The 119499-nt window shown below is 42.8% G+C and overlaps 4 protein-coding genes across 5 annotated transcripts; 2 read left to right on the top strand and 2 right to left on the bottom strand.

The window, feature by feature from the left end:
* Positions 1-5250: 5250 nt before the first annotated feature.
* Positions 5251-11692, bottom strand: PNO1 (partner of NOB1 homolog). Its single transcript, XM_072140417.1, has 7 exons — positions 11422-11692; positions 10025-10174; positions 8214-8297; positions 7854-7914; positions 6545-6662; positions 6185-6255; positions 5251-5654 (listed from the first exon to the last, which is right to left on the bottom strand). Exons 1-7 carry the CDS (start codon positions 11590-11592, stop codon positions 5587-5589), a joined length of 723 nt encoding a protein of 240 aa, XP_071996518.1. The 5' UTR covers positions 11593-11692; the 3' UTR covers positions 5251-5586.
* A 279-nt stretch (positions 11693-11971) lies between these two features.
* DNAAF10 (dynein axonemal assembly factor 10) lies at positions 11972-26059 on the top strand. The gene is made up of 8 exons (XM_072140415.1): positions 11972-12241; positions 17813-17913; positions 19657-19787; positions 20364-20465; positions 20987-21102; positions 21630-21764; positions 22645-22742; positions 24332-26059. The coding sequence occupies exons 1-8, from the start codon at positions 12056-12058 to the stop codon at positions 24537-24539; spliced, it is 1077 nt and encodes a 358-aa protein (XP_071996516.1). The 5' UTR covers positions 11972-12055; the 3' UTR covers positions 24540-26059.
* Positions 26060-26121: 62 nt separating this feature from the next.
* Positions 26122-78197, bottom strand: LOC140121147 (uncharacterized). Of its 2 annotated transcripts, XM_072140413.1 has the most exons (21): positions 77923-78197; positions 76966-77157; positions 72659-72863; positions 66925-67091; positions 65552-65682; positions 64920-65086; positions 61334-61419; positions 59284-59364; positions 53974-54085; positions 52906-53081; positions 49075-49296; positions 41119-41318; positions 39414-39536; positions 38070-38210; positions 36225-36453; positions 35845-36046; positions 34327-34690; positions 33084-33238; positions 32635-32774; positions 31231-31453; positions 26122-27347 (listed from the first exon to the last, which is right to left on the bottom strand). In XM_072140413.1, the coding sequence occupies exons 2-21, from the start codon at positions 77125-77127 to the stop codon at positions 27208-27210; spliced, it is 3426 nt and encodes a 1141-aa protein (XP_071996514.1). In that variant the 5' UTR covers positions 77128-77157; positions 77923-78197; the 3' UTR covers positions 26122-27207. The 2 variants fall into 2 exon arrangements, with proteins under 2 accessions (XP_071996514.1, XP_071996515.1); XM_072140414.1 differs by lacking the exon at positions 38070-38210.
* Positions 78198-87026: 8829 nt separating this feature from the next.
* C1D (C1D nuclear receptor corepressor) lies at positions 87027-105573 on the top strand. Its single transcript, XM_072140412.1, has 5 exons — positions 87027-87177; positions 95303-95440; positions 97149-97215; positions 97302-97357; positions 105298-105573. The coding sequence occupies exons 2-5, from the start codon at positions 95309-95311 to the stop codon at positions 105463-105465; spliced, it is 423 nt and encodes a 140-aa protein (XP_071996513.1). The 5' UTR covers positions 87027-87177; positions 95303-95308; the 3' UTR covers positions 105466-105573.
* Positions 105574-119499: the final 13926 nt, after the last annotated feature.

The following is a 119499-nucleotide window of genomic DNA, read 5'->3' as shown; positions in this document are numbered from 1 at the left end:
AAAGTTCTGTCTGGGTTTACAATAATAAAGTATACAGTTCCGACTTGAATACAAATTCAACTTAAGAACAAACCTACAGACCCTATCTTGTATGTAACCCGGGGACTGCCTGTATACTATGGGGGAGATTTATCCCAAGTGTCTGAGGTAAAACCATGGAAACCAATTAGAGATCAGCTTAAATTTGATAAACTGCTGTGGGAAAATGAAAGCTGAGCTCTGATTGGTTTCCATGGGCAACTAGGACAGTTCTGCTCTGAGACTTCTTATAAGTCTCAGTCATCATGAGTGTGTCTCTTTTATGAATACATATATACATGTGTGTCTAAGAATACATATTTAGTGCGTGCGTATATTGGATCCTGTCTCCGCATGAATGCATATGTACGAGTGTCTTTGTATGAATACATCTGTCTACATGAATACACGTGTGTGTGTGTGTGTGTGTGTGTGTATGTATGTATGTATGTATATAGGATAGTGTGTCTTTGTTTAAACTTGTGTCTATATAAATGCATATATAGGATTTGTGTATGTGTGTCTTTGTATGAATACATGTATATGAATTAGTATGTAGGATTCTGTGTGTGCATGAACACACAGACGAGTGTGAGTGGGTGTATATACTTGAGATCAAAATTAGAGCACAGTTTTCCAAATGTCAAGGTCCATGTGTAGTCCAATGTAGGATATATACAATTTATTAATAAGCTTACAATTCAGCAGTTTTACTCATGTTAGGATGTATTCAACGCACAGAGTAAAAGTGGAAATGAGCTAATCTGCACGTGGCAGATACAACAGCTGAGGAGATTTTTTGTTAAAAAAAGTTAACAGGTGTGTTAACATTGCGTAATGCATTTCTAAACGCAACGTGTGAACGTGGACTAAAGGTTCCAGAGTTTCATCTAATAGTATTGAATGGTGGTTGGTCGAAAGCTCCGCCGGCATCTTAATTAATGAGACCAGGACCCCCATTCTCATTATGATGGGTCGGGGACCTAGAATTGAGGCTCCAGTGATTATTATGTCCTGTCCACAGGATGGGGGCAATCAAAGTTGGTACAACCCCTTTAAGACCGATGCCTAACCTAGTAGAGGGAGGCATCTAGATGGGGGACACTCTACCAGCCTACAAGAGTTGGGTAGAGGACATTATGAATGAATTAACCGCTTCTGGTGATTAAAAATTGTTCTATTTTGATCAGTTTCCATCCTAGTGTTCTGCCACCCTCCTTATTTGTAGTCCTACTTCCTTGAATAAAATAAAGATTTTTTTTAAAGGAGGGGAGTGAAAAATGGAAATGAAAAGACAAAAAGTGCCAGGTTGTTAAGGGGTTAATGGAAACCTTCCATTTGATTTGATGCATTATGAAGCAAACATACCTTGAAAATGCTGTAGCTGCACTGATGCAGAAACATATCTTGTTTAATCCCTGAGCTGTCGTTTTGCTGAAAAAACAATGATAACATTCTGAAAATGAGGCTCTGTCGCTCCTATGGCTGCCCCAGCGCTTCTCCTCTTACCCCAAGTATACACTGCTTCTGAGAATGATGTAATCACTGTTGTCCCTACAGGCATAAGTAATCAATCACTGCACCATCCCCCAGCTGCTCGGTATGAGTCATCCAGCTCAGGTGTTCAGAAAGCTCCGTGTTATGTGTTTACCAATGGCAGGTTCAAGCAATCACAAGCTTTCCCAAGCTCCTTTTAATGTTATCTTGTTTGATCCTTGAGTTCGTTTTGCTGAAAAAACAATTATATGTTTCTTTATCAATGTAGCTACAGCTTTCTCAAGGTATGTTTGCTCCATAATGCATCACATCAAATGGTAGGTTTCCTTTAATTAATACGCCTTAGCGCACGTTTAGATACGTTTGATGCAGTCAAAAACGTGTTTGTCAGACGGATGCAAAAGACGTGATGTGAACCCAGCCATATTACCCCAGGTGCAGGCATGATTAGCTATTGCAACTAGGACAGTATGGTAGTTTATGGGTTTTTAAATGATCTTAATATTGTCTCTGTCAAGGAATATTAATAAATAAGTATTTCTTTTGGAGAAGATGTCTGAAGTACATCCCTTGACACAAGAGAACGTTTCTAGTTATGTATTTGTCACCTTATATTACAAATTGTTCATTCAACCACCTTTTTGTACTGATTATTTAAAGTGTACAAATACAGGCAGCATGTTATAGAGCAGGAGGAGCTGGGTAGAATGTAAAGCAGGCAGCATGTTAAAAAGGAGGAGCCAAGCAGATTGTACATAGTGTCCTTTCTGCAGGCAGCATGTTATAGAGCAGGAGGGACTGAGCAGATTGTACATAGTGTCCCATCTGCTGGCAGCATACGGTAGTCCAGAAGAAACAGAACAGATTGTACAGATAGCCCTTTCTGTAACCAGCATGTTATAGAGAAAGATGAGCTAAGCACATTGAACATATTGTTCTATATGCAGCTGGTATGTTAGAGAGCAGGAAGAGCTGTAAGGATTGCACAAACTGTCCTAGCATTAGGGAGCAGGAGGTGATCAGCAGCTTGCATACAGTAGCCTAGTACTAGGCAGCATGTTCTAGAGCAGGATAGGCTTTGGTGATATATATTTCTAGTATACCTTCCCCTCCTGCGATTAGGAGTCCTGTGGGTCCTACTTGGTTAGTGAAAGCTGACTTTATACGTATTCTGGATGACTTATGCTGGAGCTTTGCTGTGAAGCCTTTCTAGCCTCTGCTCAGCTGCTCCTGCTGTATACCATGCTCCCTGCAATGTGACATGACGGGTTCCCTTTAGATGATGTAGTAGATATAGGAAAGATACATGTAAAATTACAGGGAACATGAATAGTAGGACACAAAGATTAATCCGCAGACATCTCACAAGACCATGTACGGTATTAGGACACGACAATGATTATCTATACGCCACATGTACCGCACCCCGAGGGAACAGATTGTATAGGCATTAACCGTTTCTGTGCCGGGCCTGAAATTAGTAATAGGCCCACAAGCCTGAGGGATGTATTGGGCCAAACCCGACCTTTTGAACTGAATGGACTCCTGTCCATCAGTCTGTGCGATCTGACCAGCACACGGGTCCAATTCCACAGACTGATATGTGCAGGGGACCTAATATATACCATGCTGATGTGACAGGGGGAACACCTCATGGGTTCTAGTGATCAATAGGTCCAGAACTTTATTTCTCTTCTCCCGAATGAATGGAGCGGCAAATCAAGCACATCACATGCCATCCCGCTCTATAGGAGATGTACTATAGGCCGCGGGTGGCAGAGGAAGAGTAAAGATACAAACCTCCTGGCAGACAGCACAGTAATCTTTGTACCTCATAGGGTACTATGTATATCAGCACTGCCATTTATTTTTTTTTTACAAACCTCTATTTGCAGCAGTCAGTTTGGGTGTATGTGTTCCTCATTCGGCATCCCCCCCAGCCCCCCGTGTTAATTTCTTCATAACCTTGTTTGTCTGTGCGCTGATAATCAAAGCTCAGCAGTTTAGCAGGCAGAGGGCGAGCCTGTTATATGTATGGTACTAGAGGTCTAAGGGAACTATATATGCACCACTCATGCTTGTGGCTCTGCCCGCGCACACTATGATGCAGCAGGGGTGTGGCCTGATGTCACCATACAGTGTTAACAGTCACACTAGGCATATACTATTATATGTGTGCACTGCATGCACAATACCAATTCTGTTCCCAACCTGTAGTCTGCCAGGCCCCCTCCTTCCCCGGGCCTTGCCGCATATACCCCTGCAACCATGATGATACGTCCTTGGCAGTATCTCATGGAGACATTATTTCTCCCTTATTGACCATTTCAAAGTGGTAGGTTTCCTTTATGACCCACACTAACCTGCACATAAGGCCAGATGAGATGGTGCAGGCACATATTTTGGTTAATCAAATAACAAAATGGATGGATTATAGATTCTATAGAACAGCGATGGCGAACCTTCTAATGGCCAAGTGCCCAAACTGCAAACCAAAACCCCCTTATTTATTGCCAGGTGCCAACCAAAAGCAGTAACTTATTGCTCCCTGTTCTTCAACAACTTTTGATTATATTGGCCTCCAGAGGACAAGATGGAAAATTTGGATCATTTCAGCTTCTCTCCAGTGTCCCTCTGTACACAGAGAATCGTAAGGCCCGCATGAGGTCCTCCAAAGATATTTCAGCCCTGTCTACTCATTCTCTCTCTTCCTACAGTCCCAAGTAACAAAGTAACAAGTAAGTATCACTTTAATTTATGACTAAAAGCAGCATCTTTTAAGTTGCTTGGAACTGGAGGAAGATTCTTTGAGTCTTGTCTGTTGTGCTGGGGCGATGGCTCGGGTGCCCACAAAAAGGGCTCAGAATGCCGCCTCTGGCACCCGTGCCATAGGTTCCCCACCACTGCTATAGAACTATAGATTCTGAACTTTGCTAATAACCCACTCGGCGCTTGAGTACGTCAAAGCACTTGGGCATTACCACAATAGGTGAGGCATGCAGGCAACCCCCCCCCCCCCCCCCCTTTCCCTTCTTCGATACTGAGAGCTGATGACGTCACCGAGCCCTCAGGAGCATTCGAGCATGCGCATCGCCGTCTTCCCTGCCGGCTGCGCGTGCTATCGCAACACTTTGGCAAGGAGACCGCTGAAGTCTTGCAGTTGTCGTCACAAGACATCGGCAATAGTAGGCGCAGACGCCATGTGAGACTGCGATGCGCATGCAGTAATGCTCCTGAGGGGGTCGGTGACGTCACCGGCTCTCAGGAGTGAAGAAGGGAGAGTGGGGGAGGTGTGCCTGCATGCCTCCCCTATTGTGCCAATGCCCAAGCGCTGTGACGTAATCAAGCGCCAAGTGGGTTATAAGAAAAGTTCAGAATCTATAGTTATAATCCATCCATTTCGTTATTTGATTAACCAAAATTTGTGCCAGCACATCTTGCCTTATGTGCAGGTTAGTGTGGGTCATAACGACCATTTCGAAGTGGTTGGTTTCCTTTAATAGAAGGTTCATATAATAATATCAACCCTATCATCTGTTGGGACCATCCACTAGACTGTAGTGGATATGTGTCAAGATCCACTGAAGAACTTTTTTTTTTGACCAAGAATCATTACCCTCCAATTATGCCAAAATAATAACGTAGATTTTATCCAAATCCCCATTCACTTTAGCATCAGTCTTCTGCCGAGCACAGACAGACACTCTGGTTCCAGTTATGACCCAGAACAAAATCTTCCTGAAGGTTGTGCAGGTTTCATCCCACACACCAAGATTATACTGAATTTATTATAATGTATCTTCACCAGAATGTATATTTGTCATCCGCCCTGCGCTCCTTACACATACAGCTTAGTCCGGTCACACATTACCAGGAGTATATTACTGTCAGGGCCAGATACACAAATCATTTCCAGATTGTTTAGTCAATGATTTCCAGAATGGCTGCAGGTCTTCTCTTGTGGCACTGGGTTCCTCAGGCCCACACGGCCTGCGGTCACCTATGTAGGACATATGCGTGGGGTATGGTAATCCACAGTGCACTTCCGCCATCATAGTAGTTGGGTCCAGGTTAGAATCTATCAGCCGCTCTGCTCGCCACTGCTCGGATATTCCCGTATACTTTAGAAGGAGGGCTTCCTGTTGGGATGAGAAAGTGGACACAAAAATCATATAATCTGATAACCAAATGCATGATGTGAAGAGGAAGAACACTAAGAGATTACTACAGAATGGCTTCCCTTTACAACAGCTCATAAGTATCACATATGGGGGAAAGAGATGCTCCCAGCAAAGGGATAATGTGGAGTAGAGGAAGAATGTATGAGGAGACACAGGCTGCAGCTGCCCTTCCCTGGGGACTCACCACATGCTGCTGACAGGGAGCCAGGTAAGGTGAAATAAAGTTTTAGAAACTACTGAAAATGATTCAGAATGCTGACAAAAGGCAAATGTAAAATCAGCATAGGCTATTGGAACCTGTAACCAGCTGAAAATGACATCTCTGGTGATAGGTTCCCTTTACACTAATTTAGCTAAGCCAAAGGGAATCACCTCAAAAATACTCAGAAGACCCAAATCTCAGGAAAATCACGACCCTCCGCCCAACAGCATCACAAAACACAGACACATGAGAAGCCGCCTGGAACCTGGTTTTATAACGTACTTACCCAGGATAAGGTTACATATTGCTGTTCTTGCCATCTTGATGTTTTGAAATGATCCCAAAATGTGTATTTTACTATAGTAACAAGAAACAAAACAGTAAAGTAAATTGGTTATACAGAAGATTTATGAATATTTCATATGAGAATTTTACATAGAAAGTATTGTCTCATCTACATGAGTCCAGCACTTGCTCTAATACAATCTTCTACAAACATTTTCAAACTATGGGTCAATGCGATGCAACGGGAACATGACCGGTAGTTTGGAAGAGGCTACAGGACCTACCCAAGACACCGGATAAGCCATAAATATCTGAGGTAGGAAGCCTCCTTTAAATTTCAGCCATGGCTGCATATACTTACGCGTCAGCCAGAACTATTCTTGTCCTTGTCACGTTTTCGATTGTGAACTTGGTCTTTCCTCCTGTTCCAGCTATTCTGCCGATTGCACGGGAAAGATGGTCGCCCTTTAAAGGCTTCACTGTAGAAAGAACAAAGCGGGATATTACAGAATATCAGGGAAGCTCAGTACTTTGGCTTTCTGGGCTCAGAAATTGTTAACATATCCATAGAAAAGGTCCCCAACATTAGATCTGTGACAAAACAAACTGTACGCAGATTCTCCACTCTCTTGTGTAGTGGTCAGACAAGGAAACAAGGTTCCTGACGTATGATGAACTACTAGAGCTCAGCATTGGGAAGCGGGTATGGAGAGGGCTCACGGGCCTGCGGTCAGTAGTGGCGGCGATCTTGAGTGTTAACCATTTAAATCTTGGTTGCGCGCAATTGCCACTATCTTGCATGTGATCATGGCCACTGAACCCCAGGGAGTCATCAGGGGGCCCCGACTGATTACTATAACAGCAGGGAAATGGGGGACATGGGAGGTTTTTTAAAATTTGAAATTGATGAATGACAAAGTGGTTTTCGCCAAGGAGGGGAACCGCTCCTCACTGGCCACTCCCATGGGACTAGAGACACAGCTCTGCATAGAGAAAGGTAAACTTTCATCTAACTTATCTTTTTTGCCGAAAAATCCAGTTCTACTATAAACACTCTCTTTGGCAATGTGTATGTCATTCTCTATGGGGACATGGGGGAGCCAGCAAAAAGATGACAGTTCCCTTTAAATACTTTTGTACAAAAGGTTTTAATTTTTTCTTTTTTTTTTTTTAATCCCATATAATGGATACCCTGCAATACAATAGCATTGAAAATATGCCATGATTACTTTGTTGTTCTGTAAAAAAAATAAATTTGGTATCCTCTTAATCGTACTGACCCATTGGATGAAGTGGATATTACATTTGGATAACAGTAAAAGCTATAAAAACAGAAACCACAATAAAATGTTGTAATGGTTTTTTTTTGGTCAATTGTAATTTTTTTCCAGCTTCCCAGAACATGGCATGGAATATATAAAACTGTCTATAGAAACTACAATTTGCAAAAAAAAGTCCTCATAATACAGCTCTGTACATGGAAAAATAAACAGAGTTATGGATTTTTGAATTTGGAGAGTGAACAAATCAAAAACCAAAAAGGGCCAAGTCATTAAGAGGTTGTCAGGCCACTAACATTAAGAAGCCCCTGTAAATATGGACACCACTACCGCTCCCACAGCAGGCGTCCATGTTTGGTATTTCATTATCTTGTCTGTTGGATCACTTACCGTCGGTCACTTCAAACGATTCTAAGAAAAGATCATCGAGTCGCATTAAAGCCAAAGCGTCCTGGAAAAGACAACACTAAGAATCAGACCGGGGGGTCATGGGGAGTAAGGAGAGCACAGCCCTGGCCTTGGAGTATCCACGCAGCTCCATAATATCTAGTAACCAGGCCCCATGTTTACTTATCCATCACCCCCCCCCCCAACCCCAGAAACATTTCCTAAACCGCTGCTAAAGAGCAGGCCAGATCCTGTCCCATCACCAGAACTGGGGCCCCAGAGTCCATGTCCCTGTTGTAGTGAGGGGGAACAAAGAACTCGCTGCACTTTCCCTCACTCCCAAAGCAAAGGCGTCCAACTTACCTCTACTTGGAAACCCAGGACAAAGGCTTTGACAAAGTCTGCAGCTTTCGCTAGTGCGCCAACATCGGTCGTCTCTTTACACGTCTAGGGGGTAAAAAAGTGATATAAGAGGTCAATATTACCCAGAGACCATCCCTTATATCAGACAAACCCCCTCTGAGCATGGAGACCCACCCTCTGGACACTTTAGCCAAGGACTGCAATAAAGTTAAAAATAATTAGAGATTACAAATGGAGTTTCCACTATTAAAGGAAATCTACCATCAATCCATCATGATAAACCAGGGACATTACTCATAGATCCAGGCATGTGACTGCGGTAATCTTCTTATATATGTTATTCATGGCAGCCTCCTCACTTTTAAAATTATGCTAATGAGTAAAAAGGGCTTTTAATTTTGGATACATTCTTTGGAAGAGTTGCACGATAATGGATTACCATATTTTTCGGACTATAAGACTCTTCTTACTATAGGACGCGCCCCAGATTAAGGCTTCCGAGGAAAAATATATTTTACACCAATTAAAATATCCCTGTTGCTCGCACTAAAGCACAGCGTACACAGCTCTGCTCCATCCATACATTTACACACACACAGAACCCCTTGCCCAATTATTCTTACCCTTACCACTGCTTCAACACCAGTTCTCTGTTTATATGTCCTGTCCGTGTGTTTCCTCCGGTTACCATTAACTATGCAGCGGTATGTGTATTTACCACCATAAAGAAGAAACCATTGTGCATGATAAATAGGTTTGTGTGTGATGCATTTTTGAAAACTTTCCCATTGGAAACTTCCTCTGCTGCAGTGAGATTACATCAGAAAGAGGGGGGGGGGGGGGGGAGTGCTAAGGAAGCAGAAGGGCAAGGTGAAACAGTGTAACAGTCTGTGAAGCTCTGGTTATCACAAGAGCCCTACCGCAGAATTGTAAAAGCTGATTTTAGAAGAAAGGAGACAATGGATAACAAATAGAAGATTACCACAGTCACGGTGCCTGGATAGTAAATGTCCCTGGTTTATCATGATGGTAGATTTCCTATAAATACAGGCAGTCCCTGGGTTACATACAAGATAAGGTCTGTAGGTTCTTAAGTTAAATTTGTATGTAAGTCGGAACTGTATATTTTATCATTGTTCACAGCCAGAACTTTTTTGGTCTCTGTGACAATTGGATTTTAAAAATGTTGGGTTGTCATAAGAATTAGGATTAACACTAAAGCTTCATTACAGACACCTGTGATAACTGTTACAGCTGATCATTGTAGCCAGGACTAAAGTACCATAAATTACCAATATCCAGAGGGCCGTTTGTAACTAGGGGTCGTATGTAAGGCGAGTGTTCTTAAGTAGGGGACTGCCTGTATATTCATCCACCTGACAAGTCTACAACTGGATGATGGGGGTCTGCAGGTACTGCCCTACACTTCTAGGATCTTCCTATAAGCTGTGAAAGTTCCTAGGGAAACTAATGGAAGAGTAGAACCAACCCATACAGTGTCCCATTCATTTCTGTAGGACTATGGAGGCGCCAAAGTAAAAAACACTTAGATTGTTCTTGGAACGCCCAGAAGGCACAAGTTCCCATCTACACTTGGGCTTTAACTAGCACCAAAGTATAAATCGGGCATATTGATAGAGGAACACTACTCCAGCAGCACTAATGGAGACCCAAGCAATAACAAATCCCATACAATTTCATATTTGTTGAATAATACAAATGCCGACTCTACATTCCATGAAAGTCCACACTGATCCGCTGGAGTCAAGCTCTCCATACATTGCGCATACGTGACCATAGCCGGGTCTCACCCTTATCTCCACGTTCCGACTCTTCAGGTTGAAGCGGACTTGGAGCTGTAGATGATCTACGATAGGAGTGAAGATCTTCATCCAGTTTTCTTTCAGAGGAGTGAATCTGTGCGGAGGGACCGGGATGCTCCGCATTTCAGCCTTGCCTCCCTGGAAAAAGATAGTACATCACCAGACTGCACCACTACAGAACTACCTGCAGGGGATGACGGCCACAGGATAGGGCCCAACTTGCTGATGGTGGGAGTCTCAGTGATGACGAAAATGGCGCTAATCGATTTTCACCAGCTGCATTGAGATGCATGAAGCAGAACAGTCACACGCGGCAGTCTGCTCCATCACTCTCTGGGAGCGTTGAGGGGTCCGACTGAGGTAACTGGGACCCCATCGGATCTCTCATTTTCGTCATCTGTGGGAGTCTCATCATTGAGACCCCCACTGATTACCACGTTAGTCTATATCCTGTGGATGATTTGTGGGAAAACCCCTTTAAGCACACAGCCTAAAACGACATACAGGATACAGACCTTTTTACGTTTTTCCCTGCTCAAATTCCAAAGACATAACTTTATCTATCGGACACATGAGGGCTTGTTTTTTGCGGTAAGATTTATATTCTGCAATGGGTTAATTTTTTTTTTTTTTTTTTTTACAGCAAACGCTTTCCTGCAACGGAACATAATAAGATAGCCGTCATGCCACTTTTTTTTTATTAAAACTTTTACGCAGTTCACCATCGACTTCACAGCTGCCGCCAAAATACGTTCTTAAAGGGGTTGTCTAATGATTGGATTGTTATCCCGTTATCCTACGGGTAGAACAATCTAACTGGTGGTGGGTGCAGTCACACGGCCTGTTCTTGGTGGGCTTTGAAACGCATGCGTTTGAATCCGTTTTTTCTTCATTTCTGGAAAAGCTACTACAAAAATGTTAAACATATCGGCTTATGCATCCAGAAAGGAAGAAAAAACGGATTAAAACCAGCCAAACACATACGTTTTTAATACGCACCCTCACTATTAAAGAGAACAAGGTCCCATTCTCACTAACTGATGGAGGGGGAGGGCACACTACCAGCCTGCGTTCCTCTGCTTCACTTTGGTCCCTACTGATCAGATTGTTGACGGATCCTATGGAAAGGGGACAACTATGACCAGAGCGAGTTCCGGGGAGTTGGACACTGTCCATTATAATTATCTTTATACCTCTCTACCCCAATACCAGGCTCTTTATTACCTATATTACTGTATATCCAGGAGTATAGAGCCCCTCACTCATCTATGAGGTTGTGCTGCACTTGCCCCACACACAGCCTCATCTATAGGAAGAGCTCTAATAGGAAATCACTTAGATGACGTCACATGCTAGAGAGGTGACGTCATTACTCCCATACACACCATCAGCTGCTCCCCGGAGATGGGTGGGAAGCTCGGCCTCTTGCTGGGCTGCTCCCCGGTCTCCATGGGCTTCTCCTCGGCCGCCCGCCTCTTCTTGCCCTTCTTGCTCTTGACCTTGGTGAAGACCTCCCCGGTCCCGTCTCCGACCTTAGTTCCGTCCTCCGTCTCCATCTTATTTCTTACAATATTACGCCACAAGTTCTCTCCCAACACGTGCAAGCAGCGGAGATCCGGGGAGAAAAGGGCGGGGCTACAGCGTAAGGCGGAACAGATCGTTTTCACAATGACGTCACCATTACAGGCCCCACGAACGTCCTGAGCTTTTTTTTTCACGTAAGTGAGCTGTCCTTACAACTGCCTGTTTAAAAATATACATAATTCTATACATAATTTACACTAACTCCACATAAAATCATTCAATACAGTCAATTATTAAAGGTAATTTAAAAAGTATGCTTATGAATTAATTAGAATATGAAATATGTTGGAGGTTTTAGATGATTTTGGGCAGTCGGTTACGTAGACAGCCCCAGGGCTTAGGAAGCGTTGTGAGTGTCATGTGTGGGCGGAGTCTGTGTGTTTGGGTCAGTGAGTGTCAGCTCCGGGCACACACGCAACTTGTCTGGTCGCAGCAATGTCGTCGCCGTTGGAGAAGCCGCAAATTATCGCTCACGTCCAGAAGTCGGTGAATTACACCTTATTCGACTGCAAGTGGATCCCGTGCAGCGCCAAGTTCGTCTGTCTGGGGAACCTAGCGAGGGGCAGCGGGATCCTGCAGATCTATGAGATCCAGCACGGAGAGGCCAAGCTCATCCGAGAGGTCAGCAGCGCCATAGACGAGAGAGACGATGCGATGCGATCACTGCCGATCTCTAGAATTGCATTGCAGATCTGGTCGTGATCATTTGGAGTTTTTTTTTTGTATACACGTTGCCATGGTAACTGGGAAACCGGTAACTGACACGTGATCATGTGATGAGGGTGGGGTGGGGGGGGGGAGTAATAATAATAAGTAATAGAGTAAATAATGATCAATTTAATTGCTGTAGAAAACTAATTGTACAGATCTTTACTTGATTTCTTTTGTAAAAAGCGGATTCAGCAATTACAAGGTTAATTAAGGGGGAAGAAAATGTTTACTATCTTACTGTCACATACACATCATCTCATATCATGTAGTTTTTAAAAACAGTTGACATTTTACTTTTGTTTTTTTGGAAGTTTCTCCTGGACACAGTAGGGAATGTTCTACCTCCCTTCTGACACCGGGGACAGGCTCCTGTCAGCGCTCACACTTCTCCTTAGATGCCTATGGATATAAGAGTCTCTTGCTGTAAAGGGTCTCTGGTGTACCAGAGGCTGCAGCATGTTACTAGGGGGAGGATTTCTTAGCCTAGAAACTTTTATTGCAATCTTCTTCATTACAGGAATTTTCAGTTGGATTGCTCCTTGCTGACTTGCGCCATTGTTGTATAGGCTCCTCGGGCACTTACACTTTTTGCCAATATTCACAACTGAATTATGCTGTACTCACTGTTTTGTCAGTAGCCCAACTGCACCCATTAAAATAAATGTGTTAATAAAAAATCTAGCAATATCTGGTTTTTAGGCGTATTTCTAGGTGTCTCGGGGGCAGTGGGAGAGTGCTGACAGCAGACTGACCGCGGAGTCAGAAGAAAGGGGCAGCATTATACATTGTGTCACAGAGAAACATCCTATCAAAAAAGAGAAGAGTGTAAAACTCTTGTGAGAAAGGTGTTTATGTGGCAGTTACCTATTATTTGCAAACATTTTCACTGGACAACTCTTAAAGGCAACCTGTCACCAGGTCCCTAATTTTCACTAAAGGTTGCAGGAGCCCATCACAGCTGTCGTGCAAATATGTCTTTATGCTTTCTCTACGCATTTGTATACAATATAATTGTGTGTTATAACTGGCCTTCCACCCTGACAGAATCCTCTGTGTAGTCCCCGGGGTTGGGCTTTGGTATGGATGCATTTAAAAAAAACAATGTGTGACTTGTCTGTGCTGCAGACTCCTCAGCTCTCAGCCCCCATCTTTGTGCTCTTGTACAGGTACCCGACTGATGTCAGCTCACCAACTTGTGACCTCTGTGAAGGAGCAAGAGGGAGGAGCTGTACAGGAGCACAAAGGTGAGGGCTGAGAGCTGAGGATTCTGTCAGGGTGCAAGGTAAGTTACAACAGACAAGAATGTTGTAATAAAAATGCTAAGAGAAAACAGAAAGACATATTTTCAATGCAGGTGTCATGGGCTTCTATAACCTGTCTTTAGTGAAAATGAGGTCCCTGGTGACAGGTTCCCTTTAACAAATTGCTCTTATGTGGCCCCAGACAGCTATGGTCCAAATAACCGGCACTCCTTGATCCGCTAGTTGAGTAGCCATGCAATAGGAGCTCAGGGTGTGTACCTGCCTGATGTCATCTCCTACACTGCATCCTACTATGCGGGAGACACCATATAAAAGCAATGAGAGGGCCAGCACTTCAGTTATATGGAAATATACCTATCTGTCTATATACAAAGCATTGTATGGACAGAGAAGAAAAGCAGGCCAAAATTCCAATGAGCTGGCGATAGGACCTAGAGCAGACCTGGGCCAGGAGCAGGAGAGGACTGAGGAGTGGTAAGTACTTATCAGCTGTACTGTACTGCTCCCGGGTCCTCTCCTGCTCCTGGCACAGGTCTGCGCAGGATACAGAGCAGCACAAGGAGCCAGGAGAGGATTCATCAATTATTTGCTGAAAGTGGACAACCCCTTTAAATTTATAAGACAAATTTTCTTAAAGGACATCTACCACCAGGATGAAGGACTGTATGCAAATGACACTGAGGGGCTCCAACCTCCATTAACACCTATGAAGCCTGGAGCCCCTCAGGCTCATTAAATAGTCCAGCAGGAGAAAAGTCTAACACCCGGATGGAAACCGTGCTATGTGGAAGGTCTCTATGAGGATCCCCAGATCCTTCCTTAGGCCAGCAGATGGTAGTTTCTTGCAGTTTTTTTTTTACAGGCGTTTTCCAATTTCCTGTCAGATAAAAACCAGTGTCGGACGGGCCCACCAGAGAATCGCAGAATCCTCCGGTGGGTCCAGGCTCTATCCTGATGTGAATCAGAGGCTTACTCTGTTCCTTTAAATTAAGTTGATGTATATACGAGACTGTAGACTTGTGCTGTGCCTGCGGCGTGTTCTGCTTCTCTTCTCTGTTGCTAGGCAACAGCCAACCCTTTTCTTCCTATGCACCGCATTGTATTAACTGGAGTCTTCTCCATCTCTGTGCGATACTATACTGAGGGTTGTATTTTACTAAATCAGATCCCATAGTGAGGAACAGCCTGCACCAGTTTTCTGAATCTTTTGGGGGAAAAAAATATTTAAAAATTGGCAAGGACATAAGAATGGAATCTCTGAAAAAAATGCAGTTTCCGAATTTCCATAGTAGAGAAAAAGACTCTTCTGGTTCCCTTCAGGCCTTGGAGACATCATAGTTATCATTTTAAAGGGATATTTCAGACTAAAAATATTGATTACATATACATAGCCCCTGGGGTCCAGCACCCCTACAGATCAGCTGTACATGGCAGACAGCTCCATTCTCTGTATAGTGGCCAAACTGAGTCACTGTAGTTCTGATTCATGTGCATTGGTGCTGATCTGCAGTAACCTGCCCGACCACTACATAATGGACGGAGCTGTCTGCTTACTGTTTAATTCTTTGTTCGTCAGCTGATTTGTGGGGCTGCTGGGTGTTTGACTCCACAAATTTAGTATGATCAACCTAACTTTTGGATTGGTAAACATAATATTTTTAGCCTCTTTAAATTCCCTTAAAGGGGTTTTCTATTCTTTAAAACGCCTTAGTTAACAAACTAATATTCGCCTTCTGCTGGATATGGAGGACAGATGGCATAGATGAAGTGGTGGACTGATGAGGTGGGTATTTTATTGAAAATTTCAAAGGGACCATAAATCTGTATGCAGTGAGCTCCCTCTAGTGGTAGCAGAAATACTATTATTGATTTACTTTTTTTGACTTTCTCCAAAATTGTGGGTAAGAGACTACAGGAACATACCTATAATGATAACAATGTACTTTTTTACATAGGTTTTGGATATAAAACTAAAATTTTACTCCTGGGGGCTTAACTGGTAATAAACCCATGAAATAGCTGAGATATACGGTGTACACTATTCTACGTTGTGCTGATCACGACCGCTTAGGATTAGAGCTGAAAGTCCCAAAAGGATGTAATAACATGTTTTGATAGCGTTGACCCTGGAGCTGTGAGATGATACAACTCCTCAGGGAGGACTCATAAAAAAAACTTTCTTGGTTTCACCGGGCCAGCGGGGACATAACTAGATGTGTAAACAATTCTGAGCTCACCAGACTTCTAAGAAGGATAAGCCACCTCTGTGTGTACTGATGGGTGCCCTCCAGCTAGATTGTTGTTGTGCTGTACTAAAGTTTTAAGCAGGTAAGAAAGGGGAAAAAAGGCTCCAAATTGAGAACCGGTTAAAAAAATTTAATTTTAGAATTTATTTTTCATTTTTTAGAAAAAGCTAAAAGATAACAAATGTTTAAGATGTAGAAATAACATTAATATTTGCAGTGATCGTCATTTGCCTTCAAAACAACATAAATAATTCTTGGGGCTGTAGGGAGATTGTTCCAAACATCTTGGAGAACTCTATTTATACAGGATCCTTCTGTATCCCAGACAGATTCAAATTAGTTGTCCATTTTATATTCTATTATATTATAATACAGGCGGTCCCCTACTTAAGGACACCCGACTTACAGACAACCCATAGTTACAGACGGACCCCTCTGCCCACTGTGACCTCTGGTGAAGCTCTCTGGATGCTTTACTATAGTCCCAGACTGCAATGATCAGCTGTAAGATGTCTGTAATGAAGCTTTATTGATAATTCTTGGTCCAATTACACCAAAAATTTTGAAACTCCAATTGTCACTCGGGCAAAAGAAAAAAAATTGTCTAGAACTTCCATTATAAAATATACAGTTTCGACTTACATACAAATTCAACTTAAGAACAAACCTCCAGACCCTATCTTGTATGTAACCCGGGGACTGCCTGTATTAATACATGTTTGTTAATTTTTATGCTGAAGATCCTTCTTAAAGGGTCATTAACTTTCCAACAAACTTTGTATAAGTGAATAGTATAAATGACTATAAGAAAGTCTGTAATATCTTATCAGAGGTAAGTGCTTCCTTCGTCCTAGCGCTTTCGCAATCTGCTTTTTATTCTGAAATCTGTGCTGAATTTTATCTTGCAAGAAAAATGGATAGAATTTTTCTGAGGTGTCAAGATTACACAGGAGCTCTATGGAGAGGGGAGGGGGAACCATCAGTCGCGCCATCTGGATTTTCACTCACCGACAGATTGAACTGAAAATTCACAATTTGTGTATTAACTATGTATAGTGTTCACACACAGGGTACTTTGGTGAAGCTTGTTGAAAAGTTAAGTCCTCTTTAAAGGAAATCTACCAACACAATCAAGCCTGATAAACACTTACTAATAGATCCAGGCACCGTGACTGTGGTAATCGTCTTATATTTGTTATCCGTGGCCTCCTTCCTGTTAATATCAACGTTTCAAATTATGCTAATGAGCCTGAAGGGATTTTGGGGGGCGTTGCCAGAGTCCGCTCCATACTGACACTTCACAGGCTGTTACACTTTCTCACCCTCCCACAAGCTCCCTTAAGCACCCAGTGGGAGGGGGAAGTGCTCCTGCACATTGTAACAGCCTGTGAAACTGTAGCATGGAGGGGCTTTAGTAACACCCCCAGGAGGCATTCTTGCTCATAAACATAATTTTAAAAGTTGATTACAGAAGGAAGGAGGCCATGGATAACAAATATAAGCAGATTACCACAGTCCTGGTGCCTGGATATATGGGTAAGTGTCCCTGGTTTATCATCATGGAATATGATTGTAGATTTACATTAAAGGGTTTTTTTAGGAATACTGGGAAACACCTTAGGGATCAGAGATGGAGTAATATAATAAATAAAAGAACTTATTCCACTCCGACACCTGGTGCCAATGATGTGGTGGTCTCAGACCCACCTGGGAGTCCCAATCAGTGGCCTCAGTGGTGCACGGGATGTCACTCATAACTACAGGAAGTGACACTGATTAGTAACCACTGAGGCTACTTATTGGCTGAAGCAAGTTCTGAAAGGTAGGTACACTTTTCTGTACTTACCCACGCTCTTCTATTATCATGGGATATGTATCTCCTCATGTGGAAGAAGCAGAAGCCATTTTTTTGTAATTCAGCATAATCTAGTTTTAAGTCATGTTTTTTTTTTTTTTTTTAATGTATTGAATAGATTGAAAAGACAAAGCCCCTGAAATGCGGAACATTTGGAGCCAGTTCACTACAACAGAGATACTTGGCCACCGGTGACTTTGGAGGAAATCTCAATGTCTGGTAAGATATGAATACTGTATATATCACTCATATAACTGTGTGCCATAAAATGGATGGAATATTCATATATACTTTTACAGGATTTATAGTAGGAGGATATATTAGGATATGAGGTAATTTACCAATATATATCTAGTAATAGTTCTGATCCGCTTTCTTGATATGTAAAGTGCAGCCTCCTGTCTTTTACCTCATCAGCCAGAGATTCCTGACCATAACATGGCCGCAGATGGAGGGTCATGTGATCTCTAACTGTCCATGAGCAATCGCCCTGCCAGGACCTTAATCTTTGAGTCATGAATACTATAAGGTCAGGGCGATCTCTCATGGACAGATATAGGTTAAGTCGCCAACCCTGTTAAGGTAGATCTGATAGTAGGTTCCCATTAATATTCTGTACCCTAAATATCTTTCCCTGACCCTATAACAATTTCTAACCTTATCTACAGTTTATTTAATATGCTAATTTTCCATAGAGGCTACAGAAGCATGGAGAAGCCTCTCCGGGGAGGGGAAGCAGGGGCTACTCCACGCCCCAGTAGCCTCTGCAATCCCTCCATACCTGTGTGCAGCCTGCGGTGCCCTTCATCCTCCTTAAACGGCATCTAGCATCAGATTACTGGATGGTAGATGACTATAATGTACCCACCTGTCCCTGTGTGACCCAAGCTTCACTTCTTATATCTTTGTATGCCCACATTTCTGTAAAAAATAAGTTTATAAGATATGTAAATTTGCCTGTGGTGCTCTGCAGAGCCCCATCAGGCTCCACTGTAATATAATAAGTGCTCGCCCCGGGCCCATGCTAACTGCGGACAGGGAGGTAAGTAATAGTGATCTACCATCAGGTAATCTGATAGTAGATGTCCTATAACGAATACTACTTACCTTTAATAAATTCCACTTGTCCTTTAATGAATACTATTTCACCTTCATCTTTTACACTACTAACTACTAGCCCCCTCAGAGTATGAAATGTCCTTTCATGAATTCCCTATTTTATATGAAATATCACCCTTTTACCTAGAAAAAAAAAATCTCCAAAGTTAAGTGAAAATTATCAGAGAAGAATCAGATTTTTGCCTGAGACGAGTCACACTGTGAGGCTGCAGGTGGAAGCAATGGACACCTTATATTGCGATCTATAGCACCTAGAATCATGCATTTAGTGTCATGTTAAAGATAAGAATCTCATCTTTCAGATCATATCAGGCTTGTGGATTTTTTGTACCGAACCAGAGATAGAGGGAGTTTAACTGCTAGACTTAGATATGTATCTACAGCTCATATTCCCAACTTTTTATTCCCAAGCCACATGCATCCTCAGCTTAGTCTAATATGTATGTGATGTCAATAAGGGGAAATACTTTGGCAATCTCCTCTGGCAGCTTATTATGCACCTGGTGTTATATATTTGGTGCTTACCTATGTGAATTTAAGTGCAATCATATTACATAAAGACAGTGTATATGTGTATATATATATATGTATATATATGTATAATTATGGTACTTGCTATGTGCATTGGTCTGCAGTGTGCAGTATGTACTCTTATGCAGTCATGCAGTGTGTTACATACTGTAATGTGGTATAGATGTGCTGCAGCGCCATCTGCTGGCAGAAGCTGAAAATGACCTCAAGATTTAGAGAGCTGCAAAAGCCTAGTTAGGCAATCTCAGCATTACATGAAATTTTCGAACATTCCCACCTCAAATCCCTATTACGATAAAATGTGTTTTGTAGGAATCTGGAAGCAGCGGATACTCCCGTTTATTCTGTGAAAGCACACAAGGAGATTATTAACTGCATTGATGGAGTTGGAGGCTTAGGCATCGGAGAAGGAGCTCCGGAGATTGTTACGGGAAGCCGGGATGGTAAGTGTTAATGGGGTATACCATTGCTTTGTAGTGGTCTGGTTGCTTAGGTACCTACTGTTCACTGGAAGGAGGTCTCTAGTATTATAAATAGAGAGGTAGGTTGTGCAAACCACCTCTCCATTCATTGTCTATAGGCTTGCAAGAAAGTGCTCTGCTAATCACAAAGTCCCCGAGATCATGTGAGTTGGGGTCCCGCAAGCCAGACCCCAATCACATCACTTGTCCCACAAAGTATATTATACACAGTTGTTAAGAGTATATACATAGAACTAAAGGACAATTTTCTGGCTGCTTGTCGCCTCCACTAGGGGGCAGCAGTTTGTATTAAATTTCTCAATACAATTAGAAGAGGCGTTGCAGAGATATTACAAGAACAGACGTGTAGACTGACGGGGTCCCTTTAATCACATTACATTAAATTATAGCAATCTTGTAGGATTCCTATCCCATCATCCTGTGGTGTGGTGGATGTCCCAAAGGTTCCTAAATAATAATAATCTTTATTTATATAGCACCATCTAATTCCATAGCATGTTACTAAATTTATATCTTTAACTTTTTATATTTTTCCAGGAACTGTGAAGGTTTGGGACACGAGGCAGAAGGACACTCCAGTTGCCAATATGGAGGCTGTAGAAGGAGAATCCAAGAGAGATTGCTGGACTGTGGCATTTGGTAACACAGAGTGTTTTTGAGACCCATCCCCTATTGTGGCGGTCTCGGTTGAGACCCTACAGCCCCGTTGCGGTGGTCTCGGGTTGAGGCCCTATGGCCCGGTTTTGGTGGTATCGGTTGAGGCCCTACGGCCCATCCCCTATTGTGGCAGTCTCGGTTGAGGCCCCACGGCCCAGTTGCGGTGGTCTCGTTTGAGGCCCCGCGGCCCATCCCCTATTGTGACTGTCTCGGTTGAGACCCTATGGCCGGTTGCGGTGGTCTCGGTTGAGACCTTATGGCCGGTTGCGGTGGTCTCGGTCGAGGCCCCACGGCCCATCCCCTATTGTGGCTGTCTCGGTTGAGGCCCCATGGCCCCATAGTTAATGTCCCAATTGAGGCTCCGCCTCATGTAGAGGGAACTTAAATGTAATGATTTTGAAATATTGGAAAACCTATACATTTTTGGGAAAACCCTTTCAATACCTCACTGTACACAGGAAATTTCCAAATTTTTCATGTATTTTCTCTCTTTTATACTGAAGGCCATGCTTACAATCAGGAGGAGCGCGCGGTCTGTGCCGGATATGACAACGGGGATATTAAGCTGTTTGACTTGCGTAACATGTCTCTAAGATGGGAAACTAACATCAGGAATGGGGTGCGCTGTTTTTTTATTTTCCTTATTATATTTTTTACCTCTATCACATGACTTGATGACTGCTCTGTTTTTGCCATCACCTTTTGCTATGATTTTTCTCTCTCTGCAGATTTTTTGCGCCTTTTCTCTGTCCAGGAAGCTTCTCTCTGACACAGGAGGAAATATTTCCCCCCTCTTCTATGTCCGGAGACTTTCTGCTCTAAGCACCATCACACTGCTCCTGAGAATAAACTATTTTAGGCCATTTTTATGTTGATATGGGATTTGAGCTGAAGATTTCTGGTGTCAAAGACAACAAAATAGTGAGCGGAGCCTAAAAGCCTCAATAATAAAATCCTTTACAGGCACCTCAGGAGCAGTGTGAGAGTACTGGGAGGTGACACAGAGGGAGGGGCAGGGAAGGAGGAAAGGAAATAATGTAGGATTAAAAAAAAAAAGATTCCATTATATTAGAAAAGTGTTTAAAAAAAAAAAAAGCATATTTTTTACTGGACAGTCTCTTTAAGCTTTAATTATCTCTTCTTTAGGTTTGCTGTTTGGAGTTTGACAGAAAGGATATCATGATGAATAAATTAGTTGCCACCTCCTTGGAAGGAAAATTTAATGTGTATGACATGAGGACCCAACATCCCACAAAAGGGTTTGCATCGGTTACGGAAAAGGTAATCCGCATTCAACTTTTTAAAAGAAAATCTGCCATCAAAATCAAGCATAAAAAACACAGGGCACTTACTCATAGGTCCGGAGTCAGAAGGGCTCTGGAGGCCGTTATCAGAGGCCCTCATTGCTGTAGCTTCACAGGCTGTTACACTGTCTGCAGGCACCCAGGCAGAGGGAATGGTGAGTGCTGAGGGAAAGGGGGAGGGGGGCAGACAGTATAACGGCCTGTGAAGCTACAGCACAGAGGGGCATTGGTAACGGAGTCCTTATGTCTCATTTAGCATAAAGTTGGTTTTAAAAGGAAGGAGATCACGGATAACACATATAAGTAGATTACCACAGTCGTGGAGCCTGGATCTATGAGTATCATGACAGATTTTGTTCAGGATTTCCTTTCAGTGGTTCTAGTAGTAATAGACATAAAGATGCACAATATGTTGTGAGACTGATTGCTGATCACATGACACAACTTATACAGGGGGAAAGGAAAACTTCCAAATAAAGTACCTCTGTGCTGCGCTGCGGCATCTGTGTGCGCTATACAAATAAAGGAATTATTATTACTAATGCTGAAATTTTGGCAGAGGTTTTTTGTGGGGTTCTATGAGGCTACTGCCTGACGGTCTTAAAAAAAAAAAAACCCAAAAAAATAAATTTAAAGGGGTGGTCCAGGATTGTATTTTGTCTTATTTGCCCTAAGTGATGTAATTAAGAACTTTGCCCCAGTCTATTAGTCGGTCAGTCTGAAAACATTAACCTTGGCAACTATTTAAGGTAGGTAGGGGTAGAGGTTATGTGCTTTGTCCAAAAACTGCTCTCATAATCCTAAATTGAAGTTTTTCTCCAATTTCAACTTGAAATGATGAAACCTCTCTACACCAGGCGCACAAGTCCACCGTCTGGCAGGTCCGGCATCTGCCACAGAACAGAGATGTCTTCATGACGACGGGAGGAGCGGGAGCTCTTCATCTCTGGAAGTAGTAAGTGGCTTTTTTCATACCTTGATAACGATTATTAGTCACTAAATTCCCTTAAACCCTTCACGACTGCCATACGGCTACATACATCCTATTAGCCCCGCGCAGAAAGGACGTGTATAAACGTCATGACACTGCTAAAATCCAAACAATAATATATCTCCCCTTTAATATGATGTGTGTGTGTGTGTGTGTGTGTGTGTGTGTATATATATATACTTCACAGAACCAGAGAGATCCACTCTCAAAGTTGTAGTAAAATGTGACTTTTATATACAGATTTCTATTTCTGAGAGATCCGATTGTAACTTTGAGTTGCGGTTCTGTGAAGCAGCCATACACAATCCAGATATCGTGTTAAAGGGGAAATATAGTCAGGAGATTTAATATGACACCAGAATTGTGTTTCTGGTGCCAGGGTTCGGGAGATATTGGCATTTGAAATGTGCCCCCTCCAGGGTGTCATCTGAAGGCAGAATGTAGAAGGAGCTGCAGGAAAGACTTGGCTCACAGTTTGCAGAATTATAGAAGTACTTGCACCCTCTGCATCTGCAGCTGAACATGGGGAAAGGGGATGGAATGATGCTTTACATATGTATTACATATTTTATTAAGTTTATTCAGTTTTACTATTCAAAAAAGAAAATTAACTTTCTATAAATTCACATTTATAGTAATTTATCGGCTAATTTTTTAAAGAAAAAATATATAAAAATATGTAATTAATAAAACAGTCAAGTTAAAGTCTCACATGTCATGGGAAAAGTGCATATTGTTTGGATATGTAAAAGCCTTTCCAAAGATATCGTCATTTAAAGAAACGCATAACAGAACTGCAAAAATTGATCAGCATCAATGACCCTCAGTCATGAAGGGATTAAAGGAAACCTACCATCAGGGATCTAACTAACAAGGTAGATTTGATGTTAGGTTCCTACTATCGTGCTGATTCACATACTGTATCCGGCATATCTAAGAGTTAAGTTTTGCTTAGATTCAACGACTAAATTCTCATTTATGTAAATCATGGGGTGTGGAGTAGCCGCACCCTGGAGCGGGAGCAATGACTACTCAACATCTTTGTAGCCCATCAGTGTGTCTCAACCGCACTCCAATCTTCATTTCGGGAATTCTCATTGTGAAGCCGGAGTTTGGCACAGAACGCAGTGGGGACTACAGGGAGCGGCTACAGGGGTGTGGAATAGCCATTGCTCCCGTTCTACGTCGCGGGTACTCCACGCCCGATGATTTGCCGAAATAAAAGATAAGTTTTGCTTAGATTCTACTTAACCGGGTAGAGGATGAGGGCGATAGTAGGAACCTACAATCTGATCTACATTGCTAGGTAGGTCCCTGACGTCTCACGTCCCTGAACCTCCCGGCTTGCTGGTTTAGTTAATATTTGCACATCCAGGACAGTTAAAGCTACAGACACTGCAATGTGATGGTACAGTCTCTAGCTGCCCATGTGATGCTTGAATCAGTGTTCCGTGTGGTCCTTTGCTAGAGCTCCACTGAAGGCTCTCCCGTTGTTGGGATTCCTACCACTGTCATGTAGGGTTAGATGTTTACACCCTCTTCTCTCTTCCTAGCGAGTATCCTGCTCAGCGATCTCGGAAAGACTCTGAGGGTGTGGACATGGGAGTGGCGGGAACAGTCAGTCTTCTTCAGAACGTGACTCTATCCACACAGCCCATCTCTAGCATAGACTGGAGCCCGGATAAGAAAGGCTTGTGCGTCTCCACCTCATTCGACCAGACGGTCCGAGTACTGATCGTCACCAAGCTCAACAAACTATGATGTCAACAATGTGACACGAGGACATTGGGAACTACTTTCTACATATTTTTCTCTGTTTTGGTGAATTTTTCATGTCTTTAATACCAAAAAGAAAATGAAGTATCTCCATTGCTCGTGACCCTTGGTGTCACTTGAATATTATTTCAAGGGGAGGCAGACCCAAAATCGTCTTTAAGAAGGTATTCGTGCCAGAAGTTGCTGTATTGTTTTATGACTAGCTCTTAAAGGGGTTTTCCCTTGTACACTATCTCCATGTACCCATGGGCACAGGATGATGATGCGCGTCCTAGGTCTGGGACTTCATCGGATACAGAGGACTGCGGAGCGTAGTGAGAGTGCACCACATACTCTCCATTCATCTCTATGGAAGTGACGACAGTAGAAGTTGAATAGAGAATGTGCCGCGCATGCGCAGCTCATCGCCCATCAGCCTGGCTGCAGTAAGGGGATAACAAGACCTCTGTTCCCAAGATAAGTCTAGGTCCCAGAGGTAGGACCCCCATCTATCCAAATAGTGTACATGGAGAAACCCCTTTAAGAGGCTCAGGCTCACACACAGTACAATTTTACAATTTGGAAGGATCCAACCACGTTGGCTACTAGTAAGGACGTCTTCAGAAATGTCACAAAAGTCGTAGGATCACAATGTGGCCGGCTCTCCACTCGCCTTCGCAGCCCCTCCAAAGCTTTCCACAGCTCCCAGTTGCACATGCGCCAGAATCCTACGACTTCCCGACGCGTCACGTTTTTGCTCTATGGCGCATGTGCTGGAGAGTTAGAAAGCAACACTTGTTAACATTACAAGACCCTGGCGCACACATGCGCTACAGTTTTCAAGTGAACCTGTCACCTAGAATGCCATTTAGCTGGTGACAGGTTTTAATAGCGTATGCTATGCTAAATCATTTCAGTAGGTTAGAATAATTTATTTCACATTACCTGGCTCCCTGGAAATCTGTTATATATGGGCTCCTCTCTTTTTATAATCAACTATTAAATTTATGCCAGAAAGGCTCTCATTATCAGAGCCCCTCCTTGCTGTAGCTTTGCAGGCTATTACACTGTCTCCCAAACCCCTTTGCCTGACGTAATCTAACACAATGGGTGGGAGGAGGTTCTGATGGAGCAGTGGGTGAGACAGTGTAATAGCCGATGAAGCTACATTAGCTTAATTTTAAAAGTGGATTTTAGAAGGAAGGAGGCCATGGATAACAAGTATAAGATTACCACAGTCCCGTTGCCTGGATCTACGAGTAAGTGTCCCTGGTTTATTGTGATGGATTTTGATGTTCGTTTTCCTTTTTAAAAGTTCCCTAATAATATATGTTTAAAAACATTCAAATTCCACTGTCAGAATAAACAACCAATCACACTGGTGCTTAGTTATTTATCATTTTATAGAAAACCTCTGTATCTGTACATGAAAAACTGAACTTGAACAGAAGGTGAATGATATATTTTACTATACATGTTTTTCACGGTTTACATTTTACTATAAAATCTACCTGTTTTATAGTTAACTTGTGTGGCTATTTGTACATGATGAAATTGCCTGACCCATCATTACATCACTATTGACAATAGATGATGTCAGAGCTTATCTCCTTCCCCTTCCTGTACAATGACCTCTATATAGATAACACTGACCCATCATTACATCACTACTGACAATAGATGATGTCACAGCTTATCTCCTTCCCCTTCCTGTACAATGACCTCTATATAGATAACACTGACCTATCATTACATCACTACTGATAATAGATGATGTCACAGCTTATCTCCTCCCCCTCCCTGTACAATAACCTCTATATAGATAACACTGACCCATCATTACATCACTACTGACAATAGATGATGTCACAGCTTATCTCCTCCCCCTCCCTGTACAATAACCTCTATATAGATAACACTGACCCATCATTACATCACTACTGATAATAGATGATGTCACAGCTTAACTCCTCCCCCTCCCTGTACAATGACGTCTATATAGATAACACTGACCCATCATTACATCACTACTGACAATAGATGATGTCACAGCTTATCTCCTTCCCCTTCCTGTACAATGACCTCTATATAGATAACACTGACCTATCATTACATCACTACTGATAATAGATGATGTCACAGCTTATCTCCTTCCCCTTCCTGTACAATGACCTCTATATAGATAACACTGACCTATCATTACATCACTACTGATAATAGATGATGTCACAGCTTATCTCCTCCCCCTCCCTGTACAATAACCTCTATATAGATAACACTGACCCATCATTACATCACTACTGACAATAGATGATGTCACAGCTTATCTCCTCCCCCTCCCTGTACAATAACCTCTATATAGATAACACTGACCCATCATTACATCACTACTGACAGTAGATGATGTCACAGCTTATCTCCTCCTCCTCCCTGTACAATGACCTCTCTATAGCAGCGACAAATGTGCTTGTATATTAGGGAGTCAGAACAGAGAGCTGTTGGTCATCATACTTGTATTGAAGCCTTCATATAGATTTATTACTTACAAATACATCCCTAAACACATTTTAATTGACCTTGTATAAAATTCCCATTATAACAAATAGTAAATAATCAGATGTTTTAGTATTTCAAAAATTATCTATATTAGAAATAAAAATATAAATTCGGGATTTCATATCCAGCATTTGAAACGGAAGAAATCTTGCAGGTCTTCATCATCCTCTGACTTATTGTGGATGCCGGCGTAGACTTTTTTGAGCAGGTTTGTTTTGAATTTTGCTTCTAGAATAGTTATATACTTCTCCAGAGAACCTGAAATGGTATAAAAATAAAACTGAGAATTTTATGATTTATGATATATACACATATGCCCATAGAAGGGCCTGCACATATCAGGAAAACAGAAGATCTGTAACTCTTATTTGGTGAATCAGTGTGGGCCAATCTCCAGTGACATCAGTGCAGAGGAGGATGAATATTATGTGGGTGAGAACCTGTCCCAAGGTTCCCTAAACTACCAGCCCCCGCAGGTAGGGCATGAAATGTCCTTTCTAGAATCCTTTCTTATGTGAAATGTCACCCACTTACGTGTGAAAAATCTCCTCCAAAGTCATGGGAAAATGAGCAGAGAAGAGTCATATTTTGAATGAGATGCGTCAAGTTTGCCACAGATGCTTGAGGTTCTGTGAGCTACAAAACTGAAGATACAGGCAGTAAAAGAAAAGCGGAAACTGGATCTTTATCTTCAGCTCACATTTCCAATTATGTTTTTACCTGCCTGTTTGCTATTTGAAAGATGAGATAATTATCTTTAATATGAAGAAGCATGGTTGTGGGCACTGCAGAACTGAATATAAGGGTATCTTAATTGCCTCTCCCCCTGGAGCATCTTAACTTGACTCATTTCAGGCAAAATATGACTATTTTCTGCTCATTTTCACATGATTTTGGATGAGATTTATTAATAAGTAAACAGATGAGATTTCTAGAATCCGCTCATCAATGTGAAAGGACATTTCATACCATACCTGACGGGGCTGGTAGTGTAATGGGGGTAAAATCTGGTGACAGCGTCCATTAAAAAAAAAAAGTTACAGTTGCACCAAGGATGGACATGTAATATTTTATGTAGTAATGTCACACACCCCCTCTTGGACATGCAGTCTGACCCTTATACTAGGGGCTATTGTTAGATTTATCTGGTATAGGAGACTTATTTCACCACACTACAGGGTGTTAATGGGTTGCCATGGAAGCCAGAGGCCTACAATGGCCGCCAAGCCTGCCATGTAAGATCTGCCTTCATATATGAATGATCAGAAGCTTGGATATTGAACAAATAAATACATAATTGGAATCTCCACATCAGTAATCACCCACAGTGCTGGACTTGGGCCCCCAGGACCCTCAACTGTACAGCTACATGAAATATTACCTGATACCCCTCCGCACATTCCTACAACATAGCAGGACCATGGCTTTCCAGACCTAGACATGAACTGTTATGATCCGTCTAGTACCAGAACCGTGTGATAATAACGTCCCGTGGACAGATGTCAATTCACTGGAAGTAAACATAGAAGCTTTCCATACAATGACAGCAAGCAGAGATCTAGAAAACCATGAGAAATTGATACAGAAAGTATGTTGGAAAATTGTAGAACTTTTCCTCACACAAACCATATCAATTATTTGCTGAAAGGGGACAACCCCTTTAAAGAGTTAAAGAAGAGGACAGCATTACGGTCTGTCACACTAAAGCTAGGGGGATTGAAAATCATACCATTAAAAAGGGATAGGGAGAGTATTTCATTAGTATGCTCAGATTTTTTTTTACCTGACAGGTGTCCTTTAAGGGGTTAATATATGAAGCTCGCTGTTACACGCATTTTATGTCTGCCTGAATAATTCATCCGCTTTCAGGCTTCCTATTACCATATGTTGTTCTTTGTCCTTTAGGCTCGAGCAGCCCCCCACCTTAGGGGCTGCTTACCTCATGTACACAAAATATATAAGGCTACATTCACACTACGTCAGCTCATGCTCGCCCCCCGCCCTCTCCATTGAGATACATGGCGCACAGGGCCATAATACGGGAAAAGATAGGACATGTTCTATCTTTTCCCCAGCTATGGAGCTGTACAGTGCCGCACGTGTGCTGCACCATATGGCTCCGTACCGTTCAGTGCGCCCATTGCCGGCCTATGGGGGACGTATATACGGCCACAAGCTTGCGCCTTATATACGCCCCCCAACGGTCGTGTGAATGAAGCCTAAGTGATGATTTCCGGATATTAGAGTTTCGGTCTAAAGACAATAACCTGTTGTGTTATGTAAATATTAACCGAATTGTCATTTTGTGGTCTTTTTTCACAAGTAAAATGCAAAATTCCAGAATTAATAGCGATTAGCATATGAAGTGATCATTTCTGAATAGTTCCACTTCACTTGAATACATGTTGTCCTCATTGCTACAATTATAATGGATGTCACTTATTAGATGTAAATTTGGATCGATCACAATTGGGCAGATTTACTTACCCGGTCCGTTCGCGATCCAGCGGTGCGTTCTCTGCGGTGGATTCGGGTCCGGCCGGGATTCATCAAGGTAGTTCCTCCGCCGTCCACCAGGTGGCGCTGCTGCGCTGCTGCACTGAAAAGCATCTGAAAGCACTCAAGTTCACCGAGCCGGACCAAGTGAAGGTAAGCGCGTCCCAAGCGACACTTTTATTGTTTTAAATGCGGCGTTTTTTCCGAATCCGTTGGGTTTTCGCTCGGATTCCGATGCGCCACAATCCGATCGCGTGCGCCAAAATCCCGGGGCAATACAGGGAAAATCGGCGCAAATCGGAAATATTCGGGTAACACATCGGGAGACCGCGAATCAGGCCCTTAGTAAATGACCTCCAATGTGTGTAAGGAAAAGAAAAGTGAAGAACGGAGGTTTAACGTATCAATTAAAAATCCCATTGACAACAATGTAAATTTTAAGTCATCCGTTATGTTACGTTTAGGCAGTGATCCGTTATCCATGCGTTTTTTAGACGGAAAAAATGGCAGCGGCATTTTTCCTCAGTTTGGAAAAAAACACATGGATGACGGATCGATGCCAAAATGTCCATATTGGATGTCATAAAATTTACATTGACGTCAATGGGATTTTTAACTTGTACGTTAAACCTCCGTTCTTTCCTTTTTTTAACGGAGGTAACGAACTGAAATTTGAACTGTAGTGTCAACTAAGCCCAAATTTTTCAATTAAGCACTGAGCAAACCTTGGATTCTCCGTTCTGCTAAGCGTGGAGGGTTGTTTTTATTCACTAGTCCCACCGAGTTTCTCCTAAAATGGCTGTTGACGTCTACTGGGAAACTTCCCCTGCACTGCACTAAACTGGGACAATATTGGGGACACGTCTGGGAAGGGAGGAGTTAATAGAGCAACAGAGACAATTTATGAAATCTTCCGCCCGGATGAAGGATTGTACACTAAGAACACTTACATGCTGGTGTGTGCCGCTCTTCTTTTAGCTCATTGTTTTTACAAAAAAAGGCTTTAAAAACTCCAGGATCAAATAACATCTATGGATCCTGAAGCCCATTTTTTTGTGGAAGCAAGGGGATAAGAAGCTAAAAGAAAAGCAGACTCTAATGCGCTTGGTTTACAACCCTTCGTCCTGATAGTAGGTTTCCTATAAATTTTGTTTACTGGGTCAAGGGTTGCTTCGTGTACTTACTCTCTGGGATCATGAGACGTCACCTTCATTCTCCATGGTAATTCATTTCCTGGGTTGTCCTCTGGTCCAAGGAAGGCCACTCATTGGCTAAAGGGGGTGCCATGCCCCCCCACGGAAATAAAGGGCAGAGACAGGCCGAAAACCGGAAGTAGCGGAGCAACGTGAGCCAGAGTGGGGTAAGTATGGATTCCTTTTCCCAGCCATATATTCCATAATCCTAGAAAACCCCTTTAATACTCTCTATATCCCTTGATTAAAAGTTGTTTTGGGACGTGTCCTTATGTAATAGTGAGTTACAGGAATATATTGGATATATATCGGGTTATTTCTGTCGGGCAAATATCAAATTGAAATACATTTATACAAATGAGCTTCCAATTATGAAAAATCTCCATAAATGTTCTAACACCACGTATTCTGCACAGCGGACACATTTCTTACTCAGCTCTGTTGTTACTTACCTATTCCCATAATTTTCCCATAAGAAATCATACTATCCGGCAGACGAGTGTCATCATACTTCTCATTTTTCATAAGCAGACGTATAATCTCCCCGGGGATGAACGCATCATCAAACGACCGCTCCTGGGATGGTTTTTGGGGGTACTGACAATAGACGTCTACTGCGCCAAGAGGATCAGTCTTTACCAGAAGGTCGGCCAGCTCCGTGTAGGCATCAGGAACCTAGAAATGAGCGTTAAACACAAACATGTGTTCTTAAGGGGCTGAAAAACACGGTTGCTTGCTTCCAAAAACAGATCCACCACTGACTGTGAGTAGTGTGTAGTTTTGCCACAGAGCTAAAGATGCAATACCGACACCAACCATGATCAGGCGTGGTAAGTGCCGGTATTAGACAAAGTGGGGCCCTGGGCAAAACTAAAAGTGTGGCCCCAAAATAAAACTTATTTTATGAACAGTCACAGTCAGTAAGAGGCTCCTTTAGCCCTGCACAATAATATCACTTTGTAGTTACACCCAGTAGTAGGTAAGTATCTGTAATATGGGGCTGTAGGAGAATGTTATAGATCAGTGATGGCTAACCTATGGCACTGGTGCCAGAGGTGGCACTCAGAGCCATTTCTGTGGGCACCCAGGCCATCACCAGAGATGAGTCCAGGTATCTTCCTGCAGTCCCAGACAGCCCAGGACTTGCTGTGCACAGAGCTATTTTAAAGTGACAGCTCTACCTGGGGCTTTATTGGTGTCCTCAGGGGCTGGTATCAATGAAAACTGTGACAGAGAAGAGAGTATAAATCCGAAATTAAATTTCTGTGTTGGCACTTTGCGATAAATAAGCGGGTCTTTGTTGTAGTTTGGGCACTCGGTCTCTAAAAGGTTCGCCATTACTGTTATAGATGATAGGGAGATTGATGATAGAAGATAAATAGGAAAGATGATAAAGATTATAGATAGATGATAGATTTATAGATGCAGAAATATAAAGTAGATTATATATAGATAGATGATAGATAATACATAGGAAATAGATAGGTAGATAGAAGATATTTATAAGTAAATAGATATATAAAAAGCTAGATGGATAAATGGTTAGATATATAGATAGGAAATAGACAAATTATAGGAGATGGATAACTAGACAGAGAGATGATAGAAGGGAGATAGATAATAAGCATCTTCACCCTGACATTCGCCCAAGAAGTATTAAAATAGCAATATATCCTCTGCCCCAAAAGTCCACATGCAGGGGGCCCCTTTAGGACAGGGGGCCCAGTGCAAATGCCCAGTTTGCCTCCCCCTAATGCCGGACTGGGGTGTGGTGCTCTTTTTGAAATAATGGAACCGCCGGACCAACCAAAAAAATCCCCTATATAGCAGTCAATGAATAACACAGAATTCTCTACCTCTGGTGCCATTTTAATAACTTCTCGATATAAATCTGCAGCATCCGCCACAGTTTTGCCGGTACGTGACAGAGCGCGTGCTAAACCCAGGCGATGCAGGAAGGAGCTGCTGTTCACTGACACAGGGCCAGAAGATTGGTCTACATATGGGAAATAAGAGCGAGAATCTAGAAATGTCATCATTTATTTATCAGTTCATACAGTGATACATCCCGTCCATTACATCTCATTAATATGTAAGAAGAGCTCGCAGCTTATATCCCAGCACTCATAGACTTACATATAGCTATTCCAATATGTATATAAATACCATCCAAAATACAGGGGTCACACAAGTGGGATTTCTGCAGACCTATATGCACTTACTATATTGTAAGTATTATAGCTGGAGGGGATGCAAAGGTACATGTTGTAACCAGGCCTTTAAATAATGGAAAAAAATCACTTACCTTCAGTAAGCACAGGCTTGTCTTCTGTAGTAGTAGACTTTTCCTGTGCCGGTGCTGACTGATCTGAAGATTTTACTGATCCAGCTCCATTCACTACCTGCGGTCTGGATGTGGTCGCCACCGCTGTTTTAGAAGATACAGCTCCAGCTCGCCCTCTGGTGGATATGAAAAAAATTTTTAGAGTATTTTTGTTGCAATAATATGAACTGTGATGTCCAGTGTTGAGATAGACAAAGACTCTTGGATTCATAATAATGAATAAGAAGAAGTCACAACCCTATAAATAATGAAAGGTGACATCATCAAGCTAAAATCCATGAGGACAACATTCCAGTTCTCATTAAATGGATTGGCCAGCTTTTATATAAGTTGCCTTTACTGTCTTAATAATAATCCCTGAATGTTCAACAAGGCATTTAGCAGTTCTGCTACTTAACTTTAGTGCTGTCTGCAAACTCTAATCGATCTTTGTTTACATGTCTGAGCGCTGATGAATAGGAGGAGCTGCAGCAGGAGATTATGACTTATCCTGATTCCCCGCTCCACTCTCCCTGTGTTTGTCAGTGAGTCGGACTGCAGAATATATTCAGTATTCAGACCTGATGCACAGAGGTACAGTGGGTGACACCATATTCTACAGACTGAAGCGGGGAGAAACAGGAAGTTGTGTGTATATGCAGAGGGCAGCATGGTGAGAACAGGGAAAGGCAGAAGCTCTCAGAGGAGGCAAAAGTACAGGTACATATACAGACAGCGACTTGTTTAATGGAGGAGATTTATTGAAAAATGGCCAACCTCATTAGTTGATGTAGTGGCAGGTTGAGCATGTGTTTAGCCTCTCTATTCAATTCTATGGGAGTGGTTGGAAATTACCGGCAACTTGTAATGCTCCTGTAGTTCTATATGGGGGGGTCAGGACTCAACCAGCTGGTCCATCAATTGGTCAGGACGGGACCTCTATACCCATAAACAATGGAGGATGTTTCCCATGATTGTTGGGGTCCCAGTAGGTGGCCCCCCACTAATCAGATTTGTGTGCCTTTATTTAATAGGCTAAACTTACACTTCCAATCCAAGCTCCTTAAGTAAAGCATAATTTTTCTCCAAAAGAAATCATTAACATGAAGCTTCTTTTACACTACCCCCCAAACTGTTCACCTATAACAATACCTTATTGTATTAGGTTCCAGGTTACATTTAAGGGTTCACTTACTTTTTCTTTCAGTGCAATGTAAAGTCTTACCTGGCAGCTACAGCGGATGATGATTTTGTATTGGTTCCTCCAGGACTAAGCGTTTTACTGTCTGTTTTAGTGTTGGCTGCTCCTGGTTTATTGTTGCCCCCTATAGCTTTTACAGTTTTGGGGTTGCTTCCTCCAGGTACAACGGATGGGGGACCGCTCATTCCAGATGTAGCTGCTCCTCCTCTTTTGGATGGAGGACAAGGTCTGGATAAAGTTGCTGTTACTTTGGAGGCTTGAGTGACTCCTTTCCCTTTTGATGCTTCTCCTGTGCGAGACGCTACCTCTTTACCAGTAGGAGCCTCAGGTGGATTTTTCTGTATTTTTGATTCCTGAGTTGTCTTCCGCTCCTGCCACCACTTCTGAGCTGCAACAAATGAAATGTTTCACAAAACTACACGTTTAAGATCACCTTCACTACTTAAGGACTTGGTCCTCTTAGTGGTGTATGATTACCATATATACTTAAGTATTAGTTAAGGCTTCTAATTTTCCCATAAAAAACTGACTCAAGTATAAGCCTAGGCTGGGAAATGCATTGGTCACAGCCTCCACCCAGTATTTAGCTGAGCAGCCCCCTTCCCCTCCATTATATAGTCAGCCAGCCCAAGCCCCTCAGTATATAGCCACCCAGCCCATACCCCTCAGTATATAGCCAGCCAGGCCTCCCATGACCCGAGTATATAGCCAGGCCCCTGCCCCCTGTATATAGCCAGTCAGTCCATGCCCCCAGTATATAGTAAGCCCCATGCCCCCCAGTATATAGCCACCCCCCTGCACCTCAGTATATAGCCAGCCAGTCCATGCCCCCCCAGTATATAGCCAGCCACCTGCCCCCCCAGTATTTAGCCAGCTAGATCTTGCACAACCCCACAATATAGCCAGCCCTGCCCACAGTATATAGCCAGCCCCCTGCACTCCAGTATATAGCCACCCCCCTGCACCCCAGTATATAGTCAGCCCCCTGCACCCCAGTATAAAGCCAGCCCCCTGCACCCCAGTATAAAGCCAGCCCCCTGCACCCCAGTATAAAGCCAGCCCCCTGCACCCCAGTATAAAGCCAGCCCCCTGCACCCCAGTATATAGCCAGCCCCCTGCACCCCAGTATATAGCCAGCCCCCTGCACTCCAGTATATAGCCAGCCCCCTGCACTCCAGTATATAGCCAGCCCCCTGCACTCCAGTATATAGCCAGCCCCCTGCACTCCAGTATATAGCCAGCCCCCTGCACTCCAGTATATAGCCAGCCCCCTGCACTAAAGTGTGTATATCCATCCCCCTGCACTGAAGTATATAGCCAGCCCATGTCCTCCAGTATATAGCCAGGCTCCTGCCTCCAGTATTCCCAGCACATAATAAAAAAAATAACCTCAGTACTCACCTTTCCAAGGTCCCTATACTCGAGTATATATAAGGTGTTGCTGTATGACCTGCAGCTGCGGTGAGTGTTAGTATTTGCTTACAAATACTCCACTAGAACTCCACTTTTGGCATGGGGCCCGGTCAGGTATAGGGGTCTTACATGTTAGTTCTGCAGGAGCAGCTCCTCTTGTTGGCATATTTTCCAGGCGAATACTGGCTTGGAAGCTGAGCTTTGAATTCTGAAGAGCGAGTTGTGCGTCTCCTGAAGATGGATTCTCATCGTACTGGGCAAGTTGTGCGTTACCCAGCAAGTACAAGGCATTGCTGTTACACGGAGAGGAGATGACCCCAAGCTGGCAGACCTTCAAATATACAGAAAAATGACATATGTTGACCTAATCTGGTCGTAGAGGTGACATTTTTCATTAATTCTAAACTTCTATGCTTTTGAAGGACACTTACAGGCATTTCCATGTTTATACTGACCCCATCATGAGAGAAGGGTTAATATATATAAAAGAGTATTCAGGTGTAATGTACCTTCTCTTGGAGGTCTACCAGCTTCTTACAACCAGGAATGGAGGACAGACGGATCAGCGCAGACATTGCCTGACATCTTCTCTGTATCCAGTCTTCTACAGCAGATGTTTCTTCAACCATGAACTCAAGGAGACCAAAGCAAGCTTCCAGCAGCGTCCACTCCAAGTCCTGAGTGAGCACTCCTCTATACAGACACTGGCACGTGGCCCTTGCAGCCCAATCTGTAACACTGACACAGCAATGGGTAGGTCATAGAGAGAGGGACAAGGATAAAAGAGGTTACAGGTTTAAAAAAGGTGTGAGTATAGTATATTTATTGTTTTACAGCCCCAACCATGATTTTTAATTCCTTGACAATCCCTTTAAATATCTTGGACATTTATTTAGGGTTTAAAGGAACTCTAAAGGAAATTTTTTAATTCTGCTTAAGAACAAAACGTCCAATGAGGGGTGTTACCAGAGCCTCTCTGTGGTGTAGCTTCACAGGCTGTTACACTGTGAAGGAGCAGAGGAAGGGGGAATGCCAAGGAAGCAAAGGGAGAGGAGACAGTTTAACAGCCTGTGAAACTACAGCACAGATGGGTGCTGGTTACACCCCCCATGGCCCTTCTTGCTCATAAGCATAATTTTATTATATTTTTGAAGGAAGGAGGAAATGGATAACAAATATAACAGTCATGGTACTTGGATGTATAAGTAAGTTTCCCTGGTTTATCATGCTTACTTTTGATTTAAGTAAATTTCCTTTAAGACGGTTTTTGTACAATTTTATCGCTAGTCCTTGGGAAAGGGGTGTGACCTTACAGGAAAATGGTCTTGTGCCAATAAGCATGGAAATGTGCCATATAATAAGCCAACTAATACGGGGTGCAAAGTATGAATCTTCAAGTGGAATATTCTCTTTGTATGTAAACAGTTAATCATTAGCCTGCTTATCTATCTGAAGTAGAGGGGTTTTGGATACACTACTCACTACAGGAGAAAGAAGCTGTGTTAGGTTCACAATGTATATTCCAAACCTCCCAACCTCCCCGGACCCAGCAGAACAGTGCCAGATTTCCGCTCTCCATCCGGGCAGGAGACATGTTCCAGGGCATCAACTTTGCCAACATTCTCCGGACGCCAACAGAGTTAAAAATTGAGAGCCATCAGCTCCCTGTACTATCCCTGTGCCTCTGCTACCGCTGTGTGCAGGGAGCCACCAGGCGCAATGTGATGATATCATCTGCCTGTCGGCCTCAGTGCTACATACAGTAGAAGGAGAGGAGAGCTGTTGTGGGGGAACGAGGAGAGGTGAGAAGGAAACAAGGAGGTGAGGAGACACAGTATCAGAGGGATCTGCCAAGGGGGCATAATTACATGAGGAAGCTGCTGCAGGGGCACAATATAGGGGGAGCGGCTGGGGGGGAACAATATAAGGGGGCTTTAATATGAGTTGGATCTGGGGGGGGGCTTTATCAGAAGATGTACAATGTGAAGTGGAGCTACAGAGGGGCACAGTAAGGGTGGATCTGCTGGGGGGCACCATAAGATGGGGAGCTGTTAGAGGGGCACAATATTAGGGGGGCTACAATGTTACAGGGAGCTAAAGGGAACACAATCTGAGGGGGAGATGGAGGGTACTTGGAGGAGTTTTTCCCAGCATTTAAAAATCATGTCAACCGCAGTCCACAAATAGCGACATACTAAGCGGTTCTACAGCTCACCCCTAACTAAAATGTAATACCACACCCAACCTGTATTTATAAGTGGCACTCTTTTGGGAAGAAGCAGTAATGTTTTCTCTACTCCTGGACAGCAGTTTTAGGTTTGCAATAGTAAGAAATACGGCATTGGGGTACTTACATGTGGAGAACTTGCTGTGGAGTCATTAATGATGTAGAGGTGTTCACAGGAAGGGTCTTCAGGACTTTCCCAAATTGCATAAAACCCCTGAGTAACTGAACATTGAGAGGACACAAGAGATTCTCCGCCAGAAGAACCGAACTAAAAATAGAGGTCAATGACATCCATCATCACTAAAACGTATTATTACAATACTGAGATGTCCCACAACGGTTACAAGGCCCCATAGTAGTGACTGACAGAAAGCTCCTATCCCATTGATGGACACATAACCCAAAAAGCTAAGAAAACCATCTATAAATGACTATAATGGGTGAAGTCAATCTGATTTAGTTTTTTGTCTGCAACAATGCTGCCATCTACAGGTAGAACCATGGAACTACATTAAATACAATAGCCAATATTAATCATCAGTGTCAATTGAAGACTGGCATATGAATAATTTGGCGCACCCTGAGCGCCCAACACACTTAAACTGAGTGTACTCAGCTTAACAGGAGTGCGCCACAATTATGTTGGGATTTCCAATATAATTTCTGGTGGCTGGTGCAAATCCACCCCAGAACGCCCCTTCAGGTGCACACACAGAGCAGCCACAACACAAAACTGGAACAAATGCTTCAAAAATACATGTGCAAGCAGTTTGCACATGTATTTATGTGCTTATTGCGCTCTTGTTTATACAGTAGCAGTCTTGCTACTTACTTCTGTACGGTGTGCAGATGAATAGGAGATGCTGTAGCAGGAGAGCTATGACTCATCCTGTTCCCTCCCCCTTCACTCTCCCAGTGATGCCATGAGGATGGCCTGGAGCAGTGAGAGCGAGGAAGCTGTGTATATATGCAGATGGCAGATTGGTGAGAACAGGGAAAGGCTGTAGCTATCAAAGGAGGCAAAGTCACGTGTGCGTATAGATATAGAGACATGTGTACTGGGAGAGTTTTATTGAAAAGAGGCCAACCCCTTTAAGGACACCGACCTTCAGGACATGGCATTTTTTTATCTTCCAACAAATAATCTGCAGGACGAGTATGCTCACCCTAATGTAGAAAGTATTTGCTAATTAGGACGAGCATATATTTGTGTGGGAAATTGGTTAAAGGAGTTTTCTATGGGTTGAAAAACTTGGCTGCTTTCTTCCAAGAACAGTTCCTGCCCTGATTATGGATAGTGTATGGTATTGTGGTTCAGCTCTGTTCTTCTCTATCCAGCCTGCTGCAATACCAGCAGATACCATGGTCAGGTGCGGCACTGGTTTTGGAAGAAAGCAGCCATATTTTAAAAAAACATTTAAAAAATCCCCAGTTATAATCTCACGCATCTGCCAAGTGCTTTACCACTGACCTCTCCTGTACAGCCAGATTCTGTATGAAGTCCTCTAGGCCCTGCTGGAGATGTAGGACGGCTTCTTCTACTCTTCCTCCAAGACCATCTTCTTGCTCTAGAAGAGCCAGACCCACATAACACCTACATCCCAGACACAAAAGTACATACATAGTTAAAATAAATGATCATTTTGTAATTACAAGTCTGCACTAATAAAGCAATGATATATTTATACTGTTCTACCTGACTCATCCGCCATATTGAGGTTTTCTTATGTATAATAAATATATATTTAAAAGTGAACCTGGAAGCATGTCATAGAACAGGAAGAGCTGGGCAGATTATACCTAGTGTCCTATCTGCTGGCAGCATGTTATAGAGTAGGTGGAACGGAGCAGACTATAACTAGTGTCCTATCTGCAGGCAGCATGTTATAGAGCAGGTGGTGCTGAGCAGATTGTACATAATGTTCTATCTACAGGCAGCATGTTATAGAGCAGGTGGAGCTGAGTAGATTGTACATAGTGTCCTATCTGCAGGCAGCATGTTATATATAAGGAGGAGCTGAGCAGATTGTACATAGTGTCCTATCTGCAGGCAGCATGTTATAGAGCAGGTGGAGCTGAGCAGATTGTACATAGTGTCCTATCTGCAGGCAGCATGTTATATATAAGGAGGAGCTGAGCAGATTGTACAGTGTCCTATCTGCAGGCAGCATGTTATAGAGCAGGTGGAGCTCAGCAGACTATACATAGTGTCCTATCTGCAGGCAGCATGTTGCAGAGCATGTGGAGCTGAGCAGACTATACCTAGTGTCCTATCTGCAGGCTACATGTTATACAGCAGGAGGAGCTGAGCAGATTATACACAGGCCTAGATTTAGTAACTGCTTGCATATGTATTTATATAGCGTCTCTGACAGTATTGTATTGCGGCTGCACTATATGCGTCACATCACAATACTGTGCATCCATGTCAACAAGTCTGACATAATTGTGGCGCAGGTCCGTTAAACAGCGTGCACCAGAAAAAAAACTGGTGCACTCAGTCTATGCGTTTTTTTGCACGTTGTGCAGTTTGCTTCACTAATAATGAATCTGGGCCTTAGTGTCCTATCCACAGGCAGCATGTTATAGAGCAGAAGAAGCTGACCAGATTGTATATAATGTCCTATCTGCAAGCAGCATCTTATAGAGCAATAGGAGCTGAGCAGATTGTACATAGTGTCATATCTGCAAGCAGCATGTTATAGAGCAATAGGAGCTGAGCAGATTGTACATAGTGTCCTATCTGCAGGCGGAATATTATAGAGCAGGAGGAACTGAGCAGATTGTACATAATGTCCTATCTATAAATAAGTTATAGAGCAGGAGCAGCTGGGCAGACTCTATATAGTGTTACTGATGTTTGGTGCACCCATTAGGCAGGTTCGTAGGCCGCTGACCACCCTGACTCTTTCTATAAATTTTGCTGTGATCATAAGACAAGCTCTTTAATTTCCAGAGAAAATGAAACACTTTCAACTTGGAAAACTAATAATGATGGAATTCTGTCAATGGTATGGAATGACCCTGCCCTGACACCGCCTCGTATATCGCTGCCATACATTTACTGTATACTGCTAGAGATGTGCACTGTATTGGGCCAAGTATAACTGTACGTCTAGATAAATAGATGACACAACCGTGTCCTGCAGAAGATCTGAAGGGAGACATGGCGTCACCTGGCAATGGGCGATGCGGGACGCAGTGCCAGGGAGTTCTGGAAGAACATCAGCGCCTCTTTGTTTTGTTTCCGTAGTAACAAGTGTCTTCCCACATGAAGATTGTATCGCCAGTTATTCGGATCCAGAGAAAGCGCATCCTTATATTTCAGGAACGCCTGTGTGAGCGGACTCTCCTCGCCCAGGGATGAGGCGCTGCTCTGCAATAAATAAGAAAGATGAGAACAAATATGAAAGGGAACAAACATAAAAGCCAAACTAATACCTATGTATAGTTAGATCTTCATCTAATAGTCTGCTTGATTCTCTTTCCAGTGAATTTCTATTATTGACATTGTGGCGTCTAAATCCATTGCAAATTATAAAAATTGATAAACGGACAAGTTCTGAATGTGTATGGTAATGGTTTACTCATATTGGGAAAAGAATCCATTCCCAACTTTCGTGATGGAAAATGAGGGACACATTGGGGCTTATTTACTAAGGGTCGCGGATCGCACTTTAGTCGGACTGATCACAGTTTTCGGGATTTGTGCAGCTTTGACAGGTATTTAACAGGTGTCTGCGTTGGGATTGTGTCGCCCGCGATCGGATTTTGGCACAGCTGCGCTGGCTTCCATGCTACAGAAATCGGGGGGCTTCCCGTTGGACGATTCGACTGATTCGGACTGAGCGCGGGATTTAAGATTCAAATTGTGGCGCAAGACAATTCACTTACATGCACCAGGAAGAAGAAGGTGAACTCTGTCGGACCTGAGCGGGGAAGTGACGCATGCAGGATATCGGGCGCACGATCTTAGTGAATCGCGGCACAGTGCATTATCGTCGGACAATGCACTTTCTGTGAACTCCTCGGGACCAGGTAAGTAAATGTGCCCCATTGTGTCCTGGGCCCCGCCCCCTTCCACCTCTATTATTCCCGCACACTATAATACACAAATTAATGACACTCACACTTTATAATGTACCCTTAATGACCTCCACATAGTGTAATGCCCTCTTCCTGTGACACTCCACCATGTTTAATTGACACCTTCCTTTGGACTCCCTAATTTCGCTCACCAACATATAATGCCTCTCCTTCCTTTAGACCCCTCGTATATAATAGTGAGCCTCACTAATAATGCAGCAGTTTTCTATAGCCCCACACTCATAAAGGCCCCTTTACATTTAGTCCCTCACCTTCCCTCACTTTCTGTAACCCCCTCCCTTACACTGTGACATCCCTCACAAACATGCTTGTTTCTCAGCCACTACTGTGCCTGTGTGGCTCTGAAACCGTGAGGCGTGATGACATCATCGCATTACGTCTAATGGCCTCAGCCACACACAGTAGCGGCAGAGGCCTATTGGTGGAGGAGATAACGGCTCCCTGGTAATCACCAGACATTGGGAAGAAACTTCATGCCCAAAAATTGAGGAGGTAGTTAGTCTGGTAAACACCAGCTGTACTTACAAGGACATCTCCTTCCAAGAAAGATGATACTAAAAGTTTAAGAAAGATTTGGAAATATGACTCTTTTGCCTTTACTACCAAGAGTAAAAGGCTGATGAATTAGTCCAGCTCAGGTCACAGTTTTCTGTTTCTGGTTCATATCAATTGGTTAAAGGACAACTATTGCGAGATTACGTGATGGTAGATGTTTGTTACTCACCTATCTGTCTAAAAAGTTTAAAAAAAACACTGAAAATACTCACCTAAACTCTTCTTTGTCTTGATCTTCACTAATCTTGACACACCGGTATCACCTAAAAAAAGAGGCTTTATAAAAAGCAGTCCGGAGCACAGGGGTGCAATGTCCAGTGTTCCGGGCTGCTAATTATTCACATGAGAGGTGTGAATTCACGCCTCCTGCGTGATAGATGCCTCCCTCTCCAACATGAGGCATGAATAATTAGCAGCCCAAAGCGCCAGACATCTTGCTCCCACGTTCCTTTTTATAAGTCTTTTTTTAAGTGACCCCGCCGTGTCAAGATTAGCTAAGATCAAGGTAAAGAGGAGTTTAAGTGAGTATTTTCAGTGGGTTTTTTTTTTTACTTTTTCTGACTGGTAGATTTCCTTTAAAGGCCTGCATTTCGTCTTAATAAAAGTTTCTAAGATATTCAAATCGGGCTCTGCCACAATCTAATTTAATCACGCCCCGGTGCCTCGTGACACCACCTACGGATCATTTAGAGAGCCAATGACGTCAGGTGCTCTGCAGAGCACCTCAAGCTGATTTGCATATCTTATAAACTTTTATATCAACGAAATGCGGGCCTTCACTGTTATAATAAAAGAAGATGCATGCTACAAGGGATGGGGAGGCGAATAATACACATCTACCATCAGTTAATGTGATGGTAGTATTGCTTTAGTGGTTTTACATCTAGTTGTACTCTTACAAATATTCTTTCATTACCCTTCATGGAAAGCGTGTGCCTAGCTTCTTCTGCGTCATGTCTCCATAGTGTCATGGACACTTGGACTAAACTTACCCTTTATGGTACCAGAATTGCCTTAAAGGAAACCTACCACCACGGATCTTCTTATTATATGTGAGGATAGCCCTTTTATTCCCTAATATGCTAATTATCTAAAGAGGCTACTGGGGCATGGAATAGATGGAGCTGAGGCTACACGGCGCGGCTACTCCACGACCCAGTAGCCTGTTTGATCCTCCTACCAGATATCTACGACACGCAACTACGAGAAGCTCTAGATATCTGGTAGGAGGATCAAAGAGGCTACTGGGGCATGGAGTAGCCGCGCCGTGTAGCCTCAGCTCCGGCTACTCCACACCCCAGTAGCCTCTTTAGATAATTAGCATATTAGGGGAATAAAAGTTATAAAAAGATTGCGGGATGTGAGGATTATCCCTTAAAAGGGCTATCCTGACATATGATAGAGGCACCTACCACCCGATCTACCTTACTAGGTAGATCCGTGGTGGTAGGTTTTCTTTAACTACACGTTCTGTGCCATATCACCAAAATTGTCTGCTTTGGAATATATTAGATCAATCTATAAGGGTGCATGCACTCGAACGTGTACCTGCTACGGGCGGCTACGGGCACACGTCGGGCGCGCTGAAGAGGATAGACAATAATGGTGCACAGCCGTTCTTACGGCCAAAGATGGAGCACGCTCTATCATTTTTGCGGCCACGGTTCGGGATGGTGAGAACGCGTTGTGCTCACTGTACTTAGCCCATAGACAACTATAGGGGACGTATATGCAGCGGTAAATTTACGGCCGTATATACGTCCCCCATACGTTTGTGTGCATGGGCCCTAAGCACATCTTTATTTCTGATTATATATTATGAAAACTCTAATAAAAATGATTAATACTGTATATATGAATAAAGCCTCGCTGCCTCTGTCCGCTCCTGATGTTAGACTCCTGATCTGCTGACTCAAGTCTTGGAAAGTTCAGATTGAAGAAGTCCAAGATATCAAAACCAGCTTGAGCGCACTTCTGTCAGGGAGCTCTTAAGACACCAGTATAACTAATTCTGCGAGCATCCAATAGACTGAAGTATACAGTAAATAACAGATTATGAGCTGGCACCGGGACTGGACATTTGGTTCTGTTTAGCCATAAAGGTTTCAGCTGTAAAAGAGCTTTAGGCATAATTCCCAGATTCTACATTGCTACAAGCCTTCTCCTTAAGGAATAGATAGTTTTCTAGAATAAATGGTAGTTAATTTTAGAGTGCAGTTTTATGGCGCTGGATGGGAGGGGATTTACTTGGCTGCTTCCTGTAATGTAGAGTACCACACATTGCCCCGCTATTGCCCTGTTTACTGTCCTAAGGCCATTGTGATAAGATGTTGGCTCACATTGATATGTTTACCCGTTATTGCTGTTAGTTCTGAAAAAATTGCCTACAATACAATACACGGGGAGGTCTGGTACTATTTTCCTCGATGAAACCATATAACTGTTACTTTTAAAAAATTGCCCCCTTTCAGCTGGCTTTTCGTGGTGTATCTCTATGGTCCTCGGTTGCATCACTACTATAACTGAAGAGGGTCGTAAAGGGGTTGTACTAAGTTTCCAAGCTATCCACACAGTAGGGGAGAAGAAGTAGATAGGTGAGGGTCCAATTGCTGGGAACCCCTCTGATCAAAAGAACAGGACCCTCATCAACCCAGAGAGGGAGATTCACAACAATAGTCGATCGGCAGGTCAAGTTTGTGTCCTGCCAGTCCATTCAAAACTATGGGAGTATCGGAAATTGCAGGATACAGGGCTCAGCTATTGCCAGCACTCTCATAGTCAGTGAATGGAAATGCAGAAGATCCCGGTGTCTTCCATACTATTAGGGGTGGTGGGATACATGCTCGACCAAACACTCGATCCATTAGTGAAAAAAGGGTCCCACTTGATGAGGGTCCCACTGTCGTGATCGTTTGGGGATCCAGCAGTTGAATCCTCACTGAGCAGATTGTAATCCCCTCTCATTTTGATAGAGGATACCATGCAAACTCAGTACAACCCCTTTAAAGGGTATGGACGGGGTGACCTTCCTCAGCCATTGGTTGACCCCCTGTGTCCTGTTGTGACGGGAGACACACAGGAAATGGAGTGCAAAGTGGTCTTGGTGTATGGCAGAATAAGAAGCACTACATTTTTAATATGTCACCGACCTCTGCAGATCTTTTTGACTCTTACTTTTATCTCCCTGAAAAAAAGACCCTTTAACTACTTCAACACCAAGTTTTAGTTGTTTTTGCGTTTCAGTCCTCTTCGTCCACATGCTGTAACTTTTTTCATTTACAAAGCTATATGTTGGCTGGTTATATGCAAGACATATTGTACTTTTATATATACTTTTATAAACATATTATATTATTTGATATTCTGTGCCATGTACTGGGAAGCTGAAAAAAAATCCAAATCTGGTGGAATTGGCAAAAAGGTACAGTTGCGCCATATTTTGATGGGTTTTATTTTTACTGCTTTTAATGTGCATTCAAACTACACCTCTCCTTTATTCTATGGATCATATATTTTGGTCATGTGTTAATACATTTAAAAAAACCCTTTTTTTCACATTTTTTTCATATTTTTATACAAAATTTTTATTTTTTTTACACTATTATTTCAGCCATCCCCTATGGTACTTGAACCGTAGGTGGTCTGATAACTTATACAATACAGTATACTGCAATACAACTGCTTTTATATTACAGTCTGTCTCAGATAATTTCAGCCACCCCCTATGGTACTTGAACCCTAGGGGGTCTGATCACTTACACAATACAGTATACCGCAATACAACAGCTTTTTTTTATTAACATCTGTTTTAGGCAGACTGTAATACAGAAATACGAATGACAGCTATGGGAGCCTTTAGTAGGTTCCCAGCTGTATTTGCTCATCAGCGGCCTCTAAAAAATTTGTCAAAGAGGGACGCTGAATGCCATTAAAAGATGGTGGCACCCAGCAGCAGACCCATTAGGTGACTTTGTCGGTGGCTGCGATTTGGCTGCGATCGGTGCCAATGCACCACAGGTGTCAGCTGTCACTCGTCACATATGAAGAGGGCTTGGTCTGTGAGCCATACCGACCCCCTCCCCCAAACATATATTTCCGATGAGCGGTAGTGAAGGGGTTACAGGAAATCTAACCTCAAAATCCATCATGATAAACCAAGGCAATTACTCATAGATCCAAGCACCGTGAGTGTAGTAATCTTCTAATAGTTGTTATCCATGGCCTTCTTCCTTCTAAAATCAACTAAAATTATGCTAATGAGCCTGAAGTGCTCTGGGTAGCTTTACCAGAGCCCCTTTCGTGCTGTAGCTTCACAGGCTGTTACACTGTGCATGTGCACTTCCCCCCTAAAATGTTCATATGTGCGTACTAAGTCAAGGTCTTCTGGGTTATGCAGGTCAACCTTATTCTAGAAAACCCCCTTATTCTAGAGACTCATTTAAAAACTTTTTTATCCACAGAACATTCGTAAATATGAAGCCGTTTCCTGTTCCTCGTTGGTGATGTGAGATTCGAGACATTTGTGGATTGTGTCAGTCGGTGGTAAATAACACGTTCTGAAGATCTTTAGATTTCAGCAGTTAATAGAGTTGTGCCGAGCAATTTCATTGCCCAAATAAAAACAGCATTTAATGTCTCGGGGGAAACATAAGCAAGAAGCTGAAATGTAAAATCCAGTGATGGAATGGACTGAAGGAATCAATAGATTGCACATTTAATCATCTCCGGAGGCGCTCTACCTGCAGGAGAGGAGAGGGCACCTGACAGAAATTGGATGCTTGGTAATCTACTGCTCAACTCTGATAATTAGAAAAAAGCTGACTCAGCACAATGCATTGGGAACTGTAGAACTTCCTGACTCATTCACGGCGTTACACCGCCATGGTCAGATAAGATATTCTTTGGGTTTGCTTTTGAAACTTTTCATGGTGGTTTTTTTTTTAGGTTGCATTTTAAAGCGCACCTATCACCAGGAATGTCATTTTTAACTGGTGACAGGTTCCAATAGCTTATGTTCTATGCTGATTTTAAAAACGCCTTTGTCAGCATTTTGAGCCATTTCAGTATTTTCTAAAACTTTATTTCACATTATCTGGCTCCCTGCCACCAACATGTAGTGAGTCCCGTGGGAAGTGTCTCAGTCTCCTCATGCATTCTTCATCTTCTCCACTCTGTCCCACTCCTTCCCCTGCCTGCTCAATGCACACAACAGGAAGTGAGGAGGGAGCTGGATGAGTATAGAGAAGAGGAAACTAAGACACAGCCCCCATCCCCAATCCGGGACTCAGCACATGCTGCTGTCGAGGAGCCAGGTAATGTAAAATAAAGTTTTATAAAGTACTAAAAATGATTCAGAATGCTGACAAGGGCATTTTTAAAGCATAGCATAGGCTATTAGAACTAGTTACCTGCTTAAAATGACATTCCTGGTGACAGATTCTCCTTAATGTAAAGTGGGAATCAAAAGTCTTAGAACAACCTTTAATTCAGAAACAAAAGGGAAAATTACATTAAGTAATCAGTGAGGGGGCCCATGTTTTATACTTTGTCCAGCATAACATATGAAGAAGATCAGAATTGTCAGAAACCAATTACCATAACAGGATTATGGTTCCCTGTGATTCACGTCGATTAAAAGTATTGTCCATGGTGCTGAAGCGATTGATCCAAATGTTATCAACCCTCATGAGAACCAATTGAGAATCTCTGAGTTGAGAACAACAGCCCGAACAAGCGTAATGGGAATCTGCCATCAGGTTGACATTGACAGTGGTAGTTAAATCCCTGAAGATCTGTATAACCTTTGTGTGATTGGATTGGAGCACTCTGGTGAACTTGTGTGTGAGATCTCTTCACTATGCACAGTACAGCCCCTCCCATCTGCTGTAGCAGCTTCTGTTTGAACACTACAGCAGTTACTCAGGTGGGAGGGGCTAAGCTGTTTTCACTGAAGAGATCTCACACATAACTGCACCATGTTCACTAACAATCCTGCATTTTCCACAGTCCTGCTGCTATTAACATCACACACAAAGGTATGTTACCCAGATATGCAAGTTAACACAGTCAAAACAGATGAAGGATTCCCTTTAATTTGGTGGATTTGTATCTATTTTCAGACATTTCCAGCAAATTAGTTAAATTCCAACGGTAAAATCCAGATTGTTGGTAAATATATTCCCTGCCTGTGTCTTTTTCTCTTACTCGGCTCCTCATCTAGACCTTCATGAACTTCTATGTGAAGCTGTAATTTCATACTCCAGTCCAGTAAAATTCAGTCTGTCTTGGTCGAGCAAGATGGATTCAGTAAAGATTTCAGAGTGCATGTCAGTTTAGAGGGGAAGGTGGAAGGAAGGAAAAGGACAGGTAAGTAGAAGAAGTTGCTCAGATACTTACACTTTTATTATTCTAACAAATTGGCTGTTTATTTCCCAGACATAAATCATGTATGTAGTCAGGCAATCACCTACCTTACCAGCCTGCTTCGACTTCCAGGCATAAAGATTCTGGATATAATCAGCTCGGCTTGACTGACCCTGTTCTTTAAGTTGCTGATATTCCATATCCAAAGCCTTTAGCTGCTGTTCTATACTTGGTCTTCCTAAAAATCCATGCAGCCGGCAGATGGCTACCACTTCTTCATCTTTCCCTGTAGCTTTGGCGCTGCTTAAATCTAGTTCCCCTTCTTCATTCTGTAACAGAAAGAACATAAAAGGGACCAAAAAGTTAGAAAAAAAAAAAACTTACAAAAGTTAGAAAAACTATTTAAAAAAAAGAAAAAAACGCCACATGCGCTACATGCAGTATTCTATATATTATTAGGTTCTTATCATCAGCCATGTTTGACGTCACTTTTCTGTCTTACAAATACATAGTGACAAAGTGCATTTAAAATTTTAGTTGATGAAGTTATATGAATGCTTTTTTTTTCAGTATAATTTTTATTGGTAGTATTTAGCTTTACATGTACTATAATGAAAAACTTTTCAGAAGTTTTAGAGATATATTAAAAAATACAGAAGTTTCAGGCAGGGCCGGTGCCGGCACTGGGAATACCTGGGAAAGTGCCGGGGCCTAGAGCTGCTAAGGGGGCCCACATAAGGCTGTATATAAGGAATCCATGGGTGTGGGGGGGGGGCTGTATCTAATGAATCCATAGGGAGTTGGGGGGGGGTATAAGTATAATAACCAAGGGGGCTGTTTGGAATGATAAACTAGGGAATATTTTAAGGAACAGGAGTTGCCCCAAGGAGAAACCTATGGCCTCTCCCTCTATATTTCTTGCACACACCACCTGCTGTAGACCTGTCAGGCTGTAGGTCAGCCCTCCGGTTCCAATAGCAAGCGTGCCCAAGGCCGCACTAGCCAGCCACTCCGGTATTCTGGGCCCCGGCTGTCCACAGCCATCGAAGAAAGGCCAGGCCCCGGTGGAGGATGTTGCACTTGCTTACAGATGTGTAGTTTTCCTTTTTGTTCTGAAATAAAAGGGTGTGCTGGAACTCTATAATATTTGAAACCTGGATGGTATCTACCTATGGCATTTCAGTGCAGTAACACAGCTCAGCCACTACACAGAGGATGGAGCTGTTTTTCCATCTCCATTTTCTATGATATTTCTGGTGTGGAAGCTGTAGTGTGTTGACTGAAAATCCCCTTTAGCCACGATTGTTCTCTATAAGACAATGGGGCACATTTACTTACCCGGTCCTATCGCAATCCCTGATCCGAACGGTCCGACGAAGATGAAGTCTGTTGCGATTCACCAAGATCGTGCGCCCGAGATCCTGCATGTGTCGCTTCCCCGCTGAGGTCCGCTGGAGTTCACCTTCTTCTTCTTGGTGTATGTGAGTGCATGTTGCGACACAATCTGAGATGTTAAATCTTTTGCGTGAAAGCCGGCGCCGATGCGCCAAAATCTGATCGTGTGTGCCAAAAACACTAGTTAAATGCGGTGCAAAACGGGAACATTTGGGAAACCCGACGGAAATGCGTTCCCTTAGTGAATGTGCCCCAATATGTCCACTGTGAACTTGGGGCTTAAGCCTGGTCCCTTCTTCTGTAAAAAAAACATTTACTTTTCTTTTCATACTAAGCACAAATTGCGGACTCTACAGAAAGCAGATCTCGTCCCGCAGCCGACCACATCCTGTTATTTCGTGTAACTGACATGTGGCTATAACCTCTTGATTTATGCTCGAAATCCTTATCACAGACCAGATCTGAGCAATGTATCTGCTATTGAGATGGGAAAAAAAAAAACCTTCTTTAATCAGAAAAGTTCATCGGAGAAAGAAAATTCTGCGGGTCTGGATCCGATTTTCCAGCACACAGAGGCAATTAACCCCCGTTTGATGTCGATCATCTGGATTACTTTTGCGCTTTTGTCTTTGAAATCCTTTCTGCTCCGTGGTTATAATATTTCATTTATTTAACAAGGGGAACAATTTCAAGATGAAGAGAAGGTCAGTAAAACTGTCACTTTTCCATGTTGTCAAAAAAAAATCACCCTGACATGAAGGAAAAAACATCTACGCTCACCGAAACGGCTCCTTGTTAGAGATTAGAAAGTATTTAACCCCGCGACCTCTGCTGCTTTGTATTTTGACAGTAGAAAAAAAAAAAAAAGATAATCATTTGATACTATAACATAGGGCAAAAATTCAGGGGGTCTGTAAATGTCAGAACAAGAGACCCTCGACTGATACAGCAAATTTAACATTGCCGTAGACAGGTCATCACTTTCCTACAAATTTCTGAACCTCAGTTTTCATGTGAACACATAGGGAGATTTAACAGAAGTGTCTGAGGTAAAACTGTTCTAGTTGCCCATGGAAACCAATCAGAGCTCAGCTGGGATTTTCTAAACAGCTGTTGGAAAATGAAAGCTGAGCTCTGATTGGTTCCCATGGGCAACCAGAACAGTTTTGCCTCAGACACTTCTGATAAATCTCCCCCGTGATCTCAGTTCTACGTCAACATCACAGCAGAATATATTTGGACAGATTTGTTGCCCAAAATTTCTGCAAATTTCCAATTTATCTGAATAGAAATACATTTTACTGTCACACTAACCCCATTCAGATAAATGGAAGTGAGTTTTTGTGGCCAAGATTTCTTCAACATGTTTGTTGTATGAGAATTTATTAACATCAGAAGTAAATGTTGCACAGGATGATACATTTTTGGCATCTTTAAAGGGAACCTGTCACCAACTTTTGTACCACTAAACCACTTGCCCCCTTAGGGTAGAATAGGTTAGACTATTATTTCTAGAATTCCCTCTTTTAGGTGAAACCTGCATATTTACCTATGAAAATCACCACCAGAATCATATGCAAATGAGCGGAGATGAGTCACTTTTAGAGACTGAAGGGGGAGTGTCACTTCAATGCCCAATTTCTTGAGCTCTGGAGTATCTAGAGCCATGCTTCTGATATCATATTATTGCTGGTAGCATTAGCATCGTGGCTCTGTGTGTTAAATAACCAGAGAATAGAACAGTTAAAGGCATATTTGGAAATGTGAGCTGAAGATAAAAGCCCAATCTCCACCTTTGTCTTTAAATATTTTATCGCTGGTACTGATTTTAAGGAGATGATTTGTATCTTTAATGTGAGATCAAAAGCATGGTTCTAGGTACTACAGAGCTCAAGATGTAGACATCCCTCTCAGCCGCTAAAAGTGACTCGTGTTAGCTCATTCGAATTTGAAGCCGATTTAGTATAGGTAAACATGTGAGAATTTGAAAACAACTTTTAAAATTATGCTTATTAGCCTGAAGGGCTCCTGGGGGTGATGCAAGAACCACTCTTCCCCCTTCCCATTGTGTGCTGAAGGGGGAGACAGTGAAACATTCTGAAGCTACAGCAGGAAGGGGCTCTGGTAACACCCCCCCCCCCCCTTAAAAATTGATTTTTGAGGAAAGAGACCATGGATAACAAATATAAGAAAATTTCCACAGTCCCGGTGCCTGGATCTATGAGTAAGTATCCTGGGTTATCATTCTTAATTTTGATTGTAGATTTCCTTTAACATAAAAGAGGGAATTCTAGAAAGGACATTCCATACCTGACTTTAGTGTTGTAAAAGCTCCCTTTAAGAGTCCCTTTAACCATATGGACAGATTTTAGGGATCTTCCATTGAACTTTATGCCAACCACATACAACAGTGAGACAGCACATAAATTTGGCAGCAGGATAAGTAAATGCGCCATAAAAAGGACAAACAACTTGATCCATGTTGGCCTAGTCTGAGTTTTATTGCTTTTCGTTAGATATGTTATATAACTATTCTTACCAACCTTTTTCTTTAAGCCATAGATTTCAGAGGCATAATACTGTTCCTCTAACACGGTGGCGAGATGAAAATGGGATCCTGCATCCCTGGGCTGTAGTATGCATGCTGATGCATAGCATACTGCAGCCTGGTTGAGGTAGTCCAGCGGAGATGCCCCTTCTTTGTAACTGAGTATGTCTCCTGTAATTCAGAGGAATATTATGTATCAACATTAGGAAAATCATATTATGAGTGCAAATCCTCTTGCAGCCCTCTAGCTGCAGGTTAGGTTGGTCCATTTGGCAAATTTACCCCCCAAAAATTAGACAAAATAACTCAAACTTCTTTTAGACTTGACTATCAGATACCTGAGGGGGCCAGAAATGCACTTAAATCATGAAAGGGAGTCTGCCATCAGTTCTGACACAGTCCTGGGAAGCAGAGTAACCTTTGTGTGTTGTTATTGGCAGCAACTGTGAAAAAGGTCACTTATATTCCAGGATTGTAGCTGGACTTTGAGCACTGTGCTGCGACATCTCTTCAGTGTACACATCTCAGCCCCTCATCTCTGAATAATTGCTGTGGCTGGCTTCTAGTTGGATATTACAGCTATGGGGAGCGGTCAAAGAATGCAAAGATCAAAGAAAACTACAATGTGAGGATTTTTCACAGTCCTGCTGTTACTAACAGCACACATGAATGTATACTTACACATTTTTCCAGTACCTAACACTGTCTGCAGCTTTGTATGGTCAAAAATGCTGAGAGACACCCAGGCACATCTCAGACCAGCACACAGAAGTTCAATACTAAGTTGATTTGTACATCGCCCCTATTGCTTTGGCCATAGCCCACAGCGCAAAACAACCCCCAGCATATACCATAGGGTAGCCCTAGTATAAGAAGTCGAGAGGATTTTATTACATTGCCACATTTGGGTTTTGTTGTGTATTATAGCTCAGCTCCAATGAAGTGACTGGGTCTGAGCTGCAGTTCCGCACGCTACCTGCAGAGGATTTGCATTGCTTGTAAATGAGCCGCCAGATTTTTTAACTATTCTCTACTACTCCTTTATGCAGAACATGAAGATCACCTGATTCGGGCAAGTTCCTTCCATAGAGATCTATCTGTTCTTCGGCCTGTTTGTGCAGTTGGGCGCGGTCACCATCATGGACAAGTTGAAGCCTCTTCTCCCAGCTTCTCTCCTTTGAAGAAAATGTCAACTATAAGCGCAGAGACAAATTTACTTACCCGGGCCTGTCACGATCCCCGTTCCTTAGTAAATGAGCCCCATTGCCTAAATATTAGTAACTACTTTGCCATAAAATACATTTTTGAAAATCCTTAGTGATACATGTTTAGTAGCAATGTTACTGTTCTTGGTCTTCTATGGATGGGTATACCCGGTGCTCAAACCCACCGGTAACAGCCACAATGACTCCTGGTACTGATGGTAGGTGTTACCCTTTAAAGGCTCCGCCTATTTACATTTTTCTAAAGATCACCACTCCCTATGATGTCATGGGCAAGCGACGATCCTGGAGAAAATGGCGGCATTCAAAATGTTAACAACCGCCATCATCGCCAGAACGGATCATATGCGTTACCAGTGGAATGGTGAGCTGAATGCTGTCTTCTAGATGAAGTCTGGGTTCTGGGACCAGAACATTACAGTTTCAGGTCCGCTTATCACCACTTGTAACCTGTGAGGCCAGTAATGGTTGGGTGATCTCCACTACTTCTACTCCAGCCTATGGAGGCTGTTTGAAAAATACAGTATTTGCTGGATTGAGTCAGACTATAAGGCCCACAAAATATCCTTTGATTTTCTCACAAATCAAAGGTGCGCCTTATAGTCCAGTGCGAATTATATATGAAACATACTTACAGACAACAGCTGCCTTGAACTGTGCACAGGTCTGCCACCTGCTGGTCATTCATCCTTATAATCTGGTGCGCCTTATAATCCGGTGCGCCTTATATATAAACCTAGATGTTTTTGCAGGCATTTATTGATGGTGCGCCTTATAATCCGATGCACCTTATAGTCTGAAAAATACAGTATTGGGGGAGATTTATCAAGTTGTGTTTAGTTGCCCATGGCAGCCAGTTAAACCTGCCCTTTCAAATATTCATAAGCACTGGTAAAATGAAAGCTGAGCTGTTATTGGTTGCCACGAGCCACTGAGCACATTCTTACTCTTAGGCAGCTTGATAAAACCCCCATTGAGTTTATCCACACGCCAACCACTGATATGGGAGTGGTTATGATGAAGGGGGCGTGTAACCAGTAATAACTGCGCAGACCTTGCCCTGGTAAAGTTTTGTAATAGTGGCCAACCCCTTTTATTAATTTTCTTTTTTTATTGTCCCCCGGCTCCAATCCTCCAAGCATTTTCCAGTGACCCTAGAAGACCCCTTTAAATGGTCACCAACCTTTCAAAAATGTTTGCAAAAGTTAATAAATATAATGGTGAACTATATTTTATCAGAGAAGAGTAAATCTTTCTCCTATTACCGTATTTTTCGGACTATAAGGCGCACCAGATTATAAGGATGAATGACCAGCAGGTGGCAGACCTGTGCACAGTTCAAGGCAGCTGTTGTCTGTAAGTGCGGTTCATATATAAAGCGCACTGGACTATAAGGCGCACATTTGATTTCTAAGAAAATCAAAGGATTTTTTGTGCGCCTTATAGTCCGAAAAGTACAGTATTTTGGCTATTAGGGTGCAACCAAATTTTTCAAATGCAGTTTTCGATGTCCAAACCAAGAGTGGAGTAAAAAAAAAAAAGGAGGAACAGCTTCTCTTGCTGATATGTTCTCACCCATTATGACCCACACCTTCTTTTGACTTTGAATAACATGGGAACGCGCCCTGTTCCTCCCTCGTTCCCTCCTAATCTTCTTTTCACTCATGGAAGGGGGATATTTATCATCAAGTTTCTGAGGTAAAACTGTTTTAGTTGCCCACAGAAACCAATCACAGCTCAGCTTTAATTTGATAACCATCTGTGGGAAAATGAAAGCTGAGCTCTGATTGGATGCCATGGGCAACTAGAACAGCTCTGCTCTAAGAGTCTTATGATAAATCTCCCCCAAGGATTCTGTCTTGCTAGCAGGACAGACAGAAGCTCACTGAGGTGTCAGATTACATAGAATGAGGAACACTGGGGATTATTTCCGTTTTGCAGTGAATTGCCCCGGGTTTTTGGCGTACACGATCGGATTGTGTCAAATTGGTGCCGGCTTGCATGCAACAAAATCGGGGCGCGTGGACGTCAGACAATCCGACATATTCGGACAACGCACAGGATTTAAAAAGCAAATTGTGTCGCAAGATCAGCACTTACATGAACCGGGAAGAAGAAGGTGAACTCCGGCGGACCTCAACGGGGGATAGCGACACATGCAGGAAATTGGATGCACGATCTTAGTGAATCGCGGCAGACCCGAATCCTCGTCGGACAACGCACAGCAGGGATCGCGACGGGACGGGTAAGTAAATGTGTCCCAGTGAGTCACAGCAGCTGGATCTCTACCCAGAGGCTCAGAGAAGACTGCAAATTCACAGACAGAAACTGCAGAGGGGAAGTAACATAATGGTGAATAATATTGTTAGGCCTTACTGTGTAGACAGATACTGGACTACTCATTTCCGTGGATTATGTTTAAAGATGAAGTTTGCTTTAAATTTATAGAAAAAGTAAAATACGAAAGAAAGTTTTAATAATGCCATACATCGCTGCTCGTGCGGAAGAGTTGAAGTTCTCATGCATTGCAAAGTACAGGTAACAGGACTCGCTAAATGGTATAAATATGTCAAGCGCGTGTAGCGGAGCAGAGGGTCAAGCAGCCGTAAGCAGCGATGCGTTATCACATAGTTTTTTTTATTGTGCTTGTTAAATTTAATGAAGTTCACTGTAGCAAGTCATAAAAGACAATAACTCTGCTAACCCCATCCATACACTTTCTGCTACTGGGATCAAAGACGCCCTTTATACAAGAGTGGCGGATGAGATTTTGGTTTTAATAGCTTCCAAATCTTAACCCCTTCAATGTATTACACAATGAAATGCTCTGGAAACCCCTCCGGTACAATAGGCTTTACATTTAATGGTGCGGGGGATAAAGTTTATTACGGGGCATTGTGTGTGCGTCATCAAAGAACCGTATAATACAAAGAAGCTGGGAAATCCTATAAAACTGTGGAAGAGTTCTTTTATAGCATAGTTAAAGGGTTATTCCCACGTAGACAAAATTCTTATATATACTCATTTTAACAAAATAGCACAGAAATCCACAGGTATTCCATCCTGTCTCTATAAGTCTTGATGTTTATATTTTGGTTGTCCTTGGATACGACCATAAACTCCTGACTATGATGGGTGGATTCCTCTGGCATGAATAGCTTCTTTTGTACTGCATGGGGAGGGGCAGAAAACAGGGAGCACTACAGACACAGGCACTTCCTGCCCAGCAGCAGCCTGCAGAGGAGACAGCAGCAGCTCTACAGGCAAGATAAGAGCTTGATCCGAGGGGAGGGGGCATAGCAGTGCCGAATTAATGTGTGTTTTTTAAGTGAGATAGCAGAGGTTAATGTGTCATTGTGTCTTATATCCATCTCATTACTGTCATCTGTCTCATCTCTCGTTTTCTATGTGTCAGCTACTAATACAATTTTCAGAAGGCAAATGAAAGTGTATATAAACCTGCACCCTAATAATCTAACCACATTGTCAGCACACAGCATCTCACAGTTGTGCTGCCAAGGTGCGCGGTTGGTCGTATCCAAAGACATCCAACTCATTTCTAAGGAACAACATGACTACATTTTTGGGAAATTATCTTCACACAGGTACAGTTTTTTTAACAACATCCAATTGCAGAAATGTTTACACATAGCAGATGAATTCAATTAAATGTGAATGCCCATAATGGAACACCCCTTAAACAACGATTCACAATAAGTATATATAAATAAATACAGCATAGTCCAAAAACCCAGTGGCCTCTCAGTACAAGTTTCTGGTGCTCTCCTTTTGACCTCAGTCCCCTCATGCCTGAAAGATAGATATTATAAGAGGTGGAGGGCATGAACAGAGGATTTGGCATAGGGCAGCAAACAATCCCCTGGAGACACTCACTATGCTTTTGGCTTCTCATAGATTGTAAACTCTAGGGAGCAGGGCCCTAATTCTTATAGTATGATCTGACAATGTTATTACTCTGTAATCTCTTATTTTGTCTGAATATGTCCCCCATGATCTGTAAAGCGCTGTGGAATATGATGGCTATATAGAAATAAAGAAGTTTAATGATTATTATAAATTATAAATATTATTATAAAAATAAGGAAGTGTCTAATCTGAGAACAGTACAGGAAGAGTACAGGCAGTCCCCGGGTTACATACAAAATAGGGTCTATAGGTTTGTTCTTAAGTTGAATTTGTATGAAAGTCGGAACTGTATATTTTATCATTGTGATCCCAGCCAGAACTTTTTTGGTCTCTGTGACAATTGGATTTTAAAAATGTTGGGTTGTCATAAGAACCAGGATTAACAATAAAGCTTCATTACAGACACCTGTGATAACTGTTACAGCTGATCATTGTAGCCTAGGACTAAAGTACAATAAATTACCAATATCCAGAGGTCCGTTTGTAACTAGGGGTCGTATGTAAGTCGAGTGTTCTTAAGTAGGGGACCGCCTGTACTGCTATACAATTGTATTGCAGTATATTATATTATATAAGAGATCAGACCCCCTAGGTCAGTGGTGGCGAACCTATGGCACTGGTGCCAGAGGTGGCACACAGAGCCCTCTCTATGGGCACCCGCACCATCACCCCAGCACATATTTTGCCAGACAGGACTCAAGGCGTAGGTTTCAGTTATAACCCGCGCCACCTTGTTACACAGCTTTCCTTGCCCAATTTTTTTAAAGTGTCACATGGTGCAAAATGGCCCAAGTGGCACAATTTCCAAACAAAACAATAAAGTACAAGGATTGATACAGTGTTTCTTTCTGCGGCAAAATCTACTTGCAGAAAAAAGTGTCATGACCGATTTTTCACTTGATTCTAAGAGACTCAAATTGATAACCTTGGAAGATGTTTTTTTACTTCTGCATTCAGCAGAAACCCCACAGAACTCCCAGGTCCAGATCCACGGGAAATCCATCTCAAAACAAGTGACACCATATGGACCTATCGTAATGATCGATCATTTTTAAACTCATACATGTGCCAAAAAGAGCTCGGCACCACCCGCAGGAGAACAGAAGCATTACACTATGGCCATTCATATCCATACTGTGCCAGGTCCTCCAATGCAGCTCCCAAAACTTTACTATAAGTAATATTAATTTAACTTTATTAAAAGATCGGATACAATTCGTTACCTGTACTGTATGCTTAAGGAGCGGCTCTGAGGATTTATTAGAGTAAAATTCTTCTTTATACCACTCTGCACCTGTTACAATCTGATAAAACATAAAAGGAGTAAATTATATTCTAATACATTATGACATAACCTTTCAGTAATGAATCCTGTTATGTTACAGACAGTCCCTGCCACAAGGCCAGGGATCACCAGAAAGTTCTGCCTGAACCATGTGGCGTTATAGTATTTTAAGATATTTTGTGTAAGAGAAAATAATAGTGTTGCATACCTCCCAACATTTGTGAAAGGGAAAGAGGGACAAAATGGCGACACGCGCCGTGGCGATCCCCCTAAGCCACACCCCCAATCACTCCCTGGCCACGCCCCAAATTTTAGCCATATTATAATAATAAAAATCATCTCAATTAAAAAAAAAATAATTATCCTCATTGGGATTTGAACCCAGAACCTGCAGTGTCCATATACAATAATGACAAAGCACCTAAACCAACTGAGCTATAGCCTCTGTGATTATCTAGGTGTAGAATTTTGGTAACTAAGAACTATGACTACAGTTACACTGTGCCACAGATTTAATGCCTTGGTATATAGGGAGGGATCTTCTCAGAAATTATTGTAATTATTGAGACTATTATTATTATTATTATTGAGATGATTATTATTATTTTTACTATTATTAATAATCATCATCTCCATAATAATAAAAATAATAAAATTTATAATAATAATAATAGTTTCAATAATTAACATAAATAATCTCTGAGAAGATCCCTCTCTATAGATCAGGGCAGTAAGTCTGTGTCACAGTGTAACACTGGCAGATAACACTTCTTAGTTACCAGAAATCCTCACACATGTATCACTGGGCTTATAGCTCAGTAAGTTAAGGCTCCTGTCTATGGTGCAGAGGGTCCCAGGTTCGAATCTCAGCCTGGGCAAAACTTTATGTAATTTAATTACATAAAGAGCTTGTGTCTGGGGAAGCCCTGGAGACCATATATGGACAGATGGTGATCTGAGCTGATGACGTGGTCCCTGCTCTCCAGCTTAGCCGACACTTCTCTGAAAAGGATTCCCTGCCCGATGTCTGTAGAAGCCATTCTGTAATGTGAGTTCAGGCTTTCAAAGTATTTACAATGCGGGCACAGTGCCGGGACCTGGGGGGAAAATCCGTGACAATCTCATAGCTGCCCGTGACGCAGGGCAGAGGTAAGAAAAACTGGACTTTCCCGGCAAAATCGGGACGGTTGGGAGCTATGGTGTTGTAGTGTCTTCATAGACATCAGGAAAAAATTTGAAAATGACTAAAATATTGAAATCAATGAACATGTCACTCTCTCAAAACGCAAATATTGTATAGATATCCCCAGAGACATTAAAAGGGTTGGCCACTCTTTTACATACGTTGCTCATGTGCCTGCATGTTACTGCGTTGATAGTAATCCTGGAATGTTCATCGTGTGATTCAGCAGTCCTGCTATTTACATTTGTGCTTGTGCAGACTCTCAATGATTCTTTGTTTATATGTCTGAGCACTGATGAATAGGAAGAGCTGCAACAGGAGATTATGACTCATCCTGCTACCCCCTACCCTCTCCCTGCCTCTGTCAATGAGGGGGACTGTTAAAGAGACACAGTGGGACACGCCATGAGGACGGACTGGAGCAGATGATAGAGAGGAAGCTGTGTATATATGCAGAGGGCAGCATGGTGAAAACAGGGAAATGCTGAAGTTATCAAATGAGGCAGAGACACAGGTATATATACATGCAGAGACATGACTAATAGAACACATATATTGAAAAGTGGCCAACCCTTTTAAAGGGGTATCCCAAAACTCTAATACTCAGAGTCAGTGTGTGTATAGGAGAAGTCATCAATACTAGATTGGCAGGGGTCAGAGTCTGATCAATGCCACTGATTAGCTGTATGAAGAAACCGCTAGTTCTAGTCCACCTCTGTTGAAGGTGTATCTAATATCAATGATAATTTTACCATCAAGACAAAGAAAGATTACAGATTAAATTAGATTATACTCAGGTAATAACCTTGGGATCTAGTTCTGTCTCTGGTTTGAATTGGCAGCTCCTTGCATGATGACCAAACTCAGAAAGTGGTACAACATCTCTACATCCTGCAAGGAAAAAAAAAAAAAATATATATATTTTGAATTATATAAATAGATATATAGTGAGATATAGATATTCTCACTACAAGCAAGATTGAGGATTATTACTTTCCAAACTTTACGCAGGTAAATATTTATTGATGTAAATGCGCTACCTGTAGCGGTGATATATTAGGAATATAATTTTGCTATATAGCCTATACATCATACAGTCTGTCTGAGATAACACGAAAATACAGAAGGATTTATTTAAGCCTGCATCCACAGAAGATCTGAGTTCAGTTCTCAGAGCTCTCTGTAACAAAACTGTGTTTAAGTATGTCTAGAAGAACTGATGCAAAATAAATTATGCTTTCATGGGCTGAGCAGTGGGTGTTAGCTGTATTATACAGCTCACACATTCTGGTAAGAGGCTTCCGTAGGTGTTATTCAGCATTCTGTATTATAGTCTGCCAAAGCAGACTGTAATACAGAAGCAGTATATTAAAAGTATACTGCTACACAGTTGTATTGCAGTATATTATTTAAGAGATCAGACCCCCCTAGGGCCCCCTGAAATAATATGAGGCCTTAAATATTTGTAGTAATAAAATAAAATTAAAAAAAATATGAAAAAATAAAAATAAAATAAAAATTCAAATCCCCCTTGCCCTAGAACACATATGAAAATAAGAAAAAAATGGAATGAACAGGTTTTGTATCCCTGTGTCCCAAAATGTATCAAAATGTAAAAAAAGACTATTCCCCACCGTGAGCTTCAGAACAGGAAAAAAAGCCTCAAAATATAACTTTAATATAAAGTGATGAAAAGGTCATGTTAAAAAAAAAAGTAAATATAATAAGACATAAAACAACTATTTAAATCTGGTATCTCTGTGACTGAACCATCTAGACCACACATAGGGGCTCATTTATATTTAACTTTCTTCCTGTTTTTCTGTCTTTTTTGAGACTTTTTTTGTCGCATTGCAATTTTTGCGGTATTTTGGGGACATTTTGAAATAACGCCAGACATTTGTTTTTCGTTAGTAAGACACATTTATCTTCTATTCCAGATGTGCTTAATGTAGCAAATGACATTTATCATTTCAGATTGTCTAAAATTTGCAACATTTTTGGCCGCAAAAAACTTCAGACGAAAACATACTTAACTCCTCTCTGCTCTCCCTGCTGACTTTAGACGTCGCTGCAGTTTTCCGCAGGAGCAGCACCTGGTCTCCGGGTGTCAGAGACACCCAGAGACCCTAGGTAGAAGGGAGATGCAGTTCATTACCGCTTCTGGGTGTTGGTAATTTAATTACCCAGAAAGTATGGGTCAGGAGTAGAGAAGAACATCCAAAAGAGAATATGACAATATTAAAGGAAAGCGGATGCCCATAAGTAGGTGAATATAATAATTTTATTAGTTTCACAGATACAGGCAGTCCCCGGGTTACATACAAGATAGGGTCCGGAGGTTTGTTCTTAAGTTGAATTTGTATGTAAGTCAAAACTGTAAACTGGCTGAGGCTCAGAGGGCTGGACTGGACTATACATGAACAGACTTTGTATCAACAGTACGTATATCACTATTATCTAAAAGGTGCTATATGGCAATAATGCATTTGTGCAAACATATATAAAGACACTGAGTATATCTTAGCCATGAAGGAAAAGGGAGGAGGAAACAAGGGAAAAAGGGCGGGAAGAAGGAGAGAGAAGAGGAGGGATTAAGAGAAGAGAGGGAGAACAACAGCTGCCGGGGACAGCAGATAGAGAAATCGGCCGCTAAATATAGTCCATTCGAGGTATCAGTGAGGCATCAAGTAAGGGGCGTATCAAAGTACTGAAAGCTAAGCATCCAGGGTCAACATCACATGCGAATCTCTAGCGGACGATTTCTCTATTATATGTCTTGCCTCCACACTACTCCCCAACCCCTGAGAAAGCCTGTTGGTACAGTGGCTACCCTAGCACCTTCTATATTATATACTTACCATACCATATTTCATGTGATATATTGCATTGATGGTGCCTCATAGATGAATATTGCAGCCTGTTTACATGTATTGAATTGCTTATCACTGTGCACTGGGGACAAGGGTATATGTAGAGCACCTAGGGTGCTTTTTTAATTGTTTTTATCCTTTTTTGTATCTGTGAAACTAATAAAATTATTATATTCACCTACTTATCGGCATCTGTTTTCCTTTAATATTGTGGTGTTGGTAATTTACTGTACTTTAGACCTATGCTACAATAAACAGCTATAACATTTATCAATGGTGCCTGTAATTAAGCTTTAGTGATAATCCTGGTTCTTATGACAATCTTACATTTTTAAAATCCAATTGTCACATAGACCAAAAAAATTTTGACTGGGCTTACAATGATAAATAATACGGTTCCGACTTACATACAAACTCAACTTAAGAACAAACCTACAGAACCTATCTTATATGTAACTCGGGGACTGCCTGTATATATCAAAATGACCAAAACAAAACATGGAATTCATTAATAATGTTAATTTTGAGTTAATTTAAAAATTTTTTAAAAAATACTATAAAATTACAAAAAAGCCTTTTTTCCACTTTTAACTCCAAATAAAAATAAAAATGGGAAAAAATGTTTAAAATTTAATTACCTTTTTAACTAGCTCTATGTGTCCCGAAATTTTTTTAAGGTAGCATGCAAATAAAAAAAAGTTATGGCCCTTAAACCGGTCACTAGAGCCTTTTCAGCCCGCGTCACTAAGGGGTTAAAGGAATATACTTAGCAAATGGAAAGAAATGATGTGAGACATTTCTGCGACATTTTTGAGCCATTTGTAACAAATGTCTCAAAAAAAGATATGAAAAAAAAAACATTTAACACAAGGAAAAAGTGAGATTGATAAATGGCCAATGAAGCAGATGGAAAAAAGTCAGGCAAAAACAAGCCAGAACAAACAGAGGTAAGATAAAACTGTAAAATAAAAGCCCATCAAAAATATGCACCAGTTGCACCGCATTCTTTTGGCACCAGAATTTTGTTCCAGCTTCCCAATTTAAATGTAAAACTTCACACTTAAAGGAAACCTACCACTTGAAGTGGCAGGTTTCAGATGGAAATACCGGGCACCAGCTCAGGGTGAGTTGGTGCCGGAGCTTATTTTTGTTAGTGTTTTAAAACCGCGGTATCGCGGTTTAAAACACTTTTTAAACTTTATAGCCGGCGCAGGCAGGTACACGCTCGGCGCTTACCATGCGCGCGACCATGCGCGGCTACATAGGAAGTGAAGGAGAGCCGCGCGCATGGTAAGCACCGAGCGCGTACCTCCCTGCGCCGGCTATAAAGTTTAAAAAGTGTTTTAAACCGCGATACCGCGGTTTAAAACACTAACAAAAATAAGCTCCGGCACCAGCTCACCCTGAGCTGGTGCTCGGTATTTCCATCAGAAACCTGCCACTTCAAGTGGTAGGTTTCCTTTAAAATCACAATTCTCAGTAAAGTTTTTGGTTTTTTGCAGAGTGCAGCAACTTTACCTCGGTAAGAAAAACAGCAGAAGACTTTTGCCGCTGACATATTCATATCCAATTCATACTCGGGAACCCTCCAGTTTTCACGAAGAATAGTCTCATCCAATGGATCTGTTTTCGATCGTCTTGTTAATAGATCCAGGTATTGGGCTGATATTGTATGTTTGGGGACACTGAATAAAATGCAAATATAGATAAAAATGTATGATTATATGAAACATTTAGCTTACCGAGACTTAACGGAATACAGGCAGTCCCCTACTTAAGAACACCCGACTTACAGACGACCCCTAGTTACAAACGGACCTCTGGATGTTAGTAATTTACTGAACTTTAGTCCTAGGCTACAATAAACAGCTATAACAGTTATCAGAGGTGTCTGTAGTGAAGCTTTATTGTTAATCCTGGTTCTTATGACAACCCAACATTTTTTAAATCCACAGAGACCACAGAGACCAAAAAAATTCTGGCTGTGGTACAATTATAAAACATACAGTTCTGACTTACATACAAACTCAACTTAAGAACAAACCTACAGAATCTATCTTGTACGTTACCTGGGGACTGCCTGTATATATCCCTAGACAGGATAAGTAAATGTGTAAGTAATACTATAGGACACAATTCAGTGGTTTTACCTTCCTTGAATGGAGACCGGTCTGTATAACGCCGCTAAGGAAATTGGGCACTCGTATTTCATCTGATCCTGGGTATCTGAAAACTTCACAGAAAATGGAAGCTGCCCCCGGGTGACGGTGATTGTATAAACCTTTACATTTAGAGAACATTCATGTATCAGGGCAGGGAGAAAGAATGAAGCTGACATTATCTGCTGCCCAGATTTTATGTCATCAATGTGCAAAGAGGAAGCAGTAGTAGTGTGTTCTTAAAGGACATCTACCACCAGTTTAGTGCCTGGGAGCACATTTTAAACATGTTTCTGGGCATCTTTATTAATGAAATATCAACATTGTATAAGTGCTGAAGGCGGGGACATACGATCGGCCACTGACAACAGAGTCGGGCCGTTGAGAGAGTGGAGCATGTTCTCTTTCCTAGTTCCCCAGCCAGGAGCAGGAAGAGGCTTGCAGTGGGAAGAGGGCATGCATATATTAAATGCCGGGGAAGCGGAGAGGCACTCAGGCACCGTGAGCCTGAGTGCCTCCGGCACTTTTACAAAGTTCATATTTCATTCTTAAAGATGCCGAAACATGTTAAAATGGTCATCCCATCCCCAAGACTGCAGAAGCAGTCTAATAAGGACATTCTACCACCAGTAAACTGGAATTTGATGTGGGAAGAAAGAGGTAAGAAAAGGTTGAAAAACAAGCACAATCTTCATAGGAAGTGTAGGCTCAGCATGTAAACAAAACTGCAGAAAATAAACATTGTGTGCTTGGATCATAGAAACAGGCAAATAACATTTATTTTTCTGAATTGTCTATACATGCTAGAACATAAGGATGTGATTTTCAAACCCTGTTTTGGGTAAAACCCCTTTATAAGGGTTGAACAAAAATTTAATCTGCATTTTATTTAATCTCATAGGAGTGTAACATGTCAGGCACATTAAGCCCCAAACCGAAGGTCCTGCCTTATTTTCTGTAGTGAGTTGCTCTGCATGATCACACTGAAATGGGTCTGTGGTCCTGTGACACCTCCTTTGTCCTCTTGTATACATGTCCCCTGCACTTACCTCCTGCTAAACTTCAGCACAGAAAGGGATATGAATGATATGTACAGAAGGTGTGCAGGGGGTGTTTACCAGAGGACACACACGGAAGGGGGTGTCGCATCCTGACTCATCTCAGCTAAGAAACACCCCCCTGACTCAATTTACAGTGTTACAATGCAAATTGGGTGGGGTTCATTCACAGGAGCCATTGACTTATTTCGATATCATCCGGCAAAGCAACCCACTACAGTAAATGAGGTAGGACCTTTGGTTTCGGGGACTAGATGTGCCTGACAGATTCCCTTTAACCCAAGGACATGACACATTTTACTTCACCTGTGAGTTGGTTCCATCAGCAGAAAGCACAAGAACTTCTATAACTGTGTCTCCCACCGCGATAGGAACAGCTTTACTGCCGTCATTCCCATTCACTGTCACCTTCATCTGACTGTCTTGGATTACGGGTTTAATGCTGATGCTGGTTTGGAAATATGGCGCGGTACCTAGTTGGAACACAAAACAGAAAAACTTTGAACATCGTAAAACAACGAATGACAAGTCGTGATATATTATACATGTAATAAACATCAAATGTCTTGCAATGAGTCACAGCTGCCTCCATATCTGCCCTGTCCTATTTTTTGGTCTACTGCTGAGAACATTCTCTAATGGTTTGGTATATCAAAGCACCATTTTTGTTCCATGTCCCCTTGGTCCAGATAGGTTACCAAATACCAGATATCTAATCTTCAAAAAGAACTATCATCTCCTTGTTAAAAAACTTCAGATAAATCAGTCAGATCCTGTGGTCATGCTCACTTTCATCTCTCCTATAAAATGTGTGATGAGAATTGTCCTGTCTGCAATCCAATCTGAGTTGGTTGGGAGCATAAAAACAAAACAGACAAATATCCTATCTGTAAGTTCCATAAAGTTAGATACTGTATAGGAGTTATGGATACAGATCTGCGATGTGGTTCCCATTACTTATGTTACAGATATTTCGGAGAAGCCATATAGTAGCTCTTGACCTGGTAGATGGGAGTAAAGGCTCAGTAACCCCGGCCTAGCCATGTAGGCCATGATGGGATACCCCAATAAGTAGTGAAGAGAGTGTGACCGCAGGATCAGGCTCCATATAGTTTATTTATATTTGTTTTACCATGAAGATGCAGCAGATTTGTAATTAAAGGGATCTTTCAAAACTAACAACTTCCACCCCTTATACTCAGAATAAGAGATAAGTGATATGTTTCTAAGCACTTTCAGGTTAAGTTTATATGGGCTTAATAAAACATGATAAACCAGGGACACTTACTCATAGATCAAGGCACTGTGATTGTGGTAATCTTCTTATATTTGTTTTCCATGGCCTCCATCCTTCTAAAATCAACTTATGAAATCATGCTAATGAGCCAGAAGGGCTCTGGGGGCGTTACCAGAGCCTGTTTGAGCTGAAGCGTCACAGACTGTTACACTGTCTCCTCTGCCTCCTGCTAACATCATCACTTCCCCGTCCCTCAGCCTGTTGCAAACTCACAGTGGGAGAGGGGAAGTGCTCCTGCCAGGGGTGACTATAGAGGAGGTCATAGATAAGAAGATTACCACTGTCACGGTGCCCAAATCTTTGAGTAAGTGTCCCTAGTGTCTTTCTTTCATGCATGATACATGGAAGCCCTTCTCTAACATTAACATTTCCTATACAATACATAGTAGTTAAAGCTGGAATATCCCTTTAATAAGAACTTACCATCAAATATACTATTACTAAACTGCTACCAAAGTGTTGTACAGGGTGTTAATGGTTATATAAAGACGTGACTTTTTTAAAAAAAATAGGCCCTGGAGCCTAAAGAAAATATATGAAATAAAAGGGATTAACTTTTGGAAAATAATTGATAATGACCTACTGACACATTGGGGCTTATTTACTAAGGGTCCGGGGATGCACTTTTGTCGGTTTTTCCGACGTTTTAGGGATTTTCGCTGCTGGGACAGGTATTTAACTGGGGATTGTGTTACACGCGATAGGAATGTGGCGCGGCTGCGTTAGCTTTCATGCGTCAGGAATCAGCCGTCAGACGATCCGACTGATTTGGACTGAGCGCGAGATTTAACTTTCAAATTGTGTTGCAAGCCAATGAACTTACATGCACCAGGAGGAAGAAGGTGAACTCTGTCGGGCCTGAGCGGGGAGACGACAAATGCAGGATATTGGGCGCACAATCTTAGTGAATCGCGGACAATGATCGTCATGATCGTCGGACAGGGGCGGACTGGGAATTTAAAGTGGCCCTGGAAAAAACTGTAAAAGTGGCCCCATTCTGTGGGCGGAGTCAAACAAGTAGGTGTGGCCTTGTGATGTGGGTGGAGTTACTAAACTCCATACAAACTGTTAATAGAAGGTCTAAATCAACATGTACACCGCAGAGAAAGAGACTCATACTGCCTCCTTGTACAGGAATAATACTTCTATTTTAAGAGCACACAACTTAATACTGCCATATATGTACACTAAAAACATACTACAATACCTTCTCCAATAAACAAGAATGTAACTACTATAATACTACTGCCCCTAAGTAAAAATATATTGTATTACTGCCCCCTATGTACAAGAACATAACTCCTATAATACTGCCCCCTATGTACAAGAACATAACTCCTATAATACTGCCCCCTATGTACAAGAATATAACTACTATAATACTGCCCCCTATGTACAAGAATATAACTACTATAATACTGCCCCCTATGTACAAGAATATAACTACTATAATACTGCCCACTATGTACAGGAATATAACTACTATAATACTGCCCCCTATGTACAAGAATACAACTACTATAATACTGCCCCCTATGTACAGGAATATAACCACTATAATACTGCCCCCTATGTACAAGAATATAACTACTATACTACTGCCCCCTATGTACAGGAATATAACTACTATACTACTGCCCCCTATGTACAGGAATATAACTACTATAATACTGCCCCCTATGTACAGGAATATAACTACTATAATACCGCCCCCTATGTACAAGAATATAACTACTATAATACCGCCTCCTATGTACAAGAATATAACTACTATAATACTGCCCCCTATGTACAGGAATACAACTACTATAATACTGTCCCTATGTACAAGAATATAACTACTATAATACTGCCCCCTATGTACAGGGATATAACTACTATAATACTGCCCCCTATGTACAGGGATATAACTACTATAATACTGCCCCCTATGTACAGGAATATAACTACTATAATACTGCCCCCTATGTACAGGGATATAACTACTATAATACTGCCCCCTATGTACAAGAATATAACTACTATAATACTGCCCCCTATGTACAAGAATATAACTACTATAATACTGCCCCCTATGTACAGGAATATAACTACTATAATACTGCCCCCTATGTACAGGAATATAACTACTATAATACTGCACCCTATGTACAAGAATATAACTACTATACTACTGCCCCCTATGTACAGGAATATAACTACTATAATACTGCCCCCTATGTACAGGAATATAACTACTATAATACCGCCCCCTATGTACAAGAATATAACTACTATAATACTGCCTCCTATGTACAAGAATATAACTACTATAATACTGCCCCCTATGTACAGGAATACAACTACTATAATACTGTCCCTATGTACAAGAATATAACTACTATAATACTGCCCCCTATGTACAGGGATATAACTACTATAATACTGCCCCCTATGTACAGGGATATAACTACTATAATACTGCCCCCTATGTACAAGAATATAACTACTATAATACTGCCCACTATGTACAGGAATATAACTACTATAATACTGCCCCCTATGTACAAGAATACAACTACTATAATACTGCCCCCTATGTACAGGAATATAACTACTATAATACTGCACCCTATGTACAAGAATATAACTACTATACTACTGCACCCTATGTACAAGAATATAACTACTATACTACTGCCCCCTATGTACAGGGATATAACTACTATAATACTGCCCCCTATGTACAGGGATATAACTACTATAATACTGCCCCCTATGTACAGGAATATAACTACTATAATACTGCCCCCTATGTACAGGGATATAACTACTATAATACTGCCCCCTATGTACAAGAATATAACTACTATAATACTGCCCCCTATGTACAAGAATATAACTACTATAATACTGCCCCCTATGTACAAGAATATAACTACTATAATACTGCCCCCTATGTACAAGAATATAACTACTATAATACTGCCCCCTATGTACAAGAATATAACTACTATAATACTGCCCCCTATGTACAAGAATATAACTACTATAATACTGCCCCCTATGTACAGGAATATAACTACTATAATACTGCCCCCTATGTACAGGAATATAGCTACTATTACTAGTAGCCAGCACCCCCGCCCCTCCCCCAGTATATAGCCAGCCAACCCCCCGGTATACAGTCAGCGTGCCACCCCAGTATACATCCAACCCACTGTAATATATATATTATATAGCCAGCCCCCCCAGTCCTCCTAGTATATTCAGTCCGCCCAGTAAACAGCCAGACTGCCCCTGCCACAGTGTACAGCCCCTGCCCCAGTATACAGCCTGCCAGCCCATAGCCCCAGTGTACAGCCCATAGCCCCGGTACACAGCCCATAGCCCCGGTACACAGCCCATAGCCCCGGTACACAGCCCATAGCCCCCGGTACACAGCCCATAGCCCCGGTACACAGCCCATAGCCCCCGGTACACAGCCCATAGCCCCCGGTACACAGCCCATAGCCCCCGGTACACAGCCCATAGCCCCCGGTACACAGCCCATAGCCCCCGGTACACAGCCCATAGCCCCCGGTACACAGCCCATAGCCCCAGTGTACAGCTCCCTCCTGCCCCCGGTACACAGCGCCAGCACAATACATAAAAATAAAAACACATTAACTCACCTTTCCGATGCCCCGACGCTGCTCCCCTGCTTGATTCAGTCCGGCCGCGGTGACAGCTCCGTACGGGCCGGCGTCGCACAGACCATGACGTCGGCAAGCGGCTGACGTCATTATCCGCGCGACGCCCCCCCGTACGGAGCTGTCAACGCGGCCGGACTGAATCAAGCAGGGGAGCAGCGTCGGGGCATCGGAAAGGTGAGTTCATGTGTTGTTTTTTTTTCCACCTGCCCCACCGGCCCCACCAGTCCCAGACCGGCCCCGGACCGGCCCAAAACCAATCGGCCCACCGGGATTTCTCCCGGTGGGTCCTATGGCCAGTCCGCCCCTGTCGTCGGACAATGCACTTTTGTGAACTCCGCAGGACCAGGTAAGTAAATGTGCCCCATTAATTTCAATAGCCCCATGCACACAAACCTGTCTCTCACTGCTCAGTTTGAAGAACAGTTTGAAGCCCCTGTTTGTGGCTCACGCCTTCTGAAAACATGAAAACTACTGGATGACACCTGTGTGGCCTGTAATTGCAAATCAATTACTATTTAACAAAGTAATGTGAGCCATGAAGAGTTGGGGACAAGCTAGTGACATTATTTGCCAGCCTCCGTTTTTTGTTTGTGGATCCACAAAAACGGACGACATACGAATGACACACAAACAGTTTTTTGCATACGTACAGATAAAAAGCTAATGACGCACGGACCGCAAAAACAGACCAAAGATCCATTGTTAGCCGCCCGAGAACAGTCTAAGTAGTCTAAGACTGACTCATTTTGGAGGGATAAGAAAGTTTAAATTTTCCCCAAAAAAAACTGGAATGAGATTCGAGGCGACTCATTCTCACTAAAAAGAGATGTCAGGTAAAATCCTGTCAATCCGTTTTTACGCTACTTGAGAAGAATGAGCTAAGAATTTGATGACAATAAGAATTAAACTGTTTTCCCGCGAGGGATCTCATGAGATGTGATGGAAAAAACATAAATAACTAATAAAATAAATGTGTCTGGAATAACAAGTGGCATGCAGCATTGCCAGACCCTATGTACCAGACTATAATAATTCACAGTGACAGCTCTAGGAGATAGAACAGAAGTACATGAATATTCGAAGACATCTGGAGAAAATGACGGGGCCAAATTCAGATCCTCAGACAGACTCATTCCCTCCAGTGAGGCCTGGCTTGCAGATAATTTAGTGATTTCTAGGACATATTTTTTGGCAGTTCCATCCTCGGCAGTCACTTCTACCACCACAGAATTCAGGCCATCCTTCAACGTCACTGTCCTCGAGCCACCAGCTCCCTGAAATTGAGCAGACATAGGAAATTATTCACAAATAACAATACAATAGCGCTTGTCCACGCTGAATTTACTGCGTAGACTTTTTGATGGATTTTCTAGTCTTTGCCTTCCATCCCATATCATTTGTGTGTAGGGTCACTTATTGAAAAGTTGGGTGTCCATTCACACTATCCAATTGCCAGGGGTTGTATATTAGTATCAGAATGTATATATATACCCATTCATTTATCCATCTTGGCACACAGGATAAATTCAAGCATCCACCCCCTTGGGCCAGCTACGCCATCCATTGCATAATACAGCATCATTATCATAAAGACGTTTTTCCAAATCTCTTATTCACAGCCAAATATTTTATGGAAGAAAATTGATGTGCAGTGCATATTTTTACTCTGCAGCTTTTCTATTTTTTACAGTGGAAAAAAATAGATATATTGATTTAAGAGGTTGTCCAGTCACTACAAATTTTCCCCAATCCACAAGACAGGGGATAGCCAGCTCATGTTGTGGAGTTGTCGGCACTGATGCTCCATTCACTGACATTTGCACTAGTACCTGGCGCTTGTCTTCTGTAAGCTTGACGCGTTGGGATAGTCTGTAAAAAAGACTTTTAAAACCCTAGAATGCATGACCACAGAAATCTACACTATTACATACCTGGGGCCTTTTAGGCCCGTATGCAAATAACATGGAATAACTCAAATAAAAATACTTTTCAAATTTATTTGAAAAATGCAAAGTAAGGATGCATTCCTACTAGCGCTGGTGTCTGCCAGGAGGGGATCTGTAATGGATCTGACCTCCTGGTGTCCCCAGCTAAGGCTGGTAGAATCCGGGCAATCCGGCAGCCTTAACTGGAGTTACCAAGAGATCATATCCATTACGGATCACCTCCTGGCAGACACCAGCGCTAGTGAGAGTGCATCCTAAGATGTGAATAATTCAAAACATTTTGTGCAAAAAACAACAATAAAGTACCTAAACGGGCTTAAAACGCCCAATATACTCATTCGATATAACTCTTTATAATAACGTTTTTTTGTCTAAAAGTTTTTTTTATATAAAAGTTGCAGTAAACATGCTGCAACATACTAATGACCGCAACATCTTTCACACGTTATCTGTTCGGAAGAATGATCCTTGCAGAAATTTTGTCCACGAGTAGTACAGACACGCTCCGATTTCCTGTTCTTCTTTGCTGGACAAATGTAACATCGCTTTCTTTTTTTATCTCTTGCCTCTGGATGTTCCTGAAAACGTGTAACACATCTGATCATAGCTTCGGTTGTTTGCCTTGGCAAGCATTTTGTGCTGCTTCTCTCCATCATGGTAGGCATAGCAAAGTTCCGTCAAGTATAGACCTCTCTTGTCCTTTCTGTTGGCATGGAATTCTGGAAGAGTCTCACTATAAACAATATAGGTATTGAGGGATGACACATCTAGCATAATATAAAAAAGAACTATAGGCTAACATGTTGTCTGCCTCTTGCACGTATACTCTCCAATCATTTCGTCCATCGTGTCAACTCCTCCTTTGTTTTTATTATAATGCAAGATTATTTCGGGTTTCCGTTTCCTGTTATTGGTGTCTATACTTCCATCATGGTGCATTGTACTCAGTAATATCATCAATTTTTTTTTCTTAGCTTTATAAGACACCATTGTCACTTGATTGCAGAAGCCAAATACACTATCATAAAGTTGTCGATGTTGATTGCGCTTCATGATTGGAGGAATTTCTCTGCGGTTCTGCTTCATTGTATCAAGAATTGTAATTTGTTTCTGAAGCAAAATATTGGCCAGTTCTAGATTAGTAAAGTAGTTGTCCATTGTTATATTTTTTCCAGAATGGAAATTGGATTGCAAGTGTTTTTACTACATAATAACATAGGTCCTTCTGGACTGGAGCATCAACATCTTTGCCACAGTAAATCAGACCATTCTTCCGTAATAGCTTGCAACAACACACATCCAGAAAATTTTAATACCATATTTAGAAGGTTTGCTGGACATATACTAAACGAATTTGCAACGTCCCCTAATTGCAAGAAGTTGCTCATCCACTGTCACATTTTCACTAGAATGGTAATGCTTAGTACAGTTCTTGATACAAAAAGATTCCAGATGTAGCTAATAGGGGCTAATTTATCTGTTTCCAACCTCTGCACAGCAACAGCAGAGTCATAAAGACTAAGTCAAAGTTTTCCTCAGCAACAGTAAAGACAAAAAGACTTAGGATCACATGTAAACCTAGTACAGGCCTAAAAGTCCCCAGGTATGTGAATATGGGATATTCACAAAAAAGAGTTATTATACCGAAATGCCTGTAACATAAAAATATATGAACTGGAAATGACTAACAACTATATAACGGAGTAATACCTAGAGTTTCAGAATTCTAACTAAAGTAATCTTGCAGTAAAAAGAAAACAATTAACAGAGCGGGCCTGCGAGGCCCCAGGTATGCATTCTAGGGTTAAAAAACAGCCCAAACACGGGGACGCGATGTCCAACACTCCGGGCTGCCAATTATTCACCGCTCTTGCGTGAGGTCAACTCCCTCTGCAGCATGGGAGAGGGAGGTGGCGAGAGACGTGATTAATTAGCAGCCCGTAGTGCCGGCCATCATGGCTGCTTTTTTTTCAGGCAATCCCCACGTGAAAAGCTTAAAGAAGACAAGCGTCTGGATCAAGATGAAGATCACTATAGGTGAGTATGTTCAGTTTAATTTTGCTTATAGTATGTGGTTCACTACAAGTTTTATTTTAGCCCTACTTGCTGATAATTAAGGGTCTCAGAAGTGGACTCCACATATCACTAGCACAGGGGTCCGTTGTGCCCCTATATAAATTGAGAACCAGGTCGCTTCTTCATAATTCATCTAAATTGTGCTGATGAAGATAGAATAGCACAGATTTTGGCTACTTCCCTCAGTGCCACAGTTACTGAATGGAGCGGCAGCATGTATACTCAACCTGCCGTTCCATTCATTTGGTGTACAATGACCCCCTATGATCTGAACATAATGAACATTCTCATGATCTGTGGGGGTCCATAGATCAGCAAGTTATTCCTCATCCTGTGGACGGGAGAAAACTTTCAGTGACCAGATAATAGGTTTTGTCCTGTTACTGCAAGTTTCAGTCTCAGTCATGGGGTCGCTAAGGATAATATGAACTGGGGTCCATTGTAACCCTTAAATAATAGGGAAGTTGTTCACACATGTGCATTCCTCTCTATTTATTTCAATGGTGCTTATGGAGATTGATGGGCACAGTACACAGCTAATTCCTTCACTGTGCGCCAGTTTTGATGAAACTGGTGCACCCCGCACACTCCACAGGCAAACTGCACATAGTACAGATTGCACTAGTTTTAATAAATGTTGCCCACTCAACCTGGTGCTCAATTCATCTGGGTTCAACAGACTCAAGTTCTCATGATCTGTGCGGGACCCTACCCCCATCAGCATGTTATTTCCTATCCTGTGGACAGCAGTAACGTCTAGAAACCAAACAATGGCCACATTTGTCAAAACTAGTGCAGAGTGGAGTGTGCAGCGTGCACCAGATTAATCAAAACTAGTGCACGGTCATCATTAAAATTGTGATGCAAAATTGTGGAACAGATTTGTGCACAATTGTGGCTCACCTCTGTAATAAATGTGGCGCAAACGCCGACTATGCACTAACACACTCCTTTAGGTGCACATTTTTTTGTCTTGTCGGACACAGTGCAGCCGTGACAAAAAACCACTTCATATATACATGTGCAAGCAGTCTGCATGTTCTTTTCAGTGCACATTTACAGTACATTTAATAAATCCAATTTCTTCTGAAATTTGGACTGAAATCCGCTTGCATTGCAAACAGAAAATTTGGGTGGATTTTCATGTTGTTTTTGAGGGTGATCATCATATCATTTTCTATAAATACACACTGGTAGAAGTACTGGATATTTCATGCACTGAGGGTGTATCGGTTCAGGACTGGCATCGCCCGGACACAGGGCTGGGGTCGCACTGTTGTGGTCGCACGGGCACAGGGCTGGGGTCACAGAAGGGTAAGGAATAAAAAGATAAAATATAATACAGCAGACTCACCAGCACAGTCCAGGAGGCTCCTGTGTCACTAGTCCAAGCGTCCACGCTTATCTGTGTTACCTGACTGGCCACTCTCGTCTGGTAATTGGTTATGTCAGATTTAAAAGGTGGTTGTAGTTTGACCCCAGGTACAGAAAGTTTCTCCAGGTCACAGTTGTTCATTTTTCCTTCTTCTTATGTGGTGCTCTAGGCCTGCAAATAAAAATTTGTGAGAGTTAAAAAGTCATTGCACATGGAACTTCAGGTCCAAAGAAAATTTCACCTTTGTTAAAAACTTTTAATAGTGTGGGTTTTTTTTAGGAATATGTTTTTTTTGTGGCTTGTGTTATTTGTTTTTTTTTTTTTTTTGACAAATCGTGTTTGATATAGAAAAAAAAAGAGAAGCATTATGTCTGTGCAAATTCTGCCAAAAATATAGGGCTCTATCAAAAATCCCAATGTGTAGATATGAAATTGAACACAGATTTTCAGGCAGGGGGAAAACTTGCCTAAAAGGCCATGTCTTTGCTTCATAGTCTGATCATGGAAGTCTGAAACTGTTCTAAGATTCGGCAAATAAATCCATTACTGTGCAATTTTTTATAAACTCGGCATAAATGACAAAACTTACCGTGTACATAATAAATATCTAGAGGGTCTCCAATGTGAATGATTCCCTTAAAAGTTAAATAATCTTCCCAAACTTCTACAAATCTGTTCAAATATCATAATACTAACAAATTCCAAGAGGCTTCCAAGGAGAACAAACAGAACACAAAAAACAACCCAAGCCTGTGCTGTTATATGAATGCTATATACCAATGTGTTCACTGAATACTTCAATAAATCAGATTTTAGGACACAGTTAAAACAAAAAAAAAGGCTCATTACTATTAAGCCAATGCTTAGCACACACATAATGTACAATGCAGTTATACAGCTCTTCTTATGGAGTTCTGTAGATAAGAAATAACTTACAATATGTTTATCACTTGTCTTCTGGCTCTCAGATTCACAGGCACTGCAGGATTTCTCCTACAGGACTTATGTCTCCTCTACCGCCGCCATATTGCTGTGGCTATTCACATAGGATCACATAGAGTTTGGTCTTCGGTTTAATGGCCGCCGCCATCTAATGCAGCACACCGAACTACAGACATATATTTCTTGGCTAGGTAAACAGACGCCGTAGTTAAGGACGCGGTTACCAAAGTGAACACTGCCATGTGATACTTGAGCTCTTGTTGCTCTACGACTTCTGTGCATCTCAATGTTCAATAGCGTTTTATACCGGTCACATGACCAGCGGAGGAGAGGGGGGGGGGGTTCTTCTAGACTGGGGGAGACTCTATTTGGGGGTGATGCTCTGTAGTTGGGGCCGTTCTAGGAGGAGATGCTCTGCAGTTGGGGCTGTTCTGGGAGGTGATGCTCTGCAGTTGAGGCTGTTCTGGGAGGTGATGCTCTGCAGTTGGGGCTGTTATGGGAGGTGATGCTCTGCAGTTGGGGCCGGTCTTGGAGGAGATGCTCTGCAGTTGGAGCTGTTCTGGGAGGTGATGCTCTGCAGTTGGGGCTGTTCTGGTAGGTAATGCTCTGCAGTTGGGGCTGTTCTGGGAGGCGATGCTCTGCAGTTGGGGCTGTTCTGGGAGGTGATGCTCTGCAGTTGGGGCTGTTCTAGGAGGTGATGCTCTGCAGTAGGGGGCCGGTCTGGGAGGTGATGTTCTGCAGTTGGGGCTGTTCTGGGAGGTGATGCTCTGCACTTGGGGCTGTTCTGGGAGGTGATGCTCTGCACTTGGGGCTGTTCTGGGAGGGGATGCTTTGCTCTGGGAGGTGATGCTCTGCACTTGGGGCTGTTCTGGGAGGTTATGCTCTTCACTTGGGGCTTTTCTGAGAGGTGATGCTCTGCACTTGGGGCTGTTCTGGGAGGGGATGCTCTGCAGTTGGGGCTGTTCTGGGAGGTGATGCTCTGCAGTTGGGGCTGTTCTGGGAGGTGATGCTCTGCAGTTGGGGCTGTTCTGGGAGGTGATGCTCTGCAGTTGGGGCCGGTCTTGGAGGCGATGCTCTGCAGTTGAGGCTGTTCTGGTAGGTAATGCTCTGCAGTTGGGGCTGTTCTGGGAGGTGATGCTCTGCAGTTGGGGCTGTTCTGGGAGGTGATGCTCTGCACTTGGGGCTGTTCCGGGAGGTGATGCTCTGCACTTGGGGCTGTTCCGGGAGGGTGATGCTCTGCACTTGGGGCTGTTCCGGGTGGTGATGCTCTGCACTTGGGGCTGTTCCGGGAGGGTGATGCTCTGCACTTGGGGCTGTTCTGGGAGGGGATGTTCTGCACTTGGGGCTGTTCTGGGAGGTGATGCTCTGCACTTGGGGCTGTTCCGGGAGGGTGATGCTCTGCACTTGGGGCTGTTCCGGGAGGGTGATGCTCTGCACTTGGGGCTGTTCCGGGAGGTGATGCTCTGCACTTGGGGCTGTTCCGGGAGGTGATGCTCTGCACTTGGGGCTGTTCCGGGAGGTGATGCTCTGCAGTTGGGGCTGTTCTGGGAGGGTGATGCTCTGCACTTGGGGCTGTTCCGGGAGGTGATGCTCTGCACTTGGGGCTGTTCCGGGAGGTGATGCTCTGCACTTGGGGCTGTGTTGGGAGGTAATGGGGTCTTGCACATGGGGTCTTGGGGGTGACGCTCTGAAGTTGGAGCTGAGATTGTGGGGTGATGCTCTGCTCATGAGAGTTGTTCAAAGTGTAATGTCTCAGAGTTGGGCCATTAATCATGTGTCTGGTAATCCTGCTGGAGTGGACCCAGTATGGTTGACCACCTTACTGAGACTCATCTTTCTTGAGAGTGTAACCCAACTTTTCTAAGCAATTTATACTCATTCCTCCTGTTTAGGCTGCATAGTATAAAACAGCATCATGGTCTAGTGGGTATATTACATTGTATGAAATGTATTAAATTATGATATAAACCATCCGGTGCAGATACAAACTGTACTACCGGTATTGGCTGATCATGGGTTGTTGTCTAGACTGACTTTAGAGAGAGACAAATAGCAGATGATGCAAATTCTACAAAAAATAGAACCGTACGATTTTTGCATCATCTCCGTTTCCAGTCCCTGATTAGTGCCACTAACATCAGAGGCCTCCTCTGTACCATCTGACCATTATCACCAGTAGTGGATTATAATCTAGGCAGTTTGGGATGTAGCTTGGGGTCCCCATGGCCACCAAAACCACCCCTTTTTTATCCACATACATTTGTTCGAGCTCTCAATACACAAGAGTCATTTCAGGATCTTTCGAAAGTTCTCCAAAGGTCCTGAATCTGCAGAAGGGCACATACCTAATTCCAGACTTGTATGCAGGGGCACATCTGACATGAGGCAGAGGGGAAGTCTCCGCCTCAGGCGGCAGATTGCGGCGCCCTTTTGGGAGCGGCGGATCGTCAGTAGTACGGACTTGCCAGACACTGGCAAGTCCGCCGTGTGCAGAATTGGCAAATCACCTCTCCTCAGCTGTTGTAATGCGTTTCAAAGCACAATAAAAACGCAACCAAAACGCACTGTCTTCGCCCTTAAAAACAGCAATTCCGACACATTTTTGTGTGCTCTGTTTTGCTGTATACCCATAGAGTGAGGGTGGTGACACACATGGCGTTTTTAGGCCTTTTTTGGGCTGTTTTAGTGTTTTCAGATTGTAAAAAATGCAAGCCTTTTTGATAGGTTTGACCAATTATCTTAATTCAAACTGGTCAAAAACTAAAAACGGCCCAAAAACGCCATGTGTGTTACCACCCTTACCCTCTGGTAGACACGATGGCTGTGGGCGTGGAATAATTTGGAAGCCCCCGATCATATGCTACACATCCTCTCCCAGCACTGGTGTCCTGCTATTAGTACACTACACTGATATGTCCTTAACCTCTTGACGCTTAGCGTCCGATATATTAGACGCTAAGCTCAGTGATTTAGTGCTCACAGTTTGAACCTGTCAAAAACGGATGCGTTTTTTGACGGACTGCTTGAAAACGGGCTCAAAACGCCATCTGTGCCGTCACCCTCAGCGGACGCTGGGCTGATGCCAGTTCGGCTCAAGATCTGAGCCATGCCGGCTATAACTAATAGCCGGCACCTCAGTGTAACTCCTGCAGTCGAATTGCTTGTTTATGTCCCATGGTGGAAGTAGTAAAAAAAAAAAAAATCTATAAAAATGCCCATAAGCCCCATAACATATAAAGAGACAAATAACACAAAAAAAAGTCTAAATCATAACACAAACCCCAGATATATAGTATAAGTAAGCAGATGGATACAGGTAATGGGGTAATGAGTAGGTTTAAAATCATAACCTCAAAAAAAGTAAACCGGAGCCTGGTATATGGCTCAATGTTCGGGTCCCCCTAGAAAAAATTATCACATGTAGTCTACTATTGATCCACAATAATATATACAAAAAGGTTACCCCTCAACTGAGAGGAAAGAAAAGGATCGACTAACAGGATGCATATAAACAATAAATCTTTATTAGTGACATAATTTGCTCAAAGTTAAAATTACATAAAATTACAAGTGATGAGACACAACAAGGAAAGAAGACGAGCCCAACCCGGACAAAGCAAAATATGAGTAATGTCTGATGATATGGTAAGAGGCTAATGAAGTTTTTTGTCCACAGAGTGGTATGGTATTAACCTCTGTGATGCATATGAGCTGTGGTAAATAGTCTGCCCTATGCCCAAGTGTATTAACCTGTGGCTATTAGGGAAGAAGGTGTAATCTCTTACCAAAGGATGGAGTTGTGGAATTTTTTTCTGCTGTCCGGGAGGGTCCGCGTCCCCGACGTACGTTTCGGCTCCGCAAGAGCCTTCGTCTGGGGGTGGCGTCCTCCCATACTGGGGCCGGTATATAAAGAAAAAAATGGACCAATGAGCGTTCCAGGAGGAACCCATGTGACCGCGGGTCATGTGATGCAGGATCGTAAAATCGCGGCCCGCAAGGTCACGTGACCTAGTCACGTGATCTAGTATCGCGAGATCACGCGGAAGTCCAACGGGTGGTATATAGACAGAATGAATGGTATAGAACGCATGCGCAAAGTCGCCGTCAGGGCAGGTATGTCGCAACCCGAAATTGCATAAGGATTGTTTCTTAAAACTATAGATAAATCTGATATTTGCTATAATTGGACGCTCCTCAGAATATTAAAAGTACACCCTGTGCAAATAAAGGCATGTATGCCTAATAATTGTATGGATAAGAATGACTGTTAAAACATAGTTATAGAATGTGATTTTAGCCTACAATAATATGCAATTTGTGAATAGGGGGTATGTAGGTACCCATGTGTGCATTACGATAACTACATTATATGGAGCGACATATTCATATAATACACATAGTGAACTCATATATAATCCATGTGTAGACCGTATATAAAAAACATATTCTTTACAAAAACTGCATTATATAAATTAACTTACACAAGTGATACATATAAACCATGTATAAATCCCATCTAAATCATATAAGCCACATATGAATACATAATACATCAAATCAACATAAATATGCAAATTATTCAATATAAAGTGACCTGTGCATATCATAAATATAGTACACATACGTGTCCATACAGCATATCTATAATAAAGTGCATAGAAATTTAACCTATATACCTTAAGTATATGTACATACAGAATATGCCAAATGATTTGTCTATCAGCCTCGTGTACATAACCTCATACAGGTATATACAAGTACATGGTATATCAAGATGTATAATGTAACTAATAACAGTGAAAGACAAAAACATGTGAGAGATGACATAGTGAGGGATGGGGTGGAATGGGGAGTGAAAAGTGAGGGAGTGAGGGATTAAACGTGAAGGGAACACACATATAGGATGCATTGAAATGTTTAGGCCTCAGAGCAATTGTAAAGTGCATTGCGCATCATTGCAAATACATAGACGACTTTAAGATTAATAAATCATATAAAATTATATAAGAAATGCCGAGTTTGGTAAACCTGGGAGCTCAAAAGAAAAAGAGAAACATATTAGACATATTGATGGACTTGGTATATTTGGTATATGAACCAAGGTTAAACCTATCTTTAAATTGACTTCAGTTGGTTGGTCAAACCCTTCTATTATACAGAAGTCTATAGTTCGAAGCTCATTGTCCATAACGGAGTATACACTAAATCCGGATCCATGGAAGTTTATTCTGAAAAATAGAAAGGTCAAGAAAGACAGAAAAGTTAAAATTGTTTAAAAACTGGTGTTTTAGGACGCCAGTGTGTGAATGTGTGACACGAATTCAACAGCGAATAGTTTGTTGTTAAGATTACCATGATTAAATTGAAAATTATGGGGGAGTTGTGCCTACTGGAGATAGGGAGCAAAGCTAAGGGTCTCATTTAGGCCCCTTGGTTTTAAAGTATTGAGGGTCCAAATCCACCGAGTTTCTCGTTGGGCTAGTATTTTCTGGACCGGACCCCCTCTGATGCCCAGATCAACCTTATCGATCCCCCGTACTCTCAAAAGACTCGGATCAGAGTTGTGCTTCTCCTTGAAGTGGAGTGCCACCGGTTTGCCTTCAAGGTCTGTATCGTCTTTCAGTGTAGCTTTTATATCCCGCATATGCTCTCTAATGCGTATTTTCATAGCGCAGCTTGTCAGACCAATGTAAATCAGATTACACGGGCATGTGGCATAGTATACTACAGCTTTGGTTTTACATGTAATGCTGTGTATGATCCCTCACTCCCTCACTTTTCACTCCCCATTCCACCCCATCCCTCACTATGTCATCTCTCACATGTTTTTGTCTTTCACTGTTATTAGTTACATTATACATCTTGATATACCATGTACTTGTATATACCTGTATGAGGTTATGTACACGAGGCTGATAGACAAATCATTTGGCATATTCTGTATGTACATATACTTAAGGTATATAGGTTAAATTTCTATGCACTTTATTATAGATATGCTGTATGGACACGTATGTGTACTATATTTATGATATGCACAGGTCACTTTATATTGAATAATTTGCATATTTATGTTGATTTGATGTATTATGTATTCATATGTGGCTTATATGATTTAGATGGGATTTATACATGGTTTATATGTATCACTTGTGTAAGTTAATTTATATAATGCAGTTTTTGTAAAGAATATGTTTTTTATATACGGTCTACACATGGATTATATATGAGTTCACTATGTGTATTATATGAATATGTCGCTCCATATAATGTAGTTATCGTAATGCACACATGGGTACCTACATACCCCCTATTCACAAATTGCATATTATTGTAGGCTAAAATCACATTCTATAACTATGTTTTAACAGTCATTCTTATCCATACAATTATTAGGCATACATGCCTTTATTTGCACAGGGTGTACTTTTAATATTCTGAGGAGCGTCCAATTATAGCAAATATCAGATTTATCTATAGTTTTAAGAAACAATCCTTATGCAATTTCGGGTTGCGACATACCTGCCCTGACGGCGACTTTGCGCATGCGTTCTATACCATTCATTCTGTCTATATACCACCCGTTGGACTTCCGCGTGATCTCGCGATACTAGGTCACGTGACTAGGTCACGTGACCTTGCGGGCCGCGATTTTACGATCCTGCATCACATGACCCGCGGTCACATGGGTTCCTCCTGGAACGCTCATTGGTCCATTTTTTTCTTTATATACCGGCCCCAGTATGGGAGGACGCCACCCCCAGACGAAGGCTCTTGCGGAGCCGAAACGTACGTCGGGGACGCGGACCCTCCCGGACAGCAGAAAAAAATTCCACAACTCCATCCTTTGGTAAGAGATTACACCTTCTTCCCTAATAGCCACAGGTTAATACACTTGGGCATAGGGCAGACTATTTACCACAGCTCATATGCATCACAGAGGTTAATACCATACCACTCTGTGGACAAAAAACTTCATTAGCCTCTTACCATATCATCAGACATTACTCATATTTTGCTTTGTCCGGGTTGGGCTCGTCTTCTTTCCTTGTTGTGTCTCATCACTTGTAATTTTATGTAATTTTAACTTTGAGCAAATTATGTCACTAATAAAGATTTATTGTTTATATGCATCCTGTTAGTCGATCCTTTTCTTTCCTCTCAGTTGAGGGGTAACCTTTTTGTAGATATATAGTATAGTATATATAGTAAAAAAAAAAAAAAAAAAAAGTAAAAAATATCCAGTACAGAATTGATGCTTTTCTACTCCTAAGTTCCTAAATTTTCAACAATAGGCGATACCAACCCCAAAATGGTAACAATGGAAAAAGCATCTCATTACGCAAAAAAATGCCATCACATGGCCCAAATAACGAAAAAGCTAAACTTTGTAGCCTACAAAAGGGGCCAATGAGGAAACTAAACTCCTGGCAGCTGCAGGTCGCTCCTTCCCTTCTGCACCTCGCTGTGCGCCCATAAAACAAGAAACGGCCAGATGTGGGGGGTCTCTGCACTCGGGAGAAATAGCAGAACAAATTGTATGGTGGGTTTTCTCTTTTGGAAATGTGTAAATTTTAGGGCTAAATGAACGTATAACCGACAAAATTTGAGCATTCTAAATTTCACCTCCATTACTATGAAGATCTCAAGGGGTTAACAATCCGTCAAAAAACGCATGCGTTTTTGACCAGTTCAGTCACCAGATTTCAAGATTCTTGATTTAATTTTTTCTGTTTATGGGACTGTTTTGGTCTTGATCACTTTATCAGATGTAGTTTTTGATATCTAAACCAGGAGCGCAGGAGGAATACCACTTATTAGGCTGGCGGCACACATGCCATTTTTAAGCAGTCCTTTAAAAAAAACGTTTGCGTTTTTTAACAGGCCCAAAAACAGGTTCAAAACAGCACTTGTGTCGCCGGCCTTAGGGTGATGGCACAAGTGGCATTTTGAACGCGTTTTTGGCCCGTTTTTAAACAGTCCCTCAAAAATGCATCCGTTTTTGACAGGTTTGACCAATTATCTTAATTGAAACTGGTCCAAAACGCATGCGTTTTTAAAAAACGTATGCGTTTTTTGACAGACTGCTTAAAAACGGACCAAAAACAGGTTCAAAGCGCCATGTGTGACATCACCCTTAGGCTACATTCACACTGCCGTATGGGGGACGTATATACGGCACCCAATGGGAGCGGTACGGTCCTATCTTTCTCTGTAGTACAGCGCCGTGCGCCATATGTTCCTATAGAGAGGGGCGGGGGTGAGCAGCGCTCACCTACTCCTCCTCTCCCCGTGTGCTGCCGTTGCCCGCTACGGTCCAGTACGGCGGGCAACAGCAGTGTGAATGTAGCCTTAGTGATATGTTCTCACCCATCAAGCACCTGCTTTTGGCTTCAAAAACTGCATCTGAAAAACTGAATGTGGGAATGCACAGTCAGGCCGTGTTCACATGATGCATTTAGTTTTTGACGCATTCCAAAGGCTTTAACCGTGCTCACACGCTGAGGTTACATTACGTTTTAGCAAATGCAATGAGACCGCAAAGTGATCACAGCGTACGATCAAGGCTGAAGCCTTTGGAATGCATCAAAAATGCAACACTTAGGGGCAGATTTATCAAGCTGCCTGAAAGTCAGAATATTTCTAGTTGCCCATGGCAACCAATCACAGCTCAGCTTTCAATTTGCCAGTGCTCATGAATATTTTAAAGGGAAGCTGTGATTGGTTGCCATTGGCAACTAGAAATATTCTGACTTTCAGACAGTTTGATAAATCTGCCCCATAGTGTGAACATGGCCTCAAGGTATCGCCACACTCCTAAGTCCTCCCTCAGCTGCAGAACATCGCCACACTCCAACCTAATAAGCCCCACATCCAGCTGTTGAACACCACCCCCCTTCAAAATATTCCCTCCCCATCTGCAGAACACTGCTACATTCCAACCTAAACCCTCCTCCTCTGCAGAGCATTATGCCAACCCTAAATATCTCTTTCCATCTGCAGAGCATTCCCCTCAGTTACACACATCGCTTCAGCCCCGATAAACAAAAACCCGGCAGAGCATCACACAGCACGGCTAACAGCTGCAGAGCATTGCACTGTTTAACCCCCGCGGCGCTGACTGCGCCGGTCTCTTCCCGGTCTTATTAGTAGACTCCGCCTCTTCCTGTCCGGTCACGTGATCTCCTTTAACCCTCTGTTCGCCGGCATCTCCCGGAAGTGCTGGGGACCCCACGTGTGAGCGGTGAGGTGTGTACAGGGCTATATTTGAGTATATGGAGGGGTGTCATGTAGCGTTGCGTGTACCGGAGCCTCTTGTATGTGACTGCATGTCCGGATTGTTCACACTGCTGCGGTTTCCAGATGTTGCACTGTAACCGGATGTTTATACCATGTACAGATCGTGAGCTTCCACCAACTACACAGGGCACCCACAGCACCCACTAATCACATGCTCTGCACCCAAAACTGCATTTCCCCTGGTCCGGTGGATTCCGGGTTTGGGGCTCCCCCCACCTTGTTACGCTTGACACTGAGCTCAGAGTTTCCCCCTTACATTGTGCAGAAGGATGTTAGACCTCCCCCCCCCACCACCACATTGTTCACAAGAATCAAAGTGTCCCCCCCCCCCCCCCAATATGTGACCCTGGCTCACAGCGCCCCCCAGTGACTAGTAGCCTTAGGTTGTGCAGTAGATTTTTAGTGTCACGTTTACTTTGCCCACTAGTTATAAAGCGTCGCCCCTGACACTAGGATCAGATAATGTATGTCTGTTAGGTTTGTGGTGACCCCCAACTTTGTCCACTAGATTCAAGCGTTTCCCCCTAACATTCATCTTACCCCCTACACTTGACATAAGGCACACAGTGCCCCCTCTACACTTCACTGTGGGTTTACTAGTGTCCACTAGTTTCAGAGCCCCCTCCCTCCATATAGATTCCTGGAAATCCCCCTTAAAGGGGTTTTCTTACAAACTACAGTTAGGCCCTATCCACGGCTGAACTTGCTGATCAGTGGGGGTCTCGGTGCTGAGACCCTCACGGATCACGAAAACAAGGGGTCCGACCGACCCCTCTCCGCTCCTCAGACTAATGGAGCAGCTGGCCGGTCATGACCGTTCTGCTCCTTTAATCTCTATGGAGCTGATGGGAGATTAGTGAGCACGGCGGACCCCTCATTTTTGCGATCTGTGGGGATGTCCGCATGAAGACCCCCACTGATAAGCAAGTTAGGCCCTACCCCATGGGATAGGCCCTAACTTTCGTTTTTTGGAAAACCCCTTTAAATGTGGGTTCTAAGTGTCCAATAATTTCAGAGCCCACCTCTTCCATACACATTTCTGGAAATCCCCTTGAAGGGTGCAGTCACATTTAGTACTAGCGCACCATTTTTTGATGCAAGACAGGGTCCTGGTTACCGATCGCATAGAATAGAGACGCGTACAAGATTGAGCCGAGGCCCACCTCCATACCCTTCAGGTCTGTTGATTCTGTTGCTATCACTTGCTGCCATTACAGGCCCATGTGTTGGTGTTCCAAGACTGCACTGGGACCATCAATACAGGGGTCTGGATAAGGCTACCTGTATACCATTTTTTTTTTTACATTTTCAAACGGAATGTAAAGTGTCAGTGTTTGGGTTCAGTATGCGATCAGTATCTTATCTGTATGGCTGGAAACGCATCCCATGTTGTCATCCGTCTGACATCCAGACCTGCAAAGAATTTAAAAAAAGGCTGATGAATGACGTAGCTGGCAAAATGTAGGCCTCGGGTTATTTCCTCGAAACGGGACGCAAAAAACGTATTGCACATGGATTACACACACTTCACATCCTATTAATTTTAATAGGATTAGACCTAACTAGAACACGTCCAGGAATAGGAAATGTCCGATCGCAAAATAAACGGGTGATTTCAGGAATCTGCGGATGCGTTTTAAAATACAACATACACGCCATGTGTGAACGCGGCCTCAGACCTAGGCGCTGATATCCTCCGTATACACCTGCAGCTGTGTTAGAAGTATGACCTATTCGGTGACCTTTAGGCTCAGCTTGTACATTTGAGGTGTCTGTAGTTTAGGCTGGCACTGTGCCCAAAATCAATTAGAACGGATATTCTTGCCAGAGACCAGAGTAGGGTTTCCGTTTACTCACTCTGCAGGTTGGCAGTGATTGTTCGGAGGCATTGATGTGGTTACCTGTATCCGGCGCGGGGATAATCATGGATGCTGCCTGTGATGCTGGCATGTCAGGGGCATGACCTTTCAACGATAAGCGCCTATAATCAATTTATGGGGAGTTCTGTGATTTGCTTATTAGTTATCTATCACAAGGTTCAGAGTGTGTTCTGCTTCTCTATACAATACCATGGGATTGTCGGAACTTGTCAGACACAGCCCTCAGGTCTCTCTGACACTGCCATTCATTGTTTGAGAGTACTGGTAATATCCTAGCGCTGTGCTCTGCACTAACACTACCATGTTACAGACTTTAGCTGCAGTACATTCTCAACCTGTGCCTCATCAATTACTGATCATTGAACAGAACAACCCCTTTTGACAGGGGTTGTCCATAAATAAGAAAGTGTCTCTCCCAAATAGATGCACCAACATCTATTAGACATTTATGGCCTTAAAGGAAATCTGCCATCAAAATCAAGCAGGATAAACCAAGGACACTTACTCGTAGATCCAGGCACCATGACTGTGATGATCTTCTTATATTTGTTATCCATGGGTCCCCTCCTATCAACTGATAAACGTATGCGAATGAGCCAAAAGCAGGGGCTTTACTAGAGCTCCTCTGTGCTGTAGCTTCACAGGCTTATACTTTGCAGGAACAATTCCCCCTTCACGCCGTGTTCTAAAACTCCCTGGTGCCGTGAGGTTACAGCAGGGGGAGGTGGGTTCCTGCACAGTGTAACAGTCAGTGAAGCTACAACATGGAGGGAATTTAGTAACAAACCCCCCCCCCCCCCAGAGCCCTCCTGGCTCATTAGAATGATTTTAAAAGTTGATTTTAGAAGGATAGAGACCATAGATAACAAATATAAGAAGATTACCACAGTCACGGTTCCTGGATCTATGAGTAATGTCCCTGGTTTATCATGGTGGGTTTGGATGGTCGATTTCCTTCTTCTATGGTGCGGATACCCCTAGAATTTATCAGTAACCTCATGAATGACTTACTGATTCTTTTCGGACTGGTTAATGTAGGATCACTTTATCGTGGCGCTGTTGGTGCACAGTATACTCTATGATGATCCTATCATTTCTAATGTGTCAGTCTCTATAGATCCCACATCCAATTAATCTGATGCTACCGCTGATAAGGAACACATAGTCAGCCGTGTGTTCTCTCCCTTCCTGCTCAGCTATTCACTGTGTGCACTGAACCCTGCACTTGGACCTGGTTCAGTGCGGTGAACATAGCTGCTACGGAACATCTTGTGTGTCTATTGTGTTAATTAACTCACGAGTAGTCGGAAACCAGCAAGTGGGTTTTTATTTATTTATTTTTTTAAAAATAAAAAAATATGTAATCTTCTTTTTTGCCCTGCTGAATAATACCCCAATGTACAGGCGGTCCCCTACTTAAGGACACCCGACTTACAGACAACCCATAGTTACAGACGGACCCCTATGCTCACTGTGACCTCTGGTGAAGCTCTCTGGATGCTTTACTATAGTCCCAGACTGCAATGATCAGCTGTAAGATGTCTGTAATGAAGCTTTATTGATAATTCTTGGTCCAATTACACCAAAAATTTTGAAACTCCAATTGTCACTGGGGCAAAAGAAAAAAAATTGTCTAGAACTTCCATTATAAAATATACAAATTCAACTTAAGAACAATCCTCCGGACCCTATCTTGTATGTAACCCGGGGACTGCCTGTATTCTCTTCTGACCTGTATTCAGGGCTATGAGGGGCTTAGTCATTTTTTTTTTTTTACTAGGGGACCTAATTAAAAAAAAAAAATTTGGATTCCCTTGAACTAGTTAAATATATAACTTGCATAGTCCAGTTTACAGGGATTTAGAAAAGTTTAGAAGTTGTAATCATATAATACATACATTTATGTCATTTTCTACAAATTTACGGCCCTATTTTTACGGACTCATAGTTGTAGTCAGTTGTTTGGCCTATAGTCTTACTCCAGTACCTAAAATATACCAGGTATTAAAGGGTTTGTCCAGCCACATCAAGTTTTCCCCCATCCATGGGAGAGAGAAAAACTTGCTGATTGGTAGGGGTCCCATCCACCACGGATAACAAAAACCAGCTACTCTGTTCATTAATGGGATACAACGGATCCCCGCTCTCATTATTCGTAGAGGTCCCACTTCTGGGAGACTGGAAATTGGTTTTTATACATGATAGAACTATGGTAAAAAAAAAGTGTCCATTTAACCATCAGTCCCCCACATGAAACGATATAACCGTTTGGTGGTGGGTTCAACTGCTGGGATCCCCACCAAACACAAGAACTGGAGTCCCATTCCTGCTAATGAATGGAGCAGCAAGTCAAGTTTGCGCCCTGCCGCTCCAATCCATACAATGGGTGTGACAAGTTGTTGGGCACAGCGCTCATCTATCTCCGGTAGTCTCCTAGTCAGTGGTTGGTAGTGCCCTATATAGCAGAGTGCTTTGCCTAGCAATATCCAGCACTCCCATAGTACTGAATGCTCGACCCTCTTCTCCATATTCATTAGTGAGAACAGGACTCCCATCCATAGTGATCGGAGAATTGTCAAACTTATATAATTTAATAATAATAATAAACACAGAAGACCCTGCTACAATATCTGCTGACGACAAATGTGGACCAGTCTTAGATTTCGTGTATGACTACCCCAAGTGGGGAGAATGTTTTGGCCCTAGAGGACAAGGTATATTTTAGTAATTTTTGACATGATATGATATATTTTTGGGATCTTAAGGTTGACCTGTGGTTGTTGGCCTCCCAAAAACGTCTCAGAATGGATTTAAAGGGGCTTTTACCAAGCTAGCAAGTGATCCCCTATGCCCAGTGATTGAGAACGTGGATCTAATTCATACCAAGGCCTCGTGCACACGACTGAAATGGTAGCCGGGAGCTGGTTGCAATATCATCAGCTAGCTCACAGCCGCTATTAGGTCTGTTGTGCTCGTTCATGTTGTGGTGAGCCCAGCGTGCCAGGCGCCTGCGCTGCAAAAGATAGCGCAAGTCCTATTCCTGCCAGTTTTTTTTGTGGCGTAGTCGCTCTGCTTCCCATGGGGATGGGAGGAGTGGGCAGTGCATCCCCACCTATCTCTACATGTAGCAGGCCAACATGGTGGTGTGCATGGGACCCAATGGATAGAGCATCAGCATGAGTCCTTTCGTTTTGTTTATTAGTATGATAGCGTGGAAATTGCTTAGCACAGCACTCGGCTTTCTCCGGCATTCCTGTTCACTGTTCTCAGCAATGTCCTACAGTCCAATACTTTTGAGTATTGGAGCATGTGTCCTGCTGCTCCATTCGTTATGTAGAATAGAACCCCCTTCTCTGTAGTGTTGGGGGGGTCTCGTTCTCGTGATCTTGTGATCATTCAGAACTTCATGATCAGTTGCTAACTTGGCACTACCCCTTTAAGTCCAAAAATGTATTGTATAGATTTCCAGTACCTACCATCTGGACACAAACATACAGCTGCCAATCCACTGGGCCTCTGAGAACGTGCAGCCCTTGTGTTCTGTATCATGACTTGTGTCATTGTTAGACTATTAGATTAGAGTCCACCACCCGTAACGTGACACTTCCGTAACTTTTTAAATTTTAATAACCCGTGGAACAGAATGGAATTTTTAAAAGTGCCCTGGCATCTACGCCCGTTCTTCTTCTCAGTGTGCCAAGTGGAGATGTGCCACTCACTTGCGTTGTTATTACAACAGATGAGGAGTCTGCACTTCCTAGTGGTGTACGTGATGGGTATTTCTCAATCCCTTCCAGTCTCATCCTGTTATAGTATCTCAACAGTATTTCGTAGCAGCCACTCCCTTACCCAACAATCATTTTAGAGGATTTAGAACAGGATTACCCTGTGGGCATTGGGGATGTGTGTGAGGTCTGTTTCGCTGGCATCGTCTGCCGGTGTGAACGTGCCGTGACGTTGTTGATTTTGGCATTGGCCGCTCCGGTTTGGAGCGTATTTTCCTTAGTTTGTTGATTGTTAGTTTAGCGTAACCTGGTAAAGGTGTCTCTTTTTTTTGTTTTTTTTTGCAATAACATTCTTACTGAACCGCTAACACGTAGAGGCCGCGAATCTTCAGGTGCTCGCAGCGCTGAGTGGCGGCTTAGAGAGAAAGTCCCAATCCTGAAATATATCTCCATAACAGGTCAATTAGTGATAATTATAGTATAATTAATACGTGCTAACATTTGCATACCGTTCTGATTATGTGACCAGTACGTGCGGTAACCGACTATCTGTTTCTAAGGGAACAAAACAAATAAAAACATTTTTTTATTTTTTAGCCTGTTGATATGATATTCTATTTATGTTGGAATCTATGCCGTCATCCATCAACATCAAGTTCCTATCATTTAAATATTATTACAAAGATAATTGACTGTAATGAATGTGTCAGTTCTTGTTTTTTTTTTTTTTTTTTTTTGTGCCTTATTGTATTTTTGAAAGATGAGGGGTTTTCCCACCAAGCAAGTTAGGCCCTATGCTGATCGGTGGGGGTCTCAGTGGCAGATAACGAGCAGGTACCTCCGTCGGACCCCTCGGCGCTCCCTAAGAAGAATGGAACAGAGGGCCGCACATGACTGTTCTGCTCCATTCATTCAAGTCCCATCCAGGTCAAGCTCTGCAAAGTGTTTGTATGTTCTCTCTGTGTTTGCGTGGGTTTCCTCTGGGTCCTCCGGTTTCCTCCCACACTCCTAAACATACTGGTAGGTTGATTAGATTGAGAGCCCCATTGGGGACAGGGACTGATATGACAAGCTCTGTGCAGCGCTGCGTAATGTGTGCGCTATATAAATAAAGGAATTATTATTTTTATTTATCTCGGTGATCCCATTGATCAGCAACTTAGGCCCTATTTTTATGGGCCTAACATGCTTGGTGGGAAAACACCTTTTAACCCCTTATCTCCACATCTATTTTCCATGTTAAGACTCAGTTTTTCTTCTGTCAATGTCTTCTACAAGCTCAAACTTTTTTTTTTCTGTCACTATGTATAGAATGGGTTCTTTCTTGGTTTTTTTCAGGACCAAATGACGTTTATAATAGTACAAATTTGGGTTTTATTTAACCTACTGGCAAACTGTTATTAACCCTTTCTGTGCAGCGTATTTAAAAAAAAAAAAAAAACAAAAAACATCAATTTGATCATTGAACCTAAATAACATTAAAAATATATATTTCCCTGGGCCAATACGCATATGGCGATGCCCTCTCTTATATATAGACAGTCCCCTACTTAAGGACACCCGACTTACAGACAACCCATAGTTAAAGACGGACCCCTCTGCCCACTGTGACCTCTGGTGACCTCTCTGGATGTTACTATAGTCCCAGGCTGCAATAATCAGCTGTAAGGTGTCTGTAATGAAGCTTTGTTGATAATCCTTGGTCCCGTTACAGCACAAAATTTTGAACCTCTGATTGTCACTTGCGGAAATTTTTTTTTTTGTCAGGATCTACAATTATAAAATATACAGTTTGGACTTGCATACAAATTCAACTTAAGAACAAACCTACAGACCCTATCTTGTATGTAACCCGGGGACTGCCTGTACATTGCTTTGCATAATGAAATACTTTTGTGGGAGAAAAAAAACATTTTGTATCCCCACCTTCCAAGTGCCATTACTTTTTTTTTTTTACTTTTTGTCTATGTGGCTGTGTGAAGGTTTATTTCTGTTGTACACGCTAGAGGTTTATGAAGTGTTTTGATTGTGGTTTTAATTGTGAATAATTCAAAAATGTAAATTTGAGCAGTGTTTTTCGATTATTTTTGTTAATGTTTTTTGACGTACGGGATGAATCCTTATATTTTGATGGACTGGTTAGGAATGGGTGTGGAGGTACAAAAATGTGCGTGATTTTACTTGGATAATGTGGTGAAGGTGAGGAAGTTTAAAGCAAAATCCATGCAAAATATATTCCCATGTCCGTTGTTATTCCTAGTATTTCCCAGTACAATGCCCAGGATCAGTGCTGTTTGTGGAGCTATATGACTATGCTCAAGGTACAGCTGCCAGGAGGGATGAAAACTGTATTATACTATAAGTATATATGAGCCTAATGCTTACGTGTGTGTTACCTGTTCTACACAGATATCGGACTATTATCGCATTCGGTTATTAACAGACCCATTTTCCGTCTTCTCTACCCAGAACAACATGGCTGGCGCTACAGAGGACTATCCCCAGGAAATCCACGAGTATTTGGTGGCCTTTAATGACTCTGTTGCCGGAGTTGATGAAATGTTGAAGAAGATGATGTCTGTCTCCAGGTCTGAGCTTCTCCAGAAGGTAGGTCCTGAATATTATGCAAACCCAGTGATGTGATGGGCTCCTTGTTTTCCAGATTGAGGCTCCGAGACTCTGCGGTTTGAAGGATGATCTAGCCATAATAATGCAATGCAGCCATGCAGACCCTGTTCACTCGGGAGCGCTGTGCTCTGCCCTCCAGCTCTTCAGTATTGTTCTACACTCGGGAGCGCTGTGCTCTGCCCTCCAGCTCTTCAGTATTGTTCTGCACTCAGGAGCGCTGTGCTCTGCCCTCCCACTCTTCATTGTTATTCTGCACTCAGGAGCGCTGTGCTCTGCCCTCCAGCTCTTCATTGTTATTCTGCACTCAGGAGCGCTGTGCTCTGCCCTCCAGCTCTTCATTGTTGTTCTGCACTCAGGAGCGCTGTGCTCTGCCCTCTAGCTCTTCAGTATTGTTCTGCACTCAGGAGCGCTGTGCTCTGCCCTCCAGCTATTCAGTATTGTTCTGCACTCAGGGGCGCTGTGCTCTGCCCTCCAGCTCTTCAGTATTGTTCTGCACTCAGGAGCGCTGTGCTCTGCCCTCCAGCTATTCAGTATTGTTCTGCACTCAGGGGCGCTGTGCTCTGCCCTCCAGCTCTTCAGTATTGTTCTGCACTCAGGGGCGCTGTGCTCTGCCCTCCAGCTCTTCAGTATTGTTCTGCACTCAGGAGCGCTGTGCTCTGCCCTCCAGCTCTTCAGTATTGTTCTGCACTCAGGAGCGCTGTGCTCTGCCCTCCAGCTTTTCAATGTTGTTCTGCACTCAGGAGCGCTGTGCTCTGCCCTCCAGCTCTTCAGTATTGTTCTGCACTCAGGGGCGCTGTGCTCTGCCCTCCAGCTCTTCAGTATTGTTCTGCACTCAGGGGCGCTGTGCTCTGCCCTCCAGCTCTTCAGTATTGTTCTGCACTCAGGAGCGCTGTGCTCTGCCCTCCAGCTCTTCAGTATTGTTCTGCACTCAGGAGCGCTGTGCTCTGCCCTCCAGCTTTTCAATGTTGTTCTGCACTCAGGAGCGCTGTGCTCTGCCCTCCAGCTCTTCAGTATTGTTCTGCACTCAGGAGCGCTGTGCTCTGCCCTCCAGCTTTTCAATGTTGTTCTGCACTCAGGAGCGCTGTGCTCTGCCCTCCAGCTCTTCAGTATTGTTCTGCACTCTGGAGCAAAATAAAATCCAATCAGATTCAGGGTCATCATGGAAGCCAGATGTCACTTACATTGTTTATCATTTAAAGAATTTGGGAAAACCCTTTCAAAAAACAGATGTTTTGTGTATGTAAAACGTAACATGTTTCCCCTACAATATCACGGTTTTCTTGTTAAGGGATAAACCTCTTAAAGGCCTGTGCTCTGGTTTGCCATCTCACGCGTTTCTCTTCGACACCCATGACTTCACCTCGTGTCATGCCGCCCTCAGCCCCCTGGATTCTATAAATGGTTCAGACCAATAAACTCCTCCTGGCTTTCTCCTGTGCTCTTCAGTGGACTTTGTGCACCCGTTCTGGAGTTTCTGGTCCCCTCATTTCCCGTCCTTTCAGTCACGGTTTTGGGCAGCGCTCCAGTGGAGGTGCAGGCAGTCGATTATAAATACCACTTTGTCATCTTCCATAAGCTCATGGATGACCCAGGTATACTCCTCTGTGGTGCCCTGTTACTGTGGGATCACTTGGCTTTTTACCATTTTTCTGCATTGTGTCACTGATCTTTGTTTGTTTTGTTGCAGATGGACCCAATGGAGCAAGCAAAATTAGATCTGGTATCGGCGTACACCTTGAACTCTCTGTTCTGGGGTAAGCAGTGCTCCATTACTGAAAATGGAAAGCTTGGATAGTGCAGGTGCTGCCGCTCATTTTTGTTTTACTTTTTGTAAATTTAGTATACCTGACGACTCAAGGGGTTAATCCTAAAGAACATGCGGTGAAAGGAGAGCTGGTAAGACGAGTCATTTATTTTGATTTACATCTGCATCACACTTAAAGTCACCCTTAAAGGAGATGTCTGCTTTCTGCTAATATTGATATTTGTGTTATGAAAGGTTATACAATTTTCCAGTCTACTTTTCTCTAGCAATTCTTCCCCTTTTTCTAGATCTCTGCTTCCTGTCGTTCAACAGTAAGCTTCTCTGTTCACTTCCTGTGGATAAACACCGGCTCCTGTTCATCTAGTATCACACAGGTGCACGGCTCGTTATAACTTACAGCTCTGATTACTCTTTGTGATATAACGAGCCGTGCACCTGTGTGACATCAAATGACCAGGGATATAACGAGCCGTGCACCTGTGTGACATCAAATGACCAGGGATATAACGAGCCGTGCACCTGTGTGACATCAAATGACCAGGGATATAACGAGCCGTGCATCTGTGTGACATCACATGATCGTGGTCTGGTTTTTATGTACAGGAATTAACCCCTTAAGGACGCAGGGTTTTTCGGCTCATTTCTCGCTCTCCAACTTCAAAAATCCATAACTTTTTCATTTTTACGTGTACAGACTGTGTGAGGGCTTATTTTGTGCGTAACAAATTTTACTTTCCCATAATGTTATTTATTTTAACATGCCGTGTACTGCGAAGCTGAAAGAAATTCCAAATGTGGAAAAATTGAAAAAAAAAAACGCCACGTTCTTGTGGGCTCAGTTTTTACGACTTTCACTCTTCGCTCCAAATAACACGCCTACTTTATTCTTTGGTTCGGTGCGATCGCGGTGATACCAAATTTATATAGGTTTTATTGTGTTTTAATACATTTTCAAAAATTAAACGAATGTGTACAAAAAAGAAAAAATTTTTTTTGCCATCTTCTGACGCTAATAACTTTTTCATACTTTGGCGCACGGAGATGTGTGAGGGGTCATTTTTTGCGAAATGAGGCTACGTTTTCAATGCTACCATTTTGAGGTCTGTGCGACATTTTGATAATTTTTTATTTCATTTTTTATGTTATGTAAAAAGGTGTAAAAGTCGCATTTCGGACATTTGGGCGCCATTTCCCGCCTCGGAGGTCACCGCCGCCCGTAACCGTTTTTATATTTTGATAGATCGGGCATTTTGGGACGCGGCGATACCTAATATGTTTGTGATTTTTACTGTTTATTATGTTTTATATCAGTTCTAGGGAAAGGGGGGTGATTTGAATTTTTAATATTTTATAAATTTTTTTTATTTTTTAAACTTTTTTTTTTTCTTTTTTTTTACACTATTTTTTAGACCATCTAGGGTATATTAACCCTAGATGGTCAGATCGCTCCTACCATATACTGCCATACTACAGTATTGCAATATATGGCATTTTTGCAGGTGATACATTACAATGAGCCACTGGCTCATTGTAACGAACCTGTATAAGCCGCGTGTCAAAAGAAGACCCGAGGCTACCATGGTAACCGATCGCCGGCGGCGTTGAGAGGGTTAATAGCCGCGATCAGTGCAAGCACCGACCGCGGTTATTAGTGGTGGGGGTTTTGTGCAAAATGCAAAAACCCCCACCTTTTGTATGAAGAGGACTCAGCCCGTGAGCCCTCTTCATAGATCCCTTATACGGCGCAGAGCGTTAAGGGGTTAAACAACGAAGCCTTGTGTTAAATGACAGCAAGCAGAGATCTAGAAAACTTTGAGGAATTGATACAGAAAGTATATTGTAAAATTGTCTAACTTTTTATTACACAAACCATATCAATTATTTGCGGAAGGTAGATAATCCTTCTTAAAAAGGTTTGGCCCATTTACCTCATGTTTTCTGTAATTTTTGTGTAAGTGCGAGGGGGCAGGATGTTAGGGAATTTACCAGAATACATCTAATTAAATGTTCTGCACAGTTTTCATGTAAATGAAAGCCTCTGCTTCAGGAACGTCATTTACCTCATGAGCTGCCATCCCTGCCCATAAAATGGCCGCAGATGGAGGGTCATGTGATCTCTATCTGTCCATGACCAATTGCCAGTCCTTGCCCAGTGTCACTACGGGAACTATATATTTTCTATCGGTCCATGGCCCCTGTTTGCAGTATCCTTATGGAAATATTGTCCTTTTCACTTGAGCTATAGTCAGGACACGGAAAACATCCCAGTATATATGGATAATGCACATATATCTGAGCGTCTGTGGCTTCCAGCGGTTCCCATGATGACTGTAATGTCGCCTCAGACAGCATGGACTTGTGTACTTAAACGGCCCATGTACCTCATGTATTTTCTGTGAGGGGCAGGATATTAGGTTATTTACCAATGTACATCTATTAATAGTTCTGCTCATCTTTCGGGCACTGTCTGGCGGGGCACTGGGAGCGAAGGCTAGTACACGCCCCAGTAGCCTCTGCAGTTAATTTGCATATTACTAAAAATTTAAGTTTTTTTTTTTTTTCTTTTTTTAAAGTTGGGTTAAGTTCCAGGATTATTAAATTACAGATGCAACGGCAGAAGTAGACCTCATTTCTTTTAAAGAAATTCTACCACCAGGATGAAGGATTGTAAACCAAGCACACTTACATGCCGGTATGTGCCCCCTTTGGCATGATCTGCTCTTCTGCTTCTTATGCCCTTGTTTTTATTAAAGAAAAAGGCTTAAAAATGTTGCAAATGAGCTTGAGGGGCTTCAGGATCCACAGCTGTAAATTGTGCTCAGAGCCCCTCAGGATTTTTAAAGCCTTTTTTGTAAAAACAAGGATAAAGAAGCTAAAAGAAGAGTGAATCTTGCCAGAGGGGGCACACACCAGCAGGTAAGTGTACTTGGTTTACAATTCCTTCATCCTGGTGGTAGAGGTCCATTAAATCGCCCGCAAAATATGTAAAATTCCCTGGTTTATAACGGAGATGAAATATTTCATTTGTAGATATGTTTTTACATTACAAGTGAATGGAAGATCTACGGACTCCTGCAGCTGGGAGCCTAAACGGTATGGCTGCGGCCTGTAAGGTTATATTCTCTGCGTCTTGTAACTGTATACACCTTGTACGTGCTGAAGGAATGAGGACTGCGCGCGGCGCTATCCATCATCTTCACTAAGAGAAACCGTGACGAATAGAATAATTACAACAACAAAGTTTTACTTATGGCCAAAGAGCAGAGATTAGGAGGGAAGCCCGGAGGACTCGGATCATTTCCTTCAGAGCAGCGATCGCCCGGTGGCTTCCTTCTGTGAGATGACCTTTGTTGTATGTGATTATTATATATGTATGTAGCGGAGCCTTGCGGGAGGCAGAGCATATCTACAGGAGGGATATCCAAAGAGCTGCGTCCTGCATGGAGATAATCGGCTTGTCTGCAGAGGGGGCGCTCCGCTGTGATTCATTCATCCCATCTCATGCTCTTCTAGGGTTACACTTTTCATGGGGTCTAGGTAAAAAAAAACAAAAAAGCTTGAAGTTATTGTTGCCTTTCTATTGAGGGGGGAGATGAGGAAATTACATTTTTCACTTAAAGGGGCTGACCAATAAAATATGGGGAAAATCTATATATGTCTGAAATATAATGTTGGGAAACTACCTTTTTTTAGTAGTTCCCAATGCATAATGTCTATCGCTGCAGCAGCTGCATCCAGTTTTGGGCTTAATCTTGGATGCAGCTGCAGGCAAAATAAACTTGGCTTAATATGCAAATTTCTTTGAGGCCACGAGGGGAGTGTAGTAGCCTGAGCCGGCTCTGTGGATAAAGGCTACTCCTGGCACCCAGTAGCCGCTTCATACCTGCCCTCCTGCTCATTTTTTGTAAGTTATTGCGCGTCTCTGGCAGTAATAGAGCCCAGTATCTCCGAGTCTTTGTCCTGCGGCGTGCAGGGATCGGTGGAAGCTAAGTGCCGGCATTACGGAGCTCTGGGCTTGCACAGAGCCGCCAGTCCTATAGCAGCTTTATTGATGATGTGCGCTTGCGCACTGCATCAATGAAGAATCCCTACTTGGAGACGTGCCTTTGCGTCATCAGTCTCTGCTGGATTCTGGCGCAGGTAAGTATGGCTATGCTCACCATCTTATCTCACTAACGAATACCCACTGCCACCAATGATTTTTATTCCATAGCCATTCCCACCTATGATATATATCTATTTATAGGGAGTGGCTATATTGGTACATTGGTGGGAGTGGATATACTCCCCTAAAAACGGAATAAAAATCATTGGTGATGGGTGGGTATTCGCTAGTGGTATCAGCTGGGGAGCATAGCCATATGTATACTTACCTGTGCTATATTCTAGCCGAGACTGTTGAGGCAAAGAAACGCTGTAGGGATTCTTTACTAATGCACTGCGCATGCGCACATAATCAATGAAGCTGCTAGAGGACCGGCGGCTCTGCTCAAGCGCAGGGCTCTGTAATACCGCTGCAAGTAATAGGAGGAGCTAATGTACCTCCGATACTGGCGCACCACCAGCCAGAGACCGCTCTGTTGCTGCTGGAGACACGCAAGAGACACAAGCGCGGAGGCGGACATGAAGCCGCTACGGGGGGGTGGAGTAGCATTTGTCCCCGTGGCTGGCTCTGGTTACTCTACCCACCCAGTGGACTGTGAAAGAAATTGGCATATTATGCTATTCAAGTTTATTTTGCCAGCAGCTGCATCCAAGTTTACGCCAAAAATGTGATGCAGCTGTGTTTGGAGGCCAGTGTAGGGGGGGGGTCTGTGCTTGGAGGCCAATGTAGGGGGGGGCAGTCTGTGCTTGGAGGCCAGTGTAGGGGGGGACAGTCTGTGCTTGGAGGCCAGTGTAGGGGGGGGGGAGTCTGTGCTTGGAGGCCAGTGTAGGGGGGTGGGGGGAGTCTGTGCTTGGAGACCAGTGTAGGGGGGGGGGCAGTCTGTGCTTGGGGGCCAGTGTAGGGGGGGGGGCAGTCTGTGCTTGGGGGCCAGTGTAGGGGGGGGGGCAGTCTGTGCTTGGGGGCCAGTGTAGGGGGGGGGGGCAGTCTGTGCTTGGAGACCAGTGTAGGGGGGGGGCAGTCTGTGCTTGGAGGCCAGTGTAGGGGGGCAGTCTGTGCTTGGAGGCCAGTTTTTGTGTGGGGGGGCAGTCTGTGCTTGGAGGCCAGTGTAGGGGGGGGGGCAGTCTGTGCTTGGAGGCCAGTTTTTGTGTGGGGGTGTATGTGCTTATAGGCCGGTTTTAAGGGGGGCTTATGCCTGGAGGCCAGTGTAGGGGGGGAGGGGAGAGGCTATGCCTGGAGACCAGTTTAAAGGGGTGATAGTCTGTGCTTGGGAGGCCAGTGTTAATGAAGCTGTCTGTTCTTTGAGGATGTTATATCTTGGGGTTGGTCTGTGCTGATGTTCCAGTGACCTCTGTGTAGTGTTATGTACCTGTAGAAATCATCACCTATGATTGGCTACAGTGCTCACAATTACTGTGAAAAAAAGACCATTGTAGAACCTTTTGTACCTTTGTATATCCCAATAATGCATAAAGAAAGAGGTTGTCTAGATGATGCACCCCCTTAAATACCTGTACACCCACCACACCTTACCCATAAAAGTTTCTCATAATTCACCTTGCTCATCCTTTGCTATGTTGTATTCCTGTTACCGGAATTTAGCCCACTGCCCTGCCAATAAAAAAAACCATTGCTATGCAGCATTAAAAGACATCTACCCCAAGGATGCAAGACTGCATGCAAATGAGCCAGAGGGGCTCCAGACTCCATTAACACCTATGGAGCCTGGAGCCCCTCAGTCTTATTTGCATGCAGTCCTTTATCCTGGTGGTAGATGCCCTTTAAATATCCTGTGATCACACGCTACTTTATTTCACACCCGAAGGCTGGATGCTGCAAATCCTACACGAATATCAATGCAACAATTTTCGGCTCTTTGTCACATCGCTGAGGGTTTGTTTCGGGGTGTAAATCTGTATTTCCTCCATAATTTTTTTTTTTTTTTTTTTGTCCCCAAGAGATATTAATGCAAAAATGTTGCATTAAGATGATCTTTGTGTAAAAAGCTTAAATCGCATCTCGGCTTTCTACATTCCTGTTTAAGTCCATAAATATTGCAGGCGGTGATTTACTAGGCAAAGCGAGAACGCGGCCCCCCGATAGCAGGAGGCTTTTTACACTCCCGCATCCATTCACGCTCACAGCCCTCGTCCTATTCCCTCATTAATTCATTTTCTCAACAGTTAAGAATTTGGTTCTACAACAAAGCTAAAAGCTTTTTTGGCATCGGCGGGCTGTGTACTGTCCAGTAATCATGTACAAGTGACATATTTACAACTTCGAATAAATCTCTTCGGTTTGTCTTTTTTTTTTTTTTTTCTTCTCTCGTTCCATTAAGTTGAATGAACAGATTGAATATATATATACGCTGTGGATTTTCAAGGTTTCCTGCCAACCGGGAACATCAAAGCGTATCACTTATTTCAAGTATGAAATATTACAAATGGGAATGAACCGATTCTGTTTTTGACTTGTAACAGAGGAGTAATAATGGATTTCAATATACATTTCTAACCCCGCCCCCCCCCCCCCCCCCCAAAAAAAAAAAATCTTATCCAAGCTAAATATGAGATTATTTTGTCCATGCTGGTATTAAAGGGAATTTATGTTGCTTCACACCTAAAGTAAAAAAATAGATATTAAAAAATATATAATAATAATCATCATTATTAATATAGCTCGATCATATACTGCAGCACTTTACACGGGGGACATATGCAATGAAAATAAGACATTACAGAGTAATAAGATGACACAATAGGAGCAAGGACCCTGCTCGCAAGACCTTTCAAGGGGTGACAAAGTTTAGAGAATTCTATTCCCCCCACCCCCCTAAAAACAATCATACCCCCCCCCCCCAATCCTGTTTAGGACTTCCAGGTCAGGTTCCATCAGCTTTCTATGATTTGAAGCAGTTGTCCAATCCAAAACTCCCTGCCACAGATGTATCTTTCTTATACAAAGGGGCTTAAAGGGACCATGTCGCCAGATTTTACCCCATTAAAGGCGTTGTCCGGGTTTAGGAATTATTTTGGGCCAGGCTGGGGCGGGCTATTTAAAAATAATAAATGTGTTCTTACCTCCTCCTCCTCTGGCGCTGCTGATGTCCCCCGCCGCGGTCCGTCTCATCTGTGCGCCAGTTTGTTTACAGGGGTGCACAGGGAGCTTCCTGCCGGCCGGAAGCTCCCGTCCGACACCATCTTCCAGCGCTGGGAAATAGGGACGGATGGGAGGAGCCGGCCACATTGCGTACCGGAAGCTCCCTGTTCGCGGCTTCTGTGCTCCTGTGGCTTGCCCCAGCCCGGCCCTCAGTAACTTTTTAAACCCAGATAAAGAGGTTAGGATATACTGTTTATTCAAAACTTCCATCTTTGGTTGTTATTTTGTAACCAGTGCTAAGGGCAGTAACTGAGAGTTGCAGGGGTGGGTTTTACCAAGTAATCCCCACCATTTACTACAGTGGGGGTCCTCTTCTCAATAATTGATAGATCTCTATTTAATACTTCAGGAGCATTGAAATGACGAGCACAGCGCTTGTCTCTCTCCGTCACTCACTTAGACAGTGAGCGGAGATACCGGAGCGCACTGCTCTGCAATTTGACACTCCCATAATATAGGATTAAGTGGTTCAAAAGATGCTTTACCTGCCTCACCCATTCCCATTATTGCTGAGGGTCCCAGCAATTGGACTCCCAATGATTAGATACAGTAAATGGTAGGTAATAACTTCGTTATCTATGTTATCACTGAAATGCAGTCCTCTGAGGTTTTGGGAGGTCTTCAGTGGATCCAGTGGATCTAAATGCAGCACTGGCACTTTCCATTTCCAATAGTAACCATAGACCCAAGATCTGTCTCTTTATAGATTCCCCTATTCCTTCTCTGTTTTGCATGAAAACCGATTTGTTCCAGACATCTGTGACAGATCTTACAATCTGATTGTTCCTTCTTTCTGTGTGTGTCTTAAAGGAAAGAATTCGGAGTTACATGAACAGAGTCAAAGAAATATCGGATCGCAAGAAAGCCGCCAGACTGGACAAGGGCGCTGCGCAGCGTTTTATAAAGCACGCTCTATGTGACCCCACTGCTGAGGACAGCCCCCAGGCCAAGAAAAAGTCCAAGTCTAAGCAGAAATAGACTGTTATACCTATTTTTTATTTTACTTTTAATTACAGTAGTTTTATATTGTTATTATTTTTGTCCTGGATGTGTACTTTGATTAAACTTTGTAATTGATTTTCTTTATTTTATTTGTAATTGATCTTCTTTCCTTTTTGTGCTGACATATTCTAAAGTTCTGTATGGATTTTTCCAGTTTTAAAGGTATTTTGTCTTCTCCCTGTTCACATATTAACTAGATATAGGTTTGTGTAGGTGAAGTGTCCTGCATGGTAAGCCTGGCCTGAATGCCAAAATAATATATATATATTTTTTTATTTATTGAAAATTAGCATTTGGGTGTATCAAATGAGAGCAAATGTATCAAATGTGAGATCTCTATTGTCAAGTTGCACAATGCTGAACCTTCTACACAATTTAGATTGCCAGTACCGGGCTGTGAAACGAGACAAGATGCACTGAACCTCTTGACCAAACCCGAGATGCTAATATGTACATTAAAAAAGTTAATGGTTGGGGGATAACAAGGTGATCGTTGTGGGTCAAAACCCCTACAATCACAAAAACGGGACCCCCACTAATGAGTGATGCAACAGGCTGAGCATGTGACCTGCTGCTCCATTCTATGGGAGCACCGGACTCATCTGTCTCTGTCCGTGAATGGAGCAGTTGGACGAATGCTCGGCCTGTTGCTCCAACCATTAGTGGAGGTCCCGTTCTCTCGATTAGTCTAAGCTCTTGGATTTTTAGGAATTTCTTTGGGCGTTGTGCAATCTGACTTTAAATTGAACTTGTTAACTCTTTTCATTGAAGGAAAATTAAATCTATTAATTTAAGGAAAACTACCATCATGATGAACCAGGGACACTTACTCATAGATCCAGGCACCGTGACCGTACTTCCCCCTACCCCTGCTTGCTGTTTTCCCAGAGTAGGAAGTTGAAAAACTTGGTAGGTTGAATTTCCATGTCTAACATCTCTGGTTTGGCTGGTTCCTTATGGGACGTGGATACAAGAGACTGGAACCAGTGGAGACCATTGGGGAATAGGTGGTGGGAGGATGGTGGTATGGAGGTAACGTTGATCATGGAGGGTTGGGTATGTAGTAAACAGACCCGGTGTGGGCAGGGGAATTTTTCGAGATGGGGGAAGTTCTAGGGAAGGGTTTTGTTATGTATGATGTAATGATTGCTGAATCCAGGTGGCTGGGCGTCCAATACCACGTGTATGGCCAAGACTGACAGATGTCTTTAGATTGTGGAGGTGGTCGTATCCATCTCATTTCTATGGCTACGTTTATGGGAAATTATAATCACACAGGTACGTTTAAAACAAACAAAACAAAAACATACTATTGAAGAAATGGAACATGAATTAAATTAAATGTGTATGCCCAGATGTGTACAACCCTTTTAAGGCAACTGGGAAAGGACTTTATGTCCATCTCCATAAGAAGATAACTCATAGTACCAAATGAGCCCAAGGATGTTAGCAGCAGGTGTCTGCTGTATGATACCTCTTGATGCATCTTCAAGTACGCTTTAGGAAGCCAAAAATAGTATACCACGTGTTAATGTTTTTTGTAATGTGTGTGTAAGGGTCTACCCTTACACACACATTACAAAAAACATGGGTGGGGGGCAGGATTTTAGTTAATTTACCACAGGACTTACATACGACCCCTAGTTACAAACGGGCCTCTGGATGTTGGTAATTTACTGTACTTTAGTCCTAGGCTACAATGATCAGCTGTAACAGTTATCAAAGGTGTCTGTAATGAAGCTTTAGTGTTAATTTTGTTTCTTATGACAACCCAACATTTTTAAAATCCAATTGTCACAGAGACCAAAAAAATTTTGACTGGGGTTACAATAATAAAGTATACAGTTCCGACTTGCATACAAATTCAACTTAAGAACAAACTTACAGAACCTATCTTATTTGTAACCCAGGGACTGCCTGTACATTTAAAGTTCTGATCCCCTTTCTTGATATGTAAAGTCTCCTATCTCACCTCATCAGCCGGACATTTCTGACCATTAAATGTCCACAGATGGAAGTTCATGTGATCTTTCTCTGATCGACCTGTCCATGAACAATTGCCCTGCCAGGACCTTAAAGGGGCTGCCAGAAAGTTAAGCTTCCGGTAGGCTGAGATGGCTAGCCAGAAGCTAAACATGGGCACGGACCAGCGAGACGGCAGCGCGGGATTCTGGGAGCGACGGTGGAGGGGAAGACAGCTTTGTTTTTGTTTGTTTTTTAATTTATTTTTATAAAGTTTTCGTCAGAACACGCCATTCTGTATCTTACTCAGCCCCACCCCTCTCCAAAGAGTAACATAGGGCCCGGCGCCTTATTACGTCAAAAGATATGACATGTCCTATCTTTCTATGGGCTACGGAACGGTACGGTGCTGCACCACACTGCTCTCGTACGGCGCCGTGAGGCCATTGCGGTGTATGTGGGACCTATATACACCCCCCTTCCCCCATACGTTCGTGTGAATGTAGCCTAACACTTTTTGACAATATGCAAATAAGCAATTTCCTAGTCGCACTTACAGCAATGACCTTGTCTGTAGGTCCTGTATGGGATACTGTTTTACCCCCTTTATAAAAAGGACCTAGTGCTTCTTCCCAGCGGTTGTGATACACAGTCTGCACATGCTGTTCTCCTCTGTAAGGGCCATGTTTACCATCTATACGGCTGCCTCTATTGTTCATTAAGGTCAGACGTGTAACATCTACTTAAGTATTGCAAATGCGTCTTTATTTTTTTGGCAATAAGCACAGCCTGAATTTTAAACGGATGAATAGTCCTCTTTGCCAATATAGATACACACCCATTATGAAAACAGGTGTGTAGGATTGTAATGTTTGCATGCCACGATGAGTTAATGTAAGGAAATAGGATTAATTATTAAGACTCGAGCTTTGCTAAGGGAAAATTTGAAAGGGAAATTTGCTCCAGAGATAATTAAGGAATAACATTACTGTCACTTATCCCTATATACTCAGTGCATGGGGACATATTGTGCATGTGTAAGTATATTATTGCTTTATTTGTGTGTCTGTATTAATATTTGCCTCCTTTTTTTTCTATACGGCTATTAAACGAAAACTAACTCTTCATATGAGGTTTCCCAGATTTGTGATACTAATAACCCAGGAAAATTAATCAATATCCGATCAGTGGGAACTCTGATTCCAAAGATCTACAAAGTTGGCAATAATAATTAGCTTCAAAGTTGACATTTATAAAAAAAAAAAAAATTACCCTTTTAAACAAAATTTGGCACAAAAGTACATATTTTCAAAAATCAACGCCCCCAGCACAATTATCAAAATTACTTCATGATTTAAGGAAAAATCAAAATCTCCTAGGTGTCTCTAAGTTTTTGTCCAAAAATGTTGGTCCCTCTGATCCCCCAACTATCACCCGGTGTGACATTGTGGTATAACGATTTGTTGACCTGGCATTCGCATTCCAGGACCTCCTGAATGCTGTCAGGTCTGATATTGTAGCCGTGCTTAAAGTGAACCTACCATGAGGAATCTACCATCAGATCTACTTCTGATTCCTCCTGCCTGTCTTTGTCCTAATCCTTATTTTATTAATCACGGAACCCGACATTTTAAAAAACTTTAAGTAATATGTGAATTACAGAGGTTACTTGGGTATGGAGTAGCCTGGCCGGAAAGGATACTCCATGCCCCAGCAGCCTTTGCAGTCTCAACTTTAGCGTGTCCTCCTTATGTTTGCGGCTGTATGCAAGGACCAGCCATGCCGCTGGATTTCTAAGGAGCCACTGCATATGATCCTGTGCCTAGTCCAGGTAAGAGGAGTGCATGCACTATGCACCTGGGTGCTATTAGCTTAGCCCGGCACTGGCGCATGCGCAATAGCTCCACAGAGAGCCAGCAGCCTGGCTGGTACTTGCATACAGCCAAAAGCACGAAGTGGACGCTCTAGGACAGTGATGGCGAACCTTTTAGAGACTGAGTGCCCAAAGTACAACAAAGACCCGCTTATTTATCGCAAAGTGCCAACACAGAAATGTAATTTGTGATTTATACTCCCTTCTCTGTCACAGTTTTCATTGATACCTGCACCTGAGGACACCAATAAAGCAGAAAAGAGTCCCAGGTAGAGCTGTCACTTTAAAATAGCTCTGTGCACAGCAAGTCCTGGGCTGTCTGAGACTGCAGGAAGATACCTGGAGTCATCTCTGGTGATGGCCTGAGTGCCCACAGAAAGGGCTCTGAGTGCCACCTCTGGCACCAGTGCCATAGGTTAGCCATCACTGCTCTAGGAGGAGGGACTGGCTGCTGGGATGTGGAGTAGCCTTTGCTGGCCAGGCTACTCCATGCCCAAGTGGCTTCTGAAGGTGATTGACATGTTACTTTATTAAAGTTTTTAGGTTCTAGAATTAAATAAAGATTAGGGCAGAAGCAGGCAGGAGGGATCTACCATCAGATCTACTTCTGATGGTAGATTCTTCCAGGTAGGTTTCCTTTAGCAGGGGTTTTCTGTCGGGGTATGAGTGATGATGTATGTTTGAAAGGGAGCTGAAGGGCTGGGGCATGGCCTATGTTATCCCATAAGACAGGATTTGGCGGACAAGACCCATCCTGGGATTTTAGATGGTGAATGCTGTCGTGGCTTGGAACCGAGAAGTGTGTGTGTGGGGGGGGGGGGTGATGGGGTTGGGATGGGATGTTTTCCCATCCCACAAAAATGTGGTATTGTTTGTGCAGTTTTGTTTTTTTTTACAAAGATTGCTAAATCAATAAAGATCAATCTGATTTTTAAAAAACGGGTTTTCCGAAGATCCTAGAAGCTTTTTCAGCATCTAAACCTGGATGTAATTGTCTGGGGATTGAGATCTGTTTTTGCCAATTTATGACCTCTTCAGATTGCTCAAAGTGGATCCTTGTCCCTGGAAATCCAGACACAAAGCTTTGGTTTTTTTTTGTCCCACCCTTACACTGGCCCCCATCACTCCAGACAGACCCCTTTAATACAAAACGATGTCTCATGATACATTACAGTTTTTTTTCTTTAAAACTATGAGGAATTTCATTTCCCTTCTTTTCCCAATTTTTCATATGAAAAAAATAAATTTATTAAATAAACCTACAAAATACATCTAAAGTACTGTAAAAAAAAAAACTAAATAAGCTTCGTACAGTTGTTATTGCTCTAATATTGCTGTTTGGAATGATGAACAAAAATGGTGAGAAATGGGTTCATTATATTTGTTTGAACTAGATAATAATTGGTGCGGTTTCTTAAGAACAAAATAACTGTGAATCTTTGTCTAATCACCCAAAGCCCCTTTTAAAGGGAACCTGTCTCATTGAAAATACAGTGTAATCTGTAGGTAGCATAGTATAGAGCAGGATGACCTGGGTACATTGTACATAGTGTTCTATCTGCAGGCAGCATGTTATAGAGCAGAAGGAACTGAGTAGATTATACATAATGGACCAGATCTATTATTATGGCTGCCCCAGTTTTCTGCCAGACTTTGTGCTGAAAAGAACCGTCTTTGGAGGCTGTCCATGTATTTAAGAAGTGTCTGCGGCAGCTTCGTGCCATGGCTGCACTGTGTCTGACGACAGGAAAAATGTGCACCTAAAGGGACGTGTCAGTGCCCAGTTGCAGTACGTGATGTTCGTTTGGATGTTAAAGTTGCACCTTCAGAAAGAAGGCGCACACTTCCTGAGCAGTGCAAGGTGCACCAGGCAACCGAGCGCCAGTATTCAACAATCTGCCGCATCCTGCACACTCCCTCCAATAGTGAAGCTTGAACTACTTTTGGAAAATCTGGCCCAATGTCCTATCTGCAAGCAGCGTATTATAGAGCAGGAGGAGCTCAGTAGAATGTACACAGTGGCAGGGTCTAAAGAGGCTACTGGGGCGTGGAGTAGCCGGAGCTGAGGCTACACGGCGTGGCTACTCTATGCCCCGAAATCTTCGGCGCGCAGAACAGCAGGCCCGAGTCTGCGCAACTCTGGCTTCGAAGCAGTGACCGCACAGACGCAGGCCTGCTGTTCTGCGCATGCGCAGACGGCAGGTTTCTCGTAGCTGCGCACCGAGGATTTCGGCTAGGAGGATTGAAGAGGCTACTGGGGTGTGGAGTAACCGTGCCGTGTAACCTCAGCTCTGGCTACTCCACGCCCCAGTAGCCTCTTTAGAAAATTTACATATTAGAGGAATAAAAGTTATTATAAAATAGCCCTTAAAGGGGCTATCTTTACCTCCTATAGATCCACCTACCACCCAATCTACCTTTTATAGGTAGATCCGTGGTGGTAGTTTCCCTTTAAGAAGTGTCCATGCTCCTATTTTTTCTCATGCAACCCTTTAGCGGTGCAGATGCGCTAGGCACCATGCGACACAATTTAGGGGGCGTTCCGGTGCTCAGTCGGACTGTGCGCCAGATTTAACATGCAATGTCTGTCGCTCACCCTGCGTTAAAGAGGCACCACAAAAAAGTTGGTGAACTGAGAAGGGACAGATCCATGATTTTTGCTGCACGTTCTTAATGAATCTGGTGCACCGAGCATCATACACAGAAAGAGCATTTTTAGTGCATTTTCCAATTTTCTTAGTACTTGGTTGCACATTGTACAGCATATTTATCAGTACTATGTATGATCTGCTCGGCTCCTCCTGCTCTATAACATGCCGCCTGCAGTTAGGACACTATGTGCAATCTGCTCAGCTCCTCCTGCTCTATAACATGCTGCCTGCAGACAGGTCCCTATGTATAATCTGCTTGGTTTCTACTGCCCTATACCATTCTACCTGCAGATAGGATACAATGTATAATCTACTCGGCTCCTCCTGCTCTATAGCATACTGCCTACAGATAGGTCACTATGTATTATCTGCTTGCTATCTACTGCTCTATAACATGCTGCCTGCAGATAGGACACTATGTACAATGTGTTCAGCTACTCCTGCTGTATAACATACTGCCTACAGATAGGTCACTATGTATTATCTGCTTGCTATCTACTGCTCTATAACATGCTGCCTGCAGATAGGACACTATGTACAATCCGTTTAGCTCCTCCTGCTCTATAACATACTGCCTTTAGATCTGATGTCATTTTCCATGTCACAGGTTCCCTTTAAGTTGTCTGTGGCTGTAATATTTATAAAGCTGTGATAGCGTTGTGTGAATAAGAGATACGCACGGCTTCTATTACCTTTTAATCCTCCCAAGAGCTACTGCTGTGTTGTAAAAGTAAGTCATTTGTAAACAGAGCGCCGAAATAAAAGCATTGTGCTTTGGGGGTGTATGTGAGTAAAATCCACCTATAACATTTTCCCCAGTCTAATTACATGCTATAAAATATGTATTAAACTAAATGATGGTTGTAATTAGTAAATCTCTCCAGGCAAATGCTCAGTACACATCTGTGAGTATCCATATTGTGTGGATGAATGAGAGACGCTCCAGGCCGTGCACAATCGTAAGAATCTTACTGGGATCAATTTGTTTTTGCTTTCAACACCGGATCATTGATGGTTATGGTTCAGAGGCTTAAAAGATAGTATAGAGATAATCGAAATTGCTTTCTTAACAAAGTATGGATGTGCCGTGTTACAAAGGATGTTTGTGGAGCAGGTTTTTTTTTTTTTTTTTTTGGTATTTAAGGATGTGATGGGTTTATTACATTATTACATAGTCAACGGAGCGAGTGATGAGGGAACAGAACAAATAGTGACAATAAACTGAGACTTGCCACGAGGTTAAAGAAGAGTCTACACAATTATACACATTATAATATTGTCCACAGGAGAAATTCCCTTCCTGGCCACAAGGGGCGGTACAGCTCCATAAACATGTCCTTGTGAACGTTCATCTGGATGTTGCTTCCAGTCATCACTTCTCTCGCAGTGCAGCTCCCTCCTCCTCCCAGCGACCTCCCATCTACGTTTCCTCCATATCAAGCTCATCTCTTTTCTTAGAGTGCATTTTCCTTTAATCCTCGATTAAAAGCGACAATACCCCCATGTCTATAATGGATCTGACCAATGCTGCCCCTCCCTTGGTTATACAAAGCATTGCCCTCTACTGGAAGGTGCCAGAGCAGTATTGATCCTTAGTGTCCTGGGTAAAGGTACACGCTCCTGTGTTCGGTTCCTGAATGATGTTCTACTCAACAATTTCGTATTCTGCTTCTGGTGATGACCACAGCTAGTCTATACTCTGATCCATATCTGCCTGCCTGCTCCATTATACCACCATGGTGTCTTTTACCATCTGCATACCGCCCCCTATTATTACTATATACAGCCCCTATAACTATATATACCCCACTATCAATAACTATATCCAGTCCACCTATAATAACTATATCCAGGCCTTATATAACTATATCCAGCCCCCTATAACTATATACACCCCCAGCCCCCTATAACTATATCCAGCCCCCTATAATAACTACCATGGTGTCTTTTACCATCTGCATACAGCCCCCCCCCATTATTACTATATACCATGCAAACACGGAGAGAACATGCAAACTCTCTGCTATAATAACTAAATACAGCCCTCCTATAACTATGTACACCCCAAGCAATAACTATATCCAGCACCCACTATTATAACTATATACAGCCCTTATATAACTATATAGAGCCCAACTATTATAACTATATACACCCACTAGCATTAACTATATCCAGCTCCCCCTTATGATAACCATATACATCAGTCCTAATACTATTTACACCCCCAAGCAATAACTATATCCAGCCCCCCTATAATAACCATATACAACCCTAGGTAAAATAATAACATTTTACTCACCTTCCCCCATTCCCTTGAGGCGTACCAACCTCCTTCTCTTCCCTCAGGGTGTCAGAATACTGGAACTTGTCGGAGCTCGATTATCTATAGCAGAGCAGGGAGCTAGTTGTTCCCTTGCTCTGTTATAGAGTAAAGTCTGTTGGATAACTCCTAGTTCTCTAAACCGGCTGTTAAAGCAGTAACCGGTTCAGATAAAAGCCGAGTTGGACCTGCACATACTGTGAGCGATTTGGGGAGTTATGCGACATCCGCCTAAAATCGCCCCACATTTGGTGGTGGCCCCATTAAGGGCAAAGTGGTGGGGGCCTGGGGGCTCGTATCCCCCAGAGCCCCCCCTATAATCCGGCCCTAGCTGCAGGAAAGAGCAGATCATGTTCTGGAGGATGCATTACTATGTAGGGTGTGAGATACTTCATTGATCCTCCCAATTTCCTCATAGCCCTGTAAATTATGCATGTCACAAGGTGTAAGTACAAGTGTCAAATGTTTATCACATAGGTGTAGTTAACAACAGATCCTGTAACCACAGCACTATCAACAACAGTGTCCGGGGAGCGCCTGGATTACGAACCAGTCCCAATGTCCCTGTGTTCAGAGAAAATCTATACCGATCCAAGGTTTCAACCTTAGGAGTTCTTAAGTCGGAAATCAAATAATCTATAATGTAACATAGGGCGTTAGGTTACAGAAAGGGTTAAAAGAAGTCATATGTTTGGTCTAAGTAAATATTTCTACATATCTTTGTACATAATGATGTGTAGGTTGTAACAAACTGATATGTATAATTTGCAGTTGAAGTTGATGAATTTGTTCAAAATTTAATTTTGATATATCAGAAACTAGGAAATGCATGTGAGGCATCGCCCTGGACAAAGCCGTGAGTGAGGCGAAACCCAGAGTCCGGTGAGGAAGCCAAACGTGCGAGATGTGGTTTTTATTATAGGCCTTTTTAACATTGATTTGTTGTAAGTAAAACAAATAAAGTGTGTGAATATTTATCTTACAGGGACACATTTACTAAGGACCTTGCGCCAGTTTTTATGTCGGACTTTGCAGGTTTTTTCTACTGCAAGTTGCTTGCACAACATATCATATAAATATAACATGTGTCACACGTGACCCTTTTGCATCGCGGCGGCACTATTCTTCAACCGACACAGATTTCGTCATTGAAAGGGGCGTTCTGATGCACAGTTGGAGTGTGCGCCACATTTCTCAGAAATGTGTTGCACGCCCCATGTTAAAGGTGCACTGCAATTAAACTGGTGCACTCTGCCAGGGCAGTGCAGGGGGCGCCAGATTCATGAAGACTGTGCTCCACAATCCATGAATCTGGGGCCCCCTACACACTACACAGGCAAACAGCACATAGTACAGAATGCACGGTTTTTAGTAAATGTGCCCCACTGCACTGTGCATTTATTATTCCTGATAGAGATTTCCTAGTGGAGGAGACTTTACAGGGAGAACTGTTGGGAATTGGAAAATGCAGCACAACTGTTTATCCACTCCAACAATAGAGAACTTGTGGAACTGACTTGGAGAACATATCACCTGGAAGACACTTGAAAACTCCTGAGGCTGAAGCCTTGGGTTGGTTTAGATCCTGTGACCAGTCTGTGGTATGATCATATAGGACAAATGGCTTTTATAGAAGGGAGTCCGTATTCAAAACCAGTTAAAAAAGACCAATTATAAAGTTGTCCACAAAGAATGGCAAAAGGGCGTTCTTCCAGAGAAATTTCCCTCCAATGAGCCCAGATTATCAGTAGAGGAAGAACATGTGAGCTTGAGTCAGTTGGCCATTACCAGGCAGTGTAAACTCGCTGCTTCCTGGTCCCTCAAAACCTCTGAATTATATTTAACCCCAAAGCTATCAGGTAAAGGGAAATAAAATGCAAATAAGCCTGAGGGGCTCCAGGCTTCAGGTGTTAATGAAGCATGGAGTCCTGCAGACTCATTTGAACACAGGGGCAGATTTAGTTACCAGTCCCTAATTGATCGCCGAGGTGCGAACCCCGACGAGAATGCACAGCTACCACGAGCATGCGCCAGATATCCTGCATCTGTCACTTCCCTGATCAGGTCCGCCGGAGTTCACCTTCTTCTTCCTGGTGTACTTGAGTGCTTGGCTTGCGACACAATTTAAATGCTAAATCCCACGGTTTGTCCGAATCCGTCGGATCGTCCGAGCCCCCCCCCCCATTTCTGTCGCATGAAAGCCGGCGCTGATGCGCCAAAATCTGATCTCGTGTGACACAATCCCCAGCGCTATCCCCGAAAAGTCGGGAAACCTGATGAAAATGTGGCCACGGGACCCTTAGTAAATAAGCCCCAATGTATTTCATCCAGTTGGTAGATGTCCTTTAAGCACTTGACTTATCTTTTTTTTCCTTCCTAGGGGGCGGGGGATGTTAGGACCTTGCTGTACTTGCTTTTATTGTGTCTTCTGTTCCATCTTCCTTTCTTCTCAACAAATTTTGCATACATTCTTAGTGCAGATCAAGACAAGAAACTTTGTAATATATCTTATCAGAACAAAGTTCCTTCTTCTCCACTTCTTACCATAACTTGGGGGATCAGATAAAAAAATGTTTTGTGGTGCTTGGAGTTTTTCAGCTGATTCTGGGTATTTTTGAGCTGCTGAATTCATTCCATTTCTCTTTAGCAGCTCTGGATAATGAGATGTTCAGCGTTTCAATAAAGAATAATTACATTGGAAGAACGGTACCATGGACGATAGGATAGACGTATGATGGCTGATCACTGTTGGAGCTTCCGGTGAGTATGTCAAAGAAAATCTCATCATCGGAAATCACTGAAACAAGGTTTTTTTCTGGTCTACAGCCACAAAATATGACATTTAATCTTTAACATTTCTTTAGTACAATATTGAGTGACCACTAGTTTGAGCACCGTATACTTTGTAATGTAACAATGCCAAATCTCCAAAAGTAGAGGCGGTTCTACCATCACCATAGACAGGGGCATCCTCTACACCTAGAGGAGAGGTAGTTCTACCATAACCGTATACATGGGGCATCCTCTACACCTAGAGGAGAGGCGGTTCTGCCATCACCATAGACAGGGGCATCCTCTACACCTAGAGGAGAGGCGGTTCTACCATCACCATAGGCAGGGGACATCCTCTATACCTAGAGGAGAGGGGGTTCTACCATCACCATAGATAGGGGGCATCCTCTACACCTAGAGGAGAGGCGGTTCTACCATCACCATAGACATGGGGCATCCTCTATACCTAGAGGAGAGGTGGTTCTACCATCACCATAGACAGGGGACATCCTCTACACCTAGAGGACAGGCAGTTCTACCATCACCATAGACAGGGGGCATCCTCTACACCTAGAGGAGAGGTGGAACTACCACCACCATAGACGGGGCATCCTCTACACCTAGAGGAGAGGAGGTTCTACCATCACAATAGACAGGGGCATCCTCTACACCTAGAGGAGAGGTGGTTCTACCATCACCATTGGCAGGGGACATCCTCTAAACCTAGAGGAGAGGCGGTTCTACCATCACCATAGACAGGGGCATCCTCTACACCTAGAGGAGAGGCGGTTCTACCATCACCATAGACATGGGGCATCCTCTACACCTAGAGGAGAGGTGGTTCTACCATAACCGTATTCATAGGGCATCCTCTACACCTAGAGGAGAGGTGGTTCTACCATCACCATAGACATGGGGCATCCTCTATACCTAGAGGAAAGGTGGTTCTACCATCACCAAAGACAGGGGGCATCCTCTACACCTAGAGGAGAGGCGGTTCTACCATCACCATAGACAGGGGGCATCATCTACACCTAGAGGAGAGGAGGTTCTACCATCACCATAGACAGGGGACATCCTCTACACCTAGAGGAGAGGCGGTTTTACCATCACCATAGACAGGGGACATCCTCTACACCTAGAGGAGAGGAGGTTCTACCATCACCATAGACAGGAGGGATCCTCTACACCTAGAGGAGAGGCGGTTCTACCATCACCCTAGACAGGGGTATCCTCTACACCAGTGATTTTCAACCTTTTTTGAGCCGCGGCACACTTTTTATACTTAGAAAATCCTGGGGCACACCACCAACCAAAATAGCACAAAATGACACTAAAACAGTCATAAAAGGCCTCCCTTTACTAATAAAAAGGCCCTGGCTGCCTCCCTTTACTAATAAAAAGCCCCTGGCGGCCTCCCTTTACTAATAAAAAGCCCCTGGCTGCCTCCCTTTACTAATAAAAAGCCCCTGGCGGCCTCCCTTTACTAATAAAAAGCCCCTGGCGGCCTCCCTTTACTAATAAAAAGCCCCTGGCGGCCTCCCTTTACTAATAAAAAGGCCCTAGCTGCCTCCCTTTACTAATAAAAAGCCCCTAGATGCCTCCCTTTACTAATAAAAAGGCCCTAGCGGCCTTCCTTTACTAATAAAAAGCCCCTAGATGCCTCCCTTTACTAATAAAAAGGCCCTAGCTGCCTCCCTTTACTAATAAAAAGGCCCTAGCTGCCTCCCTTTACTAATAAAAAGCCCCTAGATGCCTCCCTTTACTAATAAAAAGCCCCTAGCTGCCTCCCTTTACTAATAAAAAGGCCCTAGCTGCCTCCCTTTACTAATAAAAAGCCCCTGGCTGCCTCCCTTTACTAATAAAAAGGCCCTAGCTGCCTCCCTTTACTAATAAAAAGCCCCTGGCGGCCTCCATTTACTAATAAAAAGCCCCTGGCTGCCTCCCTTTACTAATAAAAAGGTCCTAGCTGCCTCCCTTTACTAATAAAAAGCCCCTGGCGGCCTCCCTTTACTAATAAAAAGCCCCTGGCGGCCTCCCTTTACTAATAAAAAGCCCCTAGCTGCCTCCCTTTACTAATAAAAAGCCCCTAGCTGCCTCCCTTTACTAATAAAAAGCCCCTAGCTGCCTCCCTTTACTAATAAAAAGCCCCTAGATGCCTCCCTTTACTAATAAAAAGCCCCTAGATGCCCCCCTTTACTAATAAAAAGCCCCTAGCGGCCTCCCTTTACTAATAAAAAGCCCCTGGCTGCCTCCCTTTACTAATAAAAAGGCCCTAGCTGCCTCCCTTTACTAATAAAAAGGCCCTAGCAGCCTCCCTTTACTAATAAAAAGGCCCTAGCTGCCTCCCTTTACTAATAAAAAGCCCCTGGCGGCCTCCCTTTACTAATAAAAAGCCCCTGGCGGCCTCCCTTTACTAATAAAAAGCC

This window comes from Engystomops pustulosus, chromosome 3 (genome assembly GCF_040894005.1).
Source record: "Engystomops pustulosus chromosome 3, aEngPut4.maternal, whole genome shotgun sequence".
NCBI classification, from domain to species: domain Eukaryota; kingdom Metazoa; phylum Chordata; class Amphibia; order Anura; family Leptodactylidae; genus Engystomops; species Engystomops pustulosus.
The sequence above is the reverse complement of the archived record's forward strand: the minus strand, read 5'-3'. Positions and strand labels throughout refer to the sequence as shown.

What these genes read in the sequence shown, in the direction of transcription:
- PNO1 (XM_072140417.1), bottom strand. Translation starts at nt 11,592, where the DNA reads ATGGAGACGGAGGACGGAACTAAGGTCGGAGACGGGACCGGGGAGGTC. An exon ending in TCCTGGGTTTCCAAGTAGAG is followed by an intron (nt 7,915 to 8,213) that starts GTAAGTTGGACG and finishes TGTCTTTTCCAG; the next exon opens with GACGCTTTGGCTTTAATGCG. An exon ending in AATATGTAACCTTATCCTGG is followed by an intron (nt 5,655 to 6,184) that starts GTAAGTACGTTA and finishes TCATCCCAACAG; the next exon opens with GAAGCCCTCCTTCTAAAGTA.
- DNAAF10 (XM_072140415.1), top strand. Translation starts at nt 12,056, where the DNA reads ATGTCGTCGCCGTTGGAGAAGCCGCAAATTATCGCTCACGTCCAGAAG. An exon ending in TGTTACGGGAAGCCGGGATG is followed by an intron (nt 19,788 to 20,363) that starts GTAAGTGTTAAT and finishes ATATTTTTCCAG; the next exon opens with GAACTGTGAAGGTTTGGGAC. An exon ending in TTGCATCGGTTACGGAAAAG is followed by an intron (nt 21,765 to 22,644) that starts GTAATCCGCATT and finishes TCTCTACACCAG; the next exon opens with GCGCACAAGTCCACCGTCTG.
- LOC140121147 (XM_072140413.1), bottom strand. Translation starts at nt 77,127, where the DNA reads ATGAACAACTGTGACCTGGAGAAACTTTCTGTACCTGGGGTCAAACTA. An exon ending in CTGATGGAACCAACTCACAG is followed by an intron (nt 65,683 to 66,924) that starts GTGAAGTAAAAT and finishes CTAAATGTAAAG; the next exon opens with GTTTATACAATCACCGTCAC. An exon ending in AAGGAACTTGCCCGAATCAG is followed by an intron (nt 53,082 to 53,973) that starts GTGATCTTCATG and finishes TCTGAATTACAG; the next exon opens with GAGACATACTCAGTTACAAA.
- C1D (XM_072140412.1), top strand. Translation starts at nt 95,309, where the DNA reads ATGGCTGGCGCTACAGAGGACTATCCCCAGGAAATCCACGAGTATTTG. An exon ending in CTTGAACTCTCTGTTCTGGG is followed by an intron (nt 97,216 to 97,301) that starts GTAAGCAGTGCT and finishes TTGTAAATTTAG; the next exon opens with TATACCTGACGACTCAAGGG. An exon ending in ATGCGGTGAAAGGAGAGCTG is followed by an intron (nt 97,358 to 105,297) that starts GTAAGACGAGTC and finishes TGTGTCTTAAAG; the next exon opens with GAAAGAATTCGGAGTTACAT.